Source organism: Artemia sp. Qi Xiang Cuo, chromosome 12 (assembly GCF_049724085.1).
Source record: "Artemia sp. Qi Xiang Cuo chromosome 12, ASM4972408v1, whole genome shotgun sequence".
Lineage (NCBI taxonomy): Eukaryota > Metazoa > Arthropoda > Branchiopoda > Anostraca > Artemiidae > Artemia > Artemia sp. Qi Xiang Cuo.
The window spans coordinates 3,119,591-3,263,769 of record NC_142805.1 but is presented as its reverse complement, the minus strand read 5'-3'; the positions used below and the strand labels follow the sequence as shown (position 1 = coordinate 3,263,769).

General features: G+C 35.9%; 1 protein-coding gene and 2 non-coding genes across 6 annotated transcripts; 1 reads left to right on the top strand and 2 right to left on the bottom strand.

Annotated features, from left to right (window-relative positions):
• Nucleotides 1-8,467: 8,467 nt before the first annotated feature.
• TRNAI-AAU (transfer RNA isoleucine (anticodon AAU)) lies at nt 8,468-8,541 on the top strand. Its single transcript has one exon. It is a non-coding gene; the product is annotated as a tRNA-Ile (tRNA).
• Nucleotides 8,542-8,882: 341 nt separating this feature from the next.
• TRNAI-AAU (transfer RNA isoleucine (anticodon AAU)) lies at nt 8,883-8,956 on the bottom strand. The gene has a single exon. It is a non-coding gene; the product is annotated as a tRNA-Ile (tRNA).
• Nucleotides 8,957-27,031: 18,075 nt separating this feature from the next.
• On the bottom strand, nt 27,032-139,337 carry LOC148945662 (importin-4-like). 4 transcript variants are annotated; one of them, XM_089098305.1, is made up of 16 exons: nt 139,306-139,337; nt 127,682-127,764; nt 110,842-111,014; nt 94,710-94,878; nt 90,704-90,880; nt 79,724-79,975; nt 77,546-77,728; nt 71,745-71,999; nt 68,645-68,867; nt 63,955-64,074; nt 59,469-59,750; nt 51,434-51,686; nt 49,286-49,493; nt 44,224-44,513; nt 32,899-33,380; nt 27,032-27,224 (listed from the first exon to the last, which is right to left on the bottom strand). In XM_089098305.1, the coding sequence occupies exons 2-16, from the start codon at nt 127,745-127,747 to the stop codon at nt 27,097-27,099; spliced, it is 3,261 nt and encodes a 1,086-aa protein (XP_088954431.1). In that variant the 5' UTR covers nt 127,748-127,764; nt 139,306-139,337; the 3' UTR covers nt 27,032-27,096. The 4 variants fall into 4 exon arrangements, with proteins under 4 accessions (XP_088954431.1, XP_088954430.1, XP_088954432.1 ...); XM_089098304.1 differs by lacking the exon at nt 139,306-139,337 and adding an exon at nt 138,435-138,520; XM_089098306.1 differs by lacking the exon at nt 139,306-139,337 and adding an exon at nt 135,695-135,715.
• Between the last annotated feature and the right edge of the window lie 4,842 nt (nt 139,338-144,179).

Genomic DNA, 144,179 nt, shown 5'->3' with positions numbered 1-144,179 from the left:
GTCAATTTCCCAACAGACAGTTCGATCGTCGCTGAAAATCCCTCTTCCCGTTAAATTAACTTGCGGACGATTCAGCCTGGGAAATTATCCTTAGCATACTTTCGTTTGAAAAATATCGGTTTCTTATTCACACCTGAAATGCCCCCTTGCGTGGAAACTTATTTCCGGAAATCAAAACACGCGGAAAATAGCCCCCAGATATTTCCTCTGGAACATCTTCACACGCAAAATTGAGTTGGCAAAGAGAATCTAAGACAATTAAAAAGAATTTCCAATAGACATTCTGGCAAAATCCCCCCAGTGTAAAATTTTCCCTGGAAAATTCACCCCTATCCCCCGGAAATTTTCCTCCCCAAAGAAGATTCTTCCTATGGAACTACACACCAATCCCAAAATCCCCCCCCCCCCACAAAAAAAATATCAGTGTACTTCCCAATAAAAAATACTATACGTAAACAATGGTCAAATTTTATAACTTACAGGCCTTTTCTCCACAGACTCTGGGGGGTCATTTTACCCCTAAGGACATAGTTGCTTGATCTTTCAACTATACTGAACAAAATGGCTATCTCAAACTTTTGATCAGATGACTTCGGGAAATAAATGGGCGTAATAGGGGGCTAGTTGCCCTCCAATCTTTTTGGTCACTTAAAAAGGGCATTAGAACTTTTAATTTCCGTTCGAAAAGACCCTCTCCCGATCTTCTAGGATCGTTATTTCAATAGGATAACGCCTGGAAAAATAAACAAAAAACAACAAAACAAATAAATACGCATCCGTGAGTTGTCTTCTGACAAAAATAGCAAAAATCCGCATTTTTGTATATAGGAGCTTGAAACTTATACAGTAAGGTTCTTCAGTACGCTGAATCTGATGATATAATTTTCATATATATTCCCTGAATTTTAGATGCCCCCTCCCTCCTATTTCAAAAATAAGGCAAATTTTCTCAGGCTCATAACTTTTGATGGGTATGACTACGCTTGATGATTGTTATACATTTGGAGTCAGCATAATAAGCTGATGCTTTTTATATATTTATTGATATGAAAATTCTGTTTTTTTAGAGTTTCGGTTACTATTGAACCGAGTCGCTCCTTACTTACAGATCGTTACCACGAACTGTTTGATATACTTTCTTATTAGATGGTATATGATTTTCGTTAGAATTTGATACTATCAGTTGATTTGCTGCACAACCTTGTAAGGACCTTCCTTGAGAAAGACTTTCCGATTTTGGGTAGTAATCGTACTCTGAAACCGTCCTAATCTCTTTTTTTATTTCCGAATAACCTGCTCATGCTTAATCGGTGTTGGGATGCGAAAGTTACATCTGGCTATAACAGCCATGTGGTCACTCGCAAAAAAAAGAGCATTCAGCTCAAAAAAGCCAAGATTGTCTGTAAGGCACTCATCAAGACGGGGTGATCCACTAGGCTCCATGTAGGTCTCGAAATCAACAAGCTGTGCAAGTCCACAATTCAGGTCCCTCCTGATCAGTAAAATAAAAAAAACAAGTTTTTTAAACTGAAAGTAAGGAGCGACATTAAAACTTAAAACGAACAGAAATTATTCCGCATATGAAAGGGGCTGTCCCCTCCTCAACGCCTCGCTCTTTACGCTAAAGTTTTTATTGTTTTAAAAAATAAAGTTGTGAGACAGACTCAAACTTTAGCGTAAAGAACAAGTCATTGAGGAGGGGACAGCAGTATATACCATCTTATGAATTCAGCGACTTTATGTTCCTTCCGGTTCTTCTAGTAGGTAAAACAGGTCATCACACTCGGTCATTACACCTTTGCCGATAGGAACGAGTATAACTTGAGTGATTAGTAGGATTTGAATAAAAGGACTGGTTTTCTTTACACTTCATATTAGTAAGAGACTTGAATTCAAAGAGAATAGTTTTTATTTGCAAGGATATTAGTGGAGAAAAAATGCGAATTTTTTGCGAAAAGGTATTAGCGTAAGGGTATTGCGATGCTTAAGAATGTCTCACGGGTAATTAAAGAATGGGGTGCTTACATCAGATACTTAATAGATTTGACGCGTACAAGTGACATTGCTAGAGTCAAATATATTTGGTGTTGGTGATATTATGACCCTCCAAGCCCCCTGGGGAAAGGGCTGCACAGTGTATCGGTATCGGACGTATTATTTTTGGGCGTATTGGTATCGCAGGTATCTATACAGATTTTTAGTAGCTCGTATAAAAGATATTACTCATATCTACGTTCTTCCTATAAATTCAACCATCAGCAACTTCAAAACGGCACTAAAAACGGCACTTTTGGTGCAATGTCTCAAGTGGAAAAGCTGGGGCTAGTGGACTACCAGCACTTCCGGTTTTTCTGGTATGCGTAATTTCAAAGTTCAATGTCTTTTTTTTTAGTGGTAAACCAAAAACCGAAATGAGGGCAGGAGATAACTTAATTTACTTAGACAATGAACGATATTAATTAGTGATTGATTGTATCAGTGGAGAAAACAAAAGGATTAAACTGATTAACAGTTAAGGTAACCCCAAAGGAGCTGTTAACTGAGGTAATTTGTTATAAATTTGAAAAATACCTAACGACGAATCGGAAATGGTTGATTAACATTTGCAAAAAAGGGACTAATGGGATTTGCGAATCGGAGGAGATGGAGGGGTTATGCACTGTATAATACACAAGTGATATTTTGGAGAATATTGTCAATTTAAATAGGATCTAACAGTCCCCGAGGGGTTTAGTTAAAGTGGGTTGAGTTGCACGAAGGTTCAGTAGTACGAGAGTTCAGTAGCACGGGGGTTCAGTTGTACAGGGTTTCAGTTATACAGGGGTTCAGTTACATGGAGGGATTCAGTTGAACAAGGGGGGGCTTTGGGCAGTGTGTGTCTCTTTAGGCTGTGTGTCTCTTTGGGCAGTTTGAATCTTTATGGTCTGTGTGTGACTCTTTTGGCTGTTTGTGTCGTTTTGGGCTTTGCGTCTCTCTTTGGTCTGTATGTGTCTCTTTGAGCTGTTTGAGTCTTTTAGGTCTGTGTTTGTCTCTGAGTTGTGTTTCTATTTGGCCTGTCTGTGTCTCTTTGAGCTGTTTGTGTCTCTTGAGACTGTGTGTGTCTCTTTGGGCTGTGTGTCTCTTTGAGCTGTTTGAGTCTTTTTGGTCTGTTTGTGTGTCTCTTTGGGCTGTTTGAGTCTTTTTGGTCTCTGTTTGTGTCTCTTTGGGCTGTGTGTGTTTCTTTGGGCTTTGTGCGTCTCTTTGGGCTGTGTGTCTCGGTGGACTGTTTGACTCTTTTTGATCTGTTTGTGTCTCTTTGGGGCTGTTTGAGTCTTTTTTTGGGCTGTGTTTGTCTCTGTGGGCTTCTGTCTCTTTGGGCTGTTTGTGTTTCTTTGGGCTATGTGTGTCTCTTTGGACTGTTTGAGTCATTTTGGTCTTTGTGTCTTTCTTTTGGCTGTTTGTGTCTCTTAGGAGTCGTATGTGCCTCTTTGTGCTATGTGTGTCGATTTGGAGCGTTTTAATATTTTTGTCTGTATTTGTCTGTATGGGAGTTTTTTGGTGTGTGTATGTTTCCTTAGGCTATTTGTTTCTCTTAGAGGCAATGTGTGTCTCTTTGGAGGGATTTGAATCTTTTTGGTATGTATGTGTCTGTATGGTCGTTTTTTTTGTCTTTGGGCGGTGTGTGTGTCTCTTTTGGCTTTGCGTGTCTCTTCGAACTGTGTGTATGTCTCTTTAGCCTGTGTGTGTCTCTTTGGGATGTGTGTGTCTCTTTAGGCTGTATGTCTCTTTGGGCAGTTTGAATCTTTATGGTATGTGTGTGCCTATTTTGGCTGTTTGTGTCTCTTCGGGCTTTGTGTCTCTCTGTTGGATGTGTGCGTCTCCTGTCTCTTTGGGCTGTGTGTCTCTTTGAGCTGTTTGAGTCTTTTTGGTCTGTTTGTGTGTCTCTTTGAGCTGTTTGATCCCTTTTGATCTGTGTTTTGTCTCTTTGGGCTGTTTGTGTCTCTTTGGGCTGTGTGTGTTTCTTTGGGCTTTGCGTGTCTCTTCGAACTGTATGTATGTCTCTTTAGCCTGTGTGTGTCTCTTTGGGCTGTGAGTATCTCTTTAGGCTGTATGTCTCTTTGGGCAGTTTGAATCTTTATGGTCTGTGTGTGCCTATTTTGGCTGTTTGTGTCTCTTCGGGATTTGTGTCTCTCTGTTGGATGTGTGCGTCTCTTGTCTCTTTGGGCTGTGTGTCTCTTTGAGCTGTTTGAGTCTTTTTGGTCTGTTTGTGTGTCTCTTTGACCTGTTTGATTCTTTTTGATCTGTTTGTGTCTCTTTGGGGCTGTTTGAGTCTTTTTTGGGCTGTGTTTGTCTCTTTGGGCTTCTGTCTCTTTGGGCTGTTTGTGTTTCTTTGGGCTATGTGTATCTCTTTGGGCTGTTTGAGTCATTTTGGTCTGTGTGTATTTCTTTAGGCTGTTTGTGTCTCTTTGGGGTGGTTTATGCCTCTTTGGGGTATTTGTGTCTATTTGGGGATTTTTTCTATTTGTGTCTTTTTGGTTCTTTTTTGGCGCGGTTTTTTTTTTGATCTGTGTGTTTCTGGTGGCTGTGTGCGTCTCTTTGGGCTGTGTTTCTATTTGGAGCGTTTTAGTCTTTTTTATATATTTTTTCATCATTTAGCTGGTTTATTCTTTTTTGGGCTGTTTTTTTCTATTGTTGATTGTGTCTCTTTGGGATGTTTGTGTGTCTTTTGGCTGTGTGTGTCTCTTTGGGCTGTTTGAGTCTTCTAGGTCTGTGTGTGTCTCTTTAGGCTGTATGTCTCTTTGGGCAATTTGAATCTTTATGGTCTATGTGTGCCTCTTTTGGCTGTTTGTGTCGTTTTGGGCTTTGTGTCTCTCTGTTGGATGTGTGCTTCTCTTTGGGCCGTGTACGTCTCTTTGAGCTGTTTGTGTCTCTTTGAGCTGTGGGTATCTCTTTGTGATGTGTGTGTCTCTTTAGGCTGTGTGTGTCTCGTTGGACTGTGTGTCTTTTTTGGGGTGTCTGAGTCTTTTTGGTCTATGTTTGTCTCTTTGGGCTGTTTGTGTCTCTTTGAGCTATGTATGTTTCTTTGGGCTTTGTGTGTCTCTTTGAGCTATGTGTCAATACGTTTAAGCAATAAATATCTTTAAGCTTAACCCGTCTTTATTCTTTAGAATAGTTCTATTGTAAGCAAGTATCAAACTCTTTCCTGAAGTCAACTCTTTGATACACAATGCATAAAATTCATTTAAGAAACCATTAAAAAATTGTAAGTAAGTAACAAATTCTTTCTTGAGGTCACCTCTTGGATACACAATACAGAAATTTCATTAAATAAATTATGAAAAAATTGTAAGTAAATAGCAAATTCTTTCTTGAATTCACCAGATGGATAAACAAAAAGACATTTCGTTCAAGAAATTATGACGAAATTCTAAGTAAGTAACAAACTCTTTCTTGAAGTTACCTCATGGATACACAATGCAGAAACTTCATTTAAGAAACTTTGAAAAAAATTGGAAGTAAGTAAGTAACAAATTCTTTCTTGAAGTCACCTCTTGGATACACAATACAGAAATTTTCATTAAAGAAATTATGAAAAAATTGTAAGTAAGTAGCAAATTCTTTCTTGAATTCACCTACTGGATAAACAAAGAAAAATTCTCAGTAAGTAACAATTTCTTTCTTGAAGTCAGCTCTTGGATACACAATTTAATTGACGAAATTACGAAAAAATTGTAATTAAGTAGTAATTTCTCTTTTGAATTAACGTGTTCGATTAGCAAAATACATCTCGTTCAAGATATTAAGACAGAATTCTAAGTAATTAACAAACTCAATAATGTTTACACGAGTTAGGTACACGATGTAGAAATTTAATTCAAGAAATTATGAAAAAAATTATCAGTAAGTAACAATTTCTTTCTTGAAGTCAACTCTTGGATACGCAATACGGAAATTTCATTCAAGAAATTATGAAAATATTTGTAAGTAAGTAACAAACTCTTTATTGATTTCACCTCTTGGATATACAGTACAGATACTTCATTCAAGAAATTTTGAACAAATCGAAAGTAATTAACTTTTTTTCTAATTATCACAAACAATTTTCACTTAGCAAAATTATGTAGATATTAAATTAAATAAATTATTAAAAAATTCTCAGTAAGTAACAATTTGTTTCTTGAAATCAACTCTTGGATGCACACTTTCATTCAAGAAATTATGAAAAAGTTGTAGCTAAGTAGCAATTTCTTTCTTGAACTCACATGTTGGATTAACAAAAATACATTTCGTTCAAGAAATTATGACAAAATTCTAAGTAAGTAACAAACTCTTTATTGTTTACATGACTTAGATACACGATGTAGAAATTTAATTCAAGAAATTATGAAAAAATCGCAAGTAAGTAACTTTTTTCTCTTTATCACAAACAATTTTCACATAGCTAAATGATGTAGAAATTTAATTCAAGAAATTATTAAAAAATTCTCAGTAAGTAACAATTTCTTTCTTGAAGTCAACTATTGGATAGGCAATACGTAAATTTCATTCAAGAAATTATGAAAATATTTGTAAGTAAGTAACAAACTCTTTATTGATTTCACCTCTTGGATTAGCTTGTCACAGTTACATATTATGCAAAATACAATTCTCTCGTTCAAATGTGAAACTTAGGTCCATTCTCTGGTTCAAATGTGGAAAAACCCGTGTGAATGAGTTGAAATAGAACTTTTTTTTCTCTTTATCACAAAAAATTTTCACTTAGCTAAATGATGTAGAAATTTATTTCAAGAAATTATTAAAAAATTCTCAGTAAGTAACAATTTCTTTCTTGAAGTCAAATCTTGGATACGCAATACGGAAATTTCATTCAAGAAATTATGAAAATATTTGTAAGTAAGTAACAAACTCTTTATTGATTTCACCTCTTGGATATACAGGACAGATATTTCATTCAAGAAACTAAGAAAAAATTGCAAGTAAGTAACTTTTTTTTTTCTCTTTATCACAAAAAATTTTTATTAAGCTAATTGATGTAGAAATTTAACTCAAGAAATTTTTAACAAATTCTCAGTAAGTAACAATTTCTTTCTTGAAGTCAACTATTGGCTACACAACGTCATACTTAAATACACGATGTATAAATTAAATTCAAGAAATAATGATAAAAGACTCAGTAATTAACAATTTCTTTCTTGAAGTCATCTTGTGGATACACAATACGGAAATTTCACTCAAGGAATTATGAAAATATTTGTAAGTAAGAAGCAAACTCTTTATTGATTTCACCTCTTGAATAAACAGTACAGATACTTCATTCAAGAAGTTATGAAAAAATCGCAAGTAAGTAACTTTTTTTTGTCTTTATCACAAACAATTTTCACTTAGCTAAATGATGTAGAATTTTAATTAAATAAATTATTGAAAAATTCTCAGTAAGTAACAATTTCTTTCTGGAAGTCAACACTTGCATATGCAATACGGAAATTTCGTTCAGGAAATTATGACAAAATTCTAAGTAAGTAGCAAATTCTTTTAACAAAATCTAAGTGTTAGAGTGATTGGTTGTGGTTTACCTTGTGACAGTTACATTTTCTTGATTTTTCAAAGTTCATTTTGAATTTTTTTCGTTGAAATGCAAGAGTTGGAATATTTCAGTAGTGTTTGGTTGTGGTTTACCTTGTCACAGTTACATTTTTTTGATTGTTAAAAGTTCATTTTGAGTTTTTTTCGTTGAAAAGCAAGAGTTGGAATATTTCAGTAGTGTTTGCTCGTGGTTTACATTGTCACGGTTACATTTTCTTTATTTTTCAAAGTTCATTTTGAATTTTTTTCGTTGAAATGCAAGATTTTGAATATTTCAGTAGTGTTTTGTTGTGGTTTACCTGGTCACATCTACATTTTCTTGATTTTTCAAAGTTCATTTTGAATTTCTTTCGTTGAAATGAAAGAGTTGGAATATTTCAGTAGTGTTTGGTTGTGGTTTACATTGTCACAGTTACATTTACTTGATTTTTAAAAGTTAATTTTGAATTTCTTTCATTGAAATGCAAGAGTTGGAATATTTCAGTAGTGTTTGCTTGTGGTTTACCCTGTCACAGTTACATTTTCTTGATTTTTCAAAGTTCATTTTGAATCATTCAAGAAACGTGATTAAACACGTTTTTAAACTACATGCTATTTGCATGCTTTTCCTTGACACCTGTCCACATGAGCGGGGAGTCCCCGCTGGTTCCTAAACCTTGCAAAAAATTGAGCAGTACGAATAATCCAAAATTTCAACTAAAATAATTTCAAATTACAAATAAATTTAATTAAATAAATTATGAATAAAAAAATTTAGACGGGGTTAGGTGATTTTTCTGCCTACAAAAATTCATAATACTGTTTTTGTTTAGTTAATATTCTTAATGACTTGTTAGCTCATTTGGCTAGAGCGGCGTGCTAATAACGAGAAGGTCGAGGGTTCGATCCCCTCACTATTCTTAATGGCTTGTTAGCTCAGTTGGTTAGAGCGTCGTGCTAATAACGCGAAGGTCGAGGGTTCGATCCCCTCACGAGCCATAATTTTGACATTCGTATGGTAACTCCATAAGTTATTCTAGGGATATATTTTATATCGAGTTAACAAATTTTTATAGGAATCAATACACACACAGACACGACACACAAACAGAATCATAGTGAGAGAGATATCCAAAAGTTGGGTTGATCTAGGGTCACTTAGAGTGGCGCGCCACTCTAAGTGAACCTAGATCAACCCAACTTTTTGGATATCTCTCTCACTATGATTATGTTTGTGTGTCGTGTCTTTGTGTGTATTGATTACTATAAAAATTTGTTAACTCGATATAAAATATATCCCTAGAATAACTTATGGAGTTACCATACGAATGTCAAAACTATGGCTCGTGAGGGGATCGAACCCTCGACCTTCGCGTTATTAGCACGACGCTCTAACCAACTGAGCTAACAAGCCATTAAGAATAGTGAGGGGATCGAACCCTCGACCTTCGCGTTATTAGCACGACGCTCTAACCAACTGAGCTAACAAGCCATTAAGAATATTAACTAAACAAAAACAGTATTATGAATTTTTTTAGGCAGAAAAATCACGTAACCCCGTCTAAATTTTTTTTTTCATAATTTCTTGAATTAAATTTCTTGGTACTTTGAAATTATTTTAGTTGAAAATGTGGATTTTTCGTACTGCTCACTTTTTTGCAATGTGTAGGAACCAGCGGGGACTCCCCGCTCGTTTGGAAAGGTGTCAAGGAAAGGCATGCAAATAGCATGTAGTTTAAAAACGTGTTTAATCACGTTTCTTGAATGATTAAAAATGAACTTTGAAAAATCAATAAAATGTAACTGTGACAGGGTAAACCACAAGCAAACACTACTGAAATATTCCAACTCTTGCATTTCAAGGAAAGAAATTCAAAATGAACTTTGAAAAATCAAGAAAATATAACTGTGACAAGTTAAACCACAACCACACACTACTGAAATATTCCAACTCTTTCATTTCAACGAAATATATTCATAATGAACTTTGAAAAATCAAGATAATGTAACTGTGACAAGGTAAACCACAACCAAACACTACTGAAATATTCCAACTCTTGCATTTCAACGAAAAAAATTCAAAATGAACTTTGAAAAATCAAGAAAATGTACTTTGACATGGTAAACCACAAACAAACACTACTGAAATATTCCAAATCTTTCATTTCAACTAAATATATTCAATATGAACTTTGAAAAATAAATAAATTTTAACTTTGAAAAGTTAAACCACAAGCAAACACTACTGAAATATTCCAACTATTGAATTTCAAAGAAATAAATTCGAAATGAACTTTGAAAAATCAAGAAAATGTAGCTGTGACAAGGTAAACCACAACCAAACACTACTGAAATATTCCAACTCTTGCACTTCAACGAAAAAAATTCAAAATGAACTTTGAAAAATCAAGAAAATGTAACTGTGACAAGGTAAACCACAACCAAACACTACTGAAATATTCCAACTCTTGCATTTCAACGAAAGAAACTCAAAATGAACTTTGAAAAATCAATAAAATGTAACTTTGACAAGGTAAACCACAGCCAAACACTACTGACATATTACAACTCGTGCATTTCAATGATAAAAATTCAAAATGAACTTTGAAAAATCAAAAAATGTAGCTGTGACAAGATCCACCACAACCAATCTCTCTAACACTTAGATTTTGTTAAAAGAATTTGCTACTTACTTACAATTTTTTCATAATTTCTTGAATGAAATTTCCGTATTGCATATCCAAGAGTTGACTTCAAGAAAGAAATTGTTACTTACTGAGAATGTTTTATTAATTTCTTGAATTAAATTTCTACATCGTGTAGATAAGTGAAAATTGGTTGTGATAAAGAGAAAAAAAAAGTTACTTACTTCCGATTTTTTCATAATTTCTTGAATGAATTGTCTGTACTGTATATCCAAGAGGTGAAATCAATAAAGAGTTTTGTTACTTACTTACAAATATTTTCATAATTTCTTGAATTAAATTTCCGTATTGCGTATCCAAGAGTTGACTTCAAGAAAGAAATTGTTACTTACTGATAATTTTTTAATAATTTCTTGAATTAAATTTCTACATCATTTAGCTAAGTGAAAATTGTTTGTGATAAAGAGAAAAAAAAGTTCTATTTCAACTCATTCACACGGGTTTTTCCACATTTGAACCAGAGAATGGACCTAAGTTTCACATTTGAACGAGAGAATTGTATTTTGCATAATATGTAACTGTGACAAGCTAATCCAAGAGGTGAAATTAATAAAGAGTTTGTTACTTACAAATATTTTCATAATTTCTTGAATGAAATTTCCGTATTGCCTATCCAAGAGTTGACTTCAAGAAAGAAATTGTTACTTACTGAGAATTTTTCCATAATTTATTGAATTTAATGTCTAAATTGTGCAGCTAAGTCATGTAAACAATAAAGAGTTTGTTACATACTTAGAATTTTGTCATAGTTTATTGAACGAAATATATTTTTGTTAATCCAACACATGAGTTCCAGACAGAATTTGATACTTAGCTACAATTTTTTTTCATAATTTATTGAATGAAATTGTGTATCCAAGAGTTGACTTCAATAAAGAAATTGTTACTTACTGAGAATTTTTTAATAATTTATTGAATGAAATTTCTAAATCAAGTAGATAAGTGAAAATAGTTTGTGATAATTAGAAAAAAGTTACTTAATTGCGATTTTTTCATAATTTCTTGAATGAAGTATCTGTACTGTATATCCAAGAGGTGAAATCAATAAAGAGTTTGTTACTTACTTACAAATATTTTCATAATTTCTTGAATGAAATGTCTGTATTGCGTATCCAAGAGTTCACTTCAAGAAAAAAATTGTTACTTACTTATAATTTTTTTCATAATTTCTTGAATTTAATTTCTACATCGTATATCTAACTCGTGAAAACAATAAAGAGTTTGTTACTTACTTAGAATTTTGTCATAATTTCTTGAACGAAATGTATTTTTGTTAATCCAACATGTGAATTTAAGAAAGAATTTGCTATTTAGTTACAATTTTTTCATAATTTCTTGAATGAAATTGTGTATCCAAGAGTTGACTTCAAGAAATAAATTGTTACTTACTGAGAATTTTTCTTTGTTTATCCAGTAGGTGAATTCAAGAAAGAATTTGCTACTTACTTACAATTTTTTCATAATTTCTTTAATGAAAATTTCTGTATTGTGTATCCAAGAGGTGACTTCAAGAAATAATTTGTTACTTACTTACTTACAATTTTTTTAATAGTTTATTAAATGAAGTTTCTGCATTTTGTATCAATGAGGTAACTTCAAGAAAGAGTTTGTTACTTACTTAGAATTTTGTCATAATTTCTTGAACGAAATGTCTTTTTGTTTATCCATCTGGTGAATTCAAGAAAGAATTTGCTATTTACTTACAATTTTTTCATAATTTATTTAATGAAATTTCTGTATTGTGTATCCAAGAGGTGACCTCAAGAAAGAATTTGTTACTTACTTACAATTTTTTCATAGTTTCTTAAATGAAGTTTCTGCATTGTGTATCCAAGAGGTGACTTCAGGAAAGAGTTTGTTACTTGCTTACAATAGAACTATTCTAAAGAATAAAGACGGGTTAAGCTTAAATATATTTATTGCTTAAACTTATTGACACATAGCTCAAAGAGACACACAAAGCCCAAAGAAACATACACAGCTCAAAGAGACACAAACAGCCCAAAGAGACAAACATAGACCAAAAAGACTCAGACACCCCAAAAAGACACACAGTCCAACGAAACACACACAGCCTAAAGAGACACACACATCACAAAGAGACACCCACAGCTCAAAGAGACACATACAGCTCAAAGAGACGTACACGGCCCAAAGATAAGCACACATCCAACAGAGAGACACAAAGCCCAAAACGACACAAACAGCCAAAAGATTCACACACAGACCATAAAGATTCAAACTGCCCAAAGAGACATACAGCCTAAAGAGACACACACACAGACCAAATAGACTCAAACAGCCCAAAGAGACACACATAGCCCAAAGAAACACAAACAGCCCAAAGAGACAGAAGCCCAAATAGACAAACACAGCCCAAAAAAGACTCAAACAGCTCAAAGAGACACAAACAGATCAAAAAGACTCAAACACTCCAACGATATACACAGCCCAAAGAGACGCACAAAGACCAAAAAAAAAAACCACGCCCATACAGACACATACAGACCAAAAGATTCAAAATTCCCAAAGATACACACATAGCCAAAAGAGGCAAACACGACCCCTAAGAGACACAAACATCCAAAAGAAAGACACACAGACCAAAATGACTCAAACAGCCCAAAGAGACACACATAGCCCAAAGAAACACAAACAGCCCAAAGAGACAGAAGCCCAAAGAGACAAACACAGCCCAAAAAAGACTCAAACAGCCCCAAAGAGACACAAACAGATCAAAAAGAATCAAACAGGTCAAAGAGACACACAAACAGACCAAAAAGACTCAAACAGCTCAAAGAGACACACAGCCCAAAGAGACAAGAGACGCACACATCCAACATAGAGACACAATTCCCTAAGAGACAAAAACAGCCAAAAGAGTCTCACACAGACCATAAAGATTCAAACTGCCCAAAGAGACATACAGCCTAAAGAGATACTCACAGCCCAAAGAGACACACACAGGCTAAAGAGACATACACACAGTTCGAAGAGACACGCAAAGCTCAAAGAAACACACACAGCCCAAAGAGACACAAACAGCCCAAAGAGACAAAACACAGATCAAAAGGACTCAAACAGCTCAAAGAGACACACAAACAGGCCAAAAAGACTCAAACAGCTCAAAGAGACACACAGCCCAAAGAGACAAGAGACGCACACATCCAACAAAGAGACACAAAGCCCAAAGAGACACAAACAGCCAAAAGAGGCACACACAGACCATAAAGATTCAAACTGCCCAAAGAGACATACAGCCTAAAGAGACACTCAGATCACAAAGAGACACACACAGAATAAATATGAAGACAAGCATTGCGAATATAAACGAAACCACAAACGAGAAAAACCCCCCCCCAAACGAGAAACAACACGCCCATATAGACCCCTACATACAACAAAGAGAAAAATACCTCAAAAGAGACACACATTGCATCTAAGAGACACAAATAGCCAAAGGAAACATACACAGACCAAAAAACGCCCATACAGACACATACAGACCAAAAGATTCAAACGCCCCAAAGCGACACACATAGCCCAAAGAGGCACATACGACTCCTAAGAGACACAAACAGCCAAAAGAAAGACACACAGACCAAAATGACTCAAACAGTCCAAAGAGACACACATAGCCCAAAGAAACACAAACAGCCCAAAGAGACAGAAGCCCAAAGAGACACACATAGCCCAAAGAAACACAAACAGCCCCAAAGAGACACAAACAGATCAAAAAGAGTCAAACAGTCCACCGAGACACACAGCCCAAAGAGACGCACAAAGCCCAAAGAAACACACACAGCCCAAAGAGACACAAACAGAGACCAAAAAGACTCAAACAGCCCAAAGAGACACATAAACAGACCAAAAAGACTCAAACAGCTCAAAGAGACACACAGCCCAAAGAGACACACACAGTCTCAAGAGACACAAACAGCTCAAAGAGACACAGACAGGCCAAAGAGAAACACAACTCAGAGACAAACACAGACCTAAAAGACTCAAACAGCTCAAAGAGACACATACAGACCAAAGAGAGACGCAAAGCCCAAAACGACACAAACAGCCAAAAGAGGCACACACAGACCATAAAGATTCAAACTGCTCAAAGAGACACACAGCCCAAAGAGACACACACTGCCCAAAGTCCCCCCTTGTTCAACTGAATCCCTCCATGTAACTGAACCCCTGTATAACCGAAACCCTGTACAACTGAACCCCTGTACTACTGAACTCTCTTACTACTGAACCTTCGTGCAACTCAACCCAATTTAACTAAACCCCTCGGGGAACGTTAGATCCTATTTAAATTGACAATACTCTCCAAAACATCACTTGTGTATAATACAGTGCATAACCACTCCATCTCCTCCGATTCGCAAATCCCATTAGTCCCTTTTTTGCAAATGTTAATCAACCATTTCCGATTCGTCGTTAGGTATTTTTCAAATTTATAACAAATTACCTCAGTTAACAGCACCTTTGGGGTTACCTTAACTGTTAATCAGTTTAATCCTTTTTTTTCTCCATTGATACAATTAATCACTAATTAAAATCGTTCAGTGTATATGTAAATCAAGTTATCGCCTGCCAGCATTTCGGTTTTCTGGTTTACCACTAAAAAAAAGACATTGAACTTTGAAATTACGCATACCAGAAAAACCGGAAGTGCTGGTAGTCCACTAGCCCCAGCTTTTCCACTTGAGACATTGCACCAAAATTGCCGTTTTTAGTTCCTTTTTGAACTTGCTGATTTTTTAATTTATAGGAAGAACGTAGATATGAGTAATATCTTTTATAAGAGCTACTAAAAATATTTATATATACCTGCGATACCAAAACGCCCAAACATAATACGTCCGATACCGATACACTGTGCAGCCCTTTCCCCAGGGGACTTGGAGGGTCATAATATCACCAACACCAAATATATTTGACTCTAGCAATGTCACTTGTACGCGTCAAATCTATTAAGTATCTGATGTAAGCACCCAATTCTTTAATTACCCGTGAGACATTCTTAAGCATCGCAATACCCTTACGCTAATACCTTTTCACAAAAAATTCGCATTTTTTCTCCACTAATATCCTTGCAAATAAAAACTATTCTCTTTGAATTCAATTCTCTTACTAATATGAATTGTAAAGAAAACTATTCCTTTTATTCAAATCCTAATAATCAATCAAGTTATACCCGTTCCTATCGGCAAAGGTGTAATGACCGAGTGTGATGACCTGTTTACCTACCAGAAAAACCGGAAGGAACGTAAAGTGGCTGAATTCAATAGATGGTATATACTGACAGCCCCTTTCATATACGGAATAATTTCTGTTCGTTTTAAGTTTTAATGTCGCTCCTTACTTTCAGTTTAAAAAACTTGTTTTTTTTATTTAATTTCTGATCGTTTTTTAGTTAATGCAGCTTTTATTTGTATAAAAATTTTACTTTTCTTTTGCTAAATGGATGTCTTTACAAATTAACTTACGTAACTAACTTCTATATTCGTATATTTTTCTTCTGGCAACAAATACAAAGTTGCAGATTTTTGCAGATATGAGCTTGAAACCTATCTAATAGGGTTTTCTGATACGCTGAATCTGACGGTGAGATTTTGATTAAAATTTTTTCACTTGTAGGGGATGTTTCCACCCTCTTTAAAAATTCGAGTAAATTTTCTCAGGCTCGTAGCCTTTGATGAGTAATACTAAACTTAATAAAATTTATATATTTAGGATCAGCATTATAAACACATTCTTTTGATATATTTATTGACATCAAAATTTCGTTTTTAAAAGTTTCGATTACTATTGAGCAGTATCGCTTGTTTTTTTATTGTTTTTTTTATTACGTATATGTTATTACTTATATGAATGGGTTCTCCACTTAGTCAATACCAAGCACTTTACTTTAAAAGTTAAAAAAAATTTTGATTCAGAAACCCCTTAATCACAAAGGCCTTTTAATTAGAATAGATAGCTCTTTTGAAAGCTCTAAAAAAAAACTGTAGCTTAAAGAGCGAGGTATTGACTTGGGTGAGAACCCCCTCACATACGTTATAATTTCTGTTCGTTTTAAGTTCTAATATTCCTTCTTACATTTCAGTTGAAAAAACTTGTTTTTTTTTATTTAATTTCTGATCGTTTCTTAAATAATGCTTGGACCTCCGGCGCCCCCTTCATAGAACTGTCCCTTACCCCAAAGAAACATCCTCCACGGAAATATTCTCCAGAGTAACCCCCTCCTCTAGCCCCCCCCTCCAGAAAAAATCATTACTGAAAATGGTTGTATACTTCCGATTTTAAAATAAATAATGCTGGCAAGTCCGGCGCCCCCTTCATGGCAATTTCCCTTCCCCCATGAAAACTTCCTTCATGAACAGATCCTCCAACATAACCCCCGGGCCACCCTTCCCCACCACCACCAGAAAAAAAAAAAACATAAAAAATAGGTTAAATACAAAAAAACCAAAACTATAATTTTACATAGGGTAAAATTCAAATATTTTATACCAACCTCAGGGAACTTAGGGGGATTAAGTCATCCTAAAAGACATATTTATCATATTTTCGACCATGCTGAACAAAATGGCTATCTCAAAATTTTGATCGGGTGACTTTGGGAAAAAAATAAGCGTGGGAGGGGGCCTAGTTGCCCTCCATTTTTTTTGGTCACTTAAAAAGGGCAATAGAACTTTTAATTTCCGTACCAATGAGCCCACCCACGATATTCTAGGACCACTGGGTCGATACGATCACCCCTGGGAAAAAAAAAAACAAAAACAAACAAACAAACAAACAAACAAACAAATAAACACGCATCCGTTATCTTTCTTCTGGCAAAAAATGTAAAATTCCACATTTTTGTAGATAAGAGCTTGAAACCTCTACAGTAGGGTTCTCTGATACGCTGAATATGATGGTGTGATTTTCATTAAGTTTCTATAACTTTTATGGGGTCTTTCCTCCTTTTTTAGAAAATCAGCCAAATTTTCTCAGGCGCGTAACTTTTGATGGGTAGCACTAAACTTTTTTTGATGAAAGTTATATTTTTGAAATCAGCATTGAAATCTGATTCTTTTGATATATCTATTGGTATCAATAACCCGTTTTCTAGAGTTTCGGTTACCATTGAGCCGGGTCGCTCCTTACTTACAGTTCGTTACTACGAACTGTTTGATTCAGTGTGAAGCAATATTTTATGATCGACGTTGAAATCCACAAATAGAATGATGAATGATTCGGGGAACTTTCTACTGGTTTAATCGAGGGAGGCTTCAAGGTAGTTGGTTATTCAGCCATTCCATGGATTTTGTATGGCACAAGCAATGATGCACTTAATTTGAGAGGTTCGACCTGACCCACAGAACATATTTGTCGTCTGAGTCTCGGGAGTTTAAGTACACATATGTTCTATAGCAGGGTAGTTAGATAACGACACTCCCTTCACTACAGGAGGCAATACGCCTTTGAAACCTGGGTCTCGACCCGGTTTTCAGAGTCCATTCCCATAACAGCCAAGGCCCAACGTGTTCCTACACAATTGACAAAAGTCTAGAAGAATAGGAAGACAAATCTTAGACGCAGAATGAGAACATTGGAAGATGCGCTAATGACAGTGGTCAATTATAGTACTGAAGCATGGGCGCTTCGAAAGACAGATGAAGATTTCTTAGAGATTTATCAGAGGATATACCCAAGGATGGTTTTTACGTACCGGTTTTACAGACCGCATGTCAAACACCAAGATGTAATAAAAGTGTGGTTTGATTCCAATTTCTAGGTTTATAATAAAATAAAGGTTCGGATGACTCAGACACGTTTTACAGGTGAAAAATGAGACTTCCAAAGATTATGCTTGTTTTTTGCCATGTATCTGGGGTCAAACGAAAATCAGGTCGTAACCGAATGGAGATGGAAGGGGTCACAAAGAAAGTTATATAGGAAATCAAACCTTCATGGGAAGTATACAGAGTGAAGCCTTGAATAGATTGGGATAAAAGAAAAGCTTGAGCAGCTGTGTTGGTTTGTAGTAATAAAGGAAAAATTCCTTGCAAATTAATGGCTTATAGCTGAAGTCCCGAGTATAACTTAGAATGTTTAGAAGATGGAGAGACACAATCTTAGACTCATCGGAGTCAATGTTTGCTGAGGCTGCAGGGTCCAAGTCGGGAGTAAATTTATTAAAGAGGAAGGAGTATTGAGAGTTAAAGTTGTTTGGGTAAGTGAGGAGGCTCGAGTGTGTGGTTGATCTCATGGAAATTGGAGCTGGATGAAGGGAGTGTCAGACTAGGTCAATATGTCAGTAGCAATGCACTGGCCAAGAATGTCCTTTCAATGCTGGCCTGTCATAGGGGAGAGGATTGTCATCTCCTTGAAAAATTCAAGGACTTAATAAATCCTAGCCAAAAACAAGTTTAACGAGGTTGAACTTCTTCCCAATTACTCATTGTTTAGGGAGCGCACGTCCCCTCTCAACGTTTTAACAGGAGAAGCTTCGAAAATTCATTGGTATTCCCTAAAATACATGGAATGTAAGATGAAAAAGAGGTGGATATTTTTTTGAAAAGAAGAAGTTTTAGGAAGCAGGTTGACTTTCACCCTAAGGTTTAAATATTTTCTTTTTTACCCTAGAGCACGTATGACTTTCTACAGAAGCATTTAAAAAAAAGGAGGCAAAAATTACTTCTTTTGTTTGCAAATACCAAAAATACAATATTTTCTAAGGAGATGCATACCATTTGTGATTTTCAAGTTAGCCCCAGAAAGGAGGATGTGCACCCCCTTTATTTCAAAGCCATGTTTCTATATTTCTCTCAAAGACAGATTGAAGTCGACCAGAAATTTTTTTAGCGAATATATTGCTGATTAGATACCGACTTGTCAGACTTAACAGTGGACATCAAGGGCATATCCAGGATTTTGTTCGGGGTGGCGGGGGGGGTGAGATGGGGATTTTGGGGGATCTTTTACACAGAAAACGTCAAAAAATTGTTTATATGTATTTTTCTTAAGTTTTTGCGAGTCGGACAAAAATTTCGAGGTGAGTGCAAACTCGGCAACAACCCCCCCCCCCCCCCTGGATACAGCCTTAAAAGACACCCTATAGAAGCATACAAAACATTTAATTACTTTGAAATCTTACAATCACGGAACCTCAGATGGCATAAGCAATCACTATATTTGCAAACTAGATGCTTTGAACCGTTCACATTCAACGATTAACTATGGTCATAGTCATAGCAGCACCAATTAGTTGGCGCTGCTATGACTATGACCAAATGACAATGACTATGACGATAAATTCCGTCATTAGCCTTCATATTCAACGATAAATGCTGGTTCTACAACATTGAAACATTATGATCAGGCCAAACCTAGTTTTAGAGACAAGTTATTTTTAATTTGATTTATCGGCCATGATTGTATGTCGTGTATTCAGCTTAGGGTCAATTGCCTTCCAATCCAGAGAAGGCAGAAGGTGTTCGACAAAAAGATAGTTGATCCTGATGGGCGGTATGTGTGTCCCTTTTGTAAAGATGAGAATGAAGAGTTGGACCCTTTTCTCCGAAAGTTCCCGGTGCTCTTTGATTTAAAGGAAAAACATTTACATGGGATTGATTTGTTGCTTCCTGTTATTCTACAAAGCAGTAACCTAACCACAATGTTTCGAGTTGGTGTGAACATAGATAAATGCTTAGAAAGAAGAAAAAGTTTATAAAAGAAATTTATTTTGTCTCAAGATTAAGTATTTTTTTTTTTGCTTTGTATTCTATTTCTTTGTAATTTGTTCTATTGGTGATTTCCTTGTCTTTATAAACTTTTATGGGTATATGTTCCTTGGGCTTTTGAAATAAACTGATCTATCTATTTGTCCATCTATTCAACGATGAAGTTTAGTTCACTAATTGCGAGAATGTTAATTTATCTTTGCATGTAAACAGTAAAGAAATACCCAGACATACAATCATTTGCTCTATTAATCTCATCAACCTCAAAATGAGTTAAAATTTCAAAAGAGCGAAGATTGGCTACACCTCTGGCCATCAAAATTCATTCACCTAATAGCTTTTTATGACAGTTGCCTCATCATTTCGACCACAAACGCAAATAAATGTTTGGAATATTCAACTTAAAGTAACATTGTCAGTTTAATTCTACTACACCATAAGAAACTTACTTACCTAACTTTACTAGTTTTGTTTGCCAGGTAAACAGACTTTTAAGAGATTTCAGTTCAATTTAATTCAAACATTATACTGACCTCCGAAACTAAAGAGTATGAAAAGAAAAAGATTATTATTATTACAGAAAGTTATTATTAATTGTTATAGAAAAACTTATTTTTTCCTGAGAGCTATTTCCTTAGTTCTAGAGGTTAGATAATCTCGGCTAGTCCAGAATGTGTTACATAGCATATGACCATGGCGATGAAGTTTTTCCGCCCATGTGGCGCTTTTGTCTAAATGTCTGTTTTCAAGGTTACTTCTCCCTCCTATGTCAAATTTTGGGTATCTCAAAATTTGCAGCTTTTTATTTAGGTTTTGGGATAGAATTCCAGGTAAGTGAAACACAAGAAAGAATCACTTTACTGAAGAAACACACAAAGTGAATGTATCGAGAGAACAACCGCCTCTCTTTCAGCGCGAACAAAATAATATAAACAAGTAAAATACCGAAGAAAAAGCCAAAAAACAAACGTGGTCGTTAGGTATTTGATTTTAATTCTTATAATTTTGTATTTTATTGAATTTTATTTATATTTTAATTTTTTGGCTTGTTTTTTCATTGGTTTTGTTGACTTTACGCGTTCATTTCTTGTTTTTGTCTTCGGAATTTTCCTTGTCTATATTTTGTTCGCGCTGAAGAAGAAAGGCGGTTTTTCTCTCGAAATATTTGCTTTGTGTGTTTCTTCAGTATTTTCGTTTAGCCTTTAGAAAACCCATTTTGACCTGTTTCTCTCTGTGCACTCGGATATAATCAGCTTAGCCTGAGTAAGATAAACTACAATGGAGGTAGATTTTAATTTAATATTTATAGTTGATTAGGTTAGGTATTTAATATAATGCGTTCTGGGCGGCCTGCTTTCCTTAATTCTCCGTTGTAGTTTCCATAATTTTGTTACTAAAGTATCACATTTTAATCAAATTTAGGCATATTTCATTGTGATTAACCTAACTTCAGTCTTTGAGTGTAGTCGGTATAACACGTAAGTACCCCAAGGTGATATGTGAAGCTATAGAAGGTGCTGCACTGTGGGCCCTCACGCCCTATTTAGTGAAGTTTATAACGTAGATAGAGAATCTGCAGAAGGATTGGGCGGTCCATATCACATCCTAATAGGTAAAAAAAATTCATTAATTATGCAGTGACTATTTGTTCATAATTAATTCATTAATTATGCAGTGACTATAAAATAAAAAAATCATTAATTATGCAGTGCCTATTTAAGGACAATTTCTACAGCTAAACACATTGCCTTTGAAAAGAATGGTGTCCCAGCGGAAATGGAGCTTGGCACCGTGTCACGATCCCAACACAGTTTTACAATTATTTTTTTTTCCACCCAGATGGATGGAAATCCTGGACAAAATCTATTGCAAGATGTCGTCACCAAAACGAATAATCCTTGGATTATAGTAATTTTGTTTTATTCATTCTTATGAAACTAATTTTTTTGACCAGGGATAATAGTTCTTTCCAGATTTTTTTTTTTTTTTTTTTTTTTTTTTCTGAGACAAGAAACGCAACTGAAAATATGATCGTTTCGCAATATAAAAACATTCAGGTGCTGAATAATTTCTTAGACCACACTGCTTTTCCATTAAAAACAAAAAAAAATTTTTTAAACACGAAAAACGGGTTTTAATTTTCTAACAAGCAGTGAACTACTTTTTTTTTTTTTTTTTTTTTTTTTTTTTTTTTTTTTTTTTTTTTAATGGAAAAGCAGTGTGGTATAAGAAATTATTTACGTCTAGCCTACGGGTGGCAAAAGACCAATTCAATTTTATTATTTTTGAATTTAGCAAAAAAAAATGCCAATATAATTACACAACAAAAGTTTTTAGAAAAGTGCAAAGTAAATAAACTAATTCCAAAATCGTTTCGTTATAATTATCATTTAAATACATATATTGAAGAAAAGCACACGAGAAAGGTAAATTTACTAAACTTAAACCATGTGCTGAAAGATAAACGTAAAAGTAGTTCACTGCTTGTTAGAAAATTAAAACCCGTTTTTCGTGTTTAAAAAAATTTTTTTTGTTTTTAATGGAAAAGCAGTGTGGTCTAAGAAATTATTTACGTCTAGCCTACGGGTGGCAAAAGACAAATTCAATTTTATTATTTTTGAATTTAGCAAAAAAGCATGCCAATATAATTACACAACAAAAGTTTTTAGAAAAGTGCAAAGTAAATAAACTATTTCCAAAATCGTTTCGTTTTAATTATCATTTAAATACATATAATGAAGAAAAGCACACGAGAAAGGTAAATTTATTAAACTTAAACCATGTGCTGAAAGATAAACGTAAAAGTAGTTCACTGCTTGTTAGAAAATTAAAACCCGTTTTTCGTGTTTAAAAAAATTTTTTTTGTTTTTAATGGAAAAGCAGTGTGGTCTAAGAAATTATTTACGTCTAGCCTACGGGTGGCAAAAGACCAATTCAATTTTATTATTTTTGAATTTAGCAAAAAAACATGCCAATATAATTACACAACAAAAGTTTTTAGAAAAGTGCAAAGTAAATAAACTAATTCCAAAATCGTTTCGTTTTAATTATCATTTAAATACATATAATGGAGAAAAGCACACGAGAAAGGTAAATTTACTAAACTTAAACCATGTGCTGAAAGATAAACGTAAAAGTAGTTCACTGCTTGTTAGAAAATTAAAACCCGTTTTTCGTGTTTAAAAAAATTTTTTTTGTTTTTAATGGAAAAGCAGTGTGGTCTAAGAAATTATTTACATCTAGCCTACGGGTGGCAAAAGACCAATTCAATTTTATTATTTTTGAATTTAGCAAAAAAACATGCCAATATAATTACACAACAAAAGTTTTTAGAAAAGTGCAAAGTAAATATACTAATTCCAAAATCGTTTTGTTTTAATTATCATTTAAATACATATAATGAAGAAAAGCACACGAGAAATGTAAATTTACTAAACTTAAACCATGTGATGAAAGATAAACGTAAAAGTAGTTCACTGCTTGTTAGAAAATTAAAACCCGTTTTTCGTGTTTAAAAAATTTTTTTTTGTTTTTAATGGAAAAGCAATGTGTCTAAGAAATTATTTACGTCTAGCCTACGGGTGGCAAAAGAACAATTCAATTTTATTATTTTGAATTTAGCAAAAAAACATGCCAATATAATTACACAACAAAAGTTTTTAGAAAAGTGCAAAGTAAATAAACTAATTCCAAAATCGTTTCGTTTTAATTATCATTTAAATAAAGATAATTAATAAAAGAACACGAGAAAGGTAAATTTACTAAACTTAAACCATGTGCTGAAAGATAAACGTAAAAGTAGTTCACTGCTTGTTAGAAAATTAAAACCCGTATTTCTTGTTTAAAAATTTTTTTTTTGTTTTTAATGGAAAAGCAGTGTGGTCTAAGAAATTATTTACGTCTAGCCTACGGGTGGCAAAAGACCAATTCAATTTTATTATTTTTGAATTTAGCAAAAAACATGCCAATATAATTACACAACAAAATTTTTTAGAAAAGTGCAAAGTAAATATACTAATTCCAAAATTGTTTCGTTTTAATTATCATTTAAATACATATAATGAAGAAAAGCACACGAGAACGGTAAATTTATGAAACTTAAACCATGTGCTGAAAGATAAACGTAAAAGTAGTTCACTGCTTGTTAGAAAATTAAAACCCGTTTTTCGTGTTTAAAAAATTTTTTTTTGTTTTTAATGGAAAAGCAGTGTGGTCTAAGAAATTATTTACGTCTAGCCTCCGGGTGGCAAAAGACCAATTCAATTTTATTATTTTTGAATTTAGCAAAAAAACATGCCAATATAATTACACAACAAAAGTTTTTAGAAAAGTGCAAAGTAAATAAACTAATTCCAAAATCGTTTCGTTTTAATTATCATTTAAATACATATAATGAAGAAAAGCACACGAGAAAGGTAAATTTACTAAACTTAAACCATGTGCTGAAAGATAAACGTAAAAAGTAGTTCACTGCTTGTTAGAAAATTAAAACCCGTTTTTCGTGTTTAAAAAAATTTTTTTTGTATTCAGGTGCTGCACCTCGTTGGAAGTGCTTATAGCACATACGACTCTAACAAGAAGAGATCAAGATGGGCAGGGAGATGAAGGGTAGGGAGGGGTAGCAAGAATTAGAGTTTTTACGACAAATACGTGCCAAAAAAAACATTTGAAACACGGACAATTTTTAGTAAAAATCAAACTAATCAGGGTAATAGAAGTTTAACACATTGAGTATTAGATTTATTGTAACATAATTTTTTTTTCATATCGGAACCAGTGGCGCAAATCAGGGGGGGGTAGCATTTGCCCCCCTACATTTAGAAAAATACTTTAGTATTTTCACAGAAAAAAAAACAAACAATTTCTGGTAATTTCTGGATTTCCCACGGGGGGAAAACTCCCAAGGGGGGAAAAATCCCCCGGTTTTGTAAATTAGCACCACTGGTCGGAACTAGGCTCTTCAGGCATGGCACAAGAGAGCCCAAACAAGATATTAACATTTTCCACGCAAGAAAGCCAAAGGGTGTATACAATAAAAGATTTGTAAAAACTATTAATGGAATTAATGTATCTCTTATAATCTTTCTTATTTCTAAATAAATTTATTATTACTAAATTACAGTTAAAAATTATACGCAGCTAAGTTTCGGAAGATGCAGGTAAAATTAGAATAGAAATTTATAAAATTAGAATAGAAAATATTTTATGGACAAAGATATATTGCGACAAGTTAATTTTTTAATTTAAATTAATAAAAAAAAAAAAAAAAATCCGAAAAATTATTTTTTCAAAGAAAAGTAAAGGCCATTTTAAACTTAAGCTCAGCAGATACAAATATCTGTTAAAATTCAAACTCAAAACGAACAAAGATTAAATAAACAATCATAGGAAAAACATACAACAAGTAATAATATAAATGAATAAATAGATCTTAAAATAAATAGATCCCGTTTTGAGTTTCATTTATTCTTTAATAGTGATTTGTGGTAGTTTTGAGTTTGAATTTTAACAGGTATTTGTATCTGCTGAGCTTAAGTTTAAAATGGCCTTTACTTTTCTTTGAAAAACTAATTTTTCGGAAAGTTTTTTTTTAATTAGTTTCTGTTGGTTTTTTATTGCAAAAAGTTTCAAGTTTTTAAAAATTCCTTTTTTCAAAATCAAACTTAAAAAAAAAATCAAATCTTTATCAAAGTATCAAAACTGGTATCAAAGTAACAATATAAAAATAAAAAGTTTACCCCTTTGAAATGAGCCCCCTTTGAAATTTATACGACGACCCCTTCTATATGAAGTGCATCTGAGAAAAATAAATGGAGCGTGGGGGGGGGGGAGTCTAGCTGCCCTCCGATCCCTTTTACTCTTAAAAAGTGAATTACAACTTTCAATTTCCAATCAAATGAGCCCTCTATGAAGTTTATACGTGCATCCCTTCCATAACAATCATATATGCCCCCAGGCCATAACTTAGAGCACCTACACTCGGGCCCTGAGGGGCTGTGTCGACACCATAATTTTGTTATCTGAACTTTGAACTATTTTTAACAAAATATCTATCTCAAAATTTTTATCTGATGCATTTAGGGCGTTGCGGGGGGGGGGGATAGTTGCCCCAATATCTTTTGATTCTTAAAAAGTGAATGAGATCTCTTACCTTCAAATCAAATGAACCCTCTCCGAAGTTTATACAAGCATCCCTTCCATAAAAACGACATATGCCCCTACAGCATTACTTACAACGTCTGCCTCCGGGCCATGGGGGGTGCTTCGACACAGAAGTTTTTCTTATCTGACCTTTGAATTATTTTTAATGAAATGGCTATTTTAAACATTTTATCGGATAGGCTTGGGGGAAAAAGGGTGTGTGGGGAAAGACAGCGGGGCTAGTTGCCCTCGGATCTCTTTTGACTATCAAAACCTGAGTTCGAACTTTCGATTTCCAATCAAATGAGCCCTCTCTGAAGTTTATACGCGCATCCCTTTTCATAAGAACCATTTATGCCCCAGGGCATAACTTACAACGCCTGTCCCTGGGCCCGGGGGGGTTGTGTCGACACCTGAGCTTTTGTTATCTGAATTTTGAAGAATTTTTAACTTAATGGCTATCTCAAAATTTTTATCGGATGCATTCGGGAAAAAAGGGGCGGGGGGACAGAGGGAGGGGAGAGAGAGCTAAAGAGAGGGAGGGGAAAGATAGCTAAAGAGAGGGAGAAGCAGCAAGAGAGGGAGCGGAGGGCAAGAGGGAAGGATAATAGAGGGAGGGAAACGGGAGGAAGAGAGCGAGATACCACATACAATAACCAGAGCTTCAGGGCAGCGCAAATAAGACAAAACATAAATGCTAGGATATTTTAGCCTTTATCCCAAACTGGCAGGTACCAGAAAAACACAAAAAAAAAATAGATGTAGAGTAAATGAAGAAAAACACGGCAAACGAGATAAGGCATACAAAAAATAATGAATTCGTTGTTCAAAGGCGCAAGACGAAGAGAAAAGAGGAGAATACAGATCAACGCATTATGAATAAACAAATTCCGTAATGAATTAAGACTTGTATCAGGGAACAAATATTTAATATTCCAGAACAAATAGCTCGTCATTACATAAAAATGATTCCATAATTACTGGTTAATCACTTGATGTATCTTCTGTAATGCGTCTTGCGGCACAGTTGCCATATATCCTCCAAATTCAGCGGGGAAGTCTTTCTCAATTGAATGCAAAAATTGTCTAATCACATCCTTTGGCTCTGAATTAGAAAAAGAAGAAAAGAATCAGCACCGTTACTTTCTAGGTTATAAGGACACTACATAACACTAGAACCTTCACTAGAAGTAAAAAAAACTAGATGCACCCTTGGGTATAAACCCTGGTAGATATAATCTAATATAATAAAGTTATGTATAAATTAGCATCTCTGTCGATACGACAAGAAATTTTTCTATTTCATTTTATGCTCTGTCAACAATACGGCGGGTGTTTTATTTAGAAAATATTGACATCATGTCGACTTTCTGTCGCTATTTTGACGACAGAAATATAAGGTTTGTTGTTTTACATATCAACAGAGAAATTATAAATTCAAGCACCAAATTCAAAATGGAAGGTGACCCGATGGCATTTATTCAAAAACAATGAGTGTTTGGGTTATTTGGCAAAAAGGAATTTTCGGCCCCCCATCTGGGACCAGGTAAAAACGGGTCGTCTTCGAATTGGATAGGAATAGGTCAAAAGGAAGAATTTGCAGGAAATAAGAACTTCATGGGATGAGTTAAAGAGTGAAGTTTTGAATAGACTGGACAGAGGAGGAGCGTGCGCAGCTGTTTTGGCTTCAGGCGGCTTTGTGATGCAGTGAGTTGTTTTGGGGTCAGAAACACCCTGCGTCGAACGTACCAGACAGATCTCCGTAACCTGTACACATCAATCCAACCTCAGTGGGAGGACATATTGGCAGCAGCAAACCTGCGGGACGATTGGCGGCTCCTTCTTGATGCCCTGGGTGCCTCTGGAGGCACAGGCGGATCTAAGGTCTAAGGAGTTGTTTTTAGTAGTAATAGGAGTAAAAGCAAGAAAACATGTGACGTGTATGAGAAAAAAAAACATACACGAGAAAAAAGGCATAAATTTTGGTTTATAAAGTAAGAAGACAGAACCAAACTAAATTTTTTTAATTATGTCGTAATTAAATCGTAATTACAATACTGTAATTAGAATTTTAATACAAATCGCAAGAACACATTGCATTATTAAAATAATAATAAAAAAAAAAATTCCGAAGTGTGTTTTCTGGCTAGTCTACAGTGAATTTTTTAAGGATTGAAATAAATACCCCTTAAACTTTTTTTTCAGACTAATGAAAAAAAAAATAACCAAGCCTAGGCATGCATATAGGGATTTCCCCACATTTTTAGATAATTCCCCTGTTTTGTTATAAAGCCAACACAGCAAGCAATTTGTCACGACATAGTAACAAAAACGGATAGAATTCAGTGCAATTCGTAAAATTATCGTTTTTGCATAAAAAAAACTATTTGAACTCAGAAAAACTGGCCGTGACAAATTTACTTTTATTCGTAAGCCAAAAAGCGACATCTTAATTGACGCAATGACGCTCCTGTTTGCATCATGCTCATAAACTAATTAATTTATTTCCATATTTTAAATTCCATAACAAAGAATTATCACAAAATGCTTATCACGATGCTTAGAAATCAACGCCAATATAACTATGATTTATTCAGCTTCTTAGAATAAAAGTTAAAGCTTAAATAAACAAGTCGATTTTATTAGAAAACCGGCGCCAATGTGGAAATTTTCTGAACTTTTTTCCGAAAATTTTGTATATACGTCCATTTCAGCGATGCAAATTGCATGGAAACAATTAGAAAATAAAGGGTATCCTATAGCATTCGTCGAACCTCAAAGGGAACTTAAGAGATAGAAAAAAGGTAGAGAACGGAATCACGATCAGTCACAAGGTGATTCCCTATATCTCTTAGAAAACGTGCCTATTTTCTAAGGTCACAAGGAAAGAAAACCTAGGATATGGATGTTCACCTCAACCCGACCTAAAGTATGCAAATTTCAGGAAAGAATAGATTTAATCATACGCTAGAGAGATTTCCACAAATATCATTAATAATCTAATAATTTTTTACTTATTAAAAATAAAAAATTTGAAAATTTTTAAATGTATCTAATGCAATCTTATTATAATTAATTAAAAATGAAGCTAATAATGAACTTATAATGTAGTTAACCATAGACAAAACTGATATCGACTTGAACTCAAAACAAACATCAATTACTTGATATATGGAAATTGTTGTTATCTGTGGGAAAAAATTGTGGATTCAAATAGATTTGGTTTAACTGTAGTTCGACGACGGTATATAAATGTAAAGTATGGAATTCAATTATAGAAAGAGGAGTAAGAGTTTATGCTCTGAAGAATTGACTAGTGAGTCTTCTTCCCCCGGACACAGTTGCAATGCGTGTTTATTTCATAGAAGGTGGGGAGACTAGCCCTAATAAAGAAAAAGACATCTTCAGTGCATCACTGGAAACAGTGTTACTCCGCCGAGAGTCATAGTTCCTCCTGCTGTTAAACTGCGCTGTAAACTCAAACAGTATGAAGAATACCGGTTGCCCCGTTCGCCTGCGAGTCCAAAGGATTTGTCGGTCATGTGTCAATCCTAAAACTCGGTTGTCGCCTGAGACTTTGGTTCTCACGTTTTTATTCACTTTCCCAAAATTGATTATTCACTCCCCCCCCCCACCGAAATGTCTGTCCAACTCGTAAAAACGTACTGAAAATGCAGATAAAAAAACTTGGTGCGTTGTTTAAGATATTTTTCGTAAGCCCCCCCCCCCCGAACAAAAATCCTGGATACGGTCTTGGTCAATATACTAAAAGCAATCAAATTACTATCATTTATATGAATACAATAAATTTCCACTGTTAATTCTTTTTTTCTTTTAAATCAATTCCTTTCAAATAAATAGAAAACTGATTAAGGAGTCATTTATTAATTTCAAGTTGAAAACTAAACATGTTGCTTCAAATTGCCAATTAATGGTTTACCAATTTAACTTTGGCAAAATGAATGAATTGATATCAAAAGTTAATCAGTGACCAAAAATGTATCCTTTTACACATAAATGAGCCGCTTGTGTGACCCTGACCTGTGACCTGACCCTGCCTATAAAGCTGAACCTTGGAAATTTTCTAGTGAGAATTCTTAAGATATAACTTAAAAAAATGTTATCTATTTAAGGGGTAAAAAAAAAACTTCACTACTTGAAATTTCCCATCACATAGGGATGAAAAATATCTCATTCCCGAACGCAACACAAGCAAGCAGGATTTAGACCAGGCATGGGCTACTGTGATCAGAGCTCAAGCTTACGACAGGTCCTAGAACATCGCTTTAAACATCAACAGCAGACAATCCATATCTTCATCGACTTCATCACGGCCTTTGACTTGGTCTATCGGGACGTCATATGGGTCGCAATGAGAGAGGACGGAGTCCCTGAGAAGATCATCAGACTATTGAAGGCATACTACGATGGAACCAAGGGCCAATTTAGAGCTGATAGTTAGCTTTCGGATTTGGTCCTGATTGAGGAGGGTATACGTCAAGGATGCGTTCTGTCACCGACCTTATTCAACTTCGTCATTCATTGGATTCTCGTGGCCCTCGACAAGTATAAAGGTGTGGAAGTGAGCCCGTCCTTCTCTGTCACGGATCTTGATTACGCTGATGATGTGGATATACTTGCTGAGTCTGTTGCAGATGCCCAGGCCATGACTAATGAAGTAGCAAAAGCATGGCGCGTCTTTCTGCAGCTAAGAAACTCGCTTTCGAAGCAGAGCGAAATCTCTCCACGCACAGAGCTCCGAGTTTACGGAGCCATGGCACTGTCTGTTCTTCTCTATGGGTGTGAAACTTGGTCACTGAAAGCATCAGAAGCGTCAAACTTGGACGTATTCCATCACAAATGCTTGCGATATATACTAGGCATTCGCATCTCAGACAGAGTCTCGAACGAAGAGATCAGGAGAAGAGGTGGGGATTGCCCACTTGTCTCTGATGTTGTCACAATGAGGCGTCTGAGGTGGTTTGGCCACACCATGCGGAGATCAGAAGAACATATTACCAAAAAAATGCCTCAAATGCCATCCATTACAGAATGGAAGAAGAAAGCAGGAGGACAGAAGAAAACATGGCTTGCGGCAGTCAAGGCTGACCTGGAGCCTATTGGGGGTTTCCAACAATTTGGGTGACTGTGGGATCGTCACTGGCTTGCCATCCTCGAGCAAAATCTCTGGAAAGAAACATGTCGTCGTCGGCTGGGCGCCACGATGAGCCTGGATGCGGTTTGAACGTGCAACAAGTGCAAGTAGTAAGTACAATGAGTCAAATACCAGTTAAGCCCCATTGAGATATCCAAAATTCAACTGAAAATAACGATAATAGTGCTAAAATAGTACTTTCGTGCTAGTTTAGCACTACTTTAGCAGTCCTGAACACATGCTACAGTGCTACACATAATGAAATAGGGCTAAAATAGCACATTCGTGGTATAGGTGGCAATACTGCACCCAGCTATCCTAACATCAGATCACGATAGCATGAACTAAAGCCTCAGGGTGTAAGTGTGCTTTTTGCTTTGTGCTTTTTGTGCTTTGTTCAAAATTCATTTGGGTTTCCTCAATAAAAAGGAAAAAAATATACTTAACTAAACTGTTACAAAATGCATGTTAGAACCCACAAATATAAAAAAAACTCTTCATAAAAAAAAAACTCATAAGCCACACGCTTCCTTAATATATAATTCGTTTTAACCTTAACAATAGGATTCATACCCAGAGGCACAACCAGCTCACTTATCTGAATTAAAAAAAAGAACGCATTCAATTTAAATTATCCTGAAGTTTTTGACCTTCAATAATTATTTCTTTGGATTATTTTTGAAAGACCCAAGGAAGCTCCTACATTTCAGCACCAAGCGTACTACCCTCCTTCACCTTCCTCTCCATGCTTGAATCCGGTCCTGATCCCCCGAATATTACTAGAACGCTATCTTTAGCTTCCTAATAGGTTTGGCTTATATCCAACAACCTCTTCTGCAACATGCCGTCTGGCTAAAAACTTTTCTGGTACCTCAACGGCACAACTATTACCTCTAACATATCATCCAGTTTGGTTGAAGTGAAAACAAAATCTATTATATTTGCAGATTGTAAAGATTCTGGTAAAACCCTGTCTTCATGAACTCTTCAAAGCTTTTCAAGTAGGAAAGAGTTAGAGGTGGAAACATGCTCCACACTCAAACCCAAACTACATCTGGGGAGAATCAAAACGCATTGAAGAAGTCTACTAAGCGCATTTCAAGACGTGTATTAATTTCTAACATATTATTTCACTATAGACCGTAGAAGCACATATTTAAAGACCGCACGGATAACTTGGCGTTTCTGAGGATAATAACAAACAAACAAACGAAATATAAAATAAATGCAAAAGAATGTGCATTGTCAGTTTAATATATATACTGATATTTAGTAATCAAAATGTTAATATTATTTGATCTATTAAAGTTAAAAAAGTTAAAATATTTATATTTTTCAGTAAAGTACAAATTATGTTCTGGCCTTGGGAAGACATAGGGGTTTTGAGCCCAACTTATGTTAATTTCTGCTCTTTTTGAGTTTGACTCGGTTATTTATTGTAATTTCTGTTCGTTTTGGGTATCATTTATTTATCGATGCTGATTTGTGGTAGTTTCTCGCTTGGTAGAAACTTTGCTTTTATTTTTGCTCATTTTGGGTTTAATGGAGTTCTTTACTTTTCTTTGAAAAACTTAATTTGTGGACAACGTTTTTTTTAATTAATTTAGTCGAAAGCAATTCTTACCTTTATCTAATTTCTGATTCAATAGGGTTTTCACAGCAATATCCAATATCTGGTTCAAATTATCTCTTAACAAAGGATGTCCATGATTATACAGAAATTGAAAACATCTAAACACTGACATATTTTCAACAGTATCCTTTCGAAGTGGCAAATTCTTTAATAAAACCGGGAATACTTGGTCCATCGGAACGCTCCCTAAATTCGCTTCAATCATACGGGAAATCACACCACAAATATTATCAATGGTATTTGGATTTGTCTCTTTTTGGACGACTTCACCAAGGAGACCCAGGACATTTGGATATTGAGAGGCCAACTGATCTTTGGAGTGATAAATAAGTTCGCCGAGTCCAAACGCCGCATTGTTTCTGATATCACCTTCTTCGTCCCTAAGTCCTCCCACGAAAGTGGCAAATAAAGTATCGAGGTATATTGAGAGGACGCATGGAATAGCATGAATGGTTTCTGCTAGTGCCCCAATACTGAAAAAAACAACAACATTCTATTCATAACAGAGGGAGAACTTACCAAGAGGGAAAACTTACCAAATTACCAGTGTAATTTTGTGGACCCCCCCCCCCCCAGATGGAAGAGTCATTTGTGCTTGTTAAATATATGGGGAAAAAAAAGAGTAAATAGGCCAAAGTAATTACAAAATGCTGTTGGAAAGCATCTCCAATGATTTTTCGATTTTTGTTCCCATGTCAGTTTGAGGAGCTACCACAGGGAACAAGGCCGCATCCAGGGAGGGTACCTGGTTTAACCCCCCTCCCTTGAAATTTTTGTCTGACCCGTCAAAAAGTATAAAAATGTGTTTTAACGAAGTTTTGATGCGTTTTCAAGCTTCTTTTTGAAAAGCTTTTACAAAATAAAGCATCAAAAATTTGTTTTGATGCAATTTCGTTATGGTTTTACTAGACGGGTTAAGGGGCACGGGCACAAAACCATTGTACCTTTTGTTATGTGCCTTTCATTCACAATAAAAGCAGTTTATGTACAGACGGCCTTCTAGTTGAATTAAAATCAAGTTGCCATCAATCCATGGCTAACTGGAGGAAACGCCAAGACATATAGTCTGAGTGAGAGGCACAGGTGGCATAAGCCTTTTTAAGGAATGTATAAAATGATGTCATTTTCACTTGTTGATAGGTAGTCTTTCATCTATTCATCAATCTTGAGGCAGAACTAAGGTAGATGGTCATACAACTTTAGGGATGGTCGAGATTTCTGAGTATTCATGAAGATAATGTGTATATAAGATATTATTATTCTTGATCCTTGCAATACTTAAGCTATGTTTATATTCTTAACTGCATAGATGTGAAAATGTGTGTGTGTAGGGAGGAGGGCTATGGGAGGTAGTTTCTCTGGAGCCACGAAGGGCCCCCCCCCCTCTCCACTGAAAAAAGCGAAAAATTTGAACAGCGAATTCATTTTAAATTTAATGAATGTTATTATCAAGGCCTTTATATCCACAAAAAAAATTATAAGGTGGAAAATAAAATATAAGAAATAAGAAATTAATTATTAGATTTCAATTGTTTAACACTTATCGTCTTTTTGCTTTGTTCTAGCGAAAGTCCACTAGTTCAGGATGAAGTAAACGTCTGAACAGACATGCGTCAATTTAAACGTAATTCATCATTCAAATACCCAATTTTTTATTTCAGTGTCTAGCAATAATGACACAGGACATAGCACGAAGTGAATTATTTGACTCATTGGCCAGGAACATAGACTATACATATTTTTCTTCTTTTTTTGGGGGGGAGGAGGGGGAAATAAAAGAACAACTTTAATTTGTGAACAAAAGTTTTGACCAAATTTTGATCAAAATAATAGCATTCCCTTTAATTTTTCTTAGGTAGTCCCTTCGGGGTGGCCGGCGTTTAACCCCCCCCCCCCCCCGGTAATTACCCCCACGGAAAATACCCCCGCTGAAAATATACCCCACGGAAAGTACCCCCCCCCGTGGAAAATAAGGCTTTCCAAATTTGAGAATTTTAATTGAGTTTTTTTCCGTAGGGGGAAGAAATTTTGGTACTTGTGTATTATGCACCAGTCACTCAAGTTTACGCTGTGTAAAATCGAGAACAAACCGGTTTCTTCGTTAGTTTTTATTTTCAGCTTAGCGCGAGACAAGACAAGGACAAGTGACAGATTTAATTGGAAATATATAATTTGGGCTATATATTTGCACATAAGGGGGGGGGGAGGTGGTAAAGTATTTGGACAGTTTGAAGTCAGAAAACAATTCCTTCTAGGTATATGGCCACTAAAAAATTAGAGAAGAATAGCGAGGTATCTGGAAATTTTGTTAACTAACTAACTAACTAACTAAAAATTATTTCTTTCTAAGAAGAAATTTATTTCTAAGAAGAAACTAACGAAAAAACTGGTGTGTTCTCGAATTTTACCCAGCGTAAACTTGAGTGAGTGGCGAATAATACACAAGTATCAAAATTCCTTCCCCCTACGGAAAAAAAAAAAAAAAAAAAACTCAAATAAAATTCTCAAATTTGGAAAGCCTTATTTTCCACGGTGGTGGGGGGGTTATTTTCTAAGTTTTTTTCCGATGGGTGGGGGGTAATCGACGGGGGTAAACGCCTAGAACTCGAAATTTCACCGAGCTCAATAAATTAAATCCCTCAGCTTCACTAAAAGGTCATTAGCTTTGGGAGGATAAATTATCATATTGCCCTGTTAAATACTTAAGGCCCGCATCTTGTACATTAAGACACACTGAACTATTAAACTACACAAAGAGACAGATAAGAGTGTATGTACGATATTTCCAACGTGGCAGCCGATTCGATTATGTTTATATTTGGCCACTTCTTAGCCTCGCATAACCAGTGTTCGGGAAACAAATTTGTTTTGAAAAGAGAGGCATTTTGTTTATGTTTGACAGCCCACTAGTTCGATCAGTGAGAAGTTTGAGGAACGCGGTTTGACCGTACTCATAATAGTATTAACAAAATCAAACTGTCAGAAAAATTAATGGGATTATACAATTGACTGTGGTTAGTTGTGCTTGTCACCAAAATAAAACTATTAGAAGAAAAAACTTTTAGACTATCCGTTAAAATTATTTGTTTTATTCTAATTTTCTTCGTGTTCTAATACAGTATTTAAACTTTGTATGATATTTTTCAATTTATACATTCTATAGCAACTGTAATTGTAATTTAATATTTTAATTAACAGTAATGGTAATTTTAGATTTTAATTAACAGTAATTGTAATCTTAGATGGAAGGGTGTTTTTGAAAATGATATAAAAAGAATATTTGGACTAATAGATCTCAATCTGCTGGTAAGCCATGAAAATATAGGGGGAGGGGCCATTTCGTTATTTCATACCAGTCTACTTCATACCAGTATACTTTCATACCAGGTATACTTCATACCAGTCTTGGAGAAAGGAGGACAAAATAAAAATCTATTTTACTCTTCTTCTGTTTTTGTATTTCTAGTGTATTTCTAATTTTAAAGCAAGATAGCAAGAAAAGGCATTTCAACTCTTCAGCTCCGTACTTGTTTGTACACTTATAGCCCTTTTGGAGCTGAACATGATCTAAACTCACAGCCCTTTTGAAGATTAACATAGCCCTTTTGGAGATGACAGATTACAACTAGTAACATACGACAGTAACGCAAAGAAGCCATGGAACAATATAATACACATTAATAAACACGAAGTAGCACAAGTAAGTGCAGTTTGAATGAAATTAGTAAAGTACACACAATAAATACTAGGCACAAATCCGTATCCGGACTTGTGCCTAGTATTTGTTGCGTGTGCGGGGGGGGGGAGGACCCCTGGTTCTTAGAGGAAAGCCTGGGTTAGTTTTATCGCAAATTTGATTGGCCCCAGTTACTTCAAATTGCAGATTGAAGCCATTATCTTTCAGCTATTGATTGGTTCTGTTTGCAACTGTATCTATTTTGGAGATAACTGGTAACAACTGATAATATATGACAGGAGCATAAAGAAATTAGAAACAATCACAATACATATGAATGAATTTGAATATAAAGCAGGATAGGTGCGCATTGTTGGAGTTAACTTAGTAAAGACCAGCGGCATGTACTATCCTGCACACGAGTGACCTTATTGAGACGTTTTTTTTTAAGAAGCAGAAATTGCTTAAAGAGATGAAAACAAGGTAAGTGGGTCATAAAACTTTCGATAGAAAGACTGTTTATCCTATAAAACTATAAATATTTCCCCAACTCGTAATTTGGTCTTAGAAATGCAGGTAAAACAGCCCTCACGTGAGACCGTTAGACAAAGTCCACGAGAAATAAATATCTTCTTCTTTCTTTGGGGCTTCTTTTGATACACGAACGAGAGAATGCAACAACTATTTAATTCATTGTCCTTTACTCTTTTTTCTTATACATTATTTTGCTTTCTTTATTTTGTACGAGGGGAGGCTAATTAAATTATTATATTTACGTACACACATAGTGAGTTACATTGCCTATTCTGAAGTTGCTCGGGTCGGGAGCTAAACCAAATTCTCGAAAATTAGATTTCTTGCAAGAAAAAAAAACACAAATCTGATTTTCATGTAAGAAAAAAAAAACACGTTGAAAGCCCATTTCGCCCCAACATACAGCATAAATGAACAGGTTTTTTTAAAAGAAATATTTAGAGGGTGAACAGTGGCAGACACATTTCCTTCGGACTTAGAAAAAGAACAAAAAGATTTGCCTTCAGAGTCAAATAAAGATGAAAATAAAAACAACGCTTATATACATACTAAAACATGAAGGTCAAGAAACACATTTCCATCTGTACAGGGTAGAAAGAACTCTACTCTGTCCTTAAATAACTCTACCCTAAAGGGCGTAGGCTACAAATGAAAAACTATTGGCTGTTAAAATTTGGACAATATAGAGAGTTTACGTGAATAATTAGTTTTTGGCATAAGGCTGGGAGTTCTTTCACTTTTAGGATTCCTGTAAGTGCTGCAGGAAGTTCTTACGAAATCTTTTCACCATATAGTAAAGTGAGACTGCCTCAGTCTTCAAAAAATGATTTTTATGCTCAAATTTTCTAACTTGCAGTGAACTTCAATAGTAACATTTTTCCATCTTTTTGTCACAATTAACAAATTGAAAGATAGCTTTCTAGTATTAACAATAAAAAACCAAGTTTCCAAATAAAAGTAGGAAGCATTGAAACTAGTTAAAAAACTGGTTTGCTAAAAGTTAGAAATTTATTTACAAAAAAAAATGTAAAAATACAGATTTTTTTTTCGTGAAAAATCACTGACATCAGCTAGTGTTAGTCTATTTCAAAATGCAAGGTCAGTTTAGAAAGCGGATATATGACACTAGTAGGCTTACCAGTTTAAAATCAACTAGTCTACTTAACTTGCCAAAATTTTCCGAAGCTTACATATGTCTATATTGTGTCCAACTGATTTTGCCTTAAAATAGTTCTTGAAAAAAAAAAAAAAAAAATGTTTAGTTATGTCACTTAAATATAAATTTCAGAATTAATCCTATAGCGTTGCAGGATCAATCATATTAAATGTTCAATGTTTTTTTGAATTTTCCTACCTTCTTAATGAAGTCACCAGACGCTAGAGTGATTGTGGCACTAGTAGTTCTCAATCCCAGTGCTGTGACATTATATTGCCGAAGATTCAACTATTACAATTTTCCATTAATAGAAAATTACTTTCTAATCTTGAAGCACCAAGAACACAAAATGAAGTAAAATTCTTTAAATTGGTTAATAGGAAACTTAAGGAATATCTTAAAAAACATTAGGAAAACCGAGAGAGCCAAGTTTGAAAACAAAGAACGTGTGTGAAAAATGCGCAGAAAATGAGCGAAAAAAATTCATCATGTAGCCCTAGAAAGTGTAAATTTCTCGAATTACTGTAGCAAAAGATAGACACTGCCATTAATTGGCAGGGTTACAAAGGAACTGGCAAAAAAAAAACACAAAAAAAAACAACAAATTGTTAAAATTTTAAGCCAAAATCAGTCAGGCAAAGAATAGGCATGTATAGTTTTTGGAAAATCCTGGCAAGTTAAATAGGCTAGTTGATTTCGATCTGGTAGGCCTATGAGTGGCGTAATTCTGCTTCCTTAATTGACCCTTACATTTTGAGGTACATGATCTAAGCTCACAGCCGTTTTGGAGACTAACATTTGCCCTTTTGGAGATGACAGATTACAACTAGTAACATATGACAGTAACGCAAAGAAGCAATGGAACGGATTATAATACGGATTAATGGACATGAACAAGCACAAGTAAGCGCAGTTCGAGCGAAATTAGTAAAGTACTCGCAACATTCAAAAAAAAATTCAAAATTCACTTTATTTTTCCCTAAATATTCTTGTTAACAACAAAAATAACAGCGGAAGTCAAACAATTTAAAAACACTTACAAAATTAAATTATTCAAACTTGATTTATTTACAATTTTTTCTGGGTCACCATTGTAGCGTTTTACAAAGTATAGACCAAATGACTTCAGGTACCGCTCGGATGAGTGGATCGGCGGTCGATCCAGCTTTGCTGCGTTTTTCGTTATTTCTCGGAGTCTCGTAGAACGCTAAGTTTTGCGCGCCTAAAAATCCGGTAGTAGACCACAGTGTGTCTCAGAGTCGAGGATTTTTCGACCAAAGTCCATGACCAGTGTGTACCTTCTGTTTTTGAGGGACTCCAACTTCAGAACTTTGAGGCTCATCTCATAGTCAACGTAACTACTCCCCAGTATTATTTTGCAGGCCCTTTTCTGCAATCCTTCGATTTTGTCGCTTTGATCTATGGTCAGTGCGCTGTGCCACACTGGGAAGGAATATTCAGTGAGCGGTCTAATGTAGCATTTGTGGCATACAACCATGATCTCAGTTTTCATCCCAAAGCGGTGAAAGTAGGCACAAAATCATAGGAGGAAGGTTGTCTTCGAGACGATTGACGATACGTGGGTATTCCATTTCAGATCAGCATCCAGGTGGACACCCAGGATCTTCACCGTTTTTACAGCCTTCGGCCCACCGCATGGCGGGTCTGGAACTGGCCGTTTAAGGAAATTAACCCCAAATAGGACTGTTTTTTCCTGGCTGAGTGTAAGTTTCACTTGGTTTGCTTCATCCTCGATTTTTCGCATTACTGTTAGGATTGGGTCTGGCTGTATGCTCTGTGAGAGAAGTTTGAGGAGGAGGGTGGAGAGATCGTCAGCGAATCTTTAGCGTTCCATAATTTCGCGCAAAAGTTTGTTTATCACAATAAGGAGGGCTAAAGGGCCTAACTTCGACCCTTGTGCTGCACCGCAGGTCAGCTCCCTGATGTTTGACGTTTCGCCATTGGGAAGTTGTACTTTCTGTTTGCGGTTCGTCAGGAAACTGCCAACCATTCGCAAGACAATTTGTCTTGCTCCAAGGTAAGTTGCCTCGTCGATAACAACTGAGTGGTCGAGTAAGTCGAACGCTTTCATGAAGTCCGCGATGATGCAGTCAATATAAGCAACGTCAATCTCCAGATACTCCAGGATGTCTCTGATGAGGCGGATCAGGTAATGCACAGTACTATGACCTGGAAGAAAGCCGTACTGCCGAGGATCAAGATTTTCACTAATATCTTCGAAAAGCCATTTGAAGACAATTCCTTCCAGGACTTTTGAGAAAATCGATGTCTTTGAAATGGGTCTTGAGTCATTTGCAGATTCGACGGATGATTTTTTCGGTATAGCAATGACCACCGCAGTTTTGAATCGTGTCGGGAAGGTTCCCTCACTCAGGCATTGGTTTACTATGACAGTAAACGGTACCGCAAGCTCGTTATTGCATGCTTTGATCAGTTTGATCGGCAGTTCTCCAGGAAATGAGGCCTTGGATGCGTCCAGTTTTAAGAAAGCGGTCTGGAAGTGATGTAAGACCAGGGTACTTTGTACAGATTGTAGCAAAGTGGTCGTTAATCGCGTTAGCGGTAAGTTTCTCCCCTTTTTCGTTTCTTATTTCAACGTTTTTCTGCTTTCGGCCAAGAATGTTCTGAACCGCGATATGAAACTTTTTAGAATCAGAAGATAGAAGCTTCTGTACAGTAAAGCGGCAGTGCTGCTTCCTTGCATACTTTATCATTCTCACCACTATGTTTCACAACTTATTGGACTCTGCTGTGTTCGAGGTGTACAAATTATCCCGCCTTAGGATAAGCTCTTTTATATCTTGCGTGATCCAGGGTTTCGTTTAGTTTCCTACTACCCATTTCTTTTCTGGAAAATGCTCTTCGTACATTTCCTGAAGTTTGTCGCAGAAGCTCTTTGTCATGTCGTCAGTAGACGGTAGTCTGTAAATATGGGTCCAGTTCTGCAATATTAGCTTTCCCTTGAAGGCGGGGATTTGTTCATCCCTGATCGGTCGATAGGTTACTGTTTGTTTAATTACCTTTCGCTGTGACGAATGCGTCGGTCTCCAGGTCACTGTTAGGTGATCACTTAAGCCAATGCTTGCTGTGATTTCTGGCTCGTTGTAGTATTGTTCGAGGTTAGTGAAGACCATGTCAAGTAGGTTACTGCCGCGGGTTGGAGACTTCACCACTTGTTTCAGTGATAGGCTGGACTCTATCCAGGAAGGCTTAATATCATTGAAGTCTCCGCTTATCACAATACCGGCAAAGGGAAATTTACTCCGGAAACGGTCGACGGAGTATTGTAGGTAGTTGAGTAGAGTCTTCCGGAATGGGAGTTTGGGTGGGTAGTAGACGACTCCAAAGATTAGGGATGACACTCCGCTTGGTTGGAAGCGTGGTCTTACCCAGACCCATAGCACTTCGAGTTCTGGGGATTTGGGTATTGGAGGATCGAGTATTCGGCTGGGCGTATCGTTTCGGCAGATAAGACCAACTCCTCCACCGTGGCTGATTTCTTCTTTTTTTCGTCTGCTAACTTCCGAGGTAATAAGTATGCATTGTAGCCATCGAGGCTGAGTATACTGCTATTTGTAAGCCAAGTTTCGGTAAGACAGGCCACATCGATCTGTTTACCTCGCATTAAGATGTCCAGTTCCTCGATTTTGTTTGTTATTGACCGGACGTTCGACAGCAATATAGAGGGAAATTCTGGATTTCGTTTTAATCTTGATTTCCTTTTTACAGGATCAAGGTTTGGGTCCTTGTCGCGTGGTAGTTACTTGTCTGTGCCGGCGGAGGGACTTTCTTGTAATACGTCATCCAGGACTGATGTTCATTATCACTTGGTAGGTATGAAGGAGCGTTTGCTGTTTGTGGTAGAGTTGAAGTTAGACTTGGAGGTGGTGGGCTCAGGCGGTAAAGGTCGAGTATGGATCGTTGTAGCAGGTCGTGTTTTTCTGTTTCTACACCAGCGTTTCTAGCAGAGTGGTGGGAGATACTAGGCACAAGTCCGTATCCGGGGGGGGGGAACAAGCAAATGTGAAGGGTTACAATTTTAATCGTTTAATTAGGTATTGTAGACTAACAATACCTAATTAAACGATTAAAATTGCAAGAATATAACCCTAACACCCGGTTTCAAATAGGAACTGGAAAATAATTATTGAGGAACAGGAAAATAATTATTGAGGAACAGGAAAAAAATAATAGGAACAGGAAAATAATTTATTGAACAGCTAAAAATCTAAGCTATTTTTATTTTTTTATTAAAATTCTTATATTTATAAGCTATAATATAATATAATACTATAATATAATATAATACTATAATATAATATAAATACTATAATATAATATAAGCTATTATATTATAGTATTTTTATTATTAAAATTCTTCAAGGTTAAATACTTTAAAGTATTAATTAATTGACTTGCCTACATAAGACTATTTTTAAATAGACCAAAAAGGCTATCCTATTTTCTTGCATTGATCCTTTTAGTTGACTATTGACATGGCAACGGGATCTTTTTTTCTTCTGGTTCAAAAAAGATCCCTTTTCTTACTCAATTTTGACACATTCCCACTAGCCTATACTTTTTTAATTGTACAAACCGATTGATCGTTGAAAGGTCGCTGAATATATTTGGCCGGTACAGTTGTTCCGTTTTGCGTTTTGGGTAAACAGGAAAAGAGAGAATTTGCGCAAAGAGAAAGATGTTAGTAATTATATAACAACTAAAATAAAATCATGGAAAGTACCGGTTTTCAGGAATGAGTGGACCTAATATGGAGGTGGTGGGGAGGGGGGGATATATCTTCATTTTGATGTCCTTCGTGCTTTTATAATAGAAATACAGCAGTTTACAGCTTTGTGTCTGAACCAGTTAATTGAAAAAACAAATAAGGCCCTCGCTGAATTGAATAGTTTTACAAGTTCTAATTATTTGGCAGTGAATATTTCAAAAACTAATTTCATGAAATTTTGTAGGAAAATCCGGGGAAGGTAAACAGGAAGGGTGTGCATACGCACAGGATGGTCGGCCCCAACCCCCCTTTGCACTTCCTGGCTGAAGGACCATGAAACGGAGATCAGCACCGCCGGTAGGGACTGTAAAGTCCAATGCTGTATTCTTTACCTTTTTTTTAAATTTAAGGTGGAAATCGCATTGTGATCTTGTGGCAGTTAAGATTTCGAGAAGTTTGGGTGTGATAAGAAAATTGAAAAATCAACTACCGTCAAATCTTATGTTTTTTTTTTGTTTTATCGTATGGTTGCATGCTATGGACTAGTAGTTTTATTTCAAGTTTTAGAAAGGTCCAAATTTTAAATAATAAAATAGTTCGTATTTTAGGTAATTATATTCAGTTCGAAAATAGCACGTTGAATTGCTTTACAAGTTTGAAAATTTTAAATATTTATCGGTTAAGGAATTACCAGTTAGCAATTTTTATATATCAATGTGTGAATAAGTGTTCACCGGAGGTATTTTGGGAAATTTTTAGAGCTAATTCATCTTATCATTGTGATGAGACTAGAAATGCATATGACCTTGCATCTGAGCTCTGGAGTACTTAACGTGGTAAGTTCCTGCCTCGTTTTGGCGGGACCGGAGGTGTGGAATTCCCTCCCAGATAGTAATAAGCAGGCTGAAAATGTAAGCCAGCTCAAGAGTAGATTGAAGCGTTACCTTTTGGATGATAATTGAGAAAGATTAGAAAGTTGTATGTTATTTCTCTTTATTTTATTTATTTTCTTTTTATGTAATAGTTGTAAAGCTGTATATTAATGGCCTTGCAGGCATCGTAAACAAACCTTCGGGTTTTTGTAAATGGCCGTTGTAAATTTTTTTGAATTTTTTATGTTAAATAAATTAATTTGATCTGAAAATTTGATTTTTCTAAATAAAATTAGAGAGCAATTCAAAGTGATTAAAAGCTACATACCTAAAAGCTCGTTCAGCCACAGTGCAGCTTTTTTTTGTTAAATTTAAAAAAAGAGGCAGCAGCTGCTTAAAGTAAGGAGAGAATTCATATTGATCCATTGCAGCAGCCAAAGCTGGCATCAAGTCACCGGCATTCTCTATTAGAGCCTCAGCAAATTCTGAGTCGTGTTCGTCATCCTCTTCGGCATCCTCATCTTCCATATCTTCACACTTACTCTCACTCTGACAAACGGTTTTTTTCTTCATAACACTCTCTATGCAATTGATAGTGGCCTCTTTGTGGCCTGGAGCCTGAAAGTAAAGAACAAATTCATAATGCGAATAAAGTACAATCAAAAACATTTTACTTACTAAAATATTGTCTGCGTCTTAAGGGTTGCACCTTACAATTTTTGAACTTGCAGTATTGTCATATTTGTCAATATAATTGTCATAATAATTGTCAATAATTACTCTGCAAAGTTTTCAAAAACGCTGTTTTTTGAAACACTGGTGTTTTTTTTTTTTAATATTGTCAGGGTCTTAAGGGTTGCGCCTTACAATTTTTGATCTTGCAGTATTGTCATATTTGTCAATATAATTGTCAATAATTACTCTGCAATGTTTTCAAAAACACTTTTTTTTGAAACACTGGTGTTTTTTTAAATATTGTCATGGTCTTAAGGGTTGCGTCTTTCAATTTTTGATCATGCAGTATTGTCATATTCGTCAATATAATGGTCAGAATAATTGTCAATAATTACTCTGCAATGTTTTCAAAAACGCTGTTTTTTGAAACACTGGTGTTTTTTTTAATATTGTCTGCGCCTTAAGGGTTGCGCCTTACAATTTTTGATCTTGCAGCATTGTCATATTTGTCAATATAATTGTCAATAATTACTCTGCAATGTTTTCAAAAACACTGTTTTTTGAAACACTGGTGTTTTTTTTTAATATTGTCAGGGTCTTAAGGGTTTGCGCCTTACAATTTTTGATCTTGCAGTATTGTCATATTTGTCAATATAATTGTCAATAATTACTCTGCAATGTTTTCAAAAACGCTGTTTTTTGAAACACTGGTGTTTTTTTTTTAAATATTGTCTGCGCCTTAAGGGTTGCGCCTTACAATTTTTGATCTTGCAGTATTGTCATAATTGTCAATATATCTGTCAATAATTGTCAATAATTACTCTGCAACTTTTTTAAAAACGCTTTATTGCCTATCCATAACACGGTTCAAAATTTGTATAAAATTACAACTAAGGATAAAAAAAATCCAATCTTGAAACGCATCATTTTGAGATAGATCTAAAAAAAAATCCTTGTGTTTCAAAGTCCTTGGATCCTTGGATTTGTTGATCCAAGGATCAAAAATTCTGATGGATCTTATTTTAAAATCCACGCTGCGCTGTATTTATCCGCAAATAGTAAAGCGAGATTTTGTTGTATTTTAACACTAAAGTCTATATCTTGTAAGATGGCTAAAACTTAGGCTAAAATTGGGCTCCTGATCAATAAAACAAGGTATCTTAAGCCTGCAAGCAAAGAAGGCTGAAAGTCCACGACCAGTCCACGGGCTGGGAAGATTTCCATTCCAGGAACATCCATACCCTAAATAAGGATGTAAAGAGAGCACGGAAGAATTTCAAACATAAAAATAGTTTTGCACGTTGGAAACATGTCCGTTTTCTATCGCAGGATACCAAAATGTAAACTGGCCAGAATTAGAGGGATGTAATATAAATAAACGCAAGTTGATTTGTTCTCATAAACCTTTTTTTTTCAATAAGAGGAAAACTACTTTAAAAATTGGAATTCAAGTATATTCCATTTTCAAACTTATGATCTGTTACCAACGGTTTCCAATCGTCAATAACTACATGTGCAAAGTAGGGCTTTAAAGAGGTAAGTGGGTTGAAAGCAAACCGGGAAAAAAGGTGGAGCCAACTGCCTGCAATTTCAAAGGTTGATAGATTTGTTGTAGACTATAGTAGAAATAATTAAGGGATGGGACGAACCCTTAATAGCCTTTCAGTGCAATATATAACAAATACAGCATAAATTAAAGAAAAAAAGTTAAAGATGAAAGATTTTTTCTTTAAAGAAATTTCTTTAGAAGGAATTTTTTTTAACAAAAAAGAGAAAAAAGGGAGAATGGATGATGTGCTTATGAACCGTAATCGTTAAGGTAAAACCTCAAATAATTATGCTTGCAATTAATTTAGAGCAAACTAACATCTCCTTTGAATGAATCATACTTTGTAAAATGATTTTTTCCTGTTTTTAAAATCAGACAATTCACGTGTAAAAACTAAAAAACAAATTAGCTGGTATTTTATCGTTTTTAGTGAAGCAGAAAAGATGCTTGAGCACTGAGAATTGAGGCTAGGTGTTGGACACCCCGTTCTTATTCAAGGTGATGTTTAATTTTCTTTTAATCTTTTATTTCATCTAATTTAATTTTTTTCGAGCTTTAAACATCTGCTCTTACTTTTGTATCAACAGCTCTCATTTTTGAGGTATTACTATTCAAATTTTTTCTGTTACCTCAAGAGGTAAAAAACTGCTCGCACATCCACCGTAAAGCACTCTTAATTAAAAAAAAAAGGATATTAAAACACTTTTTTCGCATTTCTTCTCGACTTCGGGTTTTACTTCTCGCTCAAATTCTTCAGTTCACAAACTCTAAATTAAATTACGTTAGTCAAAGAGCCATCGGTTATTCCCCTTGAAAGGTTATTTGCAAGTTATTTTTTGAGTCACTTACATCAAATCAATATTCCTTCATAATAAATTTTAGTCCCCCCTTTTTTCCCTTAAAACACCAAGGACATTAAAATTAAAACTTGTTCCATCCTCTGAACCCACCACACAAATTTCCCAGATTTTTTTTTTAGATTTATGAAATTTTTAGGACAGAACCATATTCTCGTAAGTGTTGCCAATAAAAAAATAAATATGCAAAATTAATTAGTTAAATTCGACAATACTTTTGGTCCGAAGATTTTAAAACTACACTTTGAGGAAATGCGCATCGTTCTTAACCTGTTTGCTACCATATATTTTCAGCTTATTTACGCTTATTACGTGTTCGAATTTTGTTCTAATTGTTAACCTATGTTCCCTTCCTTTTTTTAATTTGGGACCACTACTACCTATTTAGGTTTTTTTTTAACGTTGAATTCTCAATTTTGAAAGTTTCACCTTAGTACCGTATTTGTTCCTGAGATATTACACACACCATTTTAACAAGCTGGACTTACTTGGGATCTTTCAACGTAGTTTAAAATCCTCAGAAATTTTGACAACCAGGATGCACATAGTTGTGTTTTGATTAAGTTCAACATACCCCTCAACATTTTCTGAAAGTTTTAACTTAGTACCCTTACCTGTTCCAGAAATATTGCAGAGATAACATTCTGACAACCAAAATGTATATTATGTCTTTTGATTAAATTCAACAACCAAACCAAAATTTCCTGAAATTTTCATCTTGTATCCATTCCTGATATCAATATAGATACACCCAGATACGCCCTTTTGACAAATTGGATGCACCTAGCGTCTTTTTAATTAGTGAAAAATCTCCCATAATATTCCCTGAATTTTTCAACTTAATAACCTTAGCCCTTCATAAGATATTGCAGATAAACTCTTGTGACACCTTGGATGCACTATTCCATTTTGACGAGCAAGATGCAGTTAGAATCTTTTATTTAGTTTAATAGTTCTAGCTGTAATTGCTGCCAATAGCAGGAATATTGGCAGTCGCAGTCACAATTATAGTAGCAACAGCAGTACTACTAGACGAAGTCAGAGTCATAAGTAGTAGAAGTTGCAGTCACGAATTGTCGCATTTGCAATTACCGTAATCGCAGTTGTAAATAGTAACAATCACAAGTAGCAGCAAAAGCAGTCGAGTTTTATTTGTATATGCAATCGCAAGTAGTTGCAGCTGCAGTGATAAGCTGTCGCATTCGCAATTATTTGCGGTATTTTCTTATTTATTTTAGAAATTCAAGATCAAGTAAGTTTCCACTTTACCGATGCAAACATCCAGGTTTCATTTTATTGTCTTTGGTATTATAACAAGTTATGATGGGACAGTGTCTCCAGTCCAAAAAAAAAAAAATAATATGATTAAGCAGAAATAATATTTCTTTCATTGAAATATATCAAAAATTATTTTTTGACTCGTGACTGTCCGGCTTTTAGTGTAAATAAGCATTCCTAAATTAAACGTTTTGGCCCCCTCCCATTGTCTCTGTTATTTAAAAAGAAAACAAAATCATTCGATTCCACAAATATACTCCTGTTGTTGTTAAGGACATTCTTTTTTTTCTGATATTCCTGAAAATCATTCCTCTCCACTGGAATTTGTCTGAATTAATGTTTATTATTAATAAACATTTTTTATTATGTTCTTTATTATAAAATGTTTATTATAAAATGTATTATATAAAATGTATTTTAAATGTATTTTAAATGTATTAAATGTATTATATAAAATGTATTAAAAAATTATAAATGTATTATAATGTTTATTATTAATAAACATTATTATTAACAAATGTTTATTATTAATAAACAAATGTTTATTATTAATAAAGAAACTTTATAAATATTCCTTTTAATTGACCAGTAAAAAATATATTGCTGGTCTTCTTGACATGCCAATAATCTAAAGAGCAAAGGAGACAAGTGTTTTTCCTTCATTAATTTCGCAATTTCAAAAAAAAACTTTAAATTAATACATACAATTAAAAAAAATAGCTTTTGTTTCGCCCGAAAACCCTACCAAAATTACTTTTGCTTTTAACCCTTTTTCCTTCTCCGAAAAGAAATTCGCACAGAATTTTACTATAGATTTCCTTGAAAACCTTTTATTTTTTTTTACCCCTGGTAATAAAAAGCACCCTGAAGTATTCAAAATGTTCTGAAAATGTCTACCTGAACACCTACAAAGTCTCTTTTTTTGGGGTAATTTTGAACAAACAACATACACTAAAAAATAACAAATGAGAGATAAAAAAAAAATCCGTAGTATGAAATCAACACGGATGGCAACCCTGGTCTCAACTCACCTGTAAGGCAGCACTGCCAACATCGGTAAGTATTTCTAAAAAGGATTGAAGAGCAGCGCTAACAACCTCCGTATCGTCATCCGTCTGGATAATTTCAGCCAATTTCGGAATAACTTGCATCAGCCTCTTCTGAAGTTCATCAGGAATGGCTGGCTCACTTTTTGCCAAACAGACAATCAAATTGGCTAAAGCCGATACTGCTGCTATCCTGCGTAGGTAAGAGGTACTAGCTTACTTGTCTCTATGAATGACTGAATTGCTGTATCAAGCATGTTCGTACACATTTTTTTTGGGGGGGGGGGGGGTGTCGTATGGAATAAAACGGGAAAATCAACCAGCACTAAAGAAAAACGTTTGAACAGTCAAGATGGGACAAAAAGTCAAATTTAACGTAAAGAGTGAGGTACTGAGGAATGGGCAAACCCCCTTATATACACGTTAATTTCTGTTCGTTCTAAGTTTTAATGTTGCTCTTTATTTTCAGTTGAAAAAACTTGTTTTTTTTATCTAATTTTTGACCTTTTTTTAATAATGCTGGGAAATCCAGCCCCCTACCTCTACTGAGAGATCCTCTAGACAATTCACTCCCGGTGAAAATTTACCCCGGACAATTACCATTATAAATAACAATTACCATTGACATCTCGGCATGTAAAATTGAGTCGGCAAAGAACAAGAAACATAAATAAAAAGAATTTCGTATAGAAATTCTGGCAAAATCTCCCAGTGCAGAATTTCCCTTGAAAAGTTTACCCCCCGAAAACTTCACTCCCCATGGAATATTGTCCCCGTGGAATCCCCCCGCAAAAAATACCCCCCCCCCACCACCACCTGAAAAATATATGCATATACATTGATCCGTTGATTTTGAATTGAAAAACAAATATTTTGCAGTAGGCATCAAGACATAGCTAATTGTAGACAGAAAAAGCCAAGACGGATAGTCCAAGTAATTTAGAGGCAAATGTTTAAATGGCACGGCTAAATGGCGGGAGTAAGTATGACTCTCTTATTGGACAAATACTTGGTTTTTAGTTGTTGGAAAGGCACGCCAGCCTACCTAGAGTCTCAGACAGGTTGACCAAGAATTTAAAATTGACATAGGGCCGTTACATTGCCTGGAATGAGAGGCAAACAAGGCACGCCCGCCAATGATCTTAAGAAAGTTAGCCAAGAATTTAGAATTGACATAAGGCCATTAGATTGCCTGGAATAAGAGGCAAACAAGGCACGCCCGCCAATGGTCTTAAGAAGGTTAGCCAAGAATTTAAAATTGACATAGGGCCGTTAGATTGCCTGGAATGAGAGACAAACAAGGCACGCCCGCCTATGGTCTTAAGAAGGTTAGCCAAGAATTTAGAATTGACACAGGACCACTAATTTGCTTGAAATAAGAGGCAAAAAATCGTTTAAAGCAATCATTATCCCTATAAAAAAAAAAAAAAAAAAAAAAAAAAAAAAAAAAAAAAAAAAAAAAAAACACGCATCCGTGATCTTGGCAAATATTACAAAATTCCACATTTTTTAAGATGGGAGCTTGAAACCCCTACAGTAGGGTTTTCTGATACGCTGTATCTCATGGTGTATTTTTCAGTAAGATTCATTGACTGTTAGGGGGTGTTTTCTCCTTTTTTTCAAAAATCAGTTAAATTTTCTCAGGCTCCTAGCCTTCGATGGGTAAAACAACATTTAATGAATGTTGTATATTTGGAATCACCATAATAAGCCGATTTTTCTCATATACTTAATGATATCAAAATACCGTATTTTAGAATTTCGGTTACTATTGAGCCGCATCGCTCCTTACTTACAGTTCGTTACCACGAACTATTCGATATTACTACTAATATTACTAGTCACTCATTACATTACAAACTGAGTGAGGCCAACGAAGCCAAAAACCTGCTGAGGCCAACACAGTACAATTTTATGTAAGTTTCTTGGCTATATTTACCTCAAGGGTTGCCACTCCTCGAGGGAGGTGGCCATAAGAAAGCCGGGTTTGAACGCGTAGTCTCCAGAGTTGTTAGGTACACCTTACATCAACTTGACTGTCAGAGTTGACCAACTAACAACCAATAGAGAAAAAAAGTAAATATATAAGAAAAGTGAAAATCAAAGAAAAGAACAACAAAATAAAGAAAAAACCTTATATCCTCATGTGGATAATCAGCCATTCTGAAGACCTCATCAAAGCTCTTCTCCATATATGGTATAAAGGCACTTTTGGTATTTAATGCTACTTCACCAAGACCGTACAAGGCCTGCTCTTTTTCTTCAAGATAGGAGTTCTCTACATTAAGTCCGTCGACTCCACTATCTTTATCCTCAATTTCATCGTCATCATCATTAATAAGCTCAAGGTCAATTTCTTCAGCTTCACTGTCATCGTCATCTAAACCTAGTAAACAAAAAAGACAAATTTGTTAATTAGATTTATCTATATCACTTACTCGCCATCAAATGATTAGATTAATTATCCAGAACAAATAAAGTAACTCACCTAAATGATTTAATTTCTATTCAATTATTTCAATTGAATAAAGTACCTAAATAAAAAATAATTTTGACGATAATTTTAGGCATGAGATGAAAAAGTTTGTTTCATCGAGTTGGATTTGTAATCAATAATATCAAGACGACTTACCAACTAGTATGTCAACAAAAGTAAGTGAAGAACTCATTGATTTATCAGAAGAAACGTATCTGAAAAATAGTTTTAATTGTTAATAGTTATCGAGATTCTGGTTCTCAGTTGCTGATACCTTTCCTTGCCTGTTTGATGAAGCTAAGAAAGTCTCCTCTTTTTAAATAAAAGTAACATTATTTAAAAGTATATCTTTTATTTATTTTATTTTAAATAAAAAATAATAGCTTTTATTATGTTCTATGTGATTATTCATTTTAATTTCTGTTCAGTCTTAGGTTCCAGTTATTCACTGATGTTAGACCCAAGGATTTTAATATATAAATATCGACCCAATCGATGAAAACTTTTCTGGGCCCAGTTTTTGCGGGTTCATACCCCGGCCTAACTTTCTCGTACATGAGGGTCCTCTAAGCCCAGGAACTTACGGGTGTAAACGTCCTGTATCTTGAATATTTTTGGACCCTATTTCTGGGGGGGGACTGCATCCCCAATTTTTCTTTCTTAAATTAAGTTTCCCTTGGTCTGGTGACTTAGGTCTATAAGTTTCGAGCTAATAAGAGATAGCAAGATATTTGGTCCATTTCTGGACCTCTAAAATGTCATTCTTCATCTCAATAAAACGCTTTGTGTCCTTAGCCCAGGCAACGATTCTTGAAAGTTTCAAGCAAATCCAAAGGAATCTTTTTGACCATTTTTGGGTCCCACATTTTAGGGACCATGTCCCTACTATTAAAATTTGTCCCTGTGCATTGGATCCCCATGACCCAAGGAGTTAAAGATATAAGTTTCAAGAGGATCGTAGAATATGTTTTATAAATTGGGGGTTCCCTTTTCAGGGTAGGGTGTGGGGCTCATTCCTCCAGACTAAAGCTGTTAGGTTAAATAGGATTCCCCTTGGCCCAGCAATTTCAAGATTCTATAAAAATAATGTCTATTTTGATGCTTATTTTTGATCCTCTTATATTTTTTCTCCTTTATCAGGGTCACTTAGATTAGGACCTGAAGATATAAGTTCCGACAAGGTAGAACAAACACTTTTTTGACACCATTTTAAGAGGCTCATGCCCCAAAATAATATTTTATATATTGGGCTCTTCTTGGCCCATGACGGCCTTGACTGCAAGTTTCAGACTGATTAGGAAGAAAAAATTTTCAGACCACTTTTAGGCTTGTAACACCCTCCCCTTCCCCAACAAAACATGTAATAAAATTGGCCCAAGATAAGACCCCTGACAGTCTTGAGCCAATCGGACACAAGACCAAACAAGCCCTCCGTTTTTTACTATAAAACAACCTGTAAACAATTGGGAATTTACATAATTTACGGCGCACGCAAAAGTGGCAGTGGGAATCATGTCATCCACGGAGGCATGGGCATAGGGAGGGGGAGGGGCAGGGGGGGGGGGGCAAATTTACAACAGATATGGCTGAAAAAGCAGATGGTTGGAAAACAGTTGATAAAAGGCCCTCCACCACACTATGGACTGCCCCCCCCCCCTAGACAATATGCTACCTGCGCCCATTCACTGAGGCATATTTATTGGACCTTTTGACTATTTTGAACAACATGACTATCTAAAAAATTTTATTCTATGTCATGGAGGGACTATGGGGGAGTGTTTGTACGGGTAACGAAAAAGTACACGGGAGAGGGGATACTTGCCGGCCAATGAATTTTGACTCTTGAAATGGCTCTAGAACTGTTAATTTAGAATCTAACAATCCCCTCCAAAATTTCTGCGACCATTTATTTTTACGCATAGGATGGGTGAAAAAAAACGTAGGAGGCATATGGATCTTTGCTATGGACAACACTAGAGCATTGCCTCTGATAAGGGTAGGAGATCTTCCGCAATTACGGATCTATCAGCAACTCCAAAAATTACAGATGAACTTTACTTTATTCATCTCTGGTAAGGAGATACAGAACTTCGGTATTGGATGGGGACTGATATTCCAGTACAACCATGGTAGAGTTTTGATGAAGTAATTTATAACAATAAAAATACAGCTGTTTTACAGCTCGGTGTTTAGTCTCAATTCGTTCTACTTTTAGCATGTTTGAAATGAGATAAAAACAAAAAAACAGCTGTTTCATTTGCCAAAGAGAATTGCAGTAATTCCAGTTGTTCTTGCGAGCTTAACAAAACAAATGAAAAACTGCCAAATTCTGCCAATCTTAAAATCTACCACAGTAATGAAAAGCCCTGATCTCTTAAGAATTAATACTAAACAGGTAATGCCTCTACTGAGGTTACAAATAGAAGGGGGGGGGGGTCCAGTGGTCAGTTAAAAAGGTAACTTGACAGGTTAAGTAGAGTCGAACAGACTCTTAATAACGTTATTTGAAAAAAACTACGTTTTATAAAGAGTTAAAGTGACTGAGTCACAAGTTCGAACCTTAAACCGTAGAGGGATTAGGAGGTACAGCTGCCGCCACCCAAACCCCCACTTCCGTATATGAAAGGGGCTGTGCCCTCCTCAACGCCTCGCTCTATACGCTAAAGTTTTTATTATTTAAAAAAAAGAGTTGTGAGAAAGTCAAACTTTAGCGTAAAGAGCGAGGCGTTGAGGAGGGCACAGTCCCTTTCATATACGGAAGCGGGGGTTTGGGGGGCGGCAGCCCCCCAACTGCACCTCCTAACCCATGAAGATAAAGTCGGAGGCGGGTGAAATTTTGCACGTTTCTTAGTTGGAGCTTGGGCTACAAAATGCGATCACCGCTGTCTCTCTGCAACCGGAAATCGCTTAACATTGTGGTGGGTCGCCTCTTTAGAGGCACAAGTGTGCCTCCTTGATGTAATGTTGGCTGGAGCATAATAAGAAATTTGATTATGCATTCAAATTGCTTCAGATAAAGAAAAAATGTATATGGAAGAGCAGGGGGGGGGGGTAAATTTTTTTACAAATACATAAAAGATCATCAGTTTTTTAGATTTGCGTATTTTCATAGTTTTGAGAGCTTATGGAAATAAAAACAACTTATTAGCTTTATCATTATGGTTTCACTTTATACGAATTGTTTATATAATATACATTTTACATGTCATAATAATTTAGTTCTATTATATGATATTAATGTTTCATAATCAATCTACAAGTTTCTCTCTTGCCAGAAATGTACATCAAGCAAACAAGGATGCTTTTTACCTACTCATGTGAAAGTTCAAGGACCCGTGTCAGGATTAGCACTTCTGAGTTAATTGGGCTTTTTTCAATTTTTCCCGGCTTCGCATTAAATGCACAGGAAGCCAGTGTTGCCTTTTTGTTAGAGGTGAGATTTGTCGGATTGTAGAGAGACATGTCCCTTGTTATGGACATCTTTGGTTCTAATTGCCAAAGGTAGAAGTATATTTGTATTTTTTTTGTATTTATTTTTTACGAAATGCGCAGAATTCAGTATATTACAGTTAGGAATTTCAGTGTGGCACATTATTTTTTTTGCTTTTTTTTCAATTTAAGACAGTTTTTTTAGTTAAATTAGTGAGGATAATGCAGGACAACGGGTTTTCTTTCGGTTCACATTGGCTTTCTAAAGGTCAATAAGAATGTAAATCAATTCCGATGGGTGAATTGTTTTTAGTTGACCAATTATAGACAAATTTACGCTAAGCAGATTATGTTAGTGAATGACAATGTTCATCAGGCATACTGCAATTTTCCTTGTTTTTATTTAAACTTGTTTTTTCCTTCCTTTCCAGGCTTCTCTTAGCAACTATGCGTAATTCTAATTCCTTTTGTCAGATCTTGAAAATTTCCTTTAATAATTAAATATAACAGAAAGTAAGGAGCAACATTAAAACTCAAAACTAACAGAAATTACATACGATGGGACTGCCTCCTCCTCAATACCTTGCTCTTTACGCTAAAGCTTTTGGCACTTTTAAAAAAGATTCCAATTTTAATTAAACGGCCCTTGTGTTTCAGGAGACGTTCTTAAAAAAACTGGGACAAACAGTCAAAATTTAGCGTAAAGAGCAAGGTTTAGCGGAATTATTTCTGTTCGTTTTGAGTTTTAATGTTGCTCCTTACTTTCAGTTGAAAAAGCTTTTTTATTTAATTTCTGATCGTTTTTCAAATAATACCGGTAAATCTGGCTCACCCTCCATGAAAAATTCCCTCCCCTCATGGAAAACTCTTCCTTAGAAAGTTCCTGCCGCTTAAAATATACCCCCCCCCCCCTGAGTAAGATTTATTCTGGATAATTCCATCCTCGCTGAAAGTTCTCCCCCGTCCCCTCCGCAAAATTCCTTGCAGAGTATTCAGCCTAAAAAACCTCCTTAGTATACTTTCATTTGAAAAAGACTTTAAATTCTAATAATTTTTCAGATCACTCCAGACATTCCCCCCTTCTGTGGAAACTACTTCCTGGAAATCCAAGCACGTAAACAATTTTTCTAAGACAATTCCCCCAGAACATCTCCAAACGTAAAAGTGAATAGGTAAAGACAAAATACGACACATAAAAAGCATGTCGCATGGAATTCTGTCAAATCTCCCCACTGTGATACTTTTCCTGGAGGGATCACCCCCGGAAATTTCCCTCTAAACGAAAAATCATACCCATGGAATTTCATCCCAAGCACGAAATCCCCTTCCCCAAAAAATATCTGCATACTTCCCAAGAATAAATACTATATTTAAATAATGAGCAAACTTAATAACTTAGACCTATCCCTCTGGGGCGAGGGAGGGGGTGTATGTTATATCCAAAGCATACTTTTTCGGGCTTTTCAACTATGCTAAATAAAATTTCTATCTCAAAATTTTGACCGGCCTATTTTGGGGGGTAAGAAGGGGGTGGGAGGAGGGCTAGTTGCCCCCCAATCTTTTTTAGCCACTTAAAAAGGACACTAGAACTTTTAATTTCCCTTCAAATGAGCCCTTTCCTGGTGTTCTACAACCAATGCTTCGATAGGATCACCCCTGTGGAAAAAAAAACAAACAAATAAATACGCATCATTGATCTTTCTTTTGACACAAAATATAAATTCCGCATTTTTTCCAGATAGGAGTTTGAAATGCCTGCATTAGGGTTCTCTGATACGCTGAATTTGATGGTATGATTTTCAGTAAGATTCCTTGACTTATAGGGAATATTCCCCCCTTTTTTTGAAAACCAGGTCAATTTTATCAGGCTGATATTTTTTTTATGGGTAACACTAAGCCTAATGAGCCTTGTATGTTTGAAATCAGCATAATAAGCCAATTCTCTTGACATATTTATTGATATCGAAATTCTGTTTATTAGCGGTTCGGTTAAGCCGTGCCACTCCTTACTTACAGGTCCTTACCACGAATTGTTCGGAAGATATTCATAAATTGATTACTAGTCTTTACGTTTATGCATATAATTTATTTTAAATCGCGCATGCCCTAAGGTCAGTCAACGAATGGCATTCATTTCAGGCTTGATCTAAAGCAAAAGAGAAAAAATGAATAAGTTTCCTACATACTTGCAAAACAAATCCGTAAACAAAACACTCTGAAGTAGGTTTGTCGTGCCGATTTTAGGTCTATTCATACCTGAACACTGGGACTGTCAAGGACTTTTCTTTTTGTTGTTTCAAAGTTTCGATGTTTTTACAGCAGAATTGCATTTTCATCACTATTTAAAAAAGAAAAAAAATACTAAAAAAAAATACTAATAATGAAATAAAAACGCCACAAAAAAACAAACAAACTTGGCAGTCGTTTTGTCGACTTCGTGTATCATTAGGATACAGGCAATATTTAGCGGCCTGCTCTTCGCTTTTTCTCTATTGTATTCTGAAATAGAATTTCGTAATTATTTTTTGTTTTTATTTCTTATTTTTGTTACGTTTTTTTTTCGGATTGTGGAGATGAAACGTAATTTACGAATTTTCCGTAAATTATAGCATTTTTTCATTCATATATTTTGCGGGTATCGTATTCTTCTCGGATAAACCCGTTTTTTTTTTCACTGTTCGTCGGTAGGGCTCGGTACTTTCACTTCGATGCTTTGCCCAATGTGTGCTACAGATTAATGCAATTAGATAATCTTGTGGAACTCGGACTGAGCATTCGATGAGATCAGTATACAGTATTTAACATAATGCCTGCAGCTGTAGTGAGTGATTTTTATACACTGGTTTTTATGAAAGAGTATCTTAATGGGTGTCTTCCAGGATGTTTTACAGTAGCATTTAATGAGAAATCTAAACTTCATTGGATCATAGTTCTTGGACTATGAGATAGGTGATATATTGAGGACCTTCGCCTAGTTTCAAGTAGGACTGTTTTTTAAGTTATATACAGGGGGGCTAAGCTTTGGAATAAGTTTAGCCCTAGTGCTAAATGGTTAAACGCTAATCAATTTAAATCTGAGTAACGTGTTGGGCTGTTCACTAAGTATACCATTGAAACAGGTTGACACTGAATGGGAATAAATGTTATAATAAAGAATTTTAATTTTTTATTAATTGAGTTGATAGTTTTTGTTCTCAATTTGTTTTTATTATTTTTTTGGACTGTTGTTACTTCGAGATCATGATATTATGTAGCATTATTGAGCTTGGTTTACTCATGATTTATTTCTCGGTACATGATTTCAACCTCCAACTCCTTACATCTTATTTTTTATCATTGTTATTATATTATTTGTATATTATTGTTATCATTATTTTCTTTTTAGTGGCACGCCCTCGCAAGCAATGTTTTCAATGTACTACCAATCGGTATTGTTTGTATTTTTTTTTACAAATTACTATTATTACTATTAGTATCACAATGAATCGTAACACGGATTAGTTAAATTTGATAGCGTTTTCATGCGTACGAATTCGAATATTAACCTTCTGTTGATTGCCAGACATGTGCACCTTCAAATTAAAGCTACTGAAGTATTATAATTTATGATAATATTAAATATTTGTAATAATAAAAAATAATATATTAATATATAAATAACATATATTGTTAATATATTATTATATATTTTATATAATATATTAAATATGTAATAATAAGAAATAAAAGCTCTGAAACTATTTGGGGTTATGTGGTTGTACCTTATAGTTTGCTAATTTTCACCCGTATTTTTTTTTCAATTTGGCACCCGCTACTATCAAAAACAGTTTTTCATTATATACTTAATTCTGTTTTTTTCCAATTTTCTTTACATATATATGATTGGGTACTTTTCAACTTATAGCTAGTTTTCATTTTCCATGTCTTCGGTATTTTAGATGTTCATTAAAACCATCATTGTCCTGACCAACTTATATTTCACATATAGATGGTGGTGTAGCCTGAATTTCATAATTAACCATGACCCAACCTATTTCAACAGATTATGTGAAACATTACAACTATAAGTTCTATAGACAGGAAGGTAAAAAGGTAAAGGGTACGGCATTACACTTCATAGTCCAATCCGGCGGCGCTGATCTCCGTTTCATGACCCTTCAGCCAGGAAGTGCGATGGGAGGTTGGGTGCAATGGGGGGGGGGTCGGGGACAGTAGCTATAAGCACTATCTTTTTGGAGGCCTGCGACGATCTACATTGCTTACCTTCAACTATAGGGAAAGCCTCCTCTTCTTCTTCTTTCGTAAATGCTGTCATCCCTTCAACACTGACAATTGCATCAATCATCGGTTGAACAACTTCGCCTAAATACGGCTGCATATTTTCTTTCATTACAATAGACAGCGAAGCAAATACCCCGAATGTCACTTTTCTCAGATCCGGGTCGTCTCTAGACCTCATCAGATTTAAAGCGAAATTCATACATTCACTTGACAAAGGGGTAAATGTGGACTCGCCAATTGTTCTTGCGACGGCAGCCAAAGTATCTAAAAGAGGTAGCATAATTATGATCATAATTGTAAAGCAAGGGAAATGGTGGATTACTCCCCCCCCCCGCCAGCATGCAGTGCACAAGGATCTACCCCAAACACTATATTTAATAAAACAGTAAAATGAGATCACAATTAGAGGGAAAATAAGACACATTATCTGCGATCTAGAGTCATATCCACTACTAAATTGGTAAAACATTGAACCTGGAGTAATATCAGCGTTAAATACAGGACCTAAATGATAACACCAGTAAAAAATGATGTATTTCAAGAAATTAGTTCCAACTAACCCTTTGCAAGTACTTACAATCCAATTTTGCAATATCTTTACTGTCACTGTTGCCATAGATCGAATCTAAAAACTAAGTGTTAAATTCAGACATGCTCCACAACAAAGTATTCTTTTTTTTCAAAAAACAGATCCAGTTTTTGGATTCTCAATTTTTCAATAAACCATATTACGTAGATTTTAAAACTTCATTTTTGTACACGTCCCATGGCAGAACCGTTGCACTACTGGAACATCGCCGGCGTTTCCTTTTAAGTCATAAGTAATGGAGGGGGGTAGCAGTGAAAACCTTCTCATGGTGCGCCTGAGAGTAGTAGGCATAAGCACAAATAGGGGTCTACTACTACTAATACCAGTCCTTGTCCAGCCACGGGCTGTCTTGCGCAGTGTCCAACTATGACGCACGGTATTTTGCGAATACGTTGTAGAGATTGGATAACGAGGGGGATCAATCTCCCTGGACACATGAAACGCCGACCGCGGCACAAAAAAAGACCTATTGAGCAGCAAACCCTAGCAGTAGAAACAAGTCCTCTACTTACTTGTTCTGGTTCTGACTCCCCCCCCCCCACTATTAAGGGCCGAATGTTGCCTACCAAACCCCGTCTGAAGCTGGTGGGTTCTCAAAATGGGGAAATAATGGTTGAAACTTTGACACTACCAAGGAAGACTCCTCAACAAGGGGAAAAAAGAGAAAGAGTCTCATAGTACCTTGCTATACCCTAGGGTATCGCATTTTATTTAATATATTGTTTGTACTCCTTCGCAGAAAAGTAGGATATCAGAAGAGGAATATAAATCTAGGGTATGTTGATCATTTGGGGGGGGGGGGGTGGAGATTCCACGTTTGGGATGCTGATTGCCCATAGAAACGTTTGGCCGAAAAGCACAATTTTCGATTCATCAAAACACTGACATTTTACCATTTATGTTTGTAAGAAAAAGGCATTTTACTCCTAAAAATAGGTATTTTCACGCGCATTCACGTGCAATAAGAGGAAGGTAAAGAAATTAGGGAAAGCATTAAAAAAGGAACTAAAAGAGTGTGATGTGGAGGCCACGGATAAAATTGTCGAAGATCTGGAACATGCAGCAAGACGGCATAATAGTAAAAATATTGTACTGGTATGCTAATAAATTGAGTAGTCAATCTGAACTTGTCGCAGTTAAAGATAGGAACGGGACCACAACTAGTGATAAGGAAAGATACAAGTAGAACATTTTGAGAACGTACTACACCGATATAGAGTTACACAGAAAGATAGAATAAAGAATGAAAAAGTTTGTGATACTTTGGATGGGAAGTAAGATTTATTTTGTGAACAAGAATTATTGACAGTACTAGAAGGATGTGAGGATGTGTTACGGAATGAGATAAGTAGCTGGTTTCGTATTAAATCAGGGGTTACACAGGGTTGCATTCTATCCCCATTATATGGATCATTTTGATGGACTTTGTCTCAAGTAGCATAGTAAAGGCAATGGGAGAACACGCAATTAGATGGGGATGTAAAACTCTCCTGCACTTAGATTATACTAATGATTTAAGCAGCAAAATGAATGAACTTTTAGAGGTTTTGCGAGTTCAGGGTGCAAGAATAGGTTTGAAAATAAATGTCAAGAAGAGTAGGTCACTAAGGCTAGGAATAAGTGAAGATGAAAAGGTGATGTTGAAATGAATACGTAGAGAATAAAAAAAGAGACTGATAAGCGGCACACCTTTTCATTATTGTTGCTATTCGCCTGATTGTCTATAAGAGTTTTGGAGGGATAAGTATGTTTTATTAACTCGTATACAGAAACCTTGTCAAAAACAAAATACAGCGAATCAATCACCAGAGTCACTCAAATATGATATCATACCCTAGAAAAGGAACTCCCCAAAAAAATATGTGTCTTGTATTATCTTGTCAAAAAATAAGTGTGTTACGCCATCTTGAGTGAGAAGTAATTGTCCAGCATTTCATTTTATTATTACCTTTCGTTACTTACAAAAGCATGTAGATATAAAAATTAGCTTTCAAAAGAGCTCTTAAACGCCTCTACGGTGTTTCAGTGACCAATTAACGGTGACAAAAAAAAAAGAATGGAAAAAGGACAGTGTCACTGGATAAGACGGGGAACAATAGTTCTTCTAAATGAGGTTTCCGGCGATTACAGTGGTGCAGTACTCAATTCGATCTGACACACTTTTTGTGGGATTTCAGGATATTTTTCGAAATTTCCATAAATTGCTTTTCGCGATATACTCTTGCCGTTAATATTAATTGAAATAGTAATTACCGCTGCGGCGGATGGCGCAACCATAATTACATCAAGGGAAGTTAATATTAGCTGGATAACTCGGTTAAGGGATGCTCAAACGCACTCTAGGGGGGCATGCAGTTATGAGAACTCAATTATGAAGAGTTAAACGTCACTGTTAAATATTAGTGGTATAGAAAACATAAAAAAGTCGCAAAAAAGGGCGTTTTAAACTGCATTCATTGCGATAGGCGAGATTGAAAATTTGTCGTTTCAATCAGATGAAAATTTGTCGTTTCATAAATATGTAAAAACACTGTCGTTAAAGACTTCCCCAAATATTTGCATGCTAACTCGTCTTCGTCATTTCTTTACTAAAGCTATTATAAAATATATTTATTATTATTTCGTCCACCCATATTTTCTCTATTGCATTTCGGTTTGGGCATTTACCCTTTCGTCTGTTTTCAAATCTCTCCAAATACTTCAGTATAAAGCAATGAGGATTCGTTTTAATGTTGATTGCAGATCTTCCGTTAGACACCTTAATGGGACTTCAGGAATTTATTCTTTGGATCAGCTTCATTTAATTTCTATCTCTAGTATCTGTCACGATTATCAATCCAGTAATTTACCTCTAAATTCCTTCGGTATTTTTTCAACTAACTCCCAATTTCATAATTATCCTACTACTCATCGTTCACACTTTTCGTGCGAAATTCGCCTGACGTCGAGAGTGGGATTCAGCATCCGTCACACTGGGCCAAAAATCTGGAACTCAATTCCAGCATCAGTTCAAGAATGCAGCATCAAGCGACATTTTCTAAGACTAGTGAAGAAACATCTTACGACATGCTAAGCATTTTGTTTATTATGGTTTTCTTTTTCGTCATTGTATAATTTGGTTAGAAGATGGGTGTTTATTTTCGTTGGCAATATCTTCAGCGCTAAAGTATGTCACCAGGCAAGTGCGCTGTTTTGTGACATTTATTTATGTATGTGTTGTAAATAAAAATATTCTACTCTACTCATTGAACCAGGAAACATTTAGTCAAGAACCACTGGTTCATCCACTGCGCTATCGCAAGAAGTACATAACTGAAGGATGCACGCATTGCATGGAACACAAAGATGAAAATATCGACTTTTTTCTCAAATTGAACCCCAAAATTTGCGCTTCCAAATTACTACTACTAGATGACAGGGGAAATAGATGCTGAAAAATAATGAAAGAAAAACTAACTTGGTAAAAAAAATCTTTATATATAATAAAAAAAAAATCATAATAGATTTTGTAGTAAGAAAAAAAAAAAAAATACAGAACGTACTTCCTACTAAAACTAAAAATTCATAAACTTTGGCTCCCATCGATAGGGATGTGACTTTTGAGATTGATTTCAAGCAAGTCATCTGTTCTAATTCGTTCTCTGTCCATATTTCTCGTTCTCGTTCCAAATTTTTACGACCCTAGTTGACGTCGTCAGGTATAAAAACGTAATTTTAGCCAAATTTTTAGCCAAACATAATTTAGCGTAATTTTGTTTGCCACCCCGATATCACGTTTTCATCCCCGCAACTCGAATCTTATTATCTCAAATATAAGGAATTAATGAACGGAGATTTTTGATGTTGAGTTAAAATTGCACTAAAAATAGTAGCACTTACCCAAGGCCTGAACCTGCAATTTCAACAATTCTTCATCTTCTTGGTCCGTGACTAGAAATTCCCTCAGCAGAGCCATAATTTGTGGAAAGTAAGGGACCAATGCTTCTTTTGTGGCATTTGCTAAAAGATGATAAAGTTGATTGAGTTTGCTGGATTAAGGAATGATTAGGCCAAAAAACTTTTGCGATTCATGGGACAGCGTCAACGCTGAAGTTTCAATTAGGATCGGGGTTGCCACTTCACTAGAGTAACATAACCGTTTTATCGACAATAGAAGTACAGTTTCCAATATAGTCTTCAAATAATTTCGCCTCTGTTGCATAGAACGCAAGATCCGCGTTACCGGACGTTGTAGCAGTCTTAAAAACTGAAGATTGAAACGAACGTTTAAAAAGCCAGTTAACATTTAATACGTCAAAATACCCTATAAGCATATGACTGCTTTCGTTCAAACCATTCACAAAAATGAGCGGTAAAGAAAGAGCAAATTTTGCCAATAGAAAATAGAATTTTGATTCTTGAAATAGAAATTTGATTCTAGAATAGAATTCTAGGGAACAAAATTTTGATTTCAATGCATACCGATATGTTGCAATTAAGATCTCAAAATTTTTAATTTATTGGTTTTGAATGCATATTAAAGTTTATTACCGTAGGAAAACATGCGTAATTTTTGAGAAGGGTAGAATCCCCCCCCCCCCTGAAACGAGCTGGGATCTTCCTAAAAATTAAACTGTCCATTAGAGTATCTGGGAACCTAGCGGGGATGCTTGAAGCTCCTATCTACAAAAATACCAAGTGCAGTATTTCCCCATAGAAGAATGGTTAAGATGAGTGAAACTACATCAGGAGAAAAAAACAAAAAAGAAGAAAAAACAGAAAATAAAAACAAAACGGAAAATCATCAAACAAAAAATAGCCATAAAAAAATAAATGACAATCAGCCACCAATTAGTTACTACTCGCCAAAAAACAAATCATAATAGAGTAAGTGAAGAAATCGGCAAAGGAGAAAGAAAAAATCGTAGACCAGGAATCGCTTTACCGTAAAGGGGGAAAAAGAAATAGGCGATTCCTACATCAAAATTGAAGCATCAAGAGACAGCAATAGTTAACCAACTATTGGTACTTTTCTTTTTTGAGAATGGGGTACGGGGGGGGGGGGTGAGAACAATGGGCTTTTGTGGCCTAAGCCTTGGCTAAAGTTCTGAATTAGCCCATAATAATAATAATAATAATAGGTACTCCTATCAGCATATTGACTATAAAATACTAAAGCAGACGCATTCAAACCCAATTTTAACGTTTTGATATCATTTTTTGTGCCTTCAAACAAAAAATTGGCTCGGGTAGGGTTAACGTAGGGTTAGCGTACTATCAAGAAAAAGTCCAAAAATAACCAACCGATTTAGATTTATAAAAAGCTATTTAAACAGTCTTCGAATTTTAGAGGCCATAACAAAAACTACGAACAAATTTCAGAGGCCATAATAGTCTTCGAATTTCAGAAGCCATAACAAAAACTGCAAACAAAAAACAAAAACTTTTGCAGTGTTATACTGTAATTATTTACAATGTATTTGCCTCCAAACAGTGTTTCTGTTCTTTTATGTTTCGAATACAACAACGAAATTTTGCACTGAACTGGGAAATCGGTTTAAAATAATTTTCATGTCAAAAAGGATCAGTTTTTTAAAATATCCTTTTAAAATGTGTATTTTAAAAGGATATATAAATATATATATATATATATATATATATATATATATATATATATATATATATATATATATATAGGCTACTTACTACTACTAAAACCTCGCTGCAGCACCAAGCCAACTGAGGGCAACACAGCTGCACACGCTATTACTCCGTCCCAATCTATTTAAAGCTTCCTTCTCTACACCCTCCCAAGAAGTTCTAGTTTCTTTTAAATCCTTTTTTACGACTTACTCTATTCGGGGATGACTGGCTCTTTGTTTGGCTCTAGAAGGGTAGCCGAAAAGAACTGTATTTGGCAATCTGTTACCCTTCATCCACAAAATGTATCCCAACCATCTCAACCTTTCTCTCATCACAGCCATAGAAAGTAGGATAGAGCCCTGTTTTTCGTGCAGCTTTTTGTTTGAAATATGCTTAGTCAAACGGGTACCCAATTATCAGTCCACAGCGATATACACTGAAGCATCATAGTAAAGTGAAGATTATAAGTGAAGTATCAGGGCACAATTCCTCCAGAAACCATCTGACATATCCTCTAGCACTAACGTTTCAGAACCATAGCCTCCACACCGTTTTTTCCAGCTTGGGAGTGATTTGCAAAGAAGTGCCCTTCAAACAAATGATTATTAGGTCTATAAGAGGCATAACCGAACCAGGAGAGACAGTGTCGGCGAATGACGGTTTCCATTTCAAACTTCTGGCCACAACATTGTTTTATTATTTCATTCGGGACTCGGCTGCGAAGATTCAGTCCTAGTACGTGCTTCCGTTCAAGGGGTCAAACGAGTTTGAAGCCTGGATTGCGGACTTTTATTAGCATATGTATATGTATACGCATATGTATAGGAGGACGAAATGAACGAGGGATTTCGTACGCTCGCCTTTTTTGTCTTAATACTAATTTAACTCCTTTTCCAGAGCGACCCATGCAGTTCTGAAAATACTGAGAAGACTGATAATACACGGACGCTGATTTTATCACTGCATCCACGATTAATGTATATGAATTACAGAATGACAAGAATGAATTACATTGGTTGGCTTTGTTCCGCCCTATATTTTACTTTTTGACCAATAAGCCACGCCGATTGAAACCTATAGGAAATGATAGAGTTGCAAAAAGCGCCACCAGAGCGGAATAATTTGGATGGAGCCGATCGAAATGAGTCTTAACGTAAACGTTGAGCCAAGGTATTTGAATTTCACGACTAACTCAATCTAGCCATAATTCAGTACGAGAGGTGAGTAAGATCTATCGTTGATCATCGCATTCATCTCATCGATGCCGATCTTCAATTCATAGGAAGCAGCTGCTACGGATAGTCTCATGCGTTTCCAGGGAAGAACTACCTAGCAGTAGATATCGTTCAAGTATTCCGAATCGGTGACGTTGAAATCGGAGCTCCCGTTAATTCCGATAGAGCCTTGCATAGCAAGATCCAATCCATTACGAAGTTGAAAAGCTCTGTTAAGAGGAGGAAATCTCACTAACAATCATATCAAGCCAAGAGTTCCTTGTTGATTTGGATGCTCGTGCATTTGTACCATTCCTGTTTCAGGGAATCGATCTTGGGCGGTACTCCATCTTCCATCATTGCCATACAAGTCCTATAACAGATAGCCATGCCAAAGGCTGTGACAAAGTCGACAAAGACTAATGTTATTGTTTGGTGATGTGTTCGACGATTTGTCTAACTGTGAAGAGCTGATCAGTGCATTCCATCCCTGCTTTAAATCCAGCTTGCTTAGGTCAGGTTTTTTTTAGATCTGAAGTAATTCAGGAGAACAATTGCAAAGATCTTCACGATATGCTAATGATGAATATACAGCGGTAGCTTCTGCATTCTGCTCTTTCACTCTTCTTGAAGTCTAGGATACTAATTCAGTTTTGCCATTCCAGGGGGAATGCTTCTTGCGTCTAGATTTTACAGAAAAGTCCTTAAAGTCATGGAGCCAGGCTTGAGGCTTTTTTGTAAATTTCTGCTGGAATCGAGTCATTTCCCGAGGCTTTGTAATTCTTGAGTTTCTTCATGGCTGCCTGAATCTCCTGCGAAATTGATGGTCCAACATCGACATCATCATACGGGTCATGTTGGCTAGTTCCATCTTCCATAGTTGACTTGACCAATTAGGAGTTATTGCTATTTACACAATTATTGCTGATATTGGAGGGTTGGAATAGGAGGGTCGTTACAGATGCCGTGGGATTAAGTAATTTTAATCAATGTTATATGTTTCTTTTTTTTACCAGAAGCTTCAAGAAGTTGCTAGAGTTAGTTTGAATTTTAGTACCATTAGGACCATGGGCACCCATTAGGGGGGGGGGGGGTTATCCATATATTTTTTATAATTTTTAAAAATATAAATTTTTTTTTTATATTTTTGTTCTGAGATTTCATTTATATAGCATTAAAGGTGCCAATTAGACGAGGTTTGACCCCCCCCCCTGGAATTCAGCTTTTGGGCGCCCATGATTAGGATTCCTCCATATCTGTAGCCATTTAATCCCAATATCTTTAGGGGTCTTGGCGAGCTAATTTGCGAAGGTCCTTGAAGGCAGACGACGTCCTACGGTTGCCAAGTTTCCGGAAGGGTTTTATGAGTGGTCACCAGTGTTTCAGCTTCCGATAGATTAGTTTTGCGACAAGTTCAATATCATAGAACTAGTTAAACTGATTTTCAGCTTTTTCATTTTTATAACAAAGAACCAATATAATTAAACATTTAAAACAAAGTTTGATGAAACGAAACTTGTTAACCAGATTTAAAATGTGCTTCAATTTTCCAGAGGAGGGGCGGGGGGTACTATATTACAACTGAACGTAATAAGCAGGCGAGGTCTTCGTAAGTGTCACGTCAGTATTTTTTTTACTGGTAAGAATTTTTTTTCATTTTTTTTACTTTCGGCAAAACCTTTAAACAGTAACAGCTGACCAATGTCATTGACACACTAACTTATGAAGCTTACCAGCTGAGCCGATGGCACTAAGAGCCAATTCTTTGAGAGCCATCGAATGGTCAGGGCCAAGAGCAACGAAGATCCTCTCCATGAGCAAAGGCAAATAAGGCTCCAATTTCTCCTCCATTGTTTCGCAGAACATCTCCAAAGCGTAGAACAGACGATCCCAGCTTTTATTGACTGTTTTCACAGTTGGTAAGGATGTTATTTGAGTTAAATAAGTGAAAAGGACCTAAAATGATAAATTAACTTTAAAACTTTATTCAAATTTTGTGAATGGAGATTTAATGATTAGAACGACTTAGTTTTGAATGATAATATAAGTTTCGTATGGTTTAACAGAGCCGTACCGCTACGCATAAGCTTGTTACTAGCAAGTTGCACTAGCAGAAAAAGAATTAAAACAACAAGGAATTATTAATTTTTAATTGGACAGGAGACATATTAATTGGGCAGAAAATTTAAAACTGTTTTCATCTGTAAATAAAGCATTTAAAACCACAGGCCTGTTGGTCTATGGGTAAGATTCCAGTAGGGGAGCAGGAGGTCTGTGGTTCAAATCCCGAGCAGGTCCACCTTTTTGTCATGTGGTGACGCAGTGGGTTGATTTTAGCTTGGTAATACGGGACCCAGAGATCGAACCCGGTTGTGGCAAGACACCTCAGGGCCCACGCAGGGGCCTTAGTGGTCAAAAACGTCCTTAATGCGATAAGTTACTACTTGAAGCATTTAAAATTGCAAAGTAAATTTAAAAAATGATAAAAAACTTCAAAACGCAAGTCAGCTGAAGTTATTTTCTAAATTAAGATAAGTGTCTCTTTTATTTCTATTGTTTTCTGAATTTAAACTTCACACTTCATCAATTATGTTCTCATAACACTAATGTTGCTCATTAGACTATCAGACTTACAATTTGTCGTAAAACTCTTAAAAAACTATAAGAGAGAATAACTGGCCTAATTAAGCCCCTTGGGTAAATCCGCCAAAACTAATGATAATTTAGACTTATCCTCATATGGAAGAAGGATATATTTCTCTCGATCAGAAAACTGCCAGGCATTTTCACAATTAACATTCTTGCACCGACTTTTCGGATCTCGTAAAGATTATCAAAGGTCTTTGAAAAAAAGAAGCAAAATGTTTTAAATACCGTGATGTCATATGGTAGATGACATCAATATAATGGGTAATTGAAAAAAAATTACTTTTTAAATACGGTAAAACGGTAGATGACATCAATATAATGGGTAATTGACGAAAATGTAAATAAACTGTAGTTAGCTCATAATTTATTTTTTACTGTTGCACTATATTTTTCAGAAATCAAATGGACACTTTTTCTAAATGGTAAAATAGTTATATATTGGTAAAATTTTAAAAATCAATGTTTGACAAGTTATATTTACGAAATTAATTAAAAACCAAATTATTTACAAAATAATATTTTTTTCAATAAAAATTCAGGTTGGACTAAAGAAACTTAGACCCTCCTCTGATATCAAATTTTTATAAATTAAACTTTGGGTAATTCTATTTGTTTTGTTTTCTCTTGTTCTATATTGACAGTACATCTTATCTATATGAAGGATCATACTCGTACGCGAATTTTTTTGAGAGGGGGAGGAGGATTAAAAAAAGGTCCAGGGTTTAGGTGTATCCAAGCCTCGAGGCCCTCCCTCTTTGTGCGCCCCAGGAAAAGATGCAAGTCACAGAAGTTTTTTTTTTTTTTTTTTTTTTTTTTTTTTTTTTTCACAAGGAAAAAAATACCTCATTTTTTGGAGCACCAAAATTGTTTTTTCAGTTTTTTCCTTAAAAAAAAAAAATATATATCTGATTTTTCCCATATTTTGATACATCCCTATCACGATGCACCTGTTGTACCATTTTCTCGCAATTTGGGCCTCCTCACCCCCTTGACTGCAATAAATTACAGCAGAAGGACCTGGACATAAGAAACACACCTGGAAAAGTAATAATAAAATACTTAGAGACGGGAAAGGGAGAGGTAGAATGACCCCCCCCCCCGAAAAAAATACGATATGTATACGATTTTTTTGACATTTGGATACATTCCTAATATCCCTAATACAATCCCTGGGATTGTATTAATAAAATCCCTTAGGGATTTTTTAATATAAAAATCCCTAACACAATATGCATGCTCTAGCATTTTCTCCGAATTAGCTTCCTCCCCCTCCCCCTCTTCTTTCCTCTGAAAAAAAACTTATTGTATACGTAACTGGACCAAAAAAAAATACTGGTAAAAAAAAGTGATGAAATACTTCGAGACGTTTAGGAGATTAATGAAATTCAGAAGAAGCTCGTAGGGATGGGAAGTAGGTAAAATCGAAGTAGATACAATTGTCCTTTTGTACCGTTTTCTCCGTATTTGAGCCTCCCCCCCCCCCCCCCTCTCTAGGAGACTAATGAAATCAGAAGAAGCACATAGGGAAAGAAAGTAGGTAAAATCCCCACTCCCCTCCCCCCACAAAAATGTTACAAGATGTTTACGATTATTTTCACGTTTTGATACATCCCTAATACAATTTGACCGCTGCTTCATTTTCTCGGAATTTGAGCCCCCTTGCCCCCTCCCCTTTCCTCTACAAAACAATTACTGCATACGAGGCTGGATCATAATCAACATATCGGTAAAACGGTAATGAAGTACCCGAGGGGTTTTAGGAGATTAATAACATTTAGAAGAGGCACGTAGGTAAGGGAAGGAGGTAAAATTCCTCCCCCCCCCCCAAAAAAAAATGTTGCAATATGTGCACGATTTTTCTCACGTTTGGATACAACCCTAATACAATTTGACTGTTGCACAATTTTCCCAGAACTCCAAGTCCCCTCGTCACCCTCCCTCCTTTCCTCTACATACTCCAGAGGTGCCCGGACCATAATGAACATACCATTAAAAGTAATAAAAAAGAATACTTCAAAACTTTTAGAGGATAATAAAATACAGAAGAGCAACAAATTATGCAAGGGGAGGGGTTAAAGACATAATCCAAACCTAATTTTTTTTTTTTTTTTACGGAATTTGAGCCCCCTCCCCTCCCTTTTTAGCATTAAACTGCTACGCACGAGCCACGACTATAATACATACCGGTAAAAGGAGGTCCGAATAATTAGACATATCAGGCTGCAGGAATTCACTAAATTGCCCAACAGCAAATAATGCAGCATTGCGGACTATCATTTCAGGATCTTGAATTCCAGCCGTTGCAACACGAGCAAATGTGTCCATGTGTTTTGAACGAATGTATTCTGCACATCCTTCAGCAACAACGGCCAGAGCCACATAAGCACCTCTCTTTGCCCTTGGATCAGGAGTTATCAACGACGCTTCAATCATTGCCAACTACAAGAGATCAGAGAATGAGTCAACTAATTAGTCATCTTCCAAAAATACGGTTATGTGGTACATATCATTGGGATATTTTAAATTCTGTTTTTAAAACAGTAGCCCTCACGCGTATTTTCTACCCTTCCCTTATTTTTTAAGATTTTAAAGTTTGCGATTTTTCATCAATTCATGTTGGCTATTTTAAATATCGTAAAGTTTTACGATTTGGGTTTTCCAATTTGTTTTAGTAAAATTGAATTAGTTTGGCAGGCCAGGATTTAGTTTTGCAGGCCAGGCCCACTAGGCCCGGACCCAGGGGCACACAATGCCAGTGGGCGCGACAAATAATCGATAAATAAATCATCAATAAATTGATTAATCGATAAATAAATCGATAAATAAATTATCACTGAGTGATTTATTTTTTTCTTAACAAAAACTGGAATGATGTGATTTATCATGAAACTCCACCGCCACGCTGCCTATTCACATAAAAATGATTTTAAAACAACACAGGAATTCCGTGGCCACTTATAAACTGTTAGGTGTCTCCCGAAAATAGCAGCTGAGGGTTCGGTATCACCGAACTCTCAAAATTTTGGCTCATCAGCTGCGTTCTGGTCAGTGTTTCCGCTATCCCCGAATTTTCGGGAATTTCTCCAAAAATCTTGCAATAACCGAGCAGCAAAAACGCTTGGGCTTAGAAGCGCAAAAGCTTTAAATTCGGCCCGGGTTTTGAGATCTAAATTAAAAAACCAATGGAGTTAGCTAAGACTGAAATAAATAAACTTTTGCCGTAAGTCTGAAAATTTTGTCTCTGTCCATAATCTTTCCCTTTTTAAACAAGTTAAATATAACTTCTTAAACCCCATTGGCCTGACATAACAAGAAAGAAAAACGAGCAAAAATGGGGTCTTTAAAGGCCAAATGAAAATACTGACAAAACACAACAAAGCGAATATTTCGAGAGGACAAATAACTCAGCACTCTACCTCAATTAATAACACACTTAAAAATCGGAAAAACCAGAAAATTTTGACTCTGCCCTTGCAGAGCACATTTTTGAAAACCCAGACCATACTATTTTATTTAATTAAGCTAATTTCGCATGACAAAGGTATTGTCCAGCAATACAGAGAAGCTGTTGAAATTTATAAATACCATCATTAGGTCTAGCTTTAAACAGAGAAATTAAATAAAAAAAAACAAGTTTTTTAATCTGAAAGTAAGGAGCGACATCAAAACATAAAGCGAACAGAAATTATTCCGTATATGAAAGGGGCTGTCCCCTCCTCAACGCCTCACTCTTTACGCTAAGTTTTTTATTGTTTTAAAAAATAAAGTTGTGAGACAGAGTCAAACTTTAGCGTAAAGAGCGAGGCGTTGAGAAGGGGACAGCCCCTTTCATATACGGAATAATTTCTGTTCGTTTTAAGTTTTAATGTCGCTCCTTACTTTCAGTTAAAAAAACTTGTTTTTTTTATTTAACTTGTGATCGTTTTTTAGTTAATGCAGTTTTATTTTGGCTCACCGTCATTGAATAAGTAAACAAAATTTGCATAAAAATTTTACTTTTCTTTTGCTAAATGGATGTCTCTAAATTTGGTTATGACGTAATTTACAAATTAACTTACGTAACTAACCTCTATATTCGTATATTTTTCTTCCGGCAAAAAATACAAAGTTGCAGATTTTTGCAGATATGAGCTTGAAACCTATGTAATAGGGTTTTCTGATACGCTGAATCTGACGGTGTGATTTTCATTAAAATTTGTTCACTTTTAGGGGATGCTTCCCCCATCTTTAAAAAATCGGGTAAATTTTCTCAGGCTCGTAGCCTTTGATGAGTAATACTAAACTTAATAAAATTTATATATTTAGAATCAGCATTATAAACACATTCTTTTGATACATTTATTGACATCAAAATTCCGTTTTTAAAAGTTTCGATTACTATTGAGCCGTATCGCTTGTTTTTTTTTATTTTTTTTTTATTGCGTATGTGTTATTACGTATATGAGGGGGTTCTCCCTTTAGTCAATACCACACTCTATACGTTAAAATTAAAAAAAAAAAATTGATTCACAAACCCCTGAATCACAAAGGCCGTTTAATTAGAATAGATAGCTCTTTTGAAAGCACTAAAAAAAACTGTAGCTTAATGAGCGTGGTATTGACTTGGGGGAGAACCCCCTCACATACATTATAATTTCTGTTCGTTTTAAGTTCTAATGTTGCTTCTTACTTTCAGTTGAAAAAACTGTTTTTTTTTTATATTTAATTTCTGATCGTTTTTTAAATAATGCTTGGAAATCCGGCGCCCCCTTCATAGAAATGTCCCTTACCCCGAAGAAACATCCTCCACGGAAAGATTCTCCAGAGTAACCCCCTCCTGTAGCACCCCCACCCCCTGCAGAAAAAAATCCTTCCTGAAAATGTCTGTATACTTCCCAATAACCAATAAATAATACTGGCAAGTCCGGCGCCCCCTGCATGGCCATTTCCCTTCCCCCAGGACCCGGGTCTGCATGAACAGATCCTTCAACATAACCCCCGACCCCCCCCAACCTCCCACCAACCGAAAAAAACCCCCCAGAAAACGTCTGTATACTTCCCAATAACCAATACTATATGTTAACATTGGGTAAAGTTCATAACTTTTAGCCCTCTTCGGGGGATTAAATCATCCTAAAAGACATATTTATCATATTTTCGACTATGCTGAACAAAATGGCTATCTCAAAATTTTGATCGGATGACTTTGGGAAAAAATGAGCGTGGGAGGGGGCCTAGTTTCCCTCCATATTTTTTGGTCACTTAAAAAGGAAACTAGAAATTTAAATTTCCGTTCCAATGAGCCCTCCCACGATATTCTAGGACCACTGGGTCGATACGATCACCCCTGGGAAAAACAAACAAAAAAAAAACAAATAAACACGCATCCGTGATCTTTCTTCTGGCAAAAAATGTAAAATTCCACATTTTTGTAGATAAGAACTTGAAACCTCTACAGTAGGGTTCTTTGATACGCTCAATATGATGGTGTTATTTTCATTAAGGTTCTATAGCTTTTAGAGGTCTTTTCCCCTTTTTTTGAAAATCAGCCAAATTTTCTCAGGCGCGTAACGTTTGATGGATATCACTAAAACCGATGAAAATTATAGATTTGATATTAGTCTTGAAATCTAATTCTACTTATGTACCTATTGGTATCAAAAACCCAGTTTTCTAGAGTTTCGGTTACCATTTAGCTGGGTAACTCCTTACTTACAGCTCATTACCACAAACTGTTTGATTTAAGTAATTTAAGAATAAATGAGTCGTACTTCGGTTTTCTCAAAAGAGAAACCGATACTTTGGTAGTCCCAGATGTAAACCTTGTAGCACTTCCCCAATCACTTAATCAGACACGTCAACAACCCCTTAAGTCTCAAAGAGTATCTGCAAGGGATTCAATTATTAAAATCAGGAATCAGATGACATAGCTCTCCGACTCATTCAATTGCTGGTTTGTTTTGTTTTGAGTGAATGAATGCTTTTCTTTTATTTCTCAGTTATTCGCTAGTATCCATCGATGCCGGTTCAAATTCCTGGATTTTTTTGCAAATCGCGGATACTGGTGAATGACTTACGTTTATGGTTGTTAGGTATTTGGTTTTAATTTTTTACCTTTATTGAATTTTATTCATCTTGATTGTTTTTTTCATTGTTTTTTCACGTTCACATTCACTTTCCGCGTTTTATTCGGTTGGTTTTCTGCTTCGGCACTCTCATTGAATACATTTTTTCGTTTCGCAGTGAAGAAGAGAGGCGTGTGTCCCCTCGAAATATTCGCTTTGTTGTTTTTTTTGTCAATATTTTTGTTTGGCCTTTAAAAACCCCATTTTTGCTCGTTTTAAGAGGTTAAATAACAAGTGAGATATTTATTATTCTTATTTTTTTTACCTGACATATTTTATTCGGTTATATTTCTAAGCATGTTGTAAATCGTTGCTTTGTTCTATTTGTTGTATATCGTTGCAATTTTTATTTATGTATTTTTTATACATTTTAATGTTGAGGGAAATAAATAAATAATAATAATAACAATTGCATACTATATTACTAATTTATTATTCTGCTATCAATTTTAACATGTTATATTAACAATCTCTATAGAATAGAATTCATTAGCGCTAAAAGCCCATAGGCCACGGCAAAAAATATAAAACAAAGAACAATTACACAGAAAATACATAAATCCTATCCTACAGAAACCTAGCTCTATGATCCGCCACGAGACAAAGGAATCGTGCCAAACTTCTAACATCCATAAAACACTCATCCGTACACACTCTCACCAACCACTCAAAATACTACCGAAAACAATTTATACATTTTTCTTTTGATATATTTATTGGTATCAAAATTCCGTTTTGAGTTTCAGTTACTATTGGGCCGCGTCGCTCCTTACTTACAGCTCGTTACTACGAACTGTTTGAAAGACATGTTGGTCCTCTGGTATGAGAACCTCAGGCTGTTTCGACAGTTGATGGATTACATGAATTTCGCAGTGAACTGAAAGGAAACTGGTTTTCTACACATGAATTTTAATCCATGCAGGCAGTTGTCTCTCGAGTAGTTATGAGGATGTTTTTGTGTGTTTTTAAGAGGGGGACGAGAAAATAGAGCAGATGAATGGTTTTGTGTCTTATACATCCAGGTAGGTCGTAAATATTTATTATATATTCAGTTATTTTAATTATATTTTTATCATTTGGGGGGGGGGTTAAGGACAGCTGGTAGTAAGTGTGTATGTAGGGTTTTGTAAAGCGTGACGTTTACCCCAAAAAGTGTATAAACTTCGGGTTTGTTTATAATTTGTTTATTGATTTTTAATAAGCCTTTTTTGTGTGGGGGGGGATTTATCCTTGTACTGCTACTCAGTACTTAACACTGAGAAGAGGAATAAGTTAGCGCCAGAACCTTGTAGAAGTAGTCGGTTTCACAATAGTGCCGTTTTTTTAATCGTGCCATTTTTTATTAGCGCCTTTAATAAATGCCGCAGTAATAGAAATGTAATAGCCAGTGCCATCCAGTTTGCGAAAACTTAAAAAAGTGAAAATTACTAATTTATTATTACTTAGTTTATTCTATCCAACAATATTTTATTAGTTTATTAGAAAATTTATTAGAAAAAAAATATTTTATTAGGTTGTTTAATAGACAATTATTAGATAACATAATAATAGATATTAAGAATTAATAGGTAATAATATAGATAATGCATGATAATAGATAATTATTTATAAGATAATACTAATTTTATTAGAAAAATATCAAAAATGACAAAAGCAGCTTCGAAGAAAACGATTCTAATTATGTTTTAAGCCACCGACCAATCATGAACACCATTCAGAGCTACATCCACTGCACCACTAGCTGCACCACTATCTGAAATTAAACTAATCTGTCGAAAGTTAATTATTAATAATTGGATTTAATTAATTTTATTAATTAATTAAAAACAATTTATCTAGACTACATTCCTAGGTAACTAACCGAAATTACTAATTTCTTACCAAAGGGGGCATTAGTTTATCTGGAGACATATTGAGGGCTAAACTATTCACAGCTTGACTAGCGACAACAGCGAGGGTCTCTGTCTCCTCAAAATCTTCTTGGTCATCAGGGTAATCTTCTGTTACCATACATGTGAATAAAGTATTCAAAATTGGTTGCAATAGCTTAAGCTTGATAATAGCCTGAAAAAGGAAACGAAAACCTTTTGAAGATCTACAAAATTTACGACGAGGCAATTTTGACACAAATTTATAATAATTTTTTGGGATTTTTTATTTTGTATTTTTAAAAACCCTCCCCTCTTCTCTTTTTAAGACTCAATGTGGAGTGTATCTCACGCATATTGAACTTTTTCTTGCAGTATTTCTTTTGGAAAAATGGTGTCTTGTATTTTTTTTTCTTTTTTTTTGCCAAAAGACAAGACAAAATGTTTTAATTTGGTTTAATTCCTATATAAATTATGCGAGTTTTAAATGTTTTTAACCTTTTTAACATTTTGACTTTATCCTGACACACAAATAACTTTTGATAGTGAGGGGTTTATGATAGCCATTTTTAGAAAATAAATCTTATCTTAGTAAGAGCTCTTCAAAAAGTAGCCACAATTGGAACTATATTCATAACACATAAATAAATGAAAAATAGACTTATAGCGACTGTATAAAACTTTAGTCAAACTTCTCGCCCATTGGCTACAACAGTCTTATGGTACAGATTGACAAACATTCGACAACGCTTTTTGTTCGGAAAAATTCAAACACTAACAATGTGTTGATTCGCAGAGACAATTTCAAAGGAAAGGCACTGCGTTAAATAAATCTATAATACAGCCGTATTTCCCTCAATCATAAGAATTACGAATACTTTGGCCAAAGTGAGTGCTAAATTACTTGTCAAAGTATTTTTGAACTATAGAGATATTTCAAAACGATACTACTACTACTACTGCTACTAACAACCCAGTGGAGCACCAGTGGAGCTATTCAAAGCCTCCCTGTTTATACCATCCCAAGAGACCCTTATTTTCCTTAAATCTTTCCTTACGACATCCCATTCTGAGACAGCCCGATTTTCGTTTGGCCTAGACTGTTGGCCAACAAGAACAATCTTTGGCAATTTGTCCTCCTTCATCCGCAGACGGCGTCCTAGCCTTCCCATCCATTCTTTTAGTCTAGCCCTATAAGATAGGATTGGCCCACATTTTTCGTACAGAACACCAGTAAAATACATAACAATATAGTAAAATAGAAAACATCAGCCCCATCTAGCTTTTAGGTTTTTTATGAACTGCTATTACCACTAATACCAACAACTCACCGCAGCATCAAGCCGCCTGAGGCCAACAAAGCTATGCACATTCCTCCTCCATCCCAATCTATTCAAAGCCCCCCTCTTTAAACCCTCCCTGGAGGTTCCCATTTCCCTTAAATCTTTCCTTACGACATTCTCCCACCCCAACCGAGGACAGCCTGATTTTCGTTTAGCCCTAGACGTTTCGCCGATAAGGACAATCTTAGACAATCTGTCATCCTTCATCCACAAAATGTACCCTAGCCTTCTCAACCTTTTCCTCATTATAGCCCTAGAAAGCGGCATTGGCCCACATTTTTCGAACAGCTTACTGTTTGAGATGCAGTCAGTCGGGTACCCAAAACAATCCATAGGCAATTTCTCTGGCAAATCCTCCTCCTATTTTTTTAGCACCCACGCTTCAGAACCATACTTGACCATTTTAGTGGATACTAAAGACTATAGTACTGAGGCGTATGTACATCTTTTCCTCTTTTCTCATTTTTTGCTTATAATGTTATTTCGACTAAACACTATAGAAAATATTTTCCAAGAAACGAATACTTACCCTGTTGTGCAATGGTAAATAAGCTTTAGGTAATTATTTGGTGTTCATTCTTTTTTTTCGGGAGCATCTGTATGGATATATCAGGGTTAAAGCGGTAGCTAGCAACCTAGTAAGAGACGATCACGTCCCATAGTAAAGGCTACAATACCCCAAAACTCCTAAAAACATCATTAAAAATCTATAAATTACCAGGAATTACCATAGCTTACCAGGAATTACCAGAAATTACCAAGAAATTACCATTAATATGACCATAAAACAAGTTTTAAAAAAACATGAATTTAATCATATAGGCTACACAAATCTCATACACAAATACCTTCTTTTTCGTTTCAGCCAAGCAGCTAATAAAATGAATTGCTTTACTACGCAGCGACTCCTCTAGCTCCTTATTGCTTATAATGCCCAAGCACATTTCTGATAAGGTTTTGATATGTGGAGCTATAAGACTCAGTTCACTTTCCAACAGAGTTTCCCATAATTCCATGACTTCGATCGCCCTTGCTTCATCTGTTTCCACTAATATCTTGTTCAAATTTAACACCGTTATCAATAGTGGTTGGATTTTGCCCTGAAAGGAAAAATATTTTCTTATAGCAGAAATATATAGCTTAGGAAATGATAGTGGGGAAGCAAAACATTTATTAAAGACAAGAAAGGGGGGGGGGAGGGTCAAATTGTTCAAATTGGCCAAGAACAGTTTACGCTAAAAAAAAAAAAAAAAAAAAAAAAAAAAAAAAAAAAAAAAAACATGTCAGCATCTTATTACAGAAAAGCTGACATCAAGAGCATAGGGTGAACGGATTAGAAAACTAATAAAAGAGGGGGGGGGGGCAGAGGGAGGATCAAAATGGGAAAATGGTCAACGTTTCAGAGCTTGTAGAAGAGTTTTCAATTCGCTTTGCCGAAAGGCTAAATCGTTGTTTTATTATAGAGAATTCTCTGCGTGTGGTAGACATTAGGAAGACATGGCAAGTAATCAATTCTGTTATCAGGCTATCTTCTCTGCCTCCTTCTGTCCCTTCTAGTGTTGTGATGGTAGGCGAAAATGTAGAGAATGAGCTAAAAGTTCACGATGCGTTTACTTCCTATTTTGCTAATATGGGCAAAACTACAGCCTCTTCTGTAAGTCCTTCTTCTTCTCTACCTGAATTTACGTTTTTATCTTGGACTGCCTTGTCCTAAATCAATGGCATTGAAACCTGTCTCTGAAGCTGAAATAGCCAGAATTGTCAATGGTTTGAGGGGTTCTTCATTTTCCGGCTCAGATCGAATTTCTACTAAAGTAGTTAAGCTCTTTTTTACTGTCATCGTCTCTGCCCTCATGAAGCTTGATAATGTGTCCTTTGAAAATGATGTTTTCTCAAGTATTTTAAAGCGTGGTCGTGTTATTATTTTCTTTAAAGGTGGATCAAGGAATGATCCTGCAAATCATCGTCCCATATCTCTTTTATCAGTGATTAGTAAAATTTTTGCAAAAGCTATTCTTTCTCGACTTCTTGATTTTCTCAATTCTAAACACTTTTTTTCATGATTTTCAGCTTGGTTTTAGGGCGAAGCACTCAACTGAGCATGAACTTGAATTATTTACATTCAGTTCTTGAATCTGGCCTGATACCTGCTGCTCTTTTTCTCGATGTCCAAAAAGCATTCGACTCATTAACACACAAGATTCTTCTTCGGAAACTGTCCCATATTGTTATAAAGGGAATGCTTATTCTTGGTTTCTACCATATTTATCTGGTCGAGTCACCTCAGTTGATATGCACTTTTCTAACCCTTCTGGATTAGAGTCTGGCGTTCCACAAGGATCTGTCATGGGCCGATACTCTTTTTAATCTACGTCTACGATACTCTTTTTAACTATTAATGCAGCTCAAAGGTTAAAACCTACCATTTGCTGTCGACTTTGTCAACTAGCATCCGTCACTACTTGTGACAGGAGTTCGTCCTTACCGGATGCACTTATTGCTAATGCTGATGACAGTACTCTTGGCACAACTGGTAGAACTGAGTCTGATCTTCGTTCAAAGATGAAAGCCTTTTTGAAAGAGTTGTCCAGTGGTTTGATGTAAATTATCTTGCCTTAAATGTCGGAAAGTCACGCTTTTTCATTTTCTCAGGAGTCTCAAAGGCTTGTCCTGACTTAAATGAAATACACGTATCAAGAGGTTCTCTAAGCAGACCTAAGGATCGTTATATTCGATTCCTAGGCATCCTGCTTGACGAAAATCTTTCGTTCAAGCATTATATTGACCTGATTAAAATGAAAGTCTCTAGGAGTCTTGGAATCCTTAGAAAGCTCAAACACATGTTTCCAGGGTCGATTCTTAGAATCTTGTTCTACAGCCTAGTTCAGTCTTATGTTTCATATTGTTCTGTTATTTGGATGTCAACTTTTCCCTCGTCTCTGATTCCACTTTCAAAAATTTATGATAAAGCCAGGACTCTTATTAAGGAAACTAACCGATCTTCACTTAAACCCTTGATTGATTTGAAATCTCTCTATTTTCTTTCTTGTTCTTCTTTTATTTTTTTACAGTTGCCGGGCCATCTTCCTGCTGCTCTATGTAATAATATATTTTTTTTTTCTGATCAATCGCTTTATCATCTCCGCAATTCCAGTAATTTTCAGATTATTCATACTCCATCAGTGAGGTCTGACTTCAACCCTCTGACAGCTTGCAAGAGGATCTGGAAATGCTCCGAGTCTGCACGAAGCTGCCACTCGTTTGGTATACTCGAAAAATATGTTAAGAGAATTTCTAGCTAGTAATTAAGTTTATTTTCCGGTTTCCCTCGGAGTTGACATCTCTGGATTGAGTTGGATATTTAACTGAGTTGGTGAAATATTGCGCTACTCTCTGACTAGCTTGCATTTTGGGGACTATTTAAGGTGGGCGACTGCATTTTTTTAGATTTTGTTTATATTTGTTTGTGTTGATATTTTTTTTCCTGTTCTTTCCCGGCCATGGAGCCTTATGGGGAAGATTGTGTTGAACTAGTTTTTTTTTATGATTTTTATTGTTAAATAAAGAACTCAGAACAAAGAAGAGGACTTTTTTCCATGCATATAAGGTGATTTCGGGAATGAATGGGAATGTTAGGTCTAAGTTCAATCTTTTATTCTTTGAATATACATACACATATTTAACTGGAGCCATGGGGGGACGAACACGAAAAACTAGGCCTAGCTTGAAAAACTGTAGGGGGGGGGATACCAAAAACCTGACGATTAATAAAAGCCTTAGGCCCAAACCTTCTGTAAAAAGCATTTCTCCAATGGCGGTTCTGACCTCTTGCGCACAGGGCAAAATCTTGACCAGCGCCCCTTCACCCCGGTCTCCCAAAAATTTTCAGGACATATTTTAGCAAAATTTTCATTTATTAACAAAATTTTCATTTATCAAAATTTTTATTTATTAACAAAATTTGAATACAAAATAGCACAAAAAAAATATAAAAAAATTGATATAATTCGGTCAGCTTACTTTTATTTTCAAGGAATGGTGATGAAGATATGGGGGAAAAAAAAATGAAATTTCGGATTCAATTTGCTTACACTTATTGCCAACTGTGCCCTCTACTTTATCTAAATTAAAATAAGATTCCAAAAATTATAAAATGATTATTTATTTGAAATTTTACACCCCTAAAATCTCTGCGTCCGGGGCAAGAGCCCAAACCTTCTGCACAAAGCATTCCTCCAATTGCGGTTCTGACCTCTTGCGCCCGAGGCAAAATCTTGATCAGCGCCCGTTCACCCCTGTCTCCCAAAAACTTTCAGGACAAATTTTAACAAAATTTTCATTTATTAACAAAATTTTCACATATTAACAAAATTTGAATACAAAATAGAACAAAAAATTAAAATTGATTAAATTTGGTTTGCTTACTTTTATTTTCAAGGAATGGTGATGAAGATATGAAAAAAAAAAATGAAAATTTTGGATTCAATTTGCTTACCCTTATTGCCAACTGTGCCCTCTACTTTATCTAAATAAAAATAAGATTTCAAAAATTATAAAATGATTATAACCGTTATATTATTTATTTGAAATTTTGCACCCCTAAAATTTCTGCGTCCGGGGCAAGAGCCTTTCCACCCCCTAAAACCGCCTCTGCATCCCTCCTCCCAGCCGGAGTGTTTTTTTGAGCGATTGCACGAGAAAGGATACGGAAGGTTGCCTTGACTGAAAAATTAATTTTGAAACTCTGTTTTTGGTTGTCCGTATTTTTTTTGTTTGCGCTTTGGTGAGTGTATACTGCCAGGCCAGCCAACCGTGAGGTAGAACGCATGGTATGTCAAAGCTTAGGAAGTGTTTTTGCGGGGAAGTGAGTTTTTGAAAGGTTGAGAGGGAAAGCAAACAGTCAGCTTGAAGAGTGATTGTCAACCTGTGGTTGCCCAGCTTAAATGAGAACTGACGCTGACTATGTGAATTTGATATCTCTTATGGAAATAATAGTATGCATTCCCCCCCCCCCCCATAGCACCATGGCACCATGGTCCAAAAATCATAGAAACATGAAAGAAAATTAAAAATCAATCAGACGATAAAAAGAAAAGAAGCAACCTGATGTAAATTATCACCATTAATTAGCTCAAATCAGGTGATGCAGGACTCTACAGACACGGCAAAAAAAGATGCCACCTCCCTCTTATACCCAATATTAAAAAAAGAATTATAACCAGATCCTTAGATAGCCCACTCAAAACAAAAATGGAAGTAATTTCAAAAATCCTCCAATACACTTGCAAAAAAGAGTAACGGAAAGAGCCACAATGAATATACAGCCAATCTATAAGAAGAAATATAAAAAATTAATATTACAGGTTTAACTTCATAATTAAAAATTCAACCACCAGACGTTTGAAGGCACCAAAGGACTGACATCCTCATGCCGAAGCTGGAAGTTTATTCCACACTCTTTGTGATACCAAGTTAATTTTTAATCCTTTTTGAAATTAAAAAAAATAAGCTGAATTTGGAATTCTATCGGCTAATAATAGGTAATGCATCAAAGGCTTCAATCAATAAACAAACTAGCCACACATTCGGTTACGACAAAGAGACATGCTAATATTTTACATATTCGTGGAATACTATTTGTACTAAATTTCTGCATTTCGTCTGAGAATAAATATTAAAGTGTCCCTTAGAGAGGTGGATCAACAAAATATCAAATAATGATTAGAATGAACTGAAAATATTGTTAAAAGGCAACAGTTTTAATAGGGTAGTGAACTTCGAAGGGAAAATTTTTTTTTTGCTTCAAATTCGGAAGCTCTCGCCAATATGTCAATTTTAAATTCTTGGTCAACATGATGCCTGAGACCCTAGGTAGGCAGGCATGCCTTTCCAAAAATTAACTTGACAAATATGTGTCCAATAAAAAAGAGTCATGCATACTCCCTCCATTTACCCGTGCAGCCCCAGCCATTTAAACATCTGCCTCTCAATTACTTGAACTATCTGTCTTGGCTTTTCTCTGTCTACAATTAGCCATGTCTTGATGCAACCATATGCAACTTACTGCAAAATACTTGATAACTTCAATACTTGATACCAATTTTTTTATTGGTAAGGGAATCTGGATGTGAAGCCGAAAGTTTCAGACTTGCAATGTTATTTGTACAATATTTTTTTTTTTACTTTCGAAGTTCACTGTTTCCTTTTCTTCTATTTTTGTCTAGATGTTTCTTTCTTTCGTTTCTTGTAGTTTTCTTTTTTAAGTTTCTTCTTTTTTCCAGTTTTTCCTTCTTCGTAACATATTAATTCAAAAGAGACTGTTTTAAATTAAAACAAAATTTTTTGAAAAAGTCTAAAAATATTAAACAGAAATGAATATGTTGAAAACGGATAAAACTTTTAAAAACGGTTATAACCGTTCTCAGTATTTTTATTTCGTTTTAGTTAAAAATGAAAGACATTATGGCCTAAGAAATTACGTATAAACAGTTAATGACATTAATGACGCATAAACAGTACAAAGAAAACTGTTTAATTTCGGAAACAATTTCCAATTACTGTTCAAAAGCGGTAAATATATTGATAACCGACAAGTTGGCATCGAAATATATTGATGTATCGATATCAATCGGTACATGTTACGAGGTACCTGATATAGTATATTTCATCGCTGATATAGTATATTTAGTTACAGCCTTTGGATTCAAGCTAGCAGTTTAGAGGGCAAATTTAATGATATGCAAGGGCGTATCGGGAATTTTTTTTGCTCGGTAAGGGGGGGGGGGTAAAAAAATACATCGAAAATTATTTGTTTATATACATTTCTGTTACGCTTTTACGTAATATTTTTTTCGGGGGAGGGGGGGGGGTTCCAATTTAGTGACCCCCCTGGATGCAACCTCGAGCATATGCATAAAAAACAGCGACGAGAGACGGTGAAGCTAGAAGCAAAACAGCGGTGAAATTTAAAACGAAAATCAATGTTGGATTTGGTGTTCACGCACAGATGTTATGATATGTGCAGATCTTTTTTGGGATGTTTCCCTGTGTGCCTAGCGTTCGGAAAATATTATTGGATTATTTAGTACACTTTACAGAGGTAATAAAAATATCCCCAAAGGAATGCTTCAATGACGTGAACTAAGAAAATAATATTATTGGATTATTTAGTACACTTTACAGAGGTAATAAAAATATCCCCAAAGGAATGCTTCAATGACGTGAACTAAAGGAAATAATCAAATTAGTTTCAACGAAATTTATTTACAGTTAAATGGCAAAAAATTCTTATTTTTTATAAATAAGAATTTATAAGCGGATTAAAAGTTAAACCGCTTTGGCTCTCACAGACTATCCGTCGTGCCTTCACTCTAATTACCCTAATTAATATCAAGTCCTTCATCACTTACACAAAGTTGATATCAGTATCATCACATCACACATCAATATCAACAAAGTTGATAATTCAAAAATCAACGGAATTGGTCTATTGAACTATGACACTCACAGAAGATGTTAAAGAGGCACGTAACAATACAAGATTAGTCCTTGGAAGAAATCAAATAGAGACAAAGGCACATCCAATATTTTTGTTCTGATGTTTTGTTTGTTTGTTTTTTTTGTTCGGAGGGGGGTACAAAAAAACTTAAAAAACGCATCGAAAATGCATTTGCTCATTTTTGTTGCGTTTTTATGTTTTGGCCGAAATTCTTTTTTTGGGGGGAGGGGTTAAACATCGGTACCTCCCCCACCCTGGATACGGCCTTGAATAGAGGTATATGCCAATATTATTTCATTATTTGCTACATTTTGGAAAAGTAACAAAAATTAATGGCCAAGGGAATGATTCGAAGATATGAACAAAGTAATGTAAGAGTAAAGAAATAAATTTACTATTCAACAGAAAAACAAAGTTTTATAAAATTGCCAAAAAAATCTACAATTCTCAAAGGACATGTTAAATAGGGTCACACCAGGACAAAATGAGGTGAGGGAAGAAATCCGCAAGACTAGTTTAAATCCAGCTAGGAACATTTGAAAAAAGGGGGCTTAAAACATCCTTTTTTCATATTTTAGACCACAAAAATGCTAAAAAAATACAAGGAAATACTGAAAATACACTATTTTGCATTAAAACATATTATAAACACCCATGTAAAAAATATAAGAAACAATAAACTCACATATACAAGAAATTAAATATAATAATGTATTATAAAAAATGTTCTAATATAGAATGAAAATATAGTAAATTGAAATAATATATTATATAATATATAAATATGAATCACAGTTTATATAATTAGCAGTAAGTTTACCGCAGATGATTTCTGGCTCTTCATTCTCGGTGCGAACAAAAAGCTCCTCCCACTTATTTGTGCACTTATTGTCCACTTGTTGGTGAGCCGGCCAAGTGGTTTTGTCAGTACTTGTTCCGTAGGTGATTATACTTTGTCTACCCGTGAAGTAAGCTTACCGCAGATGATTTCTGGCTCTTCATTCTCGGTGCGAAAAAAAAGCTGCTCCCACTTATTTGTGCACTTATTGTCCACTTATTGGTGAGCCCCCTAGCAGTAAGTTTACCGCAGATGATTTCTGGCTCTTCATTCTCGGTGCGAACAAAAAGCTGCTCCCACTTATTTGTGCACTTATTGTCCACTTGTTGGTGAGCCGGCCAAGTTGTTTTGTCAGTACTTGTTCCGTAGGTGATTATACTTTGTCTACCCGTGAAAAGATCTAATGTCGCTTATGTTTATACGTTATCTGGAGCACTCGAACCTCGGTCCGGGTTTTTATAATGGGTGAGATAGGGAAAGATCATACTGCTACTTATATAAACTGTGATATGAATACACAATATTGCACACACATATGACGCTCCAGACCACATATTGCACACACATATGACGCTGTTGCACACACATATGACGCTATGCACACACACATATGACGCTATACACATATGACGCTATAATATTGCACACACACATATGACGCCATAATATTCCACACACATATGACGCTATAATATTGCACACACATATGACGCTATGCATACACACACATATGACGCTATAATATTGCACACACATATGACGCTATGTCGAAGTATTCGTGAATGGTTCATAGAATTAGGTGGAAAGAACAAATTTCTGATTTGCAAAAGATAGCTTTTCTGTATTTTACTAAATGTTTGGTAATATTCTTATATTAGTATAGATAAATATGTGGACTCATCATTTAAAAAGTAATTTACTAATTACAACATGTTTCATGTCACTATTTAAGGAAGCTACAATTTTAAAAGCCCCTGAAGCGAATTCAATGCATAGTTCGGTCTAAATGCCGAATAAAATTATAAATAATTTAGTTTTAATACATTAGCAAAACCATAAGATCTGTATTGCAAGCATTAACCTTATTGAACCTTAACGGTAAGCATAATTACAAGTTCTTCTTTTTTCTGTCTTCCAAACTTATTGTATTGATGATTTTTATAAGGAGCTTCATTTAATTTTTTTTATAAGATTTATTTTTAGGGAATATCCTTAGGGAAATACCTACACAGCAAAGGGCTAGATAGTTCCTCCACGAGGCATCCTAACGCCCCTCACCCCAAAAAGAACGTTGGTCAATATATGCATTGGTTTGAGCCCCATTCCCTCCTTATAAAAAATTGCCACCCCTAAACAGTACTCGAGGGTAATTATTACTGTTTCTGCGCATAATTAATAGCCAATATTCCTTATAAACCGTAAGCACATTTTATAGATTTCTCTTTGCTTTTTATTATCTTACCACCTACGTCTATGGAGTCTTTTGTTAAAATTCCGTATGAAAAATTAATTTTTACTAGATCAAACAGATCGTGGTAACGAACTGTAAGTAAGGAGCTCCCGGCTCAATGGTAACCGAAACTGCAGTAAACGGAATTTTGATACCAATAGATACATCAAAAGAATCAGATTTTAATGCTGATTTGAAATATATAAGTTTCATCAAGTTTAGTACAACCCATCAAAAGTTACGCGCCTGAGAAAATTTGGCTGATTTTCGAAAAAAGGGGTAAATACCCCCTAAAAGTTATAGAACCTTAATGCAAATCACACCATCATATTCAGCGTATCAGAGAACCCTACTGCGGAGGTTTCAAGCTCCTATCTACAAAAATGTGGAATTTCGCATTTTTTGCCAGAAGGAAGATCACGGATGCGTGTCTATTTGTTTCTTTGTTGTTGTTTTTTTCCCAGACCACTGCGTCGATCGTATCGACGCAGTGGTCCTAGAATATCGTGGGAGGGCTCATTGGAACGGAAATTAAAAGTTCTAGTGCCCTTTTTAAGTGACAAAAAAAATGGAGGGCAACTAGGCCCCCTCCCACGCTTATTTTTTTCTCAAAGTCACCCGATCAAAATTTTGAGATAGCCATTTTGTTCAGCATGGTCGAAAATATGATAAATATGTCTTTTAGGATGACTTAATCCCTCGAAGTCCCCGACGGAAGGGCTGAAAGTTATGAACTTTACCCAATATTAACATATAGTATTGGTTATTGGGAAGTATACAGACGTTTTCAGAGAGGATTTTTGGGTTGGGGGGGGGCGGGGGTTATGTGGGAGAATCTTACCATGAAGGAAGTTTTCATGGGAGAAGGGACATTGCTATGACGGGGGCGCCGGATTTCCCAGCATTATTTAAATAAAGATCAGAAATTATATATATAAAAAAAAGTTTTTTAACAGAAAGTAAGGAGCAACATCAAAACTTAAAACGACAGACAACATTACGTATATGGTTGGGTTCACTCCCTAGTCAATACCTCGCTCTTTAAGCCAAAGATCTTTTAGTACTTTCATAAGAGCTATTTATTCTAATTAACGGCATTTGTGATTAAGGGGTTATTTTTGAAGAATTGGAACACAATTTGAACTTAAGCTTAAAGAGCAAGGTATTGACTAGGGGGCGAACCCACTAATATACGTATTAAAAATATTAGAATATAGAGGTTCGTTACGTAAGTTAATTCGTAAATTACGTATATTTATTAATAATAAAAACGTTCGTAAATAAAATTAAACGGTTTCGAGAAAGCCATTTAACCAAATAAAAGTAAAATTAATATTCAATTTTTTTTTAATTATTCATGTACGGTGAGCCAAAATAAAAACCTGCATTAATTCAAAAACGTTCGAAAATGAAATAAAAAAAAGTTTTTTTTTAAATGAAAGTAAGGAATGACGCTCAAATATAAAACGAACAGAAATTATTCCGTATATGAAAGGAGATGTTCCCTCCTCAACGCCTCGCTCTTTACGATAAAGTTTTACTTTCTCACAAGTCTATTTTTTTAAACAATTAAAAACTTTAGCGTAAAGAGCGAGGCGCTGAGAAGGGGACAGCCCCTTTCATATACGGAATAATTTCTGTTCGTTTTAAGTTTTAACATCGTTCCTTACTTTCTGTTAAAAAAACTTGTTTTTTTTTTTATTTAATTTACTTATAGAGATAACCCTTAAGATTATACCTATACAGGAGGGGGCAGGACAATTCCCACGAGATGCGTCAAAATCCCCCTCCCCCCCCCCCCCAATGAAATATTGTGGCATATAAGTGCATTGTTTTAAACCATGCTTCCTTCCTGGAAAAAAGACCCCACCCCCAAGGTCCAGGCTCGTATGTACTTATCACTTTTACTATTTATAGTTTCAGAGTCAATACACTGCTTCAATGCTAAAACCTAGAAAAAAAATTAAAATGGACCTTAAAGTGCTGATCTTCTTAAATACATATATAGGCTATATATAGCTTCAATGAATTCTAGTACTTACAACAGATTCTGATCCAATGAATGGGGCAATATTTATCAGCGTTTTCGCAGCATAATACGCAGAGTCTGTTTTTGGTTCTTGTAAAGATTTATCTAAAGCATGTTTGTAATTGTTAAAATTTTGTAGGATTATATCTGGCGCACTGTCGGCTATTATACTCAATAGTTGCATCCCGACCTGCAAAAATAAAAATTAAATGAAAAATGTAATTCAAAACTCAAACCGAAAATTATAGAGTTAAAATACTAAAAATTTACGACAACACTAATAATAATAAACTAAAAAGATTAAATAGATAATAAATTAAAAAAAGCTATAATAATAGTTCCTGACAGACATAGCTGAAGACAGGGAAAAAACAAAGAGAGTTAACCCACCACACATATTTTTCCAAAAGGCGAATTCCATAGGCCTTCCAAAACTTGAAAAGTTGTTACGACTTGAAAGCAGTAAAATAAAACGGTAGAACGTCTGAAATCAGAAATGCTTCCCTAATGTGGTAAAATTGGTAAAAATTGGTTTTCTGTTCATAAAATTAGAGAGAACCCATTTATTCTCATATATAGGCTACAGATACAACAAAGGTATAAACCCAACTAAAAAACCCGGTCAGTTCAGTAGGTAGTCTTCCTCAAAAGAAATTTGCCAAACTACCCTTCCTGATTCTTTTAGCCCCTCCCCAAGATTCTGAAAATTACTATTTTTTTAGTTTCATTGAAAAATACTTTTTTTATTTGCTTTTAAGAAAATCGAATCTGGGTATCCGGATACCCCTTCCCCTGGATACGGCCCAGTCCAGTGTCCTTTTGTTTGAAGGAATATACTCGGAATGTGGGAGTCACAATTAGGAAGTGCAGCATTCTTGGTATAGTAAATGAGATTGAATGTCAAAAAGAAGACCACATTAATATCCAGCCCTCTGTTGACAAGTGGGGAGGGGGAGTGACTCTCCTCAAAATCAAGATAAGCATAAAGAGTTCATTGATGTTGGAAGATCGGAAAGGCAGTTCGAAAATCATCCGCATAAAAAGGAATACCAAAACAACGTTTTTTTCTCTTTTTTTCTTCTGTTTTTTTTGCTGATACACATAGACCACAAGCTCAAAATGTATCAAACAATTCGTGGCAACGAACTGTAAGTAAGGAGCGACCCGGCTCAATAGTAACCGAGGCTCTAAAAACGGGATTTTGATACCCATAGATATATCAAAAGGATCGGATTTTATGCTGATTTTAAATATATAAGTTTCATCAAGTTTAGTGTTACCCATCAAAAGTTACGAGCCTAAAAAAATTTACCTTGTTTTCGAAGAAAAGGAGGAAACACCTCTTAAAGGTCATAGAATCTTAATTAAAATCCCACCATTAGATTCAGCATATCAGAAAACCCTGCTGTGGAGGTTTCAAGCTCCTATCTGCACAAATGTGGAATTTTTATTTTTGCCAAAAGAACGGATGCGTTTTTAGTTTGTTTTTTTTTACAACAAAACTGGAGGGAAACTAGGCCCCCTCCCATGCTCATTTTTTCCCAAAGTCACCGAGAGGTAACTTACGTGGGAGGATCTTTCCATGGAGGAATTTTTCATGGGGGAAGAGAATTTCCATGAGGATTTCCCAGCATTATTTAAAACACAATCAGAAATTAAATAAAAAAAGTTTTTTTCAACTGAAAGTAAGGAGTAATATTAAAAATTAAAACGGACAGATATTATTCATTTCAAAAGAGCTATTTATTCTAATTAAACGGCCTTTGTGATTCAGAGGTCATTCTTAAAAAATTGGATCAAAATTCGAACTTTAGTGTAAAGAGCGAGGTATTGACGAGGGGGCCAATCCGCTCATATTAAGTATATGAGGAAGTTCGCCCCCTCGTCAATACCTCGCTCTTTACGCTAAAGTCCAAATTTTGTTAAATAATGGCCGAAATAAGCGATAATTTCTTTGTGTTATTTTCCGGCCAATCTCAGGAGTTGTTCTTAAAAAACTGCAACAAAAATCAAACTTAGGTTTTTATAAGGTTATTGTTAGTTAATAAGAAATAAAATTAATATGCACATTTCGTTTTAATTATTCATATACGGCAAGCCAAATTCAAAACCTGCATTAATTCAAAAACATTCGGAAATTAAATTAAAAACAAGTTTTTTTTAACTGAAAGTAAGGAGCGACATTAAAACTTAAAACGAACAGAAATTATTCCATATATGAAAGGGACTGTCCCTCCTCATCGCCCTGCTCTTTACGCTAAAGTTTTTTATTGTTTTATAAAGTAGAGTTGTGAGAAAGAGTAAAACCTTAGCGTAAAGAGCGGGGTGCTTAGGAGTAGACAGCCCCTTTCATATACGGAATAATTTCTGTTCGTTTTAAGTTTTAATGTCGCTCCTTACTTTTAGTTAAAAAAAACCTGTTTTTTTTTATTTATATACCAGCAAAATGTTCGTCAGACGACGAACATTAAAACGAAAGAAAAAATCGTAGCATATGCCATTATGTGTATTATAGGAGTGTATAGAAGTTTTATAGGAGTTATATGAGTTTATAGGAGTTTTATAGAAGTTGATATCTCATAAAAACTCCTAATTTGTTTGGACTTCGATGCACTACAAAAACTTGGAAAGTCGTGACCTAATAAAAGTGCTTTTTTTGTCTTTTGACTCCCAAATAAAATCGGTTAACCCATCTTTCTCCAGTAATTTAAACCTGTGCATACCTACGCTGATATGAAATATTGAGATACCGTGGACTATTGAAATTGACTTTACAGTTAAAGTTGATCTAAAAGTTATTTTCCGTATTTTTCCAATATTTTTAAGAATTTATTAGCAAGGATTTCTAATAGTGGGTTTGAGTATCCCAAGATTACTTATCCAACAATACCATTTAATTATCCTTAAGCGGCGTTCACAAGCATGTCTAGCTAGAATCCCATGTCTAGACACGTATCTAGCCAGAATCCAATGTCTAGGTAACGACCGTTCACAAGTAAAATTCGGCGCTTAGCTAGACACGCTAGACAAGGTACTTGGCTAGACATTGAGTTCTAGCCTCTAGAACTCAATGTCTATGATTTTCGATTATAGCCAATCAGAATGTGTAAAGATCCACTATTTTCATAATTTTTGCTTACATTTGTAAACTGAACTTTAATGTTTGATTTCTCATTAATTGTTTTTTTTTTCATTTTAGGCAAATATGCAAAACCAGACATAATAATAAAGCACACTAAGGCAATTGTTTTGCTTATCTCATCCATTAGCTTGTGACAGTAAAAAAAGGGATTACAATTTTGAAAGTTTTGCCCGCATAAGTTCTGTTGATTGGCTAGAAACGACCAATTTGAAACTAGATTTGTAGTTTTAGCTAAGCACCGAATTTTACATGTGAACGGTCGTTGCCTAGACATTAGATTCTGGCTAGACACGTGTCTAGACATGGGATTCTATCTAGACACGCTTGTGAACGCCGCTTTAGCGTTTCACAAGACGTACGTGATGTCAGAGATTAGCAGGATTACTACTTGAAACGGTCTGGATTAATTGTCAGATACGTTACATCCGCTAATCCTGGAAAATGCAGGATTACTCAGGATAAGTGACGTCATACATAAACAAATAATCCACTTTTTTCAAAAATGGAAAAAAATATGTGAAATTATATGCAGAGAACAAAAAGGGGGAGAAATTGTAAAATATAGCACACCTACAGGGGTTTCTAAATAAGCTATATTGAAAGCGGAGTACCTGTGATTAATATTGTTATTCGCCTAGTTCTCTATAGGATTTCGTTTGACAAGTTGCTGGATAAGTTATTTGTTATTATCTTTTACGAATTACATCTGGTAATATTAATATTAAGCAGGTTAGTCGGAAAAAGGAAGCTTGGTCGCACTAAATGTTCGAATCATTTCTAGGTGCCTCTGGACAAAGTGAGCCTCCAAAGAGGCTCTGGACAAAGGGTGCCTCTGGAATAAGAAAAAGTGAGCCTCCAAAGAGGGGAATAGTCAAACCTCTCGAAATTCTGGCTGCTGGGCACTGGCAATGTCCTTCAAAAAGCGTGGAAGTTTAGCCCAAGTTCCAGCATCATGACGGGCCATACTTCCAATCAACTGAGCGATTGATGAGCGGACAAACTTCTCACCTTCAGCCATGAAAGCGTCCAAAATACCGCTTTTCATACTAAAACGAAAGTCAAAAATAATTTAAAAAAGATGACACCACCAAACTTACAGTCAGGCAACAAAATAATGTCAAAGACAAAAATAGAGATAATCCTTTAATGCTATTGGCTTATTTTCGAGACTGTAAACCAAACCTAACAGTCAGAGTACGATAATTGTCCTTGAATAAATTAAGTTAAAATAAACTCGTTGAAAAAATAAAGCAAAAACCAACGTTGACACTAAAAACAAAAACTTGCCCCCCCCCCCCCCGCGGCTCCAAATGTTTACGCTAAAGTTTGACTTTTGCTCCTACTATTATATAGAAATATCACCAATTGACTTATTAGGAGTTATATTAACTCCTGTATTATTTTTTGTTTTCAGTGAAGCGCTAGTTTTCTGCAATCCTACAAACATAAGGAAATATCACCAGTTGATTTATTTGAATTAGTTTTATTGATTTATATTAGACAGGCTGTGAAGTAATAATTTTTGTTCGTTTTAAGTTTCAACTTTACTCTTTACTTCCCTCAGAAAAGCTATTCCGTTCAAAATCGTAGAATTGTTGACCGACAAATTCTTATTCATAATACGCATCTCAAAGAGATCAGAGCTATGTTGTATAGAGCTATGTTGCTATGATGTTTTAGGATGTAAAGAGAAAAAAATATCTTTTCCAATTCTATTTTGGCAGAGAAAATGATAACAAATTCAGTTTCTGAGTTTAAAAATTGTTGTGTTTATTTCATTTTGGTCTTTCGAAGTATGCCCTAATTAAGTAGTAGCAAATGCAGGGCTGGCTACACGTAACTCTGGATATAAAGATAGCCACCGGAGAATTAATTGCACCTAGGGACGGTTGGGTAATTGCACCTAGAATTAATTGCACCTAGGGACGGAATTAATTGCACCTAGGGACGGTATTCCAGAGCTAGTATTTGTAAATTAGTAAAACAGGGCTCATCCGGATGAAAATTTTAGGATCTAATGGCTTTAAGGACCGATTTATGGACCGATTGCCAACGGACGGCAATAAATTTTAAAGCAAGTAGCACTTCCGTATCAAAAAGTGCGCTTCGGGTAGTTTATTTTTGTGACGTACAATCCCGCCTTTTAAACCAATCTTTGAAACTAATCAAGTTTTGATAATCATGTGCATATTTTGGATGGATTATTCTGGGCCAGGTAAGTTAAGTTTTTGAGGAGGGTTTAGTTGCACCTGAACATGATTATAAATATTATAATTTTATAGGGTGCTGTTTGGAGTTTCGGTGGTTTTCGGGTCCGGTGAGTTGAGCTCTAATTATGATTTTTTTTTTCTCTTGTTTTTTTTTTTTGGTTTATTGATTTATTAGGAGGGTTTTCTCCCGCACAAGCTTGCTTTGGGGAATCGATGATGTATATTTTATTTTTAAATAAACCCAGTGGTACTTGAAAGGCGTCTCTCTAGAAATAAGGAATACTGTGATTGGCTTTCGAATTGTGATTGTGACTGGCTTAACATAATTGGTTAAAACCATGACTTAGTACATACGTCTTACCATGAAAATATAAGCAAGTAATTGACACATTAGACGAGTCAAACTCAAAAGTTTGACTTTTGCTCCTATTCGACAACAACAAATGGGACTTTTTTTTTCGTACTGCCTTGCAAATCAACTGTTTGTTCATTCGCATGTGCTTGAGACAATAAGATTTTCAGTTCCAATTTTTTCGAAGACAACTGGTAAATAAAACAATTTCGATTGTCAACGGACCGCATTTCCTGCAGGATAGAGTACTTTCAAAATAAATGAAAAAGTGAAAAAAAATTTAAAAATGAAATTTTTTTTATATTTATGATAAATAATGATTTAAAACTATATTGAAAATAATAATAATAATTACATTTCAAATTATACAATTAAAATAAATAATATATTTATATATTTATTTATTATAATATTTCTATATAAAAATAATAATCAATTTAAAATAATAATTTATATTTTATATTTATAATAATATAATATTTAAAATAATATCATATTTAAAATAATAAAATAATAGGCCTATATTTAAAATAAGATTATATTTAAAATATAATATAAAATATATACGCCTATATTTTAATAGCGCTGATGAAGAAAAGACGCAGCAAAAACATGGCTCATAAACGGTTTCAACTATTCAACTTGGATTGACCCCTCCCCCCTTACAATCAAAATACCTAGTTCATTCTAAGTTTTAATTTAGGTATTTACTTTCATTCGAGAAACTAGTCGTTACTGTTTATTTTTTTAATTAATTTATTTTCTATTTGAATGCCCTAATTGGGGCTATCCTAAATATGAGGGGATGTACCACCTACTCCCCAGCTCTTTAAGCGAAAGTTTAACTTTGACATGACAATGCTCTTAAAAGGAAACTATCCTTAAGAATGCAGTCTGACTTATTTGGGGGAAGGGGGCTGAAATGCCAAATAATATTTTTTTCTATTTCTAATGGCGATATTTTTCTTTAGACAATTTTCCCTGAGGGGCGTCCTCCTAGCCCTTACACCTTTGTGCTGGTAAGCATATAAATAATATCTATTATTTCCCATTAAAAATATTCCTATGATAAGGAGGGACTTAATACCCCCTTTGTATCTATATTGCAAACTTGGTTCAAACATATTCTTTCAAATGAAAGGATATTAGAAGTAAATCCTTTGGGACAGAGGATGGCCAGATATCACTAAAAATGACTAGTATAAATCTAAATTCTCTCTACTCGCTAGCTAATAGATAGCGAAACGCAATTTCAAACAGGAGATAGAGAGACGATAGTTTTGCTGGGCCACTTCCAGGCCTCCTGACATCGTACCCCCAAGAAACCTTAGATACTTTTGGCCCAACGAACACTTTCTTACAAGGCATCTAGCCAACAGGGCATTCAACATTAGATATATTCCCCTTTTTCCTACAATAAAATCTATCCTTAAACAATTGGCAATTTACATAATTTACGACCCTTGCCTGGGGGGCTGGGGGGGGGTCATAACATCCTGGGAGGCATAGTCATAAGATACTTCAACTACTTTTAGGAAAACAACAATCTTCATTTTAATTGGATGTCTTGGAGGTTACGGGGGAGCAAAAAGGGGATGATAAGAGGTTGGTTACCGTCCAATCACTTTTAGCCTTTAAAAAAAAGCACTAGAACTTTAGATTTCCAAACAAGTGTGCTCCCTACAAAGTTTCTATGACCACAGCTTCCCCAGAAAATGGTCCAAAAAAAATAATACTGTAATGCATTGAAGGCACATGGCTCTTTACTAAGGCAACTGATTCCATGATACTTTCTGAGCATCCAAACTTTACAATCAACTCACATATCTCCTGCGCAATCTCACCGATTACAGGGACCGCGAGTCCATCGCTCTGCTTTGTTTCTCTTGTTGGGTAAATTTTGAGGACTTTGGTTGAGCAGCTTCAAATTTGGGAAAAGCTTGGATCCGAAATTTGCATCCTGAGATTCACCATCATGAAGCATGGATATATTTATCGCAAATTTCAAAGCTTTTTGTGGCTACTGGGCTTAAGGGGCTACGACGAGGGCTTTGGAATTTCCATTACATAGAAGAGTTTATAAGATACAATTTAATTTTCTGTTATTTTTATTGGCATAAAACATCACAGAGAGGGTTATAAGACTCATCAGATTTCGATAAGGCAGAGTTGTTTGTCTCTCCAGAAGTAAGAAATAGGGTGATTGCAGAGTTGTTATGTCTCTCCAGAAGTAAGAAATAAGGTGATTGAAAATACGTTACAGACGTAATCCAATGAGACTAGAGCGTACTTTTTACCGTGGAATCATATAAAAGTAACCTCTTTTGTTCTCTTCGTAGATTATTCAGATAATAGATGAGCCCTTTCTATGTGAAGTAGGAACGCCCCTTCTATATGAAGTAGGTCTGGAAAAAAAACAATAATGCACTGAAGCTATATCGATTTTTACTATACACAAAGCTAAAGCATTGCCTGTAAAAAAAAAAGCCATAGGGCTTCAGCTTTTTTTCTTCTCAGAGACCTTTGATGTGGAATGAGCGGTCATAAAATCTTTGAAGGAGGCTCATACGATTGTGAATAGAGAGTTCTAGCGTCATTTTAAAGAATTGAAACTGGTCAGAGGGCAACGAGCACCCCATACATGACGTATTTAGCTGCCCACCCTAAAATATATCCATCAAAATTATGATACATCCAATTTGTTCAAAATAGTTTAGAAGTAAAGTAAATATTCCTCAAGGGATGAGATGACCCCCAACAGCCCCTGGGGCAAGGGCTGTAAGTAATACAAGTTGCCCAGTGTTTACACATAAGGTTTGTTTATAGGAAAACGGGGGCATGCTTGATCCTGAGTCTCCACAAAGACTTAAGGTATTAAGATGAAACTTTAAAAGGAAATGTTAAGGGGGTTTTGAACTAAATCAAAACACACCAAGTGAATGACGGATGTCAAAAGAATGTGTCAAAATTTTCCCAGGAACAGTTGAGGGGATTAAGGTGAAACTTACGGGGAATGTTTAAAGGGATATTGAACTAACCAAAAGGCACTATGCGCATGCTACAGCAACTACTTCTACTACTTCTGTTATTACTACTGCTACTACGACTAAAGCTAAAGGTATTAAGGTCATAATTTCAAAGAATTTTGACGGGATGTTCAACTAAGTCAAAACAAACTACGTGCATGTAGGTTGTCAAAGGGGGTGCATAATAAAGGGTGTATGCATAAAGCAGCTTTTGGTTGGCTCAATATTCCCCTCAACAAGCATTAGATTTTCCAACTTGATAATATAAGCTGTTCCTGGGATGTGGCTGTTACGCCCTTTTGATAAACTCCATCGACATACGGTATTTCAATTTAATTCAACATCTCCCCAAACATTTCCTGAAAGTTTCAATGCAACATCCTTAGCCTCAATAGAAGCAGAAGTAGTAGGCTATTAGAAGTAGCAGAAGTAGTTGTAGCAGTATGCACATAGTGCGTTTTGGTTAGTTCAACATCCCCCCCAATATACCCTGAGAGTTTTAACTTAATCCTATAAACCGTTTCTGAGATATTGCTAATATACCCTTGTGTCAACTTGCGTGCACATAGTTTGTTCTGTTTGAGTTCAAAATCTCATCAAAATTCCCAGCGATTTTCACCTTAAAACCCTTAGCATTAGTGGTAGTAGTACTAACAGTAGTAATAATAGTAGCAGTAGTAGTAGTATCATGCACATAGTTCCTTTTGGTTAGTTCAATATTTTCCTAAATATTTCCTTAGGGCACCTTAATACCCTTAGCCTCAGTAGTAGTAGTGGCCGTCGTCGTAATAGTAATAGCATTACTAGCAATAGCAGTAACAGTGTGCACATAGTGTTTTTTGGTTTTACCAACATCCCCCTCGACATACTCTGAAAGTTTCAACTTTATACCCTAAACGGATCCTAGAACATTCCTGGTACGTCCTTTTAACAATTTGGATGCGCTCAGTGTGTTTTGATTTAGTTCAACATCTCCTCAATATTCCCTGAAATTTTCACCTTCATACCCTTAGCTCTAGTAGTAGTAGTATAAGTAGTAATGGTCGCATTAAAAAGAGTAGTAGAGCATTCACATATTGCCTTTTGGTTAGTTCGACATCCCCCCCAACATACCCTGTAAGTTTCAACTTAATACTCCAAGCCGTTCCTAAGATGTCGGTAATAAACCCTCTTGAAAAACTTGTGAAGCGTGCACATAGTGTTTTAATTTAGCTCAACTTCGCCCTTAAAATTCCCTGAAACATTCCCCTTAATACCCTAGAATCCCTAGTAGCAGTAGTAGTAACAGCAGCAGTAGTAGTAGTAGCATGCACATATTCGCTTTTGACCCCTCATCACACCCTAAAAGTTCCAACTCAATACCCGAAGCACTTCCTGAGATACGCCCTTTGGCAACCTGCATGCAAACAGTGTTTTGATTTAGCTCAACCCTCCCTTCAACATTCTCTGAAAGCTTGATCTTAATACCCTTAGCCTTTTTAGACGCAAAGTGCCCCCTTTTTCCCAATAACAAATACTATATGTAGATAATAAGCGAATTGCATAACTTACAGCCCTTGCCCCAAGGGCTGCGGGGGGTGTCATCCCCAGAAACATTCTTATTGGATCTTTCAACTATGCTGAACGAATTAACAATCTCAAAATTTTACCAAGTGTCTTGTGGGATAATGAGAGGGGTGGGTTGTGCTGCTTACCCTCCAATCACTTTTGACTCTTGAAAAGGCCACTATAACTTTTAATTTCTAATTAAAATGTGTCCCTTCCAAAGTTTCTACGACAACTCCTTCTATACGAAGTGTGCTGAAGAAAAGAAAAAACAATGAAAATAAATAAACAAGTAATGAATAGAGCCTACTTTGCTCTTAGTGCTCTCTCTTAAACTCTTAGCGCTGCCTATGACTCCAAAGAAATATCTGAAAAAAATTCGCTCCATTTACAAAAAAGGAGAAAAGTTTCAGCAAGTACGTTCTTTCATTTGTGAATTGACATCAGTGTCACGTTCATTCAATCTATTCGTTCAATCAAATTCTTTTTCTGTCTGAGATTATGTTGTTAATTTTATCGGTACTTGTATGATATACCCCCTACCTAATGTTCTTCATCTAATTAGAGCCTTGGATTTTCCATAATTTTGGGATTTCCCATAATTTTGTTAATAAAGTATTATATATTCATCATATTTTGATCCCAAAACTATGGCAAATCCAAGGTTCTAATTTAGATGAAGAATTAGGTAGGGTAGGGGGTATATCATACAAGTACCATTTTCTCTATTACATTCGATTGGTTTAGTGTCTTGTTACACCATAAAGTAAATTAACTACCAGAGAAATGGTTTTAACCATCAGATAAATTTTCACACTGCAAATATTGAACCCTATGAATCAATTTACAAGTTTTATTGTATCTACAATTTATCAGCAAGTAGTCGAGAGATTATAAGGTAGTCAGCCTCCATCTTATAACCCCTAAAGGTCTGGGAATGATTTGAAAAAAAACCCAGAGATTAAGTAAAAAAACTGATTTTTCCTGATGAAAGTTGAAAGGTAATATTAAAACTTTAAGCAAGCCATCAATATTCTGTATAAGAGGGAGAATATCCCCTCCTCAGCCCCTCGCTCTTAACACTAAAATTTAGAGTGTTTAAAAAAATCTTATTTCAATTGAATGTTCCTTGTGTTTGAGCAGTCTTTCCTAAGGGATTGTTAAACTTTAGCGTGAAGAGGGACAGGTTGAGGAGGAGACAGTCTCCCTCGCCTTGGGAATAATTTCTCTTCGTTATAAGTTTTAATGTGGCGAGTACATTTCATTGATGAACAGAAATTTGACAACAACCAAAAATGGAAATTATACGAGTATAAACAATCTTTGTTGACATACTACAGAAACTAGGATAATCCTACAGGAGATATGGCTGGAGCCTATACGTCAACTACTTGGTCTAAGCTGTATCATCCAAAAATATGTACTTTAGCTTTTATTCAATCCTCGTAATGTATTGCAAGGGTTTCATGTATTTTTTGTTATGTTTCATCTTAAGGTCATAAAACTGATATTACGAGCTAATTTAAGATCATAATAGTAAGGATAAGGTGCACCCCATCTTTACTTTGGCAGTTCCTTTAGCTCTGGATTCATTTAAACTGACTGTCTTCCGTCAAATTTGTGCCTCAGTCTTATTTCCTCTTCATTTTAGGTTCATCCATCTGGCCGTCCTGACTAAGTGGACGTGCGCTGGGTTGAGAATTCGTTGTCCAGGGGCACGGGTTCGATCCTTGGCGTGGCCAGTTATTTGGGTTTGGGACGCGGGTCAGTGGCGTGATTCTATAAGCTTAGCCAGAGTCGACCCAGCTCTAAATGGGTACCTGGAGAAATCTGGGGAAGGTAAGCAGGAAGGGTGTGCGAAAGCCCAGGATGGCTGGCCACCAGCCCCCCATTGCACCTCCTGGCTGAAGGGCCACGAAACGGAGATAAGCACCGCCGGTTTGGACCTTAAGGGTCTAGTGCCGTCATACTTACTTACTACTTACATCCATCAGATAAAGGGAAGACAGCTTTTCCTGATGTCAATAAATTCAGGACTAAGGTTTCAGCTATACGCCTAAGAGGTAAGAGCCTGAGAAGATGAATAAGGCCATCAGGAGTCATAACTGAAAAATCTTTCGCTTTCATTCTTCTGCAAAACAATGGTTATTTATCCGGAGTTTATTGCCTTTTCAAAGATTTGAAAGGGAAACCAAATGACCAGAACTATAAACAAGACTGCAAACCTGGGAAGCCAAACAACACTAGGGAGAACGGGGCGAACTTGGACACTTTTTAGTTTTCCAAGCATAACTAGGTACTGGATTGACATAAAACAATTTAGTGTGGGTCGTTAGAAAGTTATAAGTCTGGTAAATAATGGTGAATTTTTTTCAGATTTTTTAAAGATCACCCTGAAGCGTGAGTACCATGAAAGTAGGACCTTGTCAAGTGTCCAGTTTCGCCCCGTACACGGGGTGAAATTGGACAGGCATGGGGCGACCTTGGACGCAATTAAACTTTATCCAAATACAGAATATTCGAAATGATACATAATCACTCAAAATCGCATAAAAAAATCAGCCAGGAACATTGCACGGGCATCCAGGTTTCAACTAGAATTGTCATTTTAAATTGTATATCAAAAGATCACAACCAAAGACAAGCCCCTGAACTGCACGACCGGTTCCACCAGCTGAAGAGGGGACAGGAAGCTTCAGTTCTATGTCGGTAATATCTATCTCAGCAATATCGGGAAGCTGAGGAAACATGAATTTGTCCCCTTGTTTCCGAAGAAAGTTAACCCTCGCAGACTGCTTTTCTACAACATCAAGAACTTCGCCAAAATTATACACAAGGGCTTTCTTCTTTCCATACTCGAACTTGACAAGAACAAAGTCTACGGCTTGAATGTCCTTGTCTACGTCATCCTTATCAGCATCATGAAGGTGCAGAAAACCGTCAGATGAATTGTCGTTAAGTTCAACGTCATCACCCCTACTTTCCACTGGTGATTCAATTTGCGTTATTTTCTTGGCAGTGGGCTGCTTGGCCTGCTTGGGTAAAGGATTTTTACTCTGCTTTTCCTTTCTTTCTCGTGCTTCAGCTTCTAAAGCATCTTTTTCGGGTGTATCGGTAAGAATACGAGTTCGACCTTGCTTTCTCGCATTCCTTCTGGGCTTTGTCATATCTGCTCTTGGATAGGGTCTTACTGCTTCAGGAGTCTGTTTTCCTAGCTCGCTTTGGGGACGAGAAGGTGGAGGAGAGGGAGAGGGTATTGGCTTCATATCAAGTAACGAATCTTCCGGGGGTGGACGATTTGTCAACTCAGCAGGTAGAAAGTCTACCTCAGAAAATACACTTCTGTTGAAGGGCCAAATTCCAGCTTTCGTGAAACCAACTGTTATATTTTCCGGGTTGAACTTGCGAAGGAATGGTTCTTTGCAGAGCTGGGAAGTCTCGTGAATCGTAATTCGTTGACCTGGATGGATCTGCAACCAGGTGCTCAGTGATTCTCTCATCGCAAACTTGAATGGTCCGTAGACAGAGACGTCCAATGCCTGTAAGCGGTGGGAACAATGGGGAGGAAAGGTCAGGAGGTGGACCCAATTATCTTTGCACAGCCGCACTAATTCCACCGAAACATGGCTATCGTGGTTGTCAAGCAGCAGTAGCACAGGGTCTTCTTTCGATGGCTTCACCAGCTTGATGAAGTGCTCAATAGCAGCTACAAAGTTGATGGAAGTCATCAAACCACTAGGGTAAGAAGACCCAAGACATCCTGGGGGGGCTTCTAAACAAACCTGTTCGATCATTATCGCCCGGGGGAACAAAAAAACGAGGAGAAGAGCTTGACCTGTGGCTGAAATAAAACCAGGCCTTGTAAAATTTTACCCACATTCTGCTGACACTGTGTGGGAAACTTGCTTCGATCCTTTCCTTGCGATTACTTTTGGAGCTGGAAATACAGTAGGAACCCCAGTCTCATCACAGTTCCAGATACGGTTTGGTGGGAACTTGAATTTTTCGTAGAGTTTCTGCAGGTTGTCGAAGAACAGATTCACAACCACTGAATTGAAGCCAGCAGCCCTTGCCTGGCTGGTATTTTCAGGCTTACGAATAGATGGCTCTGGGTTTCGTTTCATAAAGCCTGAGAACCAGTCAACCCCAGCTATGTCGTCTCGCACCCAGCTCTCCGGCGTTTAGACGCCAATCAATTTGCCCCATTCAAAGGCAAGTTTCCTTGCTTCTTTCGGAGTGAGGCCGTGATTCATCAGCTGACATTTTAGGAGATACTCTACAAACTCTTTTTCTTGTCTGTTAGAGAAAACAGTTTTTCTCTTCAGGTTGGGCGATGGGCTTGGGCGACATGGGGATGTAACTGGATTCGCTCGAGGTTCTTCAGTAACTCCTTGTCGATTTTTCAGAGCATAGGCAACGGTTGATATCTTCAGTCCATAGGTTTTTGCGGCATTTCTAATAGATAGTCTACGCTCTAAGACTGCATTCACTGCCTGCTCCATGGATTCGCCATCTGGTAGATCGTGTTTCCTGATGTATTTACGAACCATTGTCCAACTAGAAAGAACAAACAGTAAATGCACGGGAAATAACCTGAAAATAGCTTTAAGAGGCAATGATATGAACCGGGTCCCTCCTTACTTACAGTTCGTTACCACGAATTGTTTGATCATGTAATTAAAAAAAAATTATATTAAAAATTAAAAAAAAAACTTTTCTTTAATTAACGGCTTTTGTGATTAAGAGGTCATTCTTAAAGCATTGGAACAAAATTTGAACTTAAGCGTAGAGTGAGGTATTGACTAGGGGAGGAACCCCCTAAAATACGTAATAAAAATATACGAATATAGTTTGTTATGTCAGTGAATTCATAAGTTACGTCAGAACAAAATTTAGAGAAAGTCATTTAGCCAAAAAATAAATAAAATTGATGTACAAATTTTGCGTGGATTATTCATGTACGGTGAGCCAAAATTGAAGCTGCATTAATTCAAAAACGCCCTGAAATTAAATTACAAAAGACAAGTTTTTTTAACTGAAAGTAAGGAGCGTAATTAAAACTTAAAACGAACAGAAATTATTCCGTATATGAAAGGGGTTGTCCCCTCCTCAACGCCTCGCTCTTTACGCTAAAATTTTTTATTGTTTAAGAAAATAGAGTTGTGAGAACGAGTCAAACTTTAGCGTAGTAAAGAGCGAGGCGTTGAGGAGGGGATATACGGAATAATTTCTGTTCGTTTTAAGTTTTAATGTTGCTCCTTTCATTAAGCTAATGAAACAGCCAACTTAACCTCGTTGTGTTGTGCGAAAAAAAACACATCTACACACAAGCAACGCCATCTAGCATCATCGATCAAACTCCAAATATTAGTTAAGAAATTCTCTAAAAATTGCCTCCAAAGAGGCAAAGACGTTCTCTAAAATGATAAACAAAACTAGCACGGGGTGAAGCTGGACACACGGAGCGACCTTGGACAGTGTCCAAAGTCGCCCCCGAATTGCTGTCCAATCTCGCCCCTATCAAACCAATTTTAGAAAATGGCGTCCTGAAAAAGAAGTACTCGGAATAGACAAATCAAACTCAGGGCATAGATAGAGGATGTATCTAGCAACTGTACAACATCAACAACAAAAAAAAATTACCACCTTTTCTTACCGCAAATCGAGCTGATGTTGCGACTCCCAGATTTTTTTTAAGCATCAAAAAACTTTCTTACCTCTTATTTTGGTGCTAACAGTTCCGTTAGATTTCAAACTTCCCGCCAATGTAGACATACATAAGCCCCATCTACCCTATTTTTTGTGGATCGATAGAAGCAATAGGCTAGATGTCAGGTTCGACGTCCAAGTTCGCTCCTGTCCAATTTCGCCCCGTTCTCCCTACAGGAAACGCAGTGAGGAGAACTTAAAATCCAGCAGTAGACTAAGGAAATTAAACAAAACTAGCCAGGCAAAATAAAACAAAATAGCCTTAATTTAATAGTAGGGTTGATAGATCAACAAAGATAGTGACGATACCAAATGAGAAAACGTCTATAATTCAGCACTAAAATTAACAAATTCAACAGCCTCATAGACCCCCAGTTTGTTTATTTTTCAACTTTATTTTGTTGTTAGTTTGTTTATGTTTATACTTCAACGATTTTTAGCCGGTCAAATTCCATTTTTTTATTGACAAGTTTTACGAGCTACTTATAGTCAACCTCGAACATTTTTTTAAGTCCTAAACATATTTAATTATATATAATTTTTTATTAAACTGAGCTACAGAACTGAAGATATATTTGCATACAATCATATAATATTACATTCAATGGATAGTTGCACACTGGGTCACCAAAAAAAAAAAAAAAAAAATCTTTTAAGACTAGCCTTAGCTGTCTTCCATTCTGGCTTTTATTTCCGAGATTCTATATTTAAATCAACGGCTAGACTAGGAAAGTAAAAAAGCAATTACTTTTTCCCTGTAGGACCACGAGAAAGAGGATGGCGACTTTCCAAACGTATTCTAGGCTTTCAAATTAGTTGTTTATTTTGTTTTTTTGTAGCGGAAGTTTTCAGACATTCCAAGGATCTGGAGAGAAGCCGAATCAGACCAGACGGATTATAAACATGAAAATTAACAGACGAAAAAAAACCATTTGAAGCACTAAAATGATTCAATGGTTAATGATTTAAATGTATCTGCCAAATTGATAAATCTTATTAGCAATCATCGGAGAAAATTGATACAGAAGATACGAGCCGTATAATAAGACGACAATAAGTCCAATCTTGACCATAAATTAAATTAAAAAAAACAAGTTTTTTTTAACTGAAAGTAAGAAGCAACATTAAAACTTATAACGAACAAAAATTATTCCGTATATGAAAGGGGCTGTCCCCTCCTCAACGTCTCGCTCTTTACGCTAAAGTTTTGTTATTGTTTTAAAAAATAGAGTGGTGAGACAGTCTAACTGATGGGTAGGACCAAACTTGATAAAACTTATATATTTGAAATCAGCATCAAAATCTGATTCTTCTGTCGTATCTACTGGTATCAAAATTCCGTTTTTTATAGTTTCGATTACTATTGAGCCGGGTCGCTCCTTGCTTACAGTTCGTTACCACGAACTGTATAATCATTCAAAAGGATTGCAAATACAATTGCATATAAGTTGGGTAAGAAAATTCGGCCAATATGAGATTGTTGAAAAGAAAAGGTTAAAATAAGAAAGAAAGCTGAGATAGAAAAGTTAAAAGATGGCAGGAAATGCTTAGCAAGAAGGCTGTACATACGTGATTCCCAGTGTGGGGTGCAGGGCCCACGGGTATGGCATGCCAATATTTTGGAGGGTCATGGGCCGGACGTGCACCCTTTGACTAACTATACTTTAGAGCCTTGATTTTGAAAAAAAAAACATTTTTTATGTAAATGACGTTACATTCATATGTATTTAAAGAACAAAAATATACATAATAGTGTTGCAATAACAGACAATACTTTTCCTTGGCTTAAAATATTCCTTGAGGATGACAGAAAAAAAATATCAAGTTAATGGCCTCTTTAGGCTCCCTTCAGATAAATACAAGTAAAATTTTGAATAACAAAATTTCAATATCACGAGGGTGGCATCCGGATTTTAGAATACCTATGTGGGACATCGCCCAAGATCGTTGGGGACCCCTGCTCTGAGTAGATGTTGACAGAGAAGTGAAACCGCTACAATAACAAGTATCGGCACATGCAGAGGGGGGAGGGGGGCTCTGAGTTCTGAAGCAACCCTTTTCTAAAAAAAATTGTGTTTAAAAACGCAACTTATTTCAAACTTTCGACCCTTTCCACTAACAAAAGCTCTGATTCTGACCGTAAGGACTGGATTATGTGCACCAGTGATTGACAGATTAGTTAGACAATAGGGTAATAGTTTTATGACGCTATCAAGAAGCCCTAATGACTGATTTGTCCAATATGACAAATAAGAAAAATCCCACGAAAAAACGATGTTTTACCCGGTAAATTCGAAAATTAAGAATTATAACCTGAAGATCGGAAAAAGAATCAGAGACGCCGGGGAAACAGTAATCAATTCTACCTCTGGCGGGCTTGTCATAGAGGGTAAAAAGAATTGCATCTATAATCCATTCAACTCATCCAATTTCCCAAGACAACATAGAAAAGGAACTGACTTGGTTAATCAGGAAATGAAATTATAATTTTATTTAAATTTTAATTCGTCTAGTCTGCTGATGTTTTTATTTCCCAGGTGGTGGCTTACTTTTAAATGGCGGCAATATGAAGTTTAGTAGAAAAAAAAGGCTCTCTGTAAGAAATTTCGCGTCAAACATTCCATACGAGAACAGGAAAACCCCGACAAGAAATTAGGGCATAATGCAACTCGAAAAAAAGCCCACAAAATGTTCGCTAATTATTTAACTCCAGATGTATGGGGAAAGGGATTGGAGGGAGTATCAAAGGGGAGTGGGCCCTTAAGGTTCAGTTTGGACGCTTTACCTGAGTCCACGATGTTGCTGCAAATTTAAAAGCTGCAAACCAAAGAAACCTTAAATAAATTTCATCAAAAATTCTGTCAGATATGCCGTGTGAACGGACAGACCGCCATAAGAACTTGTGTAGAACTTTGCGACTAAGAGAGAATCCCCTAAATTTTAAAACAAAAAACAGAACCGTGTCAACTGTAAAATATGTGTCAGGAAAAATAAATATGTCGACTGTGGATAATTTTGATCGATTCTCAGAAGCCTTTGGGGGGGGGAGGGGGGTAAACAACAAGAAAGTTCTAGAAGTTCCCTTTAGCCACTTAATCTCAGTTTGTTGACTTGTACCGAACAAAGCAGCGTGAAAACCTGCACAAAAAAGACACCTTAACTTACCTTCATCCAAAATGTCATACGAGATGTGCACTTCAAAGGTTTGTTAATTTTATAACTCTAAACCAAATATGTCAACTGTAACTCACTTCGATCTCTTTCCAGTAGTTTGTTAGGTAGGGGGGGGGGTCAAAACTCAAGAAGGTAGGAGTGTTTAGGGTTGAATTTGACTATTTTACCACAGTTCATTATGCTGCACCTTCTGACATAGCTTGAAAAATCTGCACATGAAAGAAACTTTAACTTTAACTAAACTTTAACTAAATGTCAGTAGAAATATCACATATGGGTTGAACACGCCAAAAACGCAATTAGAACTTTTACAAAACTTAATCAAATTCAGTAAACTCGATCAGGGAGCCAAGGGCAAAGTAAAGGGTTCTGTTTGGTTATTTTTCTTCAATTCACTTTTTCAATCATTGTAGTTTACATAAAAATAAAGGACTCTATATCCACATACCCTAAAACTTCTATATCTTCGAGACAGCTCACATAGCTTGCCTTTTACATAGACATTATTACCATGAATATTACCAGAATATGTATGAATTATTACCAGAATAGGCAGCACAGACGTTATTACCATGGATATTACCAGAATATGCATGAATTATTACCAGAATAGACAGCACAGACGTGATTTCCATGATTATTACCAGAATAGCAATTAATTATTACCAGAATAGGCAGCACAGACGTTATTACCATGAATGTTACCAGAATATGCATAAATTATTACCAGAATAGGCAGCACAGCCCTTATTACCATGAATATTACCGGAATATGCACGAATTATTACCAGAATAGGCAACACAGACGTTATTACCATATAATTATTTGACGGAAGGGAAATTTCCGACCAAATTCTGATTAAGCTCCAAAAGAGCTATGGGTAGTGGCTGATTGGGAATATTTCGCAGTCAATTTCTCCTTGGCTCAAATCTATGCCTTCGCTTTATCAGCAACAGCGCTATAACTTTATAGAGAGGTATCATAAGACTTACCTTTCTCGTAAATCTTTCTTTAATCTATGCCAATTTTTTGCCCTTCTTATTTTGCTGCGCACCAGGACAACAGCATATTGCCGAATTTGAGGACTGGAACCGGTAGAACCGACCCGACATAACAGAGGGAGAATATCTGGATGCTTGAAAGCTTCTCGAAGCTCGGCTGTTCCCTAGAAAGGGTAAAATTTAAATTACGAGTTTGGGGTCATTTCTAGAAATGTATCCAAGAATGAGAGTAAGAAAAATAACGTATGACCTAAGGCCACACTGGCTGAATAACATCAGAGTTAACGCAATAGCACTGACTAGAAAAAAAGAGATGCGTATCCCATTGAATCTTCACCGGCCAGATGGTACATAGTGGATTGTCTCAGCAACTTTAAAGAGAATCATTTGACCATAAATTGAAAGTTCTAGTGCCCTTTTAAAAGGTCACAAGTGGTTCAGAGAAACTAGTCCACTTCCGGTGCCCTTTCTTGTTCCATTTTTCACAAATATGTGAAGAATGTCGCAAATCCTACCTCTTACTGACCAGAGACAATCGGGAGCCTCAAATCACCTTCTACTTCCCATTAGCATTCCTTCCCATTCCCATTATTGTTTTTCTTATCGACTGAATTGGGAAAAATTCTTGAAAAACCTAATTGCTGGCTAAATTTAATTCCACTTTTAAAAACATTTGACCTTGGTAACCACAATATTTTAGTTGAGGTTAAATTGTTTGCCTCCTTTTTATCAAATAGATCACAGGTAGTCAAATATCAGAATCATTATTCCAGTCCCCTCCCTTTCCCCAATGGAGTACCCCAAGGTACTCTCCTAGGTCCCCTCCTTTTCTCTGTTATGATAAATGGCCTCGCTAAGGAATTTCCCGACAGATGGAAATTTGTTGGTGACCTAACGGTTGTTGAAACCTGCTACAGAAACTTAGTAAGCAGCCCTATGAGCATCCTCAATGATATTGCAGGTGACGCTGCGGACTTAGACATGAGAGTAAACCTCTTTAAATCTGTGATAATTCCAATATGTTTCCTTAAAACCTCACCCCTTTTCCTCAACCCTATCCCCGCAAATATTCCTGTGTCATCCTTTAAATTATTTGGGATTACGATTTCCTCTAATTACACGTTAAAGATATTTTCCATAGAGCTAATGCGTCCATGTTTCTTCTTAAGCTCTTGAATAAATTTAACATCCCCCAATCCCATTCTTTAAGGATCTATACTTCCTTTGTCCGCCCGAATCTTGAATATACTTGTCCAGTTTGGCATCCTGGCATCTCCCGTGATGAATGAGAAAAAATTGAATCCATTCAAAAAAGAGCCCTAAGAATAATTTTTAAGGAAACTACTCGCTCCTTACCATACTCGCTCCTTCTAAAAAAAGGCCAAGCTGGAAACTCTTGAGTACAGGAGAGGAACGTTGTGCCTCCGTTTTGCAAAAAAAGCAACAATAAACCTTCGTACGGAACACATTTTCCCCAAAAGACACTCCCCATCCAGACACCGCCTGCCACGTACTGTTTCTGAACCCGTCCCTATCTTGTTCCCTATCCGTTGCTTAGCCTCCAGAAATTTTTTTTAATAAATATCTTATCTTAAATCATCTCTTCACAGGTCATTTATTTTGATTATTTTTCTCCTTTTGACTAGCTTGAACCAAATGACAATTACTAAATTTGGACCATTGTTAAGGAGAGGGAGCACATAAAAAGGACAAGGAAGGGGGGACTGGTTACCCTCTAACATACAACATACATTGAAGGTTTCAACCTAATACCATCAGCAGTTCCTTAGATATTGCTGATATTCCCTTTCAACAACCAGCGAGAAGTTTCACCTTAATACTCTAAGCTTTTTTGGAGATCCAGGATAAAACAAACCCTCTTTTATTTATACAAAAATTAACTTATATCAGAGGCAACGCTATAGCGTTGCCTATAGTAAAGGCCATACAGCTCCAATGTTGTTTTGCTTTTTTTCCAGAGGCACTTCATATGGAAGGGGTCGTCATATAAACTTCAGAGGGAGTTCATTCGACTGGAAATAGGAAATTCTAGTGCCGTTTTTCAGAGTCAAAAGTCATCGGAGGGCGACTAGCCCCTCACCCACCCTTCTTTCCCCAAATACATCCGATAAAAAATTTGAGATTGCCATTTTGAAAAATAATTCAAAGATAATATAACAAAAACTTCGGGGTCGCCACAACCCCCCGGGGCCCGGAGGCAGGCGTTGTAAGTTAAGCCCTGGGGGTATATATTATTATTATTCATTTATTGCCCGTCAAAAAAAGGTAAAAAAAAAGGTACAGTAGACGGAGTAATCACTAAAGAAAACAAAAAGAAAAAAAAGAAGAAAAAGAAGGACACAAATACACATTGAAAATTCAAATACTTGACAAAAAAAACTCGATAAATATAGTTTTAATTATATAGTTTTAAACTAAAAATATAGTTTTTATTGAAGTGATGCTCGCATAAACTCCAGAGAGGGATCATTTAATTGGAAATTGAAGTTCTAGTTCAGTTTTAAAGAGTCATAAGAGATCGAAGGGCAATTAGCCCCCCCCCCCCACACCCATCCTATAAAAATTTTGGAATAACCATTTTATTAGAAATAGTTCAAACATCAGATGATAAAAATTCTAGGGTCGACACAAAACTCAAAGCCCGGGGGCAAGTCATGTCCCAGGGGCAAATAAGGTTTTCATGTAAGGGGAGGTCGTACAAAATTCAGAGGTCTCATTTGATTGGAAATGGAAAGTTCTAGTTACCTTTCTGTGAATCAAAAGGGATCGAAGGGCATCTATCCCTACCCCCTCCCAGCACACGCCCTCTTTTCCCTTAATGAATTCGATCAAAATTTTGAGATTGCCAGTTTATTTGAAATTGTTCAACAATCAGATAACAAAAAAATCGGGGTCAACATAGCCCCCCAGAGCCCGGGGTAAGGGTTGTAACTTATGCCCTGGCGGCATATAAAATTTTTATGGAAAAAGTGGTCGTATAAACCTCGAGGGAACTAAATTGATTAGAAATCGAAAGTTCTAATTCCTTTCTTAAGATTCGAAAGGTATCCGACAGCAACTAGCCCCCCCCCCCCCCACCGCCAGCCCTCTTCACCCAAATTCGTCTGATCGAATTTTTCATATAGCTATTTTGTTAAAAATATACCAAAAATCATATAACACAGATTTCAGAGATAACACGGGCTACCGAAACCAGGGAGCAAGTGTTGTAAATTATGCCCCGGAGGCAAATAAGGTTTTTATGGAAGAGATGGTAGCATAAACTTCGGAGGGGGCTCGTTCAATTGTAAATCAGAATTTCTAGTGCTCTTTTTAAGAGTCAAGTGATCAGAGGGCAACTAGCCCCCCAAAGGCCCTTTTTCCTCAAATGCATCTGATTAAAAATTTGAGATAGCCATTTTGTTCAAAATAGTTCAAAGACCAAATAAAAAAACTCAGGGGTCAATACAACCCCCCAGAGCCCGGGGGACGTGTTGTAAGTTTTGACTCAGGGGCAGATAAGGTTTTATGTAAAGGGTGGTCGTTTAAACATCAGAGGTGGCTCATTTGATTAGAAATGGAAATTTCTATTTACCTTTATAAGATTCATCAAAAGTGATCGGCGGGCATATACCCTCCCCACCTTCTTTTCCCCAAATAAATCCGATCAAAATTTTAAGATAGCTATTTTGTTTGAAAAAGTCCAATGATCAGATGACAAAACTTCGGGGTCAAATACCCTCCCCTCCCCTCCTGAAACCCGAGGGAAGGGTTGTAACTTATGCTCCGGGTGCATGAGGTTTTCAAGGACAAGTTGGTCGTATAAACTTCGGAGGGGACTCAAATGATTAGAAATTGAAAGTTGTAGTTTCCTTTTTAAGAGTCTAAAGTGATCCGATGGCAACTAGCCCCCCCCAACCAACCCCAAGGCCATAAAACTCCATTGTTTTCCAGAGGCACTTCATATGGAAGGATCGTCGTATAAACTTCGGAGGGGGTTCATTCGATTGAAAATCGGAAGTTATAGTGCCCTTTTTAGGCGTCAAAAGTGATGGAAGAGCAAATAGCCCCCATGTCCGTTTTACCCAAATGAATTCGATAAGTTTTAATTTTAGTAATAGCGTTGGCTATAGTAAAGCCCATAAGGATTAAATGTATTATAATTATTTTCTTTTCCAGGGGCGCTTCATATAGAAGGGGTGGTCGTATAAAATTCGGAGGTAGCTCATTCGATTGGAAATTGGGAGTTCTAGATGCCTCTTTTCAGAGTCAGAAGTGATGAGAGGGCAACTATCCACCCATGCCCTTTCTTCCCAAATGTATCTGACAACATTTTTAGATAACCATTTTGTTGGAAATAGTTCAAAGATCGGATAACAAAAGCTCTGAGGTCGGCAAAATCCCCCAGACCCCAGAGGCAGGTGTTGAAATTTATACCCTGGGAAAATATATGCTTCTTGTGGAAGGGGTGCTTGTATAAACTTCAGAGCAAGATCATTTGATAGGAAATTCAAATTTCTTGTTCACTTTTTAAGAGTCAACAGAGATTGGAGGGCAAATAGCCCCCCACGCCCTTTTTCCCCAAACACATCCGATAAAAATTTTGAGATAGCCATTTTGTCAAAAATAGTTCAAAGATCAGATAACAAAACCTTGGAGGTCGACACAACCTCCAAGAGCCCCTTGCAGGCGTTGTAAGTTATGCCCTGGGGGCATATATGGTTATTATGAAAGAGGTGCTCGTATAAACTTCAGAGGGGGCTCATTTCATAGGAAACTGAAGGTTCTACTTCATTTTTTAACAGTCTAAAGATATTGGAGGGCAACTAGCCCCTCCCCCCACGCCTGTTTTCCAAAACCCATCCGATAAAAGTTTTGAGATAGCCATTTTTTCAAAAATGGTTCAAAGATCAGATAACAAAATCTCGGAGGTCGACACAACCTCCAAGAGCCCCTTGCAGGCATTGTAAGTTATGCCCTGGGGGCATATATGGTTATTATGAAAGAGGTGCTCGTATAAACTTCAGAGGGGGCTCATTTCATAGGAAACTGAAGGTTCTACTTCATTTTTTAACAGTCAATAGATATTGGAGGGCAACTAGCCCCTCCCCCCACGCCTGTTTTCCAAAACCCATCCGATAAAAGTTTTGAGATAGCCGTTCTTTTAAAATTAGTTCAAACATCAAATAAAAAAAACTCCAGGGTTGACACAACCCCCCCCCCCCAGAGCCAAGGGGCAGGCATTGTAAGTTACGCCCTGGAGGCATATATGGTTCTTATGGAAGGGGTGCTCGGATAAACTTCTGAGGGGGCTCATTTCGTAGGAAATTAAAAGTTCTGATTCACTTTTTACGAGTCAAAAGAGACCGAAGGGCAACTAGCCCTCCTCCCCCAAGTCCCTTTCTCCCCTAACTTATCCTTTTCCCCCTAACTTATGCCCTGGGGCAAACATGGTTCTTATGGAAGGGGTGCTCGTATAAACTTCAGAGGGGGCTCATTTCATAGGAAATTGAGACTTCTACTTCACTTTTTAAGAGTCGAAAGATATCGGAGGGCAGCTGACCCCTCCCCCACGCTCTATTTCCCCAAACTTTTATCTCAAAGTTTTGAGATAACCATTCTATTACAATTAGTTCAAATTAAGTTTTAGTCCTTTTTTAAGAGTCAAAAGAGATCGGAGGGCAATAGCTCCCCTCCCCACTTCCTTTTCCCCCAAACCAATCCGATAAAAACTTTGAAATTGCCATTTCGTCAAAAATAGTTCAAAGATCAGATAACAAAAACTCTTCAGGTCGACACAACCCCCAGAGCCCGGAGCAGGCGTCATATATGTGGTTATTATGGAAGGGGAGCTCGTGAAAACTTCATAAGGGGCTCATTTCATAGTAAATTAAAAGATCTAGTTCACTTTTTAAGAGTCAAAAGATATTGGAGGGCAACTAGTCCCCCACCCCCCTTTTCCCTAAACCCAACTTATAAAAATATTGAGATAGCGATTTTGTATTAGTTCAAATATCAGATAAAAAAAGACTCCGGGGTTGACACAACCCTCTAGAGCCTGGGGACAGGGGTTGTAAGTTCTGCCCTCGGGCATATATTTTTCTTATGTAAGCGGTGCTCGTATAAACTTGAGGGGGGGGGCTCATTTTGTTTGGAAACTGGAAGTTCTAATTCCCTTTTTAAGAGTCTAATCTCCCCCATAATCAAATTTTATATATAGCCTAGGGATGTCCTTATGTCTATATAAAAAAAATGTTTTTTTGTTTTTCCTACCTCCCACCATCCAAAAGTATTCTTCTATGATACAAAAAAAAGTGTCATTTATTTTTAGGATAACTTCATCTTTGGGACATGTTCGAGGCACCCGAATTTCGATTATACTCGAATATTATAGAAGTCGGGGTGTATATAAAGAAAATCATTGGTTCAGGGCATATATTTATTAGTTAATTGTGTGTTTATTGTGAATTCTAACACAAAACAGGTGTTATGTGTTATACAAATAGATAAGTGAAGGGATTCAGGGTAACATATTAATAATCAATTAGGTATCTGTGCATTTTCACATAAAATGTTTTGTTTTACAGTCGGTCATGGCGATTTCTCCATTCACACGCAGTAAGCAGGGAGTGCCTCTGCTTGGTCCAGCTTTGGAAGATCTATATAGTTCAAAATTGCCGTCGATTGGTGATGTTCTCAGGCTCTATGTCACAAAGCTGAGAGTAGCCAAGACTAAACATGAGGCAGCAGTATCAGTAATTAAGGACGTTCAAATGTTTTGGGAGAAAGCCAGAATACCCATGCGCCGGAGTGATCATACAGTTACCCAACTTGAAGTTTTAGTGCAGAGATGGGAAGGTTTGAAGAAAAACAAAGCAAGAAGGACAGCAACTCAGATAGCCAATGAGGAACAGCTTTAAATGATCTTTTTGACGTAGCTCACCAGGAAGCGTTACAGCTCATCAAAATTGAGGAAGACAAGCAATTCTTGTTGGCCCAGCGGGAAAAGGAAGGCGAGGGGTTATAGCAGGGGTTGACATGTCACTTACAAAAAAGGAGAAAGAACAGGAAAATAAACAAAACGGCTTGAAGACGAAACAGCAACTTGACACAGCAAATCTGGATCACACTGTGTTATTGGAGTCTTCTGATCCGTCTTCTAGTATAATGATGCAGACATGGAAGTATTACAAAGAATCGGCAGTGAAGCCGCCGAACAACCATGTACACCAAAACGAAAACGTGGAAGAACTAACATTTAAACTCCTGCCCTCCTGTCATCCTTAGACGACACAAAGACAAGTGATAGGCAAGCAGTTCAGATAATTGCCCCAATAATTCAAGCGACAGGTCACAACGTTCAGGATTTCAGTATCAACAGATCATCTATAAGACGTTACCGTCAGAAGCATCGTGTCATATTTTCATCTCAGTTGAAGTATGATTTCAATCCCCAGAAGCCAATGGTTCTTAACTGGGATGGGAAGCTTATGGAAGACCTCACTGGAGATGAAAAAATTGAACAACTGCCGATAATTGTTTCTGGATCTGGAACAGAACAACTGCTTTGTATCCCAAAGCTGGCTTCAGGTACTGGTAAAGCCATGGCAGATGCAATGATGGACACAGTGTCTGACTGGGGCATTGTAGACAGCATCAAGGCTCTCAGCTTTGATATAACATCAAGCAACACCGGCCGAGTGAACGATGCCTGTACTCTGTTTGAACAGCATCTTGGTAAAAGTGTTCAGCATCTTGCATGCAGACACCACATCCATGAATTAATGCTGGAATAGGCATTCAGCATCACAATGAGACCTTCAAGTGGCCCTAACATCCAGCTGTTCAAAAGGTTCAAAGCCTTTTGGCCAAACATTGTGTATGCTGATTACAAGCCTGGTGTTGAGGTTCCGGTCATTGCTGCAACTCTGGTTGATGCCCTGGATGATATGAAGACCTTTCTGACTGATCAGCTGGGTATTTGTCACCAACGTGAAGACTACCGTGAGCACCTCGAGCTTTCCCTGCTGTTCATTGGTGGCTTTCCGGCTCGTGGTGTGATGTTCAGGAAACCAGGAGCCCTTCATGGTGCTCGTTTCATGACATGACTGATTTATGCATTGAAAATATACATGTTCAGAGATTCTGGCTTCAAGCTGACAGATCGTGAAATCACTGGTCCGGGCACCTTCTGTGCTTTTGGTGTAGGAAGTTATGTTAAATCGTGGTTCCTTTCTCCTCTGCCAACAACAGCACCAGCCAATGATTTAATGCTTCTGAAGAGTCTCCTCACTTGTGGATCACCAGCAGCAACTGGTCCACTGAACAAACTGTGTGGGCAGCTGAGGTATCTTAGCAAAAAACCGACAGGACTGGCATTTTTTGCCGGGGGTGTTGATGCAGCTGAAAAAAGAGCAATGGTCGAAGCACTCTGCCATGAAGGAACAGAGGACCCACCGAAGCGCATCACTGTGGACAAAACTACAGTCAGCAACAAGAATCTACAGGACTTTGTTACACATAATACAAGGAACTTCTTCCATATCCTTTCCATTCCAGATAGTTTCTTGTCTACATATCCTGAGACTTGTGTGGATAATGAATCCTATGTGAAGGCTGAAGCAATCGTCAGAGAACTACGAGTAGTGAATGACACAGCCGAACGTGGAGTTGCCCCTATGCAGGACAACAATTTGCTGCTAACATAAAATGAAGACCAGATGCAATTTGCTCTGCAAGTAGTTAAAGAGCATCGCAAACATTTTTCTGATTCTAGCAAGTCAACAATCCTTCAAGGGCAACCCACAACCTCTGACAGCCCAGGTCCAGCATGACTTTGAAGTGTGTAATTTTTATCAATTACCAAAAGATACGTTTGATATTTGCTATGCCAGTGACATATTTTAACCAGTCAGTATGATTGTTTTAACAAACTAATGATTGGATGAGCTTAGTATTGATTATACCTAATATGTCCTCATTAAATTCTGTTTGCTGAATGAATTTCCTAAGTGCATCCGAAATTGCGTTAAACATTGTCCAAGCAGAACTATAGTGAACTTCACTAGAATATAGTTCACTATAGTGAACTATAGCAGAACTTCACTTGAATTGAGCATACATTAAATATTGACCAATTTGGAAAATTTTTTGCCCCTATTCTTAACTTTTGATGGAGACAAAAATGGCAGGGTGGGAGGTTTATAATTCTGAAGTGAAAAAATGAGGACCACCCTAATATGGCCATTTTGTTCAAAATAGTTTAAAACACAATAACGAAAACTCCGGGGTTGACAGAACACCCCAGAGCTCAGGGGCAAGCGTTGTAAGTTATGCACCGTGGGAATATAAAGTTTTTATGTAAGGGATGGTCGTATAAACTTCAGAAGTGGCTCACTTGATCGGAAATCAGAAGTTCTAGTTACTTTTTAAGATTTAAAAGTGAAAGGAAGACATCTACCCCCACCCCCTCACACAAAACCTGTTCTGGGTTTCATTACAATTTCTAAAATATGATTCGAACAATATAATTTCTGTTCGTTTTGTGTTTCATTTATTCTTTAATAGTAATTTCTGTAGGTCCGAGTTTTAGATATTATAGATTTCTGTGTATCCCGATCTTAAGTTTAATATGGCCTTTACTTTTCTTTTAAAAACCTCTTTTTCGGAAAGATTTTTTTTTTAATAAATGTTAACAATGAGCAACTTGCATAACTTACAGTGCTTGCACCTGGGGCTAGGGGTGAGGGGTTGTCAACCCCGGAGGTATAGTTATTTGACCTTTGGACTATTTTGACTAAAATAGCCATCTCAAAATTTTGATCAGATGTATTTGGAGAGGAAAGGGCGAGGGGTGGTTGCCATCCTATCAGTTTTGACTCCTAAAACGGGCACTAGAATTTTTAATTTGCAATCAAATTATCCCCCTCCAAAATTTATGCCACCGCCCTTTCGATACGAAGAACCCTTGAAAAAAAAAAAAATAAACAGATAATAATAGCTTGAAGCCTTATAGCTCTTTGCTATAGGTTCGGTCTGATAAAATCAAAATAGTTCTATCATAATAACCCAAGCCAGCCTAAGCGTTTTCTTTCTTTCTTCCTTCTTTCAGCTATTCCACTGCTTCTTTACTATACAATGGACATAAATCACCAGCAGCTCTTGTCATTTACCTTGGAGTTGGACTATAAGTAACCATATGCTGTTTGTAAACGTATTGTGAGTAAAATAGTAATAGGATTTTAAGTTTTTTTTTAAATACATCTATTTGCTTTCTGATTGGTTGAACCTGGAACCGCGTTCTTGTTTCACAGTCATTGTTTTGATTGATGGTGAGGAGAGTACTTTTAATCTCCGCGTTGATAAAACTACAAACTCTTGTCTGGACGATTCAGCCTGAAAAATTCTCCTTAGCATTCTTTCATTTGAATAAGAATTTAATATTTGATCGGTTTCGCGATCACTCCAGAAATGCCCCTTCCGAAGAAATTTGTCGAATTAATGAATTTGACAAAAACTAGCTTCAGCCAGGTAAGGCAAGCCCACCAACAAACATTTGTTCTTGTTTCATGCTACCGGATATTAGTCATTCTACCAATATAATATCAATTTTTTCATTGGGCAGGCGTGAAACTTGGCTGCCAAAACGAAACTCGACTCCTATCAGAACCTAGCTTCAGTCACCTAAGACCACACCAAGCTTCTCAGAACTTCGTGGGAAGTAAGAGCTGTCCTAGTTAAACTGTTTGAAACTAAGACTCGATCTTTACTGGAAGTAAGGGGGAGGATGTTTTCTCATTCCTGTCATCAGATTAATAACCCGAAGGATTTACCGGACCTCAAACAAGTTAGTCAGAAATTACAAATCGGGCACTATTTTGACTTTTTTAAGTTAGGGACCGGTTCGATCCTTGTGACGGAGACGAAAGGGTAACCCTAATATCTTGTTTGTCAACGTGTCTTTCGGAATGATTTCAGTTGAGAGTAAGAGTTGTACGGTAGTAGACATTCTTCTGCTGAGTGGTAGAATTTCAGAACGCCGCCTATCATAATAGGACGTGTGTTTGTAGCCAAACTTAGTGGGAAGTAAGAACTGATGTCTTGGGTGTGGTGGTTCTGTTTCGTACCCAAATTTGATTTGAGCTCTGTAGAGGGTGGAGTCTAAAAAATAATGAATGAATAATAATACATTAAAGCCTTATAGCTCTTTACTATAGGTAACGCTATAGCGTTGCATCCGATTTCAAAAGGTGAGTAGAACTTTCAATTTCCTTGGTAATAAACGTCCGTAATTGATTGAATCCATTTTCATACCATAGAATCCAGGTAGTCTCATAGAACTACCCTTTCCGTAGATGGCACCAAAAATATCAGTTTTTTTGCCATATGACGTTTTAATCTGGCACATCTTGGCAATCCAATGGTTTGCTAAAGGCATGGAGACTAAAAAGGAGAGATAAAATCATACTCTCAGTTATTTAATTTTGGAGGGGGGTCTACAAACCCCTGATGAAGGGTTTTCAGGCATGGCAATTCCAGTGATGTGCTTTTCAATCTAACGCTATTTTCGAGGGATTTAATGTTCTTTGTTTTTTTTTTTGTTTTTTTTTTCTGAAACAAAAATTTCAAGACAAAAAATTACTGTTGAGTTAAAAGGGAATAATATTAATCGCTCCTGGATTTCTTTTACTTGAGTAATTTTTAGCATTGTTTTTTTAACTGTTTTTGGGGGGACTATGGGCCGAGAATCCTTTTTTACTAGGTTGTAGCTGCTGCTGCAATAATTATATAAGGATTAGGTAGAGACACCAATGGCTGCTTTGGTAAAGTTATTAGCGCAATAAGAGCAAGCTGAGAAAAAATGTCAAACCTCCGGTAATACATATATAAAACAATAAAAAGAGAAAAGCCTGGTAGGTTAAATGACTGCAGAGGCAAAAGATACCAAATCTTTTCATCCATCATTATCAAGAAGACTTGATATTGTAGCCTACAAATTATGTTGCTAGAAATTATATTATTATCTTCAGGACACTGTAAAGACCTCTTGGCTGAAGTACTGACATGGCTTAATCTGGCAAAAAGGGACTTTTAGGAACTTGACAGCTTTGACTATTAGGGACCTTCTCCAGTTTTGGGGACTGTTAGTGACTAGAGACCTAACGACAGCCGTGCTTTTGGGACTGATTAACGCAATGGCGAAAATATAACTAATCGGAGCATTAATGAAATCCTATTAAATATGATTAATCGCAGCGTTAATCCAGTCCTAGCCTTATTCCACCAAAAAAAGGTATAAGCATTGTCACTGATAACACGGCAATCTTGGAATCGCTATGAACTATTATGACTTATAAGCATCCTGGTCAGTCAATCTGCGGCTACATGGCACACGTCTTGCATCTCCTAGTGCGTGATTTCCTGGCTGAAATATCAACAATCTTGAAAACTGTGAGTGACAACAAAAAGATCACAAATGTATGATCTCCACAAATGTGTGTTATTTCCAGGACATTGTTATTTGTTACTTCGCAGTTTCAATAAATCTATGTATCCAACAGCCCTGTGCCACCTATAATTGTCAATTCACACCAGCTGGGTACTAGCTACTGAGCACATTTTGAGATTTTTAAAAACAAACTTCGCTCATCAAACACTGACCATTCCTAAAGACTTTATGATCGACCATGGAACCAAAACCAAGCTTCCTTGCGTTTCGCCAACACTGCCCTCTAACCTCCAAACAAATTATCTTTTTCTTAGTCAATCCCCCTCCCTTTGACATTACCTTCGCTCATTAAAAATCTTCTTTTTTACTCCCATAAGAAATTCCCAAGGAGAGACACGAAAGAACTTTATATGTTAAATATACGAATCTCCAGCCATCACATGATCTTTTTACCACTTATTGTGTGATATTTATTTTATAAATTTAACCTTCCTTTTTTTAGCCTTTTTTACTAATGCATTTTCTTGTTCTTGTTTTAATTACAAAAATAGACTTACATTGTGTTTTTATTAAATAGACAAAGCAAGTTTTTTCAACTGAAAACAAGGAGCAACATTAAAAATTAAAACTAACATAAATTATTACGTATATGAGGGGGGTTGCCCCCTCCTAAAGACCTCGCTCTTTACGCTAAAGTTTTTAGTACTTTTAAAAAAGCTTCTTAATGTTCTAATTAAACAACCGTTGTGTTTCAGGAGTCGTTCTTAAAGAACTGGGACAAAATTCAAATTTTAGCGTAAAGAGCGATGTGTTGAGGAGGGGGCAATCCCCCTTATATACGTAATAATTTCTGTTCGTTTCAAGTTTTAATGTTGCTCCTTACTCTCAGTCGAAAAAATTGTTGTTGTTTTTTTTTTTTATTTAATTCATGACAGTTTTTTAAATAGTACCAGGAAATCAGGCTCCACCTCCGAGCAGATATCCCTCCTCCTCACGATTTATCCTCTAGACCAGTGGTTCTCAAACTTATTTAGATATTGTACCCATTTTTACCCACAAAACGTTTTAGGTACCCCTTCTCAGTTACTGGTATTAAGTAAACTCTAGCTAAAATATACATAAAATTGCCAGAATTGAAGGGTTGTTTTATTTTTTTGTTGGCCGGCCGCGTACCCTCTAAAAATTTTTACGTATCCCCAAAGGAGTACGCGTACCACAGTTTGAGAGCCACTGCTCTAGACAATTCAATCCTGGTGAAAATTTCCCCGGATAATTACCCGTAACATCTCCACGCGTGAAATCGAGTCAAAGATAAAAAAAGATATGAGAGGAATTTCGTATAGGAATTCTGGCAAATTCTCCCAGTGTAAAATTTCTCTTCAAAAATTCACCCCCTGGAAATTTCCCTCCCCGTGGAAAATCCCCCAGCAGAAATTCGCCCCCCCCCCCTACCCGAAAAATGTATGCATACGTCCCAATAACAAATACTATAGATAAACAATGGGCAAATTTATAACTTTCCCCAGGAGCTGTGTGAGGGGGGGGGGGTCATGATATCTCCAGACATGGTTATTGGGCTTTTCAACTATACTGAACAAAATAGCTATATCAACATCTTGATCGGATGATTTAAGACAAAAGGGGTGTGGGAGGGGGCCTAGTTGCCCTCCAATCTTTTTGGTCATTTAAAAAGGGCAATAGAACTTTTAATTTCCGTTCAAATGAGTGGATTCGGACGGAATCTACTCTCCCGATATTCTAGGACCATAGAGTCGATACAATCACCCCTGGAAAAAAAAACAATAAACACGCATCCTTGATCTTTCTTCTGGCAAAAAAGCAAAAATCCTTATTTTTGTAGATGGGAGCTGGACACTTCTTCAGTAGGGTTCTCGCATACGCTGAATTTGATGGTATGATTTTCGCTAAGATTCCCTGGCTTATATGGGTTTTTGTCCCTTTTTTGAAAATCCGGCAAATTTTTTCAGGCTCGTAGTTTTTGATGGGTAACATTAAACTTAAATGATCCTTATATATTTGGAATCAACACAATAAGCCAATTCTTTTGATTTATTAAATAAAAAAAACAAGCTTTTTTAATCGAAAGTAAGGAGCGACTAAAAACGAATAGAAATTATTCCGTATATGAAAGAGGCTGTCCCCTCATCAACGCCTTGCTCTTTACGCTAAAGTTTTTTATTGTTTTAAAAAGTAGAGCTGTGAGGGAGAGTCAAACTTTAGCGTAAAGAGCGAGGCCTTGGGGAGGAAACAGATCCCTTTATATATGGAATAATTTCTGTTCGTTTTAAGTTTTAATGTCGCTCCTTACTTTCAGTTAAAAAAAAAAATAATTTTATTTAATTTCTGAACATTTTTGAATTAATGCAGGTTTTGAATTTGGCTCACCGTACACGAATAATTAAAACAAAATTTGTATATTAGTTTTACTTTTTTAAACTAATAATATCCTTATAATAGCCCAAGTTTGATTTTTGTTCCAGTTATTTAAGAATGACTCCTGAATAACAGAGGCTGTTTAATTAGAATAATAACTTCTTTTAAAAGTTAAAAAAAAAAATTTTGCGTAAGAGCGAGCTATTGAGGAGAGGCAAACCCCTCCCCCCTTATATGCGTCATATATTCTGTTCGTTTTAAGTTTTAATGTTGTTCCTTACTTTCAGTTGATAAAACTTGTTTTTTATTTAATTTCTGATTGTTTTTTAAATAATGCTGGGAAATCCAGCGCCCCCATCCAGTAAATTCTCCCCCCCCCTCGTGAAAAATTTCTCCATGGAAAGATCCTCCCACGTAACCCCCTCCCTCCTAATCCCTCCCCCACCAGAAAAATCCCCCCTGAAAACGTCTGTATACTTCCCAATAACCAATACTATATGTAAACAATGGGCAAAGTTCATAACTTGCAGCCCTTCCCCCCGGGGACTGTGGGGGATTAAATCGTCCTCAAAGATATAGTTTTTGAGATTTTTCGACAAGGCCTATGCTGAACAAAATGGCTATCTCCAAATTTTGATCCAGTGACTTTGGGGAAAGAATGAGCGTGAGAGGGGGCCTAGTTGCCCTCCAATTTTTTTGATCACTTGAACTTTTTAAAGTGCACTGGAACTTTTAATTTACGTTTGAATGAGCCCTCTCGCGACATTCTAGGGCCATTGGGTCGATACGATCACCCCTGAAAAACAAAAATAAAAATAAACGCGCAACCGTGATCTTTCTTCTGGCAAAAAATACAAAATTCCACATTTTTACAGGTAGGAACTTGAAACTTGTACAGTAAGGTTCTCTGATACGCTTAATCTGATGGTGTGTTTTTCAATAAGATTCTATGACTTTTAGCGGGTGTTTCCCCCTTTTTCTAAAATCAGGCAAATTTTTTCTGGCTCGTAACTTTTGATGGGTATGACTAAACTTGATGAAATTTATAAATTGAAAATCAGCATATAAATACGATTCTTTTGATATACCTATTGATATCAAAATTCGGATTTTTAGAGTTTGAGTTACTATTGAGCCGGGTTGCTCCTTACTTACAGTTTGTTACCACAAACTGTTTGATTTAATAAAAAAAAATCTAGCCCCCCTCCCTCCCCTAGATGTGTGAAATACCATTTCTTTTTATTTTCCTATTATAAATACATTTTCTTTATTCTCATTAAAAAAAAAATAAAAGACACAACAAAATCCCTCCCAGATTTTGAACATTGAGTTTCCCCCTCCCTCTATATTTTCGTTAATTGGCACTCCTGCGTTAGATCTTCTATTAAAATATATTCATGGGGGTAAATTATTTGAACCTCTTGATACTTCCAACTGGAATGGCTATCTTGAACTTTTAATCTGAGGCCAAAGGGGACGCCTGAGCTGTTGGAGGGGTGGCAGGTTGTCCTCCCATTAAGATTTTGGCCCATAAATAGGGACCTAGAGCTCTTAATCTGGGATAAAATGAACTCTTCACATGTTTCTATAACCATCCGTTCTAAATGATGAGGCCACAATAAACAAAATGAATAAATAAAGCAAAAAAGTGAAAAATATAACCAATAAAAATAATAGAAAACAAATTATACAAAAATAATAACAAACATGGGAAACCAATTACTCTTTACTAAGTTGATTCTACTGCGTTCCCGAAGATACAAAGACATTTTTCTGCTGTTTTTTTCAGAAACTTGAATTTTTTTTAATTTAGTATGAAAAAATATTAATAACATTATTAACCACAATTTGTTAAATATATAGTTATAGTCTATATTATAGGTTAATTACTGTTTAAAGCTTAAACAGTTGTTTGCTTCAACATCTGAGCTCAACTAACTTTCAAATTTTTAGGCACCTATAAGCACAAGTAATTGAAAAATAGCTTACCTGTTGTACCACTGATGTATCCGCCACTAACAATTTAGCTAGTGTGGCTTCAAGCTGTTCAGTCATAGTGTTGGTCAAGGGATCTGTAAAAGCAAATGTCTTTTACAGCTTAAATCACTATTTGGGTAGAAAAAAAAACAATTAATATTATTTTTAATATTATCAATTAATAATAAAATTAATATTTAAAATAAATATTACTTTAATTATTAATTAAAATAATATTTAAATTAATTAATAATTAAATAATAATTAATTAAATTAATATTATTAATTATTATACATTAATTCTAAAATTCTAGTGTGGCTTCAAGCTGTTCAGTCATAGGGCTGACCAAGAGATATGTAAAAGCAAAGGTCTTTTATAGCTTAAATCACTATTTGGGTTGGAATACACCAATTAATATTATTTTTAATATTATCAATTAATAATAAAATTAATATTTAAAATAAATATTACTTTAATTATTAATTAAAATAATTATAAATTAATTAATAATTAATTAAATTAATATTATTAATTATTATACATTAATTCTAAAATTCTAGTGTGGCTTCAAGCTGTTCAGTCATAGTGCTGACCAAGAGATATGTAAAAGCAAAGGTCTTTTATAGTTTAAATCACTATTTGGGTTGGAATACCCCAATTAATATTATTTTCAATATTATCAGTTAATAATTAAATTAATATTTGAAATAAAAATTACTTTAATTATTAATTAAATAATATTTAAACTAATTAATAATTAAATAATTATTAATTAAATTAATATTATCTATTATTATACATTAATTCTAAAAACGTAGCTACTAAAAAAGAGCATAAAGCAATGTTTGGTACTTGTATGATATAGCCCCTACTGCTGAAGTTCTTCACTCATTGTTGCATTATAGAACCCGTTTTTTTTTAGTTTCTTTCAGCTTAGCATGAGACAAGACAAAGAGAACTGACAGAATAGATGGAAAATATATGACTTGGGCTATATATTTACACACTATGAAGGCGGGGGAGGGGAATTATTTGGACAGTGTGAAGTTAGAAAACAATTCATACTTCATAGAATGCAGAATAATTGTACCTAACACATTTTGCATGCAGATCTGCTATAATTTACCCCCCCCCCCTAATGTGCAAACATATAGCCCAAATTTGTTTCTAAAGTATTATATTTTTATCATAGTTAGGTATATTTCATTACAATTCAGCGTCAGAGAAACATAATAGAAGAATATTAGGTAGGGACTACTTCATACAAGTAACTAATGTTCAGCCCAGTCCATACAGTAGCGTTGGCTTAATAAAGAGTGATTTTTTCACCATGACCTCATCATATACAACAGGAAAGTGTAGACAGCTGGAAAAGGGCTTGTTCAACCTTAGAAGCACCCTTGTCCTTTTCAAGGGTCAAACTGATTGCAGGGAAGCTAAATGCCCATTCTAATCCTTTCTGCATCTGAGTATTCCAGCATGGGATTAAATCAAATTTCAAGACAGCCTAGAGTTTTATAACAGCCGACCAGTGGTCCAAAAAATTTGCCACTGGGGGGGGGGTCAATTTGTCCATACAGATCAGGGGTGAAGACCCCCAAACTATCCAAACAGCCAATTCAAAACAAAACTTCTAGATAAATTTTAGTAGAAAAACACATATATTACACATTTAGAATTTAGGTATTACACATCACGAAAGCACAATTGTTTTGGTCTATGTAATTACAGGGTCCTGGATCTCAGCCCCTCCCCCCCCCCATATTTCAAACATATAGGCACTCGACATGCAGCACCTCTATGGACTAGTGATTGTCAATGCATCATTTAGGGATTGGTTTTAAATGATCAGATGACTGTTCAAAATCGAAAGACGTTAAGAACACGTTTCAGACATGAATTTCATAATTTTAGGAAAAGGCATCAAACACCAAAAGGAGAGAGGGGACATTCAAAACTTAGAGCCAAGGTCACATATTTGACTTTTAACATCCTAATCTTTAAACAAATCCTGGATTGGAGGTACAATCTATGCATTTCAGGGATAAGAACTAGATAAAACGCTAATGCTGACAGAGCTGCTAAGACTAATTTGCTTGGGAGGTAAAATAAACTATTGATTGGAGTTAGGCTGATGTTCCCTTAAAATTGGGAAATTCAGCTCATGTGTAACCTGGTACCAGAAGCATAGTAATGGGATAGATATATTTCTATTATATTTCTTGTACAGGGACAAATTGTTGATGAAATGGGAGCTGGATAACATCTTTACACCTTCTGATTCATCTTTTCAGTAGGGGACTCTCCAGGCCATTCAGCGCGTCCCCAGGTGGTGGATAAGGCAACATCCTACAGATATGTAGGGTACCTCCATTGAGTAGGAAGCGCGAACCAAGAGGGATCCTAGTCCCTGGGGGTCCATAATAGAAACTAGGTCATACTCACCTGGAGGCCGTAAATACAATCGGAGGAGAAAGAAGGTCCCGCGACTTTGAATATCGCAACAAAGTCGAAAAATCAACTAGACATATCTTTTGGAAAACCAACAATAGTCATAAACCAAGCAAGATCAAGAATAACTATTCGTTATTGGATCGTCAGATCTGTCGCACAAGAAACTATGCAAGCTCTGCTAGTCCATGACATAGAGAAGTATAGCATTGAAATACTATGCGTTTCTGAGACCAGAATCTCTGGTCTTGGCTCTACAGTAATTACAGTGCCCAAAACGCTACATTCAGTTCCACTTTTCTACTCTGGAGTAGATTCTGGAGTAGAATTCGGGACTCTGTGGCGTTGGTTCCATTATAAACCAAAGAAGCAGAAACGTGCTTCTCGAGTGGGATTGACTTGGCGCTCCAATGATGGTGTTACTAAGGCCCAAATTGACTTCATTTTGTCCGCCAACGCTGCTGAAGTCCAGTATTAGAATCGCATTCTTATAACGTTGGGGACACAGGCTCAAAATCGGGGTCTGATCACAGGCTTGTTCTTGCAAATCCTGCTGCCTCTTACAGCTCAGAAAAATAATAAACCAAAAGACCAAATCGCTATTGGTAAGCTACAAGATAAAGAAGTTTGGGAAACACCACAAATGGAGCTGAGGAACCGTTTTGATGCCCTAAACTTGATCCAGGTAGTAAACCATGACCCTGAGCAAAGATGTAAGACCATCAAAACAGTGACCACCAAAGAGATCCTAGATCAAACGAAAGTAAAACGACAGCACTGGATTATCACCAGAACCTTGTCAATAGTTGGAGAGCAAAGGAAAAAGATGAGTGGTCCTAAAGATATTACAAAAGAGTTGCTAAGACAGGTCAAGCAATGTTCTTGTCTAAACTACCATAAAATATGGGAAGAGACTATTTTGCCATTAGAGAAAGCAGCATGCTCACATGACACTCAAAAGCTCTACCGGATTCTCAAGGAGTCAACTAATAAAAAAGCTGCAGTGTCGAAAGTTGTCAAAAACAGATCAAGAAAAGTCATAAGCTTTTATATGGACCATTTGGTCAGATGGAAAGATCACTTCCAATCCCTAGTTAGCCCATCTGAATTACAGCTCCTGATGGATTCCCCCCCCCCCCTAGTGTTCAAAAGAGCCTTATAATGTTGAGCTGGCCACCCCAACAAGAGCAGACATTCTCAAAGCAATTAAGATCCTGACGAACTACAAAGCTACAGGCCAAGATGGTCTCCCTCTAGAACTATACAAACAATGCCCCAAGATCACAGCAGAGCAGCTCCATGGTATCCTTGAGGAAGTATGGAGGACCAACGCTTTCTCAAAGGATTGAAAGGCATCAGTTATTCTCCCTTTTTATAAGAAAGCTGATAAAACTGGAGTGAAAAAATTACCAGGGAATAAGTCTAATCAACATTACAGTAAAATATTTGGGATTATTCTGCTTAACTACTTCAAGGGGGCAAGGGAGAAAAGAACTAATAAAAACCAAGAAGGCTTCCATCTGGGTGGTGCTTTACTGACAATATTTTGCACTTTGCCTTATTACCCAGCAGTTTGAAAGGTATCCAGCAGTTTGAAAGGACTTCATTGCCTCATTTGACTCCATCATTTGCCAAAAACTTTGGAGAATTCTAGAAATAGACCAAATGCCCCTGAAATTTGTCCAATTGCTTAAGACATACTATGAGGGGTCAATGAGCCAATTTTGAGTTTATAGAGAAGAGATCAAAGAATTCCTGGTTGAGTTTGGAATATACCAGGCTCCATTATAGAGGAGCTGGGAGACAATTATGATGCATCTTATAATTGTATTTGGAAAGAGGATCAAGGACATTTAATGATATATTTCTTGTTTTTTCTATCTCATGTCAACCCTGTACCATACATTAATAAATAAAAAAGACTCAAATCAAATTTAAGGAAAAAATAATTTAAAAATCAATAAAAAAAAAATTGTTAAGACAGATAGCCTAAAAACCTATTTCCTATTCAATTTACTAAGCCTGGAGAATAAGTAAAAATAAGAACTGAAAGATCATTTCAAGTGGCATAATTTAGGAACTGATTTTATTCCTGAAAAAATTCATTCTATCAACTCAGCTACTTTCCAAAAAAAAAAAATTGGTATATAAACAAAACAGTGTAAATTTATCAATGTTCAGATATATTTGTTAGCTAAAAGGTGAACAGACGACTTGGTCAACCTTTAGAACTCATCCCTGAGATTTATATTGCTACCCTTCAAAATCAACCCAATCCCCACTTCTCTAAAGAGACCCAATATAGATCTAGGCTATATACAATAGTTGGTACCACTAGCAAATTACAGGTCTTCAGAAGGAAAGATAATAATAACAAAATAACAGTACTGTTCAATTCCTTAATCAATACTCTTTCATTAGATAATGGTTAATACCATGACAATACATCTACCCCCCCCCCCCCAAGGCCGTGCCCAGGATTTTTTTTTTCAGAGGGTCTTTTACTCAAGGATTTTTTTCGGAGGAGGGGGGGGGGGTACACAAAAAATACTCAAAAAAACATAAAAAATTTGTTTATATCCATTTTTGTTAAGTTTTTACAAGTCAGGCAAACATTTCGAGGGGGGTCAACCCCCCCCCCTGGATATGGCCTTGACCCCCCCCCCCAATACTACTGCTACTAACAACTCACGGCATCCCCAGGCCCCCTGACGCCAACACAGCTATGGATGCTCTTTCTCCATCTCAATCTATTCAAAGTCTCTCTCAGACAGTGCCTAAGGTTGGACAAATATTTATATTAAAACGTACCTTTCCTAAGCATCAAAAGCAAGTTCCTAATCGTGAGTATTAGGTATATAGTCCTAAATAGCATCAGCATTTAAACTTAGAAAAAAATTACCCTTACAGCATAACTAATTTAAATACAGTTACTCAACCTTACAACATTTGTTTTTTATTGAATCCATCCCCAATTGAGCCTGTCTGTGGTTTAGAAACTTTGTACTAACTTCAAAATCCTGTGCTGTTTCCATAATTAGGATTAAGCTTAAAATATTCTCTGCGATTAGGCTCTACTCTTACTCTACTTTAAACACAGTTACTCAACCTTACAAAATTTGTCTTAGCTTGAACCCAACCCCAACTGAGTATGTGTGTGATTTAGGTACTTTGTACTAACTTTAAAATCCTATGCCAAAAATTGGGCAGATTTTCCATGATTAGGCTCAAGCTTAAAATGTTCTCTATAATTAGGCTCTACTCTTACTCTACTTTAAACACAGTTACTCAACCTTACAACATTTGTGTTAGATTAAACCCAACCCCAACTGAATCTGTCTGTTATTTAGATACTTTGAACCAACTTTAAAATCCTATGCCCAAAAATTGGGCAGATTTATCAAGATTAGGCTCAAGCTTAAAATGTTCTCTGTAATTAGGCTCTACTGTTACTCTACTTTAAACACAGTTACTCAACCTTACAATATTTGTCTTAGATTAAACCCAACCCCAAATGAATCTGTCTGTTATTTAGATACTTTGTACCAACTTTAAAATCCTATGCCCAAAAATTGGGCAGATTTTTCAAGATTAGTCTCAAGCTTAAAATATTCTCTGTGATTAGGCTCTACTGTTACTCTACTTTAAACACAGTTACTCAACCTTACAACATTTGTCTTAGATTAAACCCAACCCCAACTGAATCTGTCTGTGATTTAGGTACTTTGTACTAACTTTAAAATCCCATGCCAAAAATTGGGCAGATTTTCCATGATTAGGCTCAAGCTTAAAATATTCTCTGCAATTAAGCTCTAGTGTTACTCTTAACACAGTTACTCTACTTCCAACATTTGTCTTAGATTGAACCTGATCCCAACTGAGTCTGTCTGTGATTTAGATACTTTGTACTAACTTTAGAATCCTATGCCAAAAATTGGGCAGATTTTCCATGATTAGGCTCAAACTTAAAATATTCTCTGTAATTAGGCTCTAGTTTTACCCTACTTTAAACACAGTTACTCAACCTTACAACATTTGTCTTAAATTGAACCCAACCCTAACTGAGTCTGTCTGTAATCTAGGTACTTTGTACTAACTTTAAAATCCCATGCCAAAAATTGGGCAGATTTTCCATGATTAGGCTCAAGCTTAAAATATTCTCTGTGATTAGGCTCTACTCTTACTCTACTTTAAACACAGTTACTCAACCTTACAACATTTTTCTTAGATTAAACCCAACCCCAACTGAATCTGTCTGTTATTTAGATACTTTGTACCAACTTTAAAATCCTATGCCCAAAAATTGGGCAGATTTTTCAAGATTAGTCTCAAGCTTAAAATGTTCTCTGTGATTAGGCTCTACTGTTACTCTACTTTAAACACAGTTACTCAACCTTACAACATTTGTCTTAGATTAAACCCAACCCCAACTGAATTTGTCTGTTATTTAGATATTTTGCACTAACTTTAAAATCCTATGTCCAAAAATTGGGCAGATTTTTCAAGATTAGTCTCAAGCTTAAAATGTTCTCTGTGATTAGGCTCTACTGTTACTCTACTTTAAACACAGTTACTCAACCTTACAACATTTGTCTTAGATTAAACCCAACCCCAACTGAATCTGTCTGTTATTTAGATACTTTGTACTAACTTTAAAATCCTATGTCAAAAAATTGGGCAGATTTTTCAAGATTAGTCTCAAGCTTAAAATGTTCTCTGTGGTTAGGCTGCATTATTACTCAATTTAAACACAGTTACTCAACCTTACAACATTTGTCTTAGATTGAACCCAACCCTAACTGAGTCTGTCTGTGATTTAGGTACTTTGTACTAACTTTAAAATCCTACGCCAAAAATTGGGCAGATTTTCCATGATTAGGCTCAAGCTTAAAATGTTCTCTGTAATTAGGCTCTACTCTTACTCTACTTTAAACACAGTTACTCAACCTTACAACATTTGTCTTAGATTAAACCCAACCCCAACTGAATCTGTCTGTTATTTAGATACTTTGTACCAACTTTAAAATCCTATGCCCAAAAATTGGGCAGATTTATCAAGATTAGGCTCAAGCTTAAAATGTTCTCTGTAATTAGGCTCTACTGTTACTCTACTTTAAACACAGTTACTCAACCTTACAATATTTGTCTTAGATTAAACCCAACCCCAAATGAATCTGTCTGTTATTTAGATACTTTGTACCAACTTTAAAATCCTATGCCCAAAAATTGGACAGATTTTTCAAGATTAGTCTCAAGCTTAAAATGTTCTCTGTGATTAGGCTCTACTGTTACTCTACTTTAAACACAGTTACTCAACCTTACAACATTTGTCTTAGATTAAACCCAACCCCAACTGAATCTGTCTGTGATTTAGGTACTTAATACTAACTTTAAAATCCCATGCCAAAAATTGGGCAGATTTTCCATGATTAGGCTCAAGCTTAAAATATTCTCTGTGATTAGGCTCTACTCTTACTCTACTTTAAACACAGTTACTCAACCTTACAAAATTTGTCTTAGCTTGAACCCAACCCCAACTGAGTATGTGTGTGATTTAGGTACTTTGTACTAACTTTAAAATCCTATGCCAAAAATTGGTGATTAGACTCTACTGGAAATTTGCTGATGTTCACCACATCTAAAGGAAAGATGATTCTTCTATTGACTATTGATTCTTCTATTACCATTTCTTCTATCGACTTAGATTCCAACTGCTTGGTACATTACCTTGGGAATATGTCTGGTATCATTAGGGGACACATGCTTTATCCAGAGTGGCAACTATTACATAGGAAAGAATGTTGATTGTATATTCGTATGAAACTGCTATTTTTTAGGCTACAGTGATTTTGATTGTCTGTATTAAATTTTGGGTGTTGTTCTTTAGGGACTCCTCTGAAGGAATCTTCTTAATAAAATGAAACACTACCATTAGACTCCTTTTTTCATTACCATTTTTGTCATACCATTAGACTTCTATTGAATATCATATTTTTGCCTATGACAAGGCACCCCTCATGGCCCCATATATAACCCTACTGGATATATTTCTTCCTGGTTTTTCAGCTTGTGGTGCATCATATAATGAGTTGCTCTAGTCTTGGCTTGATAAAATCCAGTTTTGCATAAGTGGTTCCAATAGAATTGTTAGATAAAATATTGTATAAAAATAATTTGTAACATGGATAATAATGTAAGGAAAGACAATAATTGGATTAATAGAAACATGTTGTATATTATAAAGTAAGAATTTAATTGTATTATCTTTTTGTTTGATATTTGTGCTTTTCTTACCTCTCCCTCACACAAGTGTGATCAGTGGCAGATCCAGGAGGCAAGGGGGGTGTGAGGGGCAAGGGGGTGTGCCCCTCCCCCTCCTAGCATACTCTGAAGTATTGTAATTTACTTAATTAACCCAAGTTTGCATAAATTAAACTTGCTCCTAATGCAAGTTTATTAGATCAACCTATTTTGCACCCCCCCCCCTCAAAAATGTTTTATTGGATCAACCTTTTTTGCCTCCCCCTCCCCTAAAAAAAATTCTGGATCCACCCCTGAGTATGATACTACATTGATTAAAGGGGTTCAGAGACATGCAACCAGATGTATAACTGCTCTCTTAAGCCTGCTATACAGTAAATGGCTGGAACAATTGAAAATGCCAACTATAATATTTTAATACCATTGTGGTGACATGATGTTGACCCATGGATATCAAAGCCAACCAGGAAAGCTTCATAAATAGACTGGGAATAACAGGATAGGTCTATACAAAACTTTTTTATTGAATGAGCGACTAATGATTGCAATGGACTTGGTAAAATACACAATAACTGTTCTAACTATACAAACATTCAAACCAAGATTGGATGCAGGATAGACAGCAAACCATGGATATGTGACTCAGATTCTCTAATTAATCATCTAATTAATCATCTAATTAAGCTCAAGAGATCTAGTATAAGGTAAATATAGGAATACATAGAGATAAATTTCAGACAAAGAAGATAACTAGTTTAACATAGCCTAGGAGCTATAATATAATTTATGAACAAATTGAAGTATTGGAGAAACATATTATTATGAATTGGCTATATATGGGGGTAAATTTGGTGCAGTTCATATTATTGCCCTATGATTAAGGTGAATATAGGCCAACCACTCTGCAATTTTTTTTTTTATATTCTTTATAAATATATAATCACTTTTCATGAAAATTCAATTTTAAGCCCTTTGCAGACCCTCAAATATTATTTATTTTTATCTTAGGCCTATTTTAGAAAGTCTACTGCTTATATACAGCTATTAGCATCACTTAAAATGGTTTAGGCATAGGCTATAGGCCTAGCCTACTGAATTGACTGTGACAAAATCAAGACCCAGCAAACACTCAGGAAGCATATAGCCTAATTTGGGCAATAGGCTAGGGCCATATTTGCACATAAGGAGGGGGGAGGGAGGGGTACAGTATAGCAGAGCTGCAGTTGAAATGTGTTAACTAGGGCCTACAATTTTGATGCATAGGCCTATAGCCTAATGAAGTAAGAATTATTGTTTTAACCATTTTACATAGACAAAAATAAGAAGAAAATGTATAATATTTGACAGTCTGTAGAGTGCTTAAAATTGGATTTCCAAGTGAAGTTACTATTATAGCCTAGGCTATTCAGAAACAGCATAAAAAGGCATCAAGTGGTTATGTTCACCTTATTTGTAGGTCAGTAATTTAACTACTACAAGTTTAACTACTACATTTTTTAACTACTTTTTAACTAGTTTAACTAGTTTTACCTAGTTAAACATTTTTTAACTAGTTTTTAACTAGTTTTAACTAGTTTTAACTAGTTAAACATTTTTTAACTAGTTTTAACTACTAATTTAGCTACTACAAGAACCATGAGGGCAGAAGGGATGCATTTGCAGGCAAATTGTTAATTAGGCTACATTTGGAAAGAACATAAAAAAAGGAAGCAAGTAGGCTACTATGTTCATCTTGTCTGTGTGTCAATTATGGAATATCATATACATAATAAGGAACTGAGAAACAGTTACCTTCTAAGACAACACTGTCACCTGCTATTTAAAAAAAAGCTTCTAAGCTAATTAATTCAGTAAATATATAGGCTACCAAATCATATTATTGAGTTAGGAATAAAGTGAATACACCATTCAATACCTTTTTTTAGGCTGATTACAAATATAATAATCATTTCTATCAGAAATGAAATTCAGCCCCCTCCCCCCTTATATATGCCAATTCAGGGTACATATTTTGGTAGCCTAAATATCTACCAAATCATATTATTGACTTACACATAAAGTGAATATACCACCCAATGCCTTTTTTTATGCTGATTACAAATATAATAATCATTTTGGTAAAATTCTACTTTAGCTACTTTTGGCTATCGTGGAAAGGGATTAGGTTAGGAAAATGAGACTTCCATGGATGGGTCTACAGGCTAAAGTATGTCCCAGGAAGGTATTTTGAAGTACCTACCTCCACTCCTTCTCCCTCTAGAGTCCTGAAATTTGCCTACATGACAGGTCTATACCTATTGAAATTTTGACAACATTTTACCTTAATTTTCAGATATCAGTTTTCTTTCCCTGGCTTTAGTTCTGAAAATGCAATTTCAGTTATTTGAGCAGAATTTTAAAACATATAAATAGTTTATTTCCAAAATTTAGAAAATGTATTTGCATATCTTTAAAACCTTATAAATTGGGATTGAGCAAAGTTGTGAAGCTGAAAACAATTTTGTTTTCAATTTTGTGGTCATCAAAGGTCAGGACCCTCTAGAGGGAGAATGAGTGGAGGTGGGTACTTCAAAATATCTTCCCGGGACATACTTTAGCCTGTAGAACCATCCCTGAAAGTTTCATTTTTAACCTAACCCTCTTTCAAGATAGTCAAAAGTAGCTAAAGTAGAATTTTACCATCATTTTTTTTGGAAATGAATATCAGCCCCCTCCCCCTATATATGCCAATTCAGGGTATACATTTCTACATTAGGGGTGGGGGGGAATTTTATTTCTGATGTAAATGGGAGGTAAGTTTAAACTTTACCCCCACCCCTAATGTAGAAATATATACCCTGAATTGGCATTTATAGGGGGGGGGCTAAAATTCATTTCCGATAGAAATAATTATTATATTCGTAATCAGCATAATTCGTCCTACCTTTTCTCAACAGGATCCTTTCAGTGAAAGAGAGCACCTTCTTCTAGTAAAGCTTCTTTCGATTCCAATTTGGCTACGTTTTAATCTAGATAGCCCGTCGACAGAATAGACTTTACGTGTTTTATTATCAACACAGTTGGGGATTTCTAAGGACTTAATTAAATCTTTTCAAGAGTTCTTTGATAATATAATTAAACAAATTTCCACGTATTCATTAGTACCTACGTACGATTTAAATTATCCCAGACCTTTTGAAATCGTCGAGAATCTTATAACAAACCTGAATGTAAAGTAAAAGTTCAGTCACATATTTCCTGCATGTCCAGTAAAAGAGAATTCTCCTACATAGATTAATAAAAGAATATTGTGGACGAAAATACTTGAGGTTTCCGCGTTTAACCAGGGTTCCGAACTTAGACACCATTCGTGTGCAATATGCCTTTCTACCTGATTGCACTCTTTCGTTCCACAGACCAGGATTGCACTCTTTTTACCAATTATTAGCTCTTTGCACTCTTTTACGAAATGATGATAGAAAAAGTATAAGCGAAATAAAAACTTCAAATCAAATTATTTTAGTGCAAAAGATACAAGAGTTAACAGGTATGATCTTTGATATCAGTCGTCTTTCCAGTATTTCCAATAATTTAGGATGAAGTAAATCAAAGTCAATTTAACAAGTGAAAACGTGGAAATTAAAATTGAATAAAAAGAATTCGAAAGCTTCTTGGCACAACCATTCTTTAGAAATATAATTAAAATTTGGTTTATGAAATTCTGCGTAGTTTTTAATGGGTTTTTGACTTTTCCTTGATCGACATTAAAAAAAAACATCAAAATAAAATGCTATGTCACTTGTATCGTTGAACATTTTTGCAAGCTATTAATGTTATTTTGACTCAGTAGCAAGTTTAATTTGCAGTTCTGTGTTTTTGGGATACACTACCAAGAAATACTTTTTCTCTGATTCACATGGTCTAACATATCCTTTTGTCAAAACTCTTGTTTAATTGCCATTTATTCATGTTCATCAATATACTCAAAGCAAAGCAGTACATTCACAGAACAAGCAGCTATCTACTTTCTGGGAATGTACACAGAAAACTATCCATTTCGTATAAAAATTGGAAATGAATTTACAAGACAAAGAAAAAAGAAGAGTAGAGGAAGAAGAATTTTTTGTTGTTGCTGCTATGGTATGGTATTTAGCCTGACTACAGTAAAGCCAGCTATAATTCATGACTATTTACTTGGACCTCTAATATTCCTTTGGAAACATTTGAACAATTTAGACACAAAATTTTATCTAAATATTTCAAGAAGTCAACTATAGTTCAATTAAAGGTCCAAGGGATCAAAATTAACACATTATTTAAATTATTATTCACACGATAAAATAAAAGTTCAAAATAGGGATAAAATCCTTTTTAATAGACTGTGTATAGAAATTGAAAAAAATACCAGATATTTCGGTCACATATACAGTGACCGTCATCAGTAGTAAAACTAAGCAAAAACAAATTAAAACAAAAGTTTATATACGAAATCAACTAAAACTACATATTGTTTAATTCTCTAATTCTTTTCAAAGCAAAGGCGGAAGCTAGCCTCTTTGACCTTCTTGGATTCGGCTCATTAGCGTTAAATGGTATAACATTTGGACAGAGGTCAACTATATTGGGTGAATTGAACTTTACTCTGTCAAATTTTAATTGATTATCATAGATAGAGTTCAGCCCAAATTCACGTGTATCCCGATTCTAAGCAGTATTATCGAATAGTATTTTCTTTATTTCAAGATTTTCACGAAAATTTTGCTTTAGACCCAGTTCGCTAAAAATCAAAGAGACATTCTCGAAAAAAAATAAAATGGTCTGGAAAACTGAAAATAAAAACTGAAATAAAATCTTCAGACTTAGAATCTTGCTTTAAAGCCGAAGAAATATAATCTTTATGTTGTAATAATCTCATTTCCAAACTCTGGTTAGTACGTCCCACATATGAGCTTCCGCAAGCACATGGCATCTGATAAACCCCACTTTGTTGCCCCAACGAAGTTAGATCCTTCCCATAATTTAGAAAACTACCCAAAGTATTATTACTCTTTAAAGCTACCCCTAGACCATTACTCTGTGAAATTCTTTTAAGTTTTTCACTTAGCCCGGGTACATATTATAAGGAACAAAAAACATCATTCTCCCGAGTTGTCTCCAAGACTTCCTTAGAAATATCTAGAAATTTTTTTCTTCTTTTTGAAAAAGTCTGTTTAATTAGCCACTCTGGATACATTGTTGCTTATTAGTATTTTCCTTAGAAAAGACAACTCCTCTTAAAAAAAATTTGGAGAGAAAATGCAAAATATCCGCTCAGTTAAAGAAATGATCAAACCAATCTTTACTTGGCGAGCTAGACTGGAACTATAAGACAAAATCTATTGTTATATTTCGGTTTTCTGTAAATTTAAAAATCCAGACTATTTTCATTTTTCAAAAGAAGAAAATCAAGAAAAGGAAGTTTCCCATTCTCTTCTAATTCAACAGTAAACTTTAAATCCCCCCCCCCAAAACACTTAAGATGTTCCAAAAATCTTTTTAATTCCTCATCCCCATAATCCCATACTAAAATTATGTCATCCATATACCGGCTCCCAAAAATATATTTTAAAAAATATGAATATAACGCAATTGTTTCAATATTCTCCGCAAAAATATTAGCTAATAAAGGGGATAAAGAGGCCCTCATAGGTAAACCATTTATTTGTTCGAAATACTCCCCTCTGAATTGAAAAAAAATAAGATAACCGATTGCACAGCCTTACTAAATACATAATTACAGAAACTTCCAAATCTGTTTTGCCACTAATAAAATCCAAATTTCGTAACAGATGTCTTTCTAGAAGAGTTTCGGCTGCTTCTAAATCAATATTTGTGTACATTGATATAATGTTGAAGCTTGAAAGCAAAGAACTTGAAGAAATTTCTACTTTTTTTATTCCACTTAAACCACTTAATCTGTAAACCACAAAAGTGGTTTACATATTGACAATAACCAATTGCTCAAAACACTAGTTGGTGACCTTGTACCTTACACAATTGGTCGTAATGATAGGTCAGGCTTATGAATTTTGGGAAGTCCATATAATTTAGGGCACAAGGAACTGCGTGGCAGGCTTTTGTAATAAAGTTGAGGTGTTATTTTTCCATCATACTTTAAGCACTTCAATTAGTTCTTAAACTTGTATTCAAAAGAATCTGTTGGATTACACGATAGCTTCTTGTATGTTTTTTCATCATTTAGTAGACTTCTTAATTTTGATTCGTAGTCCTCAGTATTCATGACAACTAAAGTGTTACTCCTATCTGCTTTTGTAATGGTAATGGAACCATCCTTTTTCAAGTTTTTAAGAATTCTTATGTCTTTGATGGTCGTACTAGGAAATTCCGGTTTCAATAAAAAATTAGACAGGGTTTTCACGGTAGAAGCTCTCACTAAGCTAACATCTTTTGTTAGATTTGCGTTTTTGCCTAGGTAGTATTATCGGTAAGTATGGCAGATTCAGAGAAGGTGTAAACAGCAGAAAAAGGATGTTTCGATCAATGTTGAAAAAGGAAGGAGCTACTGTTATGGGAGGTTACGGGAGGTTACTGTTACTGCATTGTCTGATTTGCGGAAATGATGTTGGTCCTTATATTGTTCTTAAAAAGTTCTTGTAAAAAACGTTCTGCCCAAGCAAATGGAAACTGAAAAGAAACTGGACCTCTGGTTCAAGAAATCCTGAACAACTAAGGGTATCACTTCTTTACCTGGGCATTGGTTTAAAAAAAGGCGAACTCTGCCCCGTTTCATACTTTAATTGCACCAAGAAAAACACGTTTTAAAGTTTATTACTAACAGCACCATCTATTTCACATCAGCTAAGATATAAGAAATGTTTGACAAACAGAAGAAACAAAAAAATGTATTTTTTAATTTAACATCATAGGCAGCAAAATAGCGCTGCCTAAGTAAAGACGGATATTGGCACATTGTATTATTTATTTATTCTATTTTTTGGTTTTAGACCATGGCATTTCGTATCGAAAGAGTTGTTGTAGAAACTTCAAAAAGGGCTCATTCGATTGGAAATTGAAAGGGCTTGTGCCCTTTTTAATAACCGAAAGTGATTGGAAGGCAACTAACACCCCTTCTATGCCCAGAATTTCTGCAAACACATCCCATCCAAATTTTGAGATATTTATTTTGTTCAACGTAGTTGAAAGATCTGGAAATTATGTCTTTGAGGTGGACACTTCCCCCACAGCCCTCAGGGCAAGGGTTGTAAGCTATGCCCTGGAGGCATATAAGGTTTATATAGAAAGCGTTGTCTTAAAAACTTCAAAAGGACTCATTGGATTGGAAATTAAAAGGGCTATTGCCCTTTTTAATAGTCAAAAGTAATTAGAGGGCATATGACCCCCCTCTCACGCCGGCCATTTCCCCGAACACATCCAATCAAAATTTTGAGATAGACATTTTGTTCAACGTAGTTGAAAGTCCTGGAAATTAGGTCTTTGAGAATGACAACCCCATCCAACCCCACAGCCCTCAAGGCAAGGTTTGTAAGTTATACCCTGGGGGCATGTAAGGTTTTTACAGAAAGTGTTGTTCTAAAAACTTCAAAACGGGCTCATTTGATTGGAAATTGAAAGGGCTAGCGTCCTTTTTAATAGTTGAAAGTGATTGGAGGGCAACTAACCCCCCTCACACCCACCATTTCCCCAAACACATCCAATCAACATTTTTAGATAGCCATTTTGTTCAACGTAGTTGAAAAATCTTTAAATTAGGTCTTTGAAGATGATAACCCCTCAAGGCACTCAGGGCAAGGGTTATAA

What these genes read in the sequence shown, in the direction of transcription:
- LOC148945662 (XM_089098304.1), bottom strand. Translation starts at nt 138,495, where the DNA reads ATGATTATTATATTTGTAATCAGCATAAAAAAAGGCATTGGGTGGTAT. An exon ending in TGGCTGAAACGAAAAAGAAG is followed by an intron (nt 77,729 to 79,723) that starts GTATTTGTGTAT and finishes TTCCTTTTTCAG; the next exon opens with GCTATTATCAAGCTTAAGCT. An exon ending in GAATCAGAAATTAGATAAAG is followed by an intron (nt 27,225 to 32,898) that starts GTAAGAATTGCT and finishes TTTCTAATTCAG; the next exon opens with AGCCAAAGGATGTGATTAGA.